At 53.0% G+C, this 139,030-nt stretch overlaps 6 protein-coding genes, 2 long non-coding RNA genes and 1 pseudogene across 14 annotated transcripts in view; 2 read left to right on the top strand and 7 right to left on the bottom strand.

Annotated features, from left to right (window-relative positions):
- SH3BP1 (SH3 domain binding protein 1) overlaps positions 1-11,398 on the bottom strand; it is a 16,056-nt gene extending 4,658 nt beyond the window's left edge. Inside the window, exons 1-14 of the mRNA XM_002687920.6 lie at positions 7,846-11,398; positions 6,728-6,770; positions 6,359-6,463; positions 5,143-5,219; positions 4,586-4,697; positions 4,413-4,489; positions 3,785-3,923; positions 3,208-3,276; positions 2,965-3,055; positions 2,438-2,583; positions 1,530-1,641; positions 844-925; positions 678-758; positions 7-123 (exon numbers count right to left, since the gene is read on the bottom strand). Coding sequence (XP_002687966.1) covers positions 7-123; positions 678-758; positions 844-925; positions 1,530-1,641; positions 2,438-2,583; positions 2,965-3,055; positions 3,208-3,276; positions 3,785-3,923; positions 4,413-4,489; positions 4,586-4,697; positions 5,143-5,219; positions 6,359-6,463; positions 6,728-6,770; positions 7,846-7,904 — 1,310 coding nt within the window. The 5' untranslated portion in view covers positions 7,905-11,398. The remainder of the gene's footprint in view (positions 1-6; positions 124-677; positions 759-843; positions 926-1,529; positions 1,642-2,437; positions 2,584-2,964; positions 3,056-3,207; positions 3,277-3,784; positions 3,924-4,412; positions 4,490-4,585; positions 4,698-5,142; positions 5,220-6,358; positions 6,464-6,727; positions 6,771-7,845) is intronic.
- Positions 11,399-14,124: 2,726 nt separating this feature from the next.
- On the bottom strand, positions 14,125-33,664 carry GGA1 (golgi associated, gamma adaptin ear containing, ARF binding protein 1). Of its 2 annotated transcripts, none has more exons than NM_001035408.2 (17): positions 33,107-33,664; positions 29,166-29,250; positions 27,816-27,891; positions 26,819-26,917; positions 25,695-25,818; positions 25,183-25,283; positions 24,257-24,337; positions 23,037-23,177; positions 22,877-22,958; positions 21,590-21,697; positions 20,793-20,945; positions 17,939-17,997; positions 17,318-17,484; positions 16,696-16,889; positions 15,519-15,688; positions 15,201-15,311; positions 14,125-15,105 (listed from the first exon to the last, which is right to left on the bottom strand). In NM_001035408.2, the coding sequence occupies exons 1-17, from the start codon at positions 33,147-33,149 to the stop codon at positions 14,995-14,997; spliced, it is 1,905 nt and encodes a 634-aa protein (NP_001030485.2). In that variant the 5' UTR covers positions 33,150-33,664; the 3' UTR covers positions 14,125-14,994. The 2 variants fall into 2 exon arrangements, with proteins under 2 accessions (NP_001030485.2, NP_001421715.1); NM_001434786.1 differs by having other exon boundaries at positions 20,793-20,894.
- An 8,049-nt stretch (positions 33,665-41,713) lies between these two features.
- On the bottom strand, positions 41,714-49,391 carry LOC112446628 (uncharacterized). The gene is made up of 3 exons (XR_003034629.2): positions 45,476-49,391; positions 44,290-44,360; positions 41,714-42,452 (listed from the first exon to the last, which is right to left on the bottom strand). It is a non-coding gene; the product is annotated as an uncharacterized lncRNA (long non-coding RNA).
- A 4,285-nt stretch (positions 49,392-53,676) lies between these two features.
- On the top strand, positions 53,677-59,973 carry LGALS2 (galectin 2). Of its 2 annotated transcripts, NM_001075494.2 has the most exons (5): positions 53,677-53,736; positions 56,847-56,961; positions 57,925-58,007; positions 59,313-59,472; positions 59,641-59,973. In NM_001075494.2, exons 3-5 carry the CDS (start codon positions 57,946-57,948, stop codon positions 59,782-59,784), a joined length of 366 nt encoding a protein of 121 aa, NP_001068962.1. In that variant the 5' UTR covers positions 53,677-53,736; positions 56,847-56,961; positions 57,925-57,945; the 3' UTR covers positions 59,785-59,973. The 2 variants fall into 2 exon arrangements, with proteins under 2 accessions (NP_001068962.1, NP_001244020.1); NM_001257091.1 differs by lacking the exon at positions 56,847-56,961.
- Positions 59,974-60,373: 400 nt separating this feature from the next.
- CDC42EP1 (CDC42 effector protein 1) lies at positions 60,374-68,208 on the bottom strand. The gene is made up of 3 exons (NM_001075495.1): positions 68,134-68,208; positions 62,963-63,727; positions 60,374-61,635 (listed from the first exon to the last, which is right to left on the bottom strand). Exons 2-3 carry the CDS (start codon positions 63,423-63,425, stop codon positions 61,013-61,015), a joined length of 1,086 nt encoding a protein of 361 aa, NP_001068963.1. The 5' UTR covers positions 63,426-63,727; positions 68,134-68,208; the 3' UTR covers positions 60,374-61,012.
- Positions 68,209-98,925: 30,717 nt separating this feature from the next.
- TUBA8 (tubulin alpha 8) lies at positions 98,926-117,472 on the bottom strand. Its single transcript, NM_001077095.1, is given in 5 exon segments — positions 98,926-99,236; positions 103,270-103,950; positions 105,401-105,549; positions 107,020-107,242; positions 117,325-117,472. Coding segments are annotated over 5 exon segments (1,350 nt in total). The 5' UTR covers positions 117,328-117,472; the 3' UTR covers positions 98,926-98,942.
- A 34-nt stretch (positions 117,473-117,506) lies between these two features.
- On the top strand, positions 117,507-119,332 carry LOC112446773 (uncharacterized). Its single transcript, XR_003034871.2, has 2 exons — positions 117,507-117,928; positions 118,370-119,332. It is a non-coding gene; the product is annotated as an uncharacterized lncRNA (long non-coding RNA).
- A 5,278-nt stretch (positions 119,333-124,610) lies between these two features.
- Positions 124,611-138,764, bottom strand: PEX26 (peroxisomal biogenesis factor 26). Of its 5 annotated transcripts, none has more exons than XM_059886577.1 (5): positions 138,297-138,764; positions 137,184-137,324; positions 136,145-136,440; positions 134,456-134,602; positions 124,611-126,413 (listed from the first exon to the last, which is right to left on the bottom strand). In XM_059886577.1, exons 1-5 carry the CDS (start codon positions 138,509-138,511, stop codon positions 126,319-126,321), a joined length of 894 nt encoding a protein of 297 aa, XP_059742560.1. In that variant the 5' UTR covers positions 138,512-138,764; the 3' UTR covers positions 124,611-126,318. The 5 variants fall into 5 exon arrangements, with proteins under 5 accessions (XP_059742560.1, XP_005207392.1, XP_005207393.1 ...); XM_005207335.5 differs by lacking the exon at positions 124,611-126,413 and adding an exon at positions 126,420-127,479; XM_005207336.5 differs by lacking the exon at positions 124,611-126,413 and adding an exon at positions 128,195-130,835.
- On the bottom strand, positions 126,713-126,811 carry LOC112446844 (uncharacterized; annotated as a pseudogene).
- Positions 138,765-139,030: the final 266 nt, after the last annotated feature.

Genomic DNA, 139,030 nt, shown 5'->3' with positions numbered 1-139,030 from the left:
CCTCACCCGTCTTTCTCAGGGGGCCACAGCAGGTTGGGACCCAGGACAATGGCAATGTTGCTGGGTGTCATCTTGTTCACCTCCTGCTCCTCGGCCAGCTGCGCTAGGAACTTCATCAGATACCTGGGGGGTGGGAAGGAGGTTTGGACCAGCGGCCGGATATCTTAGGCCATGAATACCCATGGATGCCCCCAAGACCTGAGACCTTCCCAGCCCAGGGTTTCCAAAGAGCACCAAAAACACCACATGGGACATTTAAACATTTTTTTCACTAGTTACATTAGCTGACCTACTGAACGCCACCTCCATGGCGGGCACTAAGTTGCGAACCCCCCAGCTGCCCTACAGGACTGGGACTGTTATGTTCCATGTCTTCCACGTGAGGGCGCCAAGGCACAGAGAGTTAAATTGCTAGCTGGGGACCACAGAGTGGCAGAGGAGCGATCTAAAGCCACTGGGTGGAATGGCTTCAGGGTTCAAGCTATATATTCAATTTAACGTCTAGTATTAGAAACACATGGCTAATACATCAAAGAGGTATTTTCAGAAATACTGCCTAGTACAAGGTGGGAGGACTCCAGCCCAGGGCCCTGAAGGGCCAGCTGGGCTTTGGCTGGGGAGGCCAGGGCAGAGGGGGTGGTGGGGGTGGTGGGGTGGGGGGTGGGCTGGGTGCTTACCTGAGGTTGCTGAGGTTCTCGTGGGGCAGACGGCTGCACACCTCCTGGAGGGCCTCCAGTCGGGCTCCCGGCTCCTTCAGGCTGGGGAGGAGGAAAGACCGGGTGAGCTGTCCTGGGCGGCCTATCTGCAGCCTAGTCCTCCCCAGCACAGGCCCCTCATCCTCACCTGGCTGCCCTCATCCAATCGTCATAGAGGTCAAAGGTCATCAGGGGCTCTGGCAGCTCCCGCAGGTAGGACTTAAGGGCACCTGGAATGTTGGCAGGGAATTAGACTCAGCCACCAGGGCCGCCACCTTTACCCCCAGTGCCTGGCTCTCTCCATGTTACGAACCTGTAGCTCTTGTTCATATTAACATGTCTAGGTGTCCAATACTTTGGCCACCTGATGCAGAGAACTGACTCATTTGAAAAGACCCTGATGCTGGGAAAGACTGAAGGCAGGAGAAGGGGACAACAGAGGATGAGATGGTTGGATGGCATCACCGACTCAATGGACATGAGTTTGAGTAAACTCCGGGAGTTGGCAATGGATAGGGAGGCCTGGCGTGCTGCAGTCTATGGGGTCACAGGAATCGGACATGACTGAGCGACTGAACTGAACTGAACTGAATCGTTTCTTTGGGTCACAAGCTGTTGAGAAAACGATGAAGACTAGTGATCTTGTCCCCAGAAAAACGTACATGTTTGGGGGGGCTGACAATGGACCCCATGTTCAGGACCCCTATGCCTCCTCAAGTGTCTTCTTGGCAGAGTATCAGGCCTTAAGCTAAACTACTGTGGGACCATTTCAGGCAGCTTCAGGCTAGGGCCCTGGGGGAAGGCCCTCCACCCAGGGCTCCTCGGTGCAGGTACCTGCCACAGCGTGGGGGTCAGAGCAGAACTCCTGCAGGCTGCGGGGGTCTGAGGCCATGGTCTGCTTGAGGCGCTTCAGCACTGACGCTCCGGCGGCCAAACGGAAGAGGCCCTGAGGGGCGAGAGGGGGCGAGTGGGGGTCACGGAGGGGTCAGGGTGGGGGCCATGGAGGGGTCGGGGTGGGGGAAGGACCCCCTGCCTGGGAGGCCCTGGCCCACTCATGAGCCCAGGGGAAGGGAGGCTTCGGGGCTGGTGGGCAGAGTGAATACCACCGTGTCCATGGCTCCTCTCGACTCTCAAGGTCTAGGATTCTGAGCAAAACGAGAAGCCTGGGAGGAGCTGGGAAAAGTCATGAGGAGACTGGAGTCTGGACAGGAGTGGAGGAGAGACAAGAGGCCCCGCAGGACTGTCCCGAAGCCTAGGTCTGTCTTTGAAGTGTGATCCACCTCCTAAAGGCCTGTCCTCAGGAAAGCAGCCGATGTGCTAGCAGGACCGAGGTGCACAGGATGGATGAGGGCAGCATGGGCCGTGCCTCACGTGGCTTCCACAGCTTCTCCACCAACCTTCTCACCTGCCACTGGGCACACCTACCCACTGGCCTCTGTCTACCTCTTGCAAAATGGAGCCGATTTTGCAAGAGGTGAGGCTTGCAAAAATGGAGGGCTCCCTGCAAGGTTTCCTGGGGTAATGCAACGGAGCAAGGAGTACAAAGGGTTGATAGCACAGGGCCTGGTCCACGTGAGCATCACTAAGGGGGAGGTGGCATCAGTTCAACCGCAGGAGGCCACGCCTTCTCTTGGCACCTGGGCACTAATGGTGGGATTACACCCCAGCACAGGCATGGGTGGGAGGGGTGGGACCGGATGAGAGGCCCGTGTTCCTGCCCCACCTGCCCCAGCGAGCCCCACCTCTTCCTTCATGCCCTCAGAGAGCAGCATCATGACGCACGCCTCGATGGGCAGGGCGATGTCCCGGCCCAGCTCTCGCAGGTGGATTCCCAGAGGCACCCCATACACCCTGGAGAAGGGGGTGGCCGTCATCGAGGGGGAGGGGTCTGCAGGGATGAGACAGATCAGCGGCCCGGGGTCCTCCCACCTCTGAGCAGCCAGGTCAGGGGGCTTCCACCTCCCTCCTGACCACCCACAGGACACATCCTGAAACCATCCCACACATGTCTCCAATCCGCCCACCTCCACTGCCTCCACCCCAGCCCGGGCCTCCGTCACTTCCCTTCTGCCTCCTAACAGGTCTCTATCCTGCCCCTTAATTCTATCCTGCCTGCAGCTGCCAGAGCACTCTCTCCATCACAAATCTCATTGAGCCCTCCCCTGGACAGAACTCGTCCCGGGCTCCCCAGTGCCTTTCGGGATGGAGTGCAAGCTTCTTAACAGGCCCTGAGCAGGGTGGGGGACAGGGGTGGGGGTCAGGTCCCCACCTGTTTGGCTGTGGTTCTCCCTTAGCTCAGCCAGGGCTGTGTCCAGCGAGCTCAGAGACTTGCGATGGTAATCGGCCTGAATCTCCATGAGCTGTGGGGACAAGGGAGCACCCCCCGGGGGGCGGAAAGTGAGGGCAGTTGAGTCTCCCCCAGGGCCACACGCAGACCCTTCCCTCCCACCACCTTGCAGGGGACCTCAGTGGCCCCCGAGCTCCGGGTGGCGGAGCCCGCTCTTGGACTCACGTGGATGAAGTAGTTGGCATAGGTGTCCTCCTTAGTGGCAAAGTGGTACAGGTCGGCCAAGTACTCGTCCTTGGGGACAAACACAGCAGGGCTTGCACCAGGGAGGCTGCGGCCTGCTGGGAGGCTTGGAGCGGGGAGAGGTCTGCCCAAGTGGTATGGGAGGGCCGGAGTCCACTCTGCTCTCACTCTGCCAGGGTTTGCTTCTGGGCCAGCCCACGGGAACCCCTCCAAGCTCTTGAGGGGCTCTTCTGTTCCTCTCCTCTGTGTCCACATATCCTCAACCCAGTGCTCTGTATCACTCACCACTCTTTCATTCACTCACCCTTCATTCATTCACTCAGCCGACACACCAAGATTCTCCCCTCCCGCCCTCCTCCCGGTCCCCTCCTGCCCAGGTGTTACGGGTATGATACAGACAGAAGCAGCTACCAGGTAACGGCTGAGTACACAGACCCCGGAGCCTGGCAGCCCGGATTCAAATCCTGGCTCGGCTGCTTCCTAGCCACGTGGCCTGTGCAGTGGGGACGGCGCCCACCCCCGCCACCCCTGCCCCCAGGAAGCCGCCAGTGCCCCTCACCTTGCACTGCTCCACCTTCCTCTTCAGCTCCTCCTCCTCCTCCTTCAGCGTCTCCACCTTGTTGGCTGTGGCGGTGTGGCTGCCCGGGCCGCCGCCCAGGCCCTGACCGCTGCCGGAGTTCTTAGCTGCCTGACTGAGCCTGAGGATCGTCCCAAGGTGGGGTGGTCACTGTCCCCATGGCGTGTCCAGAGCCAACTGCCCCTCCATCGGCCTGACCCCATAGGATTCTGGGGGTTGATAGACATAAATCCCAGGGCAGCACAGGTCTGGGGTCTCGGCTTGGCGGGGGCAGTGCTTTGGGGCGCCCCCCTGGTGGCGGGCTCGGTGATCCTAGCCATCCACCTCCAGAGTGGAGGGTGGGGGCCCTCCAGGGTTCTTGGAGGGTTGTTGATGGCTCTCCCAGGTTTTGGGGTTACCTCCAGCTGGCACAAGCATGTGCACAGAGGCCCCGTCGTATGCACCATTACCATAGGTCTTCCTAAGCCCCAGGTGTGTGCACAAGCACACACACTATACCCCTAAGAACCCTGCAGCATCCTCCTAGTGGGGCAGGGGTCTCGAAGCTCTGTGGCCACATCCATGGGCTGACCTAGGTGTGAACCACCCCCCTAGAGGCTGTGGCTCCCACCTGCTCTTGAGCGTGTTCCAGTCAGACACCAGCTTCTGCAGGCTTTTCTTGTGCTTGAGGATGGCTGGCAGCTCCTCCTGGGGGTAGGCGTGGGTAGGAGGTGGGGGTGGGGGTCAGCGGGCTGCAGAGGTGGGGGCTGGGGGAGCTGGGGGCAGAAGGTGGGGGGGGGTCACCTCGCTCAGCCGGTTGAGCGGTTGCAGTACATCCCTCTCCAGAGTCATCTCAAACTCGGCCAGGATGCGGGCCAGCTGGTTCTGAATGGCACAGCTCATCTCCAGGGCCTTCCTGTGGACACAGCACCCAGTGGGCCCGGGCTCCCACAGCCCCTCACCCCCTCTCTGGAGAGACTGAGGGCCTCCTCCCTCCCTATCACCTCCTGTCTCTTCTTTTTTCCAAAGTTCTTTTGACTATGTGCATGACAGGATCTTAGTTCTCAGACCAGGGATCGAACCCGCATCTCCTGCATGGGCAGTATGGAGTCTTAACTACTGGACTATCAGGGAAGTCCCGACCTCCTGTCTGTTCTGTCTCTCCTTCATCTTCACCGAGCCCAATGCCCTCCCAGGCCTGGCTGCCCTCACTGACCTCTGGACACTGTTCCCAGCCCAGGCCTTCTTCCCAGCCTGGTCATCCTTCCACAGTGGGTGCCCTCTCTGATCGGGACCCTCTCCCAGCCCAGGTCCCTCCTCGGCATCTCCAGGTGAGGGCTGAGGGCCCTGTCCATGCTCACCCCATGCTGGAATCGGGGTCCAACTCCTTAAAACTCTCGGCCATCGTGGTGGACAGAGCCATGAGGGGAAGCTTCTTCTGCAGGGAGGGGCAGGGGTGGCCATGAGCATGGGTGTGCACATCTGCCTGCTGGGCTTCCCTCAACCCTTCCCCACCCCACTGGTCTGAGCACATGGCCAGTCTCTTGGTGGTAGAACCCCAACAAGGCCTTGGGCTTGGACACGAGTGGCAGGAACCCATGAGGGCCACGGTCAAAGGTGAGAGTAGAAGCGAGATAAGACAAGGCACAGTGGAGGTGACATCTCGGCGTGACCATGCATAGAGCCCCGACCCATCCGAGGCTCCCTTGCCCTCTCCCAGAAGCCACTTGAATGGGCAGAAAGGAAAGACCATCACTGAATGGAACACTAAAAACAGGGTGCATGGAGCTTGCCTGAGGTCCGTGCACAGTTAGAGGGAGAGTGGGGAGCCAGGAAGACAGCCTTGGAGTAGACCCTTACCCCTGCCGCAGGGCCTCTGTAGCTGACCTAGCTTCTGAGGAATTCAAAACCCCCTGTGGCTCCCTATTGCTCTGGCCGTCCTGAACGGTTGTCTGATTATAAAACATGCCTCCCACGTCCCTAGCTAGTGCTGTGGAGAGCACCAGTTTAGGTCAGGGAGACCAGAATTCAAATTTCGGTTTTGCCACATACTAGCTGTGTGACCTTGAACGAGTCACTACCTCTCCATCTCCATTTCCTGCTGCAGACAGTGCTAATAAAGGCAGCCTCCTCCCACGGCTGTTGTCAGCATTCACTGAGGCAAGGCATAGACATATCTTAGCAACAGACTAGCCGTAATCAGTCCATAAATACTGGCTGCAGATTAATACTAGTGAGTAACACAAAATCCAGTTCAAATGCCGCTTCCTTCAGGAAGCCCTCACAGGCTGCCGAGTTGAAAGCACCTGCTCTGGGTGCTGACTGGACAGAGATGTTCAGGTGGTCAGGGGCCTGGCTTTGGTGCAGAGGATTGGTGCTGAGGGGGCGGGGTCAAGAAGGGGAGGGGAAGAAATAGGACCTCATGAATGAGGGTCCGGAAGGGCCTTGGGACGGAGCAACCTCCACCCTCTTGGTGCCAGAGACTCAGACTAGCAGGGAGACCCCAGCCCCGACCTCACTGTCCCACTGGACCGAGATGTCCTGCCCAGGCCCCTCCTCCCTGGGATCCCCACTTACCACCCGTTTGTCCATGTCCGCCCCGCTCTGGCCCTGCAGACAGGCCTGCAGCCGTTTGTGGACATTGTGGGCTGCTCGCTTAGCTGGCTCCAGCCGCTGCTCCACCTGGGAGGGGGTCCAGGGGTTATAACCTATAACCTATCTATAGATCTATAATCTGTAGATCATGGGGGGTTGTCATCCCCCATGCCCCACTGCCCTCTTCTCCCCCAGAGCAGAAACTATCTTTCTCTCGCTACTCCTGGGGACCCCATGGCCAACAGCGTGGGAATGACTCAACTCAGGGCCCCCACTGGCATCCCCGCCCGGGCCTCCACGGACAGCCTGTACGGACCTGCCCTGCCACCCGCTGCCGGCCCAGGCACGTACCTGCTGCAGGTCCTCACCCAGGAACTCTGCAGTCTCCGGGGTGCTGTGGGGGGGAGAGAGCTTCTGCTGAGCAGGACCAAGTTAGGAAACCCCCTGCCTCCTCCTGCTGCCCCTCCCCAATCAGGGCACCTGAACCCCAGTTCCTCCCAATGCCCCTCCCAGTCAGGCCGCCCTGGGTGGCCCGCCTGCTCAATCCCAGTCGGAACACATTCCGTGGGGGCGGGAATGGGATACTGGGCCTTTTCCTCCTCCACCCAGGGCTGTGTCCTGAGACAGGGCGGACGAAACTGAAGTGGTGACTTCAGGAGTCTCTGTCTTCTGCTGACCCAGGGAAAGGACGGTTGGGCTGGCCCCAAGAACGGGAAGTGTGCAAGCTCAGACTCCCAAGCTGCTGGTCACACAGGATTCTGGACTGTGGTGGCCGGCAGGGGCCCAGGACATGGGTGGACACTGAGGCTCAGAGAAAGGTGGTCTAGCTGCCCACGCTTGCATAGGTGGGGGTCTGTGGACACCTAGACCCCTTCCCTGGGCCCAGCGCAGGGGTAAGAGGAGAGAAGGCAGGCTCCGGGAGCTCCCTATATTTCCGGCCTCCACCCCACCAGCCCAGAGGTTTGTGGACTTGGGGATGTTTCCACCTGAGGCTACGAAAAGCAGAAGCAAGACAGAGAAGCAGGAGGCCTTGGGGCTGGCGGTGGCAGGAAGAGGTGAGGGGCACGACAAGGGCAAGCCCCTCCTTCCATCGCTGCCTGGACCCCGTGTCTTCTGCTCCCCCGAGGTCTGGGTCCCTAAGCGACCATCACCTCCCCCAGGCAACCAGGGATGGTTAACACCCCCATTGTACAGAGGGGACAAGTGAGGTGGGGGAGGACCATCCACTCGGGGGCTCCTAGAGACAGAGAAGGCCCAATATCCTTGATCCTCCACCCACCCTCCAATGAGAGCTGGGGGTTCCCCTGCCCCAAAGGCCAGGGCCTGCTCCTCCTGCTTTGGAGGTGGGGGTGGCTTTCCGGGGAAGGAGGAGAGGTGGCCAGTCTTAAGGTGGCTGTCCAGCTGTCCTTGGCCTCCCCAGGGTCCTGCCAGGGTGAGGATGGGGCTAGGAGGAAGGAGTTGACACTCACCGTCCCAGGCTGCCCGTGTGGGCCAGCTGCCGCATGCGATGCAGCTGCCTCTTCATCATCTTGGGGGCAGGCTGGAGGCCGCGGGGTCACGGTGGGGGTCGAGGGCCGGGCAGCCCCCGGCCCAGCCTGCCTCGGCCCGCGGCGCCTCTCTCGCCCCGGATGGGTGGGCGGCGCTCCTCGCTTCCTGGGCCAGCCGCGCTCTCGCTGCGGCTCGCTCTCTCCTCCCCCGCTGGCGACTCCGCCCCCGGCCCCCAGGTCACTCCTCTCTCCCAAGTTTGTTTTCTCGCTCTTTTCGCGTCTTCCGGGCCCCTGCAGCCCCCGCCTCGCCCTGCGCCGGTGCCGGCGAGTGTGGGTCCGCCGGCCGTCCGGCGATTCACAGGTTGTGTGCGCGGCCCCTCCTCCCCGCTCCGCCCCGCCCAGCCCCGGTGGCGGGAAGCAGGTAAGCCCGTTCCAGCCACAGCGCCTGCCCGGCTTGGCTTCCTGGGTTCCTGCCCCACCCACTGGCCTGCGGGCCAAGGTATAAATAACCTCAGCACCCTCTTAAAGGAGACACAGGCTTCCATACTTAGGAGTCAGAGGCCAAGAACAGGTCCATCCGGGCTTCCCAGAAGGATGCTGTCCTGCCCCTCATTTCCCAAAGGACCCCCTGGCCACCTGGAGCCAAAGGTCAGCCTCCTCGGCCCTGCTGGAAGATGATTGGCTGGCTGCTTTGGCGTCCTGGGCCACCTGGCTGCCAGTGTGCCTTGGGACAAGTCCCTGGAACTCTGGCCTCACTGCCTCTAAAGGCCTGTGGGTCAGCTGTCCCGACCCTGCCCACCTGGAAGAGTGGACGAGATACCCCTGCCTGCTCCTGTAGCACTCGTTTCTGCTCGCATCACCCCTTTCATGGGGGTACTCACCTTCCTTCAGCCATGGCAGACCTTCCCAGAGCAGCTCCCTACCACCCTGCTCTCTTCCGGCCTCACATGGAGTTTTCTCCATCTATGAAGTCCCTTCACTGGGAGGACTTCCTCAGTCCCTGCCCTAACTTCTTGTGAGGCAGTGATGTGGCTGATGCTCTGACCTCCCCAAACTCAGTAGTAGTTATTTCTTTGAGCCTCCACCCAAAACAGACTTGGACATATAGTAGATGCTCCATGCGTGCGTGCTCAGTCACTTTTCAGTCGTGTCCAACTGTTTGCGACCCAATGGACTGTAGCCCACCAGGCTCCTCTGTCCATGAGATTCTCCAGGCAAGAATACTGGGGTGGGTTGCCGTGTCCTTCTCCAGCGAGATGCTCCATAACTGCTAGTAAACTCAAGATGAGAGTCTTTGGGAAACAGTAGGCTCTCCTTCGGAGAAGGCAATGGCACCCCACTCCAGTACTCTTGCCTGGAAAATCCCATGAACAGAGGAGCCTGGTAGGCTACAGTCCATGGGGTCGCTAAGAGTCGGACATGACTGAGCGACTTCACTTTCACTTTTCACTTTCATGCATTGGAGGAGGAAATGGCAACCCACTCCAATGTTCTTGCCTGGAGAATCCCAGGGACGGGGGAGCCTGATGGGCTGCTGTCTATGGGGTCGCAGAGGGTCAGACACGACTGAAGCGACTTAGCAGCAGTAGCAGCAGGCTCTCCTTACTCTGAACCTCTGCACCCCTTGGGCATCAGGAGCTCCGAGGGTGGGGGGCGGGGGGCCTGAGATAGAGTCCTGGTTCACTCACTGCTCTTTGCCTCGTTAGAGCTCCAGTTCACTTCGAGGGTTACTCGAGCACCCACTGCTGTGTATGAGTCGGCAGACTGGGGACTTCTAGAGTAGAGCCTCCGATTTGGATATCTTAACACATTCCCAGTGCCCAGCATGGGCCCTGGCACACAGTGGGCGTGCGCTGGACACTGGCTGCCCCTCCACTCTTCGAAGGGAGAGCAGGCAGGCCCTAGCGGGGTGTGGAGGGGCTGCAAAGGGAAGCTGAATGTGGAATCCTGGCCAGAAGTTGGGAGGTTGTTGGATCAAAGGCTCAGGCCAGGATGACGGGATCAATCCCAGGCTAGGTTTCCTTGCCCACTTCCCTTCTCCCAGCTGGAAGGCCCCCCAGGAGGGGATTCTTGAGGAAGGCGGGGCTTGATGAATGCCTTGATGGAAAGAGACATCAGGGTCCAATGTAGACTTGGCTTCTTAAGATGTGGGGCTGCTTTTTGCAATGTCTGGGTTCTAGTTCTAGCCTCTCCACCTTCGCCACTGGACTTCATGGTGACTCAGTTTCCCCTGTCTCTGCAGTTGTCGCAACCAGCTGTGTGCAGAATTAGGAAACAGAAGACTCCTGAGGCAGCACCGTGACACCAGGTGCCACTGTCCTGGCATCTGGGAAATTTCCAGGCTACGTGGGGTCCCCACCCTGTTCCAGCCTTGCCTTTGGCCCAGACCATACTGGCCTGGACTTGATCACTTCCCCAGCTGTTCTGAAGGGCCTTGAGGGCAAGTCCTGGCTTGTACCTCTGTCCTTCCTAGTTTTGCCTGAGCCTGAGCCCCCAGCTCCAGCTTAAGGAGGGTTCAGTCCATGTGGACTGTAGCAGCAGCTGCTGTGGAGACAACTGAGCCACATAATCAGGCCACCTGAACTCTGGGCCGCCCCTCTGGGCTTCAGACTTCCCTCCAACCAAACCCAAGAGCCTTTGCAGGAAGGGCACCTGGGTCCTCTGTGTCCAGCCTGGGTGGCACTGCCATACCTTTTAGCTGGGTAAGGGGTATATTTTAGGATATAATTAAGCCTGAGCACACTCAGATCATCAACACTCATATAAAGGTTTGAAGCCCTTGTAGTTGGAGCATAAGCTGTTCCTTTGAAGGATGTTGTCATCAGAGACTTTCAGACACAGAGATCTCAATCAGTGAATGTTGAGATCATTGTTTTAGAACTGCATATGTGGGACCAAAGAGGTCACCAGCCAATGACTTGCTGAGTGTCCTCCCGATGGGGGCCTGCGTCTTGTCTGGGTCACGCTGAATTCAGGGGCTGAACAATGTGCCACAGTCACAGGAGCTCAACAAACAGTTAACGTGAATGGCAAGTGAAGACATTGCATCAATGGACATTTATTTCCAGCCCGAAGAGACAGCAGGAACAGAGCTTACTGGTGTAGACAGAGCTGGCTAGCTGGGCTCAGCCTCTCACTAGCAGGGTGACCTGAGCTGAGGCAGTTCACTTGCTCACTTGAGGATAACAATAGCATCTACCTGATAGGGTGTTGTGTTAAATAAATTGATATGTAAAATGCTTAAGACAGTGCCTGACCCTGTTTATTATTCAGCCTGCAAAGTCAGGAACGGAAAGATCCTTTAACCCCCATTCCTGCCTCAGCTGCCCCTTGCCCTCTGTGTCCTGCTGCATGGGGACAATGGCACTTATTGTCAGATACTCTAGCACCTTCTCCAGTGAGGTTGGGATCGTGGGGTTTTATAGGTGAGTAGACCCAGGCTCCTGGCCCACGTCTCTGGCCGGCTAAATGGTAGAAGCCAAGTTAGGAAGCAAATCTGACAGGCTCCAAAACAGCCACGTGCTCTCCTGCTGCGCCAGATGGCACTGCCTGGACTCCAGAAATGCTGGGCCCTGCCCGCCCCCGCCTCCTGCCTTAATCCCCGTGGCTGCTTCAGGAGGCCCAGCAGCTTCAGTGCAGATTGTCTGCAAAAACCTGCAACGGCCTGGGAAGCGCCCACTGCTGAAGCTCCAGCAGGATGTGGGCAGGGAGGCCAGCGGCTGGCGTCGAGGTGGTGGTAGCAGGGGTCAGTGGTGGGGCCGCAGAACCGAGCAAAAACATCCCCTTTTAGACACTTGACAAAGTGTTTGTGGCCGGATTGGTGCTGCCCTTCATGTGGAGGCTTCTGCCCGAAGCAGCTAGGCGGGTGGCAGTCATTTCTGTGGCTCCAAAAACGCCCTCAAGCCAAAAGGACTTACCAGGAAATCCTGGGTGGAGCTGGGGCAGGGACACACCACAGTCCTGACAGCCCTGGAGAGCGTGTGCCCTCAACCCTGGACCTGGGGGACAGCACCTGCCGGGGGGTGAGGAGGGTGGTAATGTGCAGTCAGGGTGGTCACTTCCCAGGACTGCTGGTCACACTTGGGCCCTAACATGTGCCCTCAGGCACTGGATAAGCTCCCCGAGCCTCAAGTTTCTTATTTTCACGGTGCTGGAGGGAGGGACTGCTTGCTCCAGGCCTCAGGCAGCACCAGGTTAGGCCGGCTCCCCTCTTATCTACCTTGCTGGCCTGGAACCCTGCCAGGAGGCCTGTGGAGGATGGGGGCAGGGGCATCAGGAACAGCAGAAACACGCTCTCTGGGCGAGTGGCGGCCTCTGTCTCTCTTGGCTGCTATGAAGGGATGAGCAGTGTCCTGTGCTTGCTCTTAGGAAAGCAGCTGCCTCCAGCGGCACAAACAGAAGTGGAAGTGTGGCTTCGAGGCCTGGGAAGTCCCACTGCTCCTGGGGTGGAGGTGGGGGTCATCCTTGAGGAGACAGAGAACACTTTCTTGTGTCCCTCTCTCCCAGCCTGAAGGCTCCAGAGGCTCTGGATCTGTCTAGATTGACACCCTGTATTTGAGGATGATGCAACAGGTGGTGGAGGCAAAGGGTCCTCTCCTCTGATTAGAGCACCCCTGCTGGCCCCTCAGACAGATGCAAGCTCGTGGAGCACCTCCCATCCACCTCCAGCTTCTGGTGGCCATGCTCCTGGCTCAGGGGTCTGAGGACAGGGCTGTTCAGGAGGCACTTGGCGGGATGGACAGACGGACAGCTGGATGGGTAGACTGGATCAGGGAAGGGTGGTCTAAAAGACTGAACAGATCTTGTCCCTGTGGTCACTGCAAGTCGACAGCCGGGGGGCCCTTTGGCCCAAGGATTCTTCAGAGGGGACTTACAGCTCACTGGGTCCCTCCCACCTTTTCAAACAAGGAACCTAAAGGCCAGAGAGGGAAGCACCTTCTTCAAAGTCACACAGCCAGCCAGAGCTCCCAGGCTCCCAGCTGGCAGTCACGCTGGCGCCCAGGCCCACAACAACCCTTCCACGGCCTGGGGAACACATGCTCCTAGAGGGAGTTTCTGGGACCCTAGGGGCATGCTACAGGGAGCAGGGTTTTGTCTCATGTAAAAGAATAACATTCTTCTTATAAGAACATTCCAAGGAGAGATTATCTTTCCGAGGCATCATTTAAGTGTTTAGGCAGACTCCTGCCCAGAGTGTAGGGAGGCGAACGGGAAGGAAGCCAGGAGCCTGAGATCAGGGTGTCTGCAGGCCCAGAGGTGGGATGGTGGTCACATCGAGCAGATCTGACAGGAGGCTCCTGATTGTGAGGAGCTGGAGATGCGGACTCAGAGGCCTTGCTCCCTCTCCTGTGCCGACAGCACGCCCTCCCCGTGGAGAAACCCTTGCCCTGCGCGATTAGTGTTGGCTGGCGCAGAGAAGAGCCCTCATTCGCTGGATGGAAAAGAGCACACAGGCTGGACTGGCCTCCAGCCCTTCCCAGCAGTATCCACAGGACGGTGTTCAGCGCCCAAATTCAGACTTGGAAAACACTGGGTTACACAAAAGTGAAAACTCGAGTCTTCAAAGCAGAACTCCTACCATCTTCTAGGAAAGAGAAGTGGCGAGCAGGCTGCCCCAGATGTCTGCGAGCAGAGCGCGGAGGGCTCCCTACCACGGGGTGCCTTGCAATGGCTCTGCTGCACGTTGGTTGGCTCCCTCAGCTGCCAGTCTCTAAGCCACGCCCCAGGCCGGGACCCCAGCCTCCCAGTGAAGAGAAACACCCCGAAAACACAGGGGGAGTGTGCTATCCCGGGCAATGGCAGGAGGCCCCTGCAGGAAAGAGGCTGCGGTTGGTGGCGCCTGCGCCCTGGGAGCAGCCTCTGGCGAGAAGGAGAAGCTGAGGCAGGGGCCTCGGGTGGTGCTGCACTGCAGCTGTGCTTTCAGGGCTGAACGCACCAAGAGGAAGTCGTGAGTGGCCAGGGGCCTCCCCTTCAGTGTCTGCAGCAGCTGGGGCTCCTAGCAGGCCCAGGCAGCCACTCGCTTCCAGCTGGGATGGCTCTGGGCCCCCCACAGCCCCCCGGGTTCTCTCTGGTGACTCAGCAGTGGCCACAGGCCCCCGAGCAGGGCCTCTTCCGGTGCCGGGATCCGGAGCGGAGAGGAGGGGAACCGTGGCCTTATTTCCCAGGAGAGGCAGAGGAGTCTGCGGGGCAGCCCCCGGGGACCTTGCACGCCTGGATCCTTCCTGACTCCCTCTCTCTCAGAAGGGCCAGAAGAGCAGCTGGTCCAGGAAAATGGACGTTTTATTTCCATAAATACTCCTGCTCTCACTCACGCACCGACCCCACTTCTGCCCATGGATAGGTGGGTGAACAAAGCCCAGTGAATGAAAGAGACACGCAAGAACTCCAGTGTAGGACCTCCCTTGGCCAGGAGCCCGGGAGCCCCCAGCTGTGGGCACCGCCTGGGGCATTACCTTTGGGCCAGCCGTCACATGACCCCCATAGTCCCCCCACCCAGAGGCCTGACAGCAAAGGGGCCAGGCGGGTAGAGTGAGATCCCCAGGAGTGGGGGACAGGTGGGGGGCTCCCCGCACTGGGCCCCCTGAGATGGTGACCACAGGGCCACACAGAGAGAAAAGCTAAGAGAATCAAACCACAAACCCGAGAGTGCAAAGGGCTGGGGGTGCAGGCGTCACCCCCACAGTCACCCGGTTCCTATGGAGGAGGCCTGAGCTGGTCCCGGCTCCAGCCCGGCCCCAAGTTATGGCTGGGCCTTCCCATAAGGCATAAGAGACAGGCAGGGAGGACCCCTCCCCAGGCTGGGGTCCGGGCTAGGCCTGAGGCCCTGGCCCTTGCCCGACAGCCATGCTTCTCCCCCACGACCCCAAGTCCTTCTGGGGCCGTGTAGGCCCTCCCTGCTCCAGGCTCCCACCTGTGATGACAGTCCCCACCAGTGCAAACCCAGGCCCAGCCTCCTGCTGGGTTTGGCTCCGTAGGGGAGGGGGCAAGGATGGTGGGGGCTGCAGGGGTGAGGGGAGAAGCACCAGACCCAGGGGAATATAGCCATGGGAACACACCCAGGCGGCCACGGCCTCCACCTAGGCTCGGCAGCAGCCAGTCCAGTGGCCCCTCCTCTCCCCAGCCTTCTCGGTTCTAGAGGCTCCCCCAGGTCTCTGGTGGGGGGAACTGGTCCACGTCCCCCATCTCGTTGTAGGTCTGGTCGCCCATGGTGAAGAGGAGCTTGTAGCGGAGGCGAACCTTCTCCTGAAGCAGAGATGGCGAAGGCAGAGGGTCAGAGCGGGAGAAGAGGCTGCCCCCACCCCATGGCCACACCCTGTCACAGCCGGGCCCCTCATCACCTTCTGGGGGTTGGCAAGGAGCAGGACCTGCGTGATGGCTGAGGGGTGAACGATAGGGTTAAACGCTGGCAGCTCCGTGCCTGAGGGTGGCTGAAGCTTCACCTTCATGACCTGTGGAGGGTCGGAGGGCAGATTGGGGACAGCCAGCCCTGGCTTCTTGTCCCCAGTCCCTCAGGAACAAAGCCAACCTCCTGTGAGCTCCACCCTGAGGGCCCCAGGGCCCTGCCCTTGGGTTCCCTTCTACCCCCTGCTCTGGAGAGCTAACTCCACATCCAACCCCAAATCACCCTGCTTTGAGGAGAGGCACATCCATGTCACCTTGGGGACAGCTGACTGGAAAACGATGTTGCGGATGGGCTGGGGGGCGGTGCTCAGCATGGAAACCACCACCACCAGCACGTCGGAGCGCCCAGGCAGCGGGTCTCGTGCAAAGTGGAAGAGGACCCGGAAGCCATGCTGGTCATACACGGTCACTGGCAAGATGCTGCCTGGCAGGGGAGACGGGGAGAGATTGATGGGGGCAGGGGGCGGAGGCGGGGTGCCAAGCCTGAGCCCAAGCACATCCGATCAGCCCCTCACACCCAGCTGACCTCAGGTGCTCACTGCTCTGCTGGAAATGAATGAAAAGACCCAGACCCAGCGTGCTGCCTTGACCCTGGGCAGCAGTGCAGTCAGGGGTATAGTCTGGGGCCAAGATGGGCAGGTGGACTTCTAGCACGATGGTGGAGGCAGGACGCCCACCCTGGAACTGAGTCCTAGTCGGGCTCACGCAGTGCCGCGTGGCTGCTCCTGGCATGCTGGAGTAGAAGGGCTATGCAGGAGCTGAGGGCACGTTCTCGCTGTGTAACCCAGGCACAGTCACTCTGTGTCTCTGAGTTCAGGGTCCTCCAGGCTGCTAAGACACTGGCACCACTAACCAGCTCCCAAGGACTGCCCTTGTCATCGTGAGCTTACAAGATGGACAGCGCTGAGAAGCCTGGCCGGTCTTCCTGTCTGGTCATAGTCTGGTGCTGTAAGTGGCCCCTCTTTTGCTCGTGGGCAGAAGCACAGGCTTGGACCTGGGTCTTTATCCCTATGGTCTTGGGGAAACCCCCCCCAGACCTCGCTGTGTCCTGGCCCTGCCCTTCCTGGGGAGCGATGCAGGGACCACCCATGAGAAGTCCCCTGGAGTTTATTTATTCTTTTGGCCATACTGCATGGCTGGTGGGATCTTAGATCAAACCTGGGCCCTTGGCAGTCAAAGTCCAGTAACCACTGGACTGCCAAGGAATTCCCCATCCTGGAGTTTGGAATGCAGTTCTGTGACACTCCAGGACTGATGAGGAAACTGAGTCCTAGGAAGGCAAAGCGTCTTACCCAGAGCCCCCCACCGAGTTGGGCAGGGCTGGGAGGGGAGCCCATCTTCCCACCTGCTGCCCCCGATCTATCTTCCAACAGCACAAGGTGGGGGGAGGAGTGGGGCGCAGGCAGGAAGCCACGCCACTGCCCTACTCACTGGGTTTGATGGACTCCAGAGGCACAGTGATGTTGGCCAGCGAGACCTCGGTGGGCGTGGGCTGCTGCGGAGGCCCGGGGGGCTCAGGGGACACGGTGTGGAGCAGGCCGGTGGCACTGGAGCTGGGCAAGCTGCAGCTGCTTTTATTCTGCAGGTCCCGGAGTGTGAGCCGGGGGGCTGGCTGCTGCTTCTCCCTTATTGGGGGGATGGTGCATTGAGAGGTGAATCTTCAGGGCCCAGAAGATGAGGGGCACAGGAACGGCTGGGGTCCTCGTGGTCCCTGACGGCTGGCTCAGATACCCTGTCTCTCTGGCCTTGGTCTCCTTGCCTTGGAGAAGGCAACTCAAGCTCCCCCACCCACCTGGGTTCAGAGCCCTCCTTCCTGGCAGCCCTCTGGGTCTTTCTCAGGGGCCGGCAGGCCTGGGGGAGGGTGTGTGAATGGGGCATGGACCCCGCTCTCATATGTTCCACGCCTGCCCTGGTCACTTCTGTGTCCCCGAGCCCCGGGCAGCACTTGGCGTGCGGTGGTGCTCTGGCCATGCCGTTCACTGACCAAACCGGCACTGGGCCTCTTTTTGCTGGGCCCGGGGTAGGGGAGGGTCTGGGTAGGGCGGACCCTCACCACCGCACTTGCTGGGACTCTGGGGGCAGTGACTGCTGCAGGAGGGTCTTCCCCAGGAGGTCGAGGTCATCCAGGCCACTGCTCGCGGGCGGGGGTGTCTGCGCTGGGGGCCGAATGTCCACACTGGGGGCCGGAGTCGGGGCTGGGGCTTCCGTGCTATCGGACGACTGTTGGGTGTACAAAGGATGCAGGGCGGTGAGGCTGCGCTGAAAAGGTGTCGGGTCACCTGGCGCTGCCCTGAGGCCCCCTTCCCTCCTGGCAGGTGACATCTGGGGAAGCAGCAGCAGAGGAACAGACAACATCCCCACAGGCCTGAGCCCCTGACTCCAGGGCCACTGGTGGCCAAGTCTGATCTGGGGTTCTACTCAAGAAAACATCCCATTTCAAGGACCTCAGAGTCACAAGAAAGGAACGGGAAGCCTCTAGCTCAACCCAAGGGAACCCAAGGCTGAGACCTCAGGGAAAAGCGATGAAAGTTGAGGAGGGGCCCACCCACCTCCCTCCATCCGGAGATGGCTGCCCCCTACCCCCACCGCCCCTGCCCTGGGCCCTCCTGCCCACCTCTCCCGTCCCTGCCCCCTCAGGATGCCTGTCCCAGCTGCCCTGCCCAACCCCTCCTACCTGGAAGCTGTTCCACCCAGCACCATCCAAGCCAGAGAGGGGTGTGGGGTCGCTGAGGCCTACAAAGAAGTGAGAGAGAGGTAAAGGAGCTGGATTTGTGAGCAGAGGCAAGAGGGCTGGGGGGACTCTGTGTCAGGTCAGGGTTTCCTGGCTTCCACCTTCCCCCTGCGCCCTCTCTTCCAAGAGGTTCAGCTCAAAGGGGACAACCCCCTCCCTGTCTCAGCAGAGAGAAGCAGAAACTGAAGATCCCAAGGGCCCATTCTCTGGCCCAAACACACTTCCTCTCTTGCTGCTCAGAGGCCGACTCAACCGCTAAGGTCAGGGTTGAGGTTGCCTTTGTTTGACAGTGGGCAGGTGGGAGCTGGCGTGGGGGGTGGGAGACACTATGTGAGGTCCGTTTTCTCACAGATCCAGGTGGCAGGAGTCAGCATCCTGTGCCCGTCCAATGACTGACTTGATGGATAGATACCCTCTGAGCATCAGAAGGGCGCTGGGCCCAAGCCTGACCGACTCTGAGCAACCCTGGGCTGGGCCGCAGGGGCCCTGGGCACAGCATGCAGATGATGGCCAGGGCAGACATAAAAGGCCTTGTCTGCCCTGGCATGTGCCAAAAGGTTGGCTGATGGGGGCAAAGAAGGCAGTGGTCCCTCTGGAAAGGCCTGCTCATTGCCTGCTGGTCAGTAGAGGGGAGTAGGTCACCAGGCAGTCTGACCTCTGTCTTGTTTGTAGCAAAGCGTGAATAAGACAGTGAGGCTTGGTGTGCTGCAGTCCAAGGGCAGTCACAGAGTTGGACATGACTCAAGTGATGGAACAACGGGCTGATGCGCTACCTGATGGGCAGAAGTAAGGGAGGCCGCAACTGCTGGGCCTCCTCGTCTGGACACGCCTGAGACCAAGGCCAACAGTGGAGACTATCAGCTCCCACACCCTTGAGGCAGGCACTGCAGACATGGGCCTCAATCCTCAGGCGACCTTAAAAGGTGGGTGTAGGCTTCTCACGCCTCCCTTAGGGATGAGGAAGCAGGTGCTCAGAGGGGTTAAGCAACCTGCCCACGGTCACACCACTGGAAAGCCCAGAGTGTGGATGTGACCAGAGCAAGGCCTGAAGACTGGCGTTCAGACAGAGCTCTGCCACTCAGCTGTGACCCCGGGCTGGTGACAACCTTCCTGCGCCTCAGGAGACAACAGCAGCATCTGCCTCTGAGGACTGCTGTCGCTAACGAATCGGACAATTCAGATGCAAAGGAGCTGGGACACCCTCCCTGGCAGACGGGAAGCCTGTGCTGCCTGCCCCACCCCTACCCCGCACCCTTCCTGCCACAGAAAACCGTTCAGGACGAGCCCCCTTTGTGGTCCCAGGCTTCCTCCACTGCCCCGAGCAGGGGGGAGCTGGGCGGCTGCTGCCCTGCCACGTCGGGTTCTGGTTCCCACATTTTCTTCACTTTGAGCAGCAAGCAGAGGAAGCTGGAGGCTCAGGGCTCTGCCGTGACAGCGGGGACAGGAAGTGCCGAGCACACACACAGCCTCTCACCCGGAGGTGGCTTCCCCAAAGCCGCTGGCTAGGGGTGGGGTGGGGGCTGGGCTCACACACCCACCACCAGGTCAGGTAGCTGCCGCCCAGTGCTGCTCAGTTCTCTCAGAGTCTCCCCCAGCTCCGAAGGCAAAGGGGGCGGGTGGTGGGATTCTGATGCAGGCCTCAGGACGCCCTGTGGTCAGAGCCTCCCAGGGAAGGGGTGCTGGCTGACCGGCCCGCAGAGGAGACTTCGACCTGGTCTGCTGTCCCCCTCCGCACTCTAAGTCCTCGCTTCCCTGTCCTGGCTGATGGCCGAGCCAGAGCAGCAGAGAGGCTCCCGGGGAGGCTTCAGAATCGGAGGGTCTCACCCAAAGCCCGTGGCCCTTTGGACAAGAGGCTCAGCTTTGGGAGCCTGGCTCTGGCATCTGTAAACCAGGGGTGCTGGCCTCACTGTGTCCTGGGCTGAGGGGAGCGGGGCTAAGACAGCAGCGTGGTGTGTCAGGGGTGCCCCCGCTGGGACCCCGGCCCTCCATCGCTTCTTGGAGTCCGTCAGGTGTGGGTTTTACCTCAGAACCAATTCAGGAGAACTCAGTCTGACTCGGCTTCCAAGTCACTTTCCTAACATATCCTCTGAGACCCCTGTGACAGGGTAAGGTCTCCTGTGACAGAGCCCGACCACCTACCTCTATTTTGTCACAACATCAGGGCCACTGTGAGGAGATGGCTACTAGGCTCTCGTGCTTCAATGCTCTCAGATGGGGCGGCTGCCCCTGAAAGTTGGGAACTTGAAAACTGTGTGCCCGGCTGGGTGCCCCTGCTCTGCCCCAGGGTTGAGCCCGTTTCCCCGCCAGGCTCAGGAGCCCCAACCCCTCCTGTAGTGACTGCAGGCCTGGTCTGGGACCAGTGGGGGTCACAGAGCTCAGCTTTCCTGGGGCTTCTAGTGCTCAGAGCCTAGAGCTCCCCTCCTCTTCCTCTCAGGGGTGAAGAGATTGCTGATTTTTGCCTGGGTAGCTCCCAATTCTAGGCTCTAACCTGCTGTAGGGAAGTCCCTTTGTTTTCCCTTAGGCTGCCAGAGCCTAGGTGTGGCTGGCTTATCAGAGGTGGGGCCAGCCTCACCCCAGACAGTAGGACCTGGCGGGATCTCCTTCCTTTCTCTGAGCCTCAGCCTCCTCAGCTGTGAAATGGGCCTGATGCCCCTCCCCCATTCTCCAGAGGACTCAGGAGGAGGAGGAACAGGCTGACCTGACCATACTCTGAAAGCTGCCTTATGTGCCGGGGTATCACCCCCGACCTGCAGCTGAGCCTGCCCTACTCCGGGCCCGGCCCCAGCCCCTTCCTCACCCAGAGACATGAGCTCATCATCAAGCAGGGACACTGAGGTGCTGGGCTGCTCCGGGCTGGCCTGGTCGCCAGGGCGGGTGGGCACAGCTGGGTAGGTGGCGCCTGTCGGAGGGAGATCCAGGCCTGAGAGGTCCAGAAGGGCCGAGGTGCTCCCTGGGGTGGGGAAGGAGAGTCAGGCCAGCCCTGGGTGGAGGACATGCAGAGTCCCTGGGGTCGGGGAGCAGCAAGCTCCCCTCCTGGCCACATTACCCTTGCCTGGGATCTGCTTGCCAGGCCCCTTCTTTGGCACGTGGTGTCCCTTCTGCACAGAACGTACTTCCTGCTTCCCTCATAGTTGGCGGATTGCCTCTCGTCCTTTAAAGCCCTTCTTAGACTCCACTGTTTCTGGGCAGTGCCCCCCAGCCTCTCCCAGCAGGGCCCGTTCTAGCCTCCCCTGGCTGTCGCTTTACCCGGAGTGGAGCTGAGCTGCAATGCTTATGTGTCAAGCCCTCCCTGTGCACTTCTGATAATCAAACTAAGCCTTGGGATGTCATCCAGGCCCATACAAGAGGCGTCAGATTTGTCAAATGAAAGGGAGGCCCTCTTTCCCCAGCCTGTCCTTGCCAGACCCTCAGCCCCCTCCCCTCTGCCCCGCATCCAGACTTCCTCCCCTGCAGCTGCAGGCTTGGCACAGACTCCTCCCCCAGCTCTCCCAGTGGGGGCCTCCCTCATCTTAAGGGGCCACTGAGCTCTGGGACCAGCGCCCCACCCTGGATTCTGGCCGGTGGGCCCTCCCAGCTCTCCCGCCACCTCCTCACCGGGGATAGAGGCAGCGGTGGCTTCGCCGTTGACCTCCTCGCCCCGCACCAGCTGCTTGTACAGGTTGATGACCTGGGTAAGGTTGTCGTTGGCTTGCAGGATCTCCGCTGGAACAGGCAGAAGGGGAGGGGCTGGGCTGAAGGACTGTGGGGGCCTCTGGGGGAGGTGGGGAGGATGCCCCACATGCATCCCAAGCCTCGTGGGAGGGGCGTGGGGCTTGGGGACAGCCCATCCTGACTCCTCTGCCTCAGGCACCCCGTGACTCTCATCCAGCCTCCGGGCTGCCCCCTGCCAGCCCCTCAACACAGACGCAGGCCCTGGTCTCCAGGCCCCCACACTGGCCCTGCTGTCTGGAAACCCCTGGATCTCCACACGGCTTCACCCTTTCCTGCTTTCCAGTCTTTACCCACGTCACCTCAGGGAGGCCCTCCCTCACCCCCGGCCCCACACCCCAGTTCCTTCCCTGCTCTTCTCCATGCCCCTTACCACCGCCCAACAAACTGCCGGGCTCACACCCTCAGGCTCCTGTGTCATGGGATAAGAGCTCCTGGGGGATTTGGCTGTTTACTTGGGTCACTGCCATAGCCCCGGGCCTAGAACCGCGTCTGCCGCAAGCCGGGTCCTCCGGGGCAGGGCTGAGGGGGGCTGAGGGCCGAGCCTCCTGGCTGCACCAGGGACTTGGCATGCGGGGGGCGCTCAGGGGAGGCTATGAATGGGGCTGAGATGGTAGCAGACCACTGCCGGGAGGCACGGCTCGTGTGGGGGCACAGAACAAGGATGAGACCCTTACATGTGGCCACGGGGCCCAGCCATGGAGGCGCTCAGGGAAGGCCATGAATGGGGCTGAGATGGTAGCAGACCACTGCCGGGAGGCACGGCTCGTGTGGGGGCACAGAACAAGGATGAGACCCTTACGTGTGGCCGCGGGGCCCAGCTGTGGAGGTGCTCAGGCCTGAGGGACTTGCTCTTGGTTTCAAGCTCACCCTTACCAGGAGGCAGCGTCTGGAGGGAGAGCCTCCAGTCCTCCCTGGCTCTGCCACCACTCTGATGATCTGGACAGGCCACTTCCCTCCCTGAACCCCAGCTGTGAAAAAGGAACAATTCCCCCTCCTGTGCAGCTTACAGGCAGTAAACGAGATGTCTGCCAAGGGGGGGCTTGGCCCATAGTTTCTCAGGGTCAGCCCCTCAGCTTCGCTTCCTTCTTCCTCAAAGTGGAGAAACCCAAGATCACTGCTGGAGAAGGGAGGGGGGCCCCCTAGTGGTAGCTCCTTCTAACTGCAGCTCACCTAAGGCCTCGTCGTTGTCCTCCGTGTCACTGGCCAGTCGGAAAAGGGTGGGCCGCATGCGCTCACAGCGCTGGTACAATTCCTGGGGGCAGCAGGGCGAGCAGGTCAGGCCGGCGGGGGCACTGGGGCGGGGGGGGGGGCCGGGTGGGGGGCGGCGCACCTTCATGAGGTCCTCGCTGCTCCGGGCCGCCGCGCCACCCTGGCTGTGGTTCATCACCATCTCGGTCAGCAGCTTCACGTTGTTGTTCACCTCCTCGATGGCGCTCGCCCGCTTCGAGATCTTCTCCATTCGCTTCTGGTCCTGGGGAGGCATTGGCAAACAGCCCCGGAGAGCCCGGGTCAGGCCCGGACCTGAGCCAGGATGCTGCCCCCCACCACCCTGGAGGCGCCCGATGGGTGTGGGATCAGCCCCTGCAAAGAGCCCCTTGGGCCCTGGACAGGGCACTCTGGTCCAAGAAGCCCTTGGCCCACCCTGTGTTCACTTTTCCTCTCCTCTCGCCAAGGCTCTAGACGCACAAGCTCATCAGAATCTCCAGGGGTGGCCCAGGGATCTTTGAGTCCAACACATTTGCCAGGTGATGCTGGAGGCCTGGGGTCTAGATCCACACCTGTGGTTCTACAAGACCCTCCCGCTCCGTCTGTCCCTTGAAAGGAGGTGCCTGTACTTGAGAGGGAAAGGGAACCTGAGTGGTCACCAACAGAGAAACTAGTGCCAGGACCCCGTGAGGTGTCTGTCGGTGTGTGGCAAGTGGGGGGAGCTCATGGCCTTGAAAGGCTGCTGCAGAAGGGACCCTGCTATCCTGCACCCACTCTGCTCACCCCACACGCTTCTTCCTTGTGGAATGAAAGGTGGGCTTGTGCTGTGCTGTCTGATACGGTCGCCCTCCTTGAAAGGGGCTGCCCTGACTTTCTCTGGGTTGTCAGAGCACATAGCTTACCCTAAGATAGCCCAGAATGTCTGCCTCTGTGTGTCTGGACTGCATTCTTTTGATGACTTACTCTTATCAATAAAAAAGATTTCAGCATGCACCCCCAACACAGGTACACGTCCTTATGAAATACACGTATATTCTTCCTTCTCTGTTTACATACTCTATCTTAAGTACAGTAAGAGCTAATTTCCTTCTAACTTTTATAGAAGAGGTAGTCAGTCTCACAGAAGCCAGCGCAGGTCAGCTCGGCTGCTGGGAAATGCTTTCTTCTGCACTTACTGACCCTGGCTCTGCCCACAGGGTCCCCTGACTCAGTCAGCCCTTTCTGTGCTGTCACGGCCCTTTAGCTGGGTCACTGCAGAGTTCCACACATATACACAGCTCCCCTCGGTGGCCCAGCTCAACATCCCCTCCCGCCACCTCCTTGAGCCCTGGGCTCGGCTATTACCTCCTGCACCATCTCCTTGATGAGTTTGTTGGCTGCTCGGAGGTCCTCGGGGTGGGAGCTCTTCAGCAGGCGGGCCAGCATCTGCGGAGAGAGAGGGACCCGCTGTGACGGCACTCTCTGGGCCTGGGGTCCTGTGCTGGCTCCTTTTCCTGGAGGTGGGACGTGAGTAAGTCACTAAGCTCTCGATGGGGTGGCAAGGACCTACTGACAGTGGGGACTTCCCTGGCCGTCCAGGGGTTAAGACTCCACTCTCCTGCTGCATGGGGTGTGGGTTCGATCCCTGGTCAGGGAGCTAAGATGCCACATGCTGTAGAGGCCGATGAAATAAAATAAATGAATCCTATGTTGTTTTTTTTAAAGAATCTACTAACATCTTAATCTTACGTGGTGGCCGTGGGACAAGTGCCACACTGCATGTAAGTGCTTTCCACAGTGCCCAGCAGAAATAAGTTCTCCACAAATGCTGTGAAAAATTACATTAATGTTGCTAGAGAATTCTTCTGGAAGGAAGTACAGGAAACTCAACAGCAGTTACCCTCTGGGACTAGACTGGGTAGAGAGGAGCTTTTTTTTATCTTACCTCTGGGCTGTTTTAAGTTCTTGCCCATGAGCACATGCTTCTTTAACAAAAAGCTAGCAAAATTACTGCTGAGAGTCACAGACATAAAGACAGGCAACCTGCTGATCAGCCTGTGAAATGCCCTCAGACCAACCCCTGGCCGCCAGGCTCAGGCCTGTGTGTACTAAGCGCAGGGCACCGCGCGGGCAGCATCACCACGCGTAAGGGCTTAACACCTGGCGCCTGCACCCGCCACACAGCCGTGCTTAGTGCAAGCCTCTGATCCAAGGACAGTGCCACCATGGGCTGGGATCCGCTGACCCTCAAGGGGCCTGGGGTCCTCCTCTGGCCCTCCCTGAAGCCTCACCTTGGATTTCTCCTCATCTTCAAAGATCACATTCTTCGGCCGTGGTGGAGGAACGGGAAAGGTGGCGTCATCTGGCAGCTTGGGGTCGGCCTTCACAATCCCTGCAGTGGGGAGACTGTCTGTCTCGGGGCTAGGGCGGGGCGGGGTATGGGGGGCAGGCAAGGGTAGGAGGGAGCGTGGAGGCAGGCTTTCTCCAGCACGCTGGTGCTGCCTTTCCGGGTCAAGGCCTGCTCCTGAACTACCACGCCAAGCAGCAGCCGGCACAGGGCGTACTTAGGAGCCTCTATTTTGAGACCATTCCATGGGGGGCCACTCTCTGAGGGGAAGGCTGACTCAAACCCATCTTCTCTGCAGCCCATCTGGCCTCAGTCAGAGCCATAATGAGGCCCCACTGACTCTGTGGTCTTGAGCAGTTAAAAGGCACACCCATGATCTTGCTGACAGGGCCCTGAAGCTGCTGGAGCCCCAGGGCAGAGCAGAGACGGTGGTCACCCCCACCTCTGGGGCCTCACCCTGCTTCTTCAGCATCTGGTAGGCCTCTGCAATCTTCACCTCCTCGGGGAGGCCAACCGTCCAGCTGTAGAGAAGCTCCAGGATCTTGTTCTTCACCTTCTCTGATGTCCGAGAACCCAGGTACTTCAGGGACCGGGGGGAGAGGAAGCTTTGCATTGGCTGGCCTCACTCACTGCAGCCCCAACCCCAGCCCAAACCTGGCTGCCTTCCCAGGACTCCCTCCAAAACCTCAGCCTACAGGACCCTCATGTCCCACCTGACCAGCCCGGCAGAGCTCCAGGCCCTGCCGCTCCCAAGCTGAGATGGCCCTGGGCGTCCCAGTCCCCTACCTGTTCAGTAAGGTGACAGCAGAGAGACAGCACTGGGGACGCAGAGCTGAAAGGCCCAGAGCCCAGCATCTACTCACGGTTGGCTCATGGAACCCCTAACATTGTGACCTCAGGGAGGAGGAGCTACCAGGCTTCTGGCTGACCAGGGAAGGAGCAGGTGTGGGACCGTTTGGCCCCAGGCCCCATTCAGTTTCCCAGCAGTACACTCGGCTGAGGGAACTAGCTTTCACACTGATCAACTCCTGAGAACAGCTACTGGGTCATTCAGCTGCTCGGGCCAAGGGACGGGCCTGGGTGAGGACGGGCGAAAGGGGTGGGCTCTCACACACCCAAGAAGAGGCACCAAACCTGTTCGTGCCCTACGGGAGGACTCTGGGGCCTCAGATCTGAGGCTTCAGGAGGCCACTTTTGTAAGTGGGGACAGGGACACCCTCCACTAGACACCTAGTGGGGGCACCAGGGCACCCCACCCTGGTGCCCAGACCTGCCACGGCTAGGTCTGCAGGGAGAGAGCTCAGACCTGAGCAGCCCACACTGGGGAAGCTGTTCTTTCATTGCAGTCATTTCTCCCTATGTGCCGAGCTGCTCCAGAGTCAGCCAGCCACCGGGCAGCCTGGAACATTCTTCCTAGAAGCCCAGCTGTCCTGGATTCAGCTGTGTGAAGGAGACCTTGAGAAAGGGTCTGTGTGTGCTGGGTCAGGAGGAGGGCAGTCACCCTCCTCTCTCGATCTGGGATCCTCGCTGTTCAACCCCCCATGACAGCACAGGTCTGAGCATATGATAGAGGCACCCACCTTGGGAGACACGACCTTGATAAGCTCGTTGAGGAAGCGGAACTTGCCCACCTCGTCGTGGAACCTTTTGCCGCAGCTCTTCATGCATGTTTCCAGCACCTGGGGGGGAAGGTGTGAGGTACGGGGGCCCCTGGGTGGGTCAGAGGAGGCAGCCTCTCTCCCACACCTCAGCCAGGGCCCAAAAGTCCAGAGACCAGCAGTGAGAAGGGAGAAAATGACTTGAGAAAAAAAAGGATTCTGAGGTTCAGAGACCCCTGAGATTGATCACCACCCCTGGAACACAGGGCCGGGCCACTCTGAGAGCCTGGTGACACCCAACTCACATCACTAACTTAGTCCCTCCATGGCCTGGCCACATCTGAGTACCACTTGTAAATTACTTTCTCACTATTTTCCTTTGACGGTTTTTTGGAAATGTAAATAGGCACCATCAACCTCAGCCTCATCCTAAGCCATACATATGTGAGAACTAACACGTGAGGAGAGGAAAAAAAAACACCGAAACCCTAACATGTTAAAACAAACACCGGACTATTAAATGGGTGCCTGGGGTCCTGTGTCTGGAGGCCATCAACAGGCTGGCCTTGTCGGGCTCCGCAATGATCCGGGAGCTCTATAAACACGGAGACTCCTGGATGCATGTACTACAGGTGTTCTGTCAGCAGGGCTGGAGTGGGGCCCGGATTCAGCCTCCAGAAGATCTGAGGGACAGCCGGAGCTGGGAATCCCCGGACCAGGTGACCGAGGGCTTCCTCCCTGCAAGAGGCCTAACTGTGCAGGGTCTGGGGTGGGAGGCCAGCCCATTGGTTCACTGGTTGCCATAGGGCGCTCAAAGGCTGGCACACACCCTTATTTAGGCCATCTTGGCTCAATTCCCTTGGGCTCTAAAGAGGAGCCTGATGGGACCCCAAAAACCTCAGTCTCCCCCCCCACCCCACCCCTGGTGCCATCCACATGGTCAGGAGACAGATGGCACTGTGTTTCTCCTTCTCCTCACCGTCAGGGCCTGGACTGCCTCCCACTCCTGCGGGGACTGGATCTTGTGGGCCAACAGCCGGGTGGCAAGTGGAGGCCTGCGGGAAAGGAAGAGCAAAGAGCCAGACTAGTCACAGAGCCCCAGGCACCCTGAGAGTGCTGCCACTCTTCCCCCTGGCCCTGGAGTCTGCAGAGGCTCCTGCAGGGCATGCGAAAAGGCCCAGCTCCCTCTTCGGACTGACTAGGGCCAGAGACTCTGGCACAACAGAGCAGGGCCAGGCAGGGCGCGCAGGGCGGCAACCTTTGAAAGGGACGAGCTCAGCTCCTTGGCTGGCTTTACTGAGAACTATGACCTGCATATCCTTGGGTGGCTGTACAGACAAGTACTGAGGCAGGGGCCCAGCCAGGGAGCAGAACACAACAATGTGCCCAGAACATTCTGCCGGGAGAATGTGACATCACCTACCCGATCCTAACACAGACATGCCCACGGTCTACAGGGGCCCAGCCAGGGAGCAGGACACGACAATGTGCCCAGAACATTCTGCTGGGAGAATGTGACATCACCTACCAGATCCTAACTGTCACCAGTGACAGCAACAGCTAACACGTACTGAGTGGTTAATGTGCAAGGCGACTCACCTCCATTTTCCTGCCTAAGCCCCTAAGAGCCCCCTGAAGCAGGCAGCACTATCACCCCCACTTTACAGTCGCAGAGATGGAGGCTCAGAGGCATCCAGTACTCACCCAGGCAACCCCCTAACTGAAGGGATGGGACTCGGGCCCGAGCAGCTGGTGTGGGGACCACGCACGTCAGGGTCCACATGGCATCCTGAGTGGAGCGCCTGCACTTGTGGGGGTGCAGCGGAGGTGAAGCACGCTGGGCTGTGCTCCCAACTTCAGCACTGCCTGGGAACCCGCTAACAACGTCCCCCCTCAAGGTCCCTGCTGAGTGGTCTAGTCCAAGCCTGGACGCACCACCAACGGACAGTTCTGACAAGCACACCGTGTGGGTTTCATGCGGGCAGTTCAGGCTCTGCCTTGAGCAAAGGGTACCCCAACTGGGGAGCATGCAGTTCTCCGGCAGTTTCTCCCCAAACAAGCCTGGGCACGAGTCAGGCAGCCTGGAGCCTCGTCAGGTCTGTGAGATCTTAGGGCAACTGCTGAGTTCCCTGAGCCTCAGTTTCTTCACCTGTAAAATGGGTCCAGTAAAATGGGTCCAGGCACAGAGTGCCTGATGCCATCATTAATCTGGGAGCTCATTAAGAATGCAAACCGAGTCTCAAGCCACCCTCATGTCTGCCCAAGGCTGGGTCTGGAGGGTGCATGGCAGGTGCTGAGCACGTGAGCAAAGGACAGGGAAGTCACCTACCCCTCAAAGTCCTCGTTGAGCTGCTCACAGAAGCCGTTGATGCTGGCCCAGTTCAGCTCCTTGTTCAGGGGGTTTGTGGCTCTGTCTGGAGAACAGAGGGCTAGTGTGACCTGGTGAAAGGATACCCCTGCCTCTTTCAGCTCCTGCCCTGGGGTACGACTGAGCACACGGAAAGGCCTCTCCTTGACTCCCTGCCCCAACAGCCCCAAGACCCCAGCACTGACGTCCATCAGGTCAGAGCACAGAGGGCCTGCTGGCCGCTGGCTTCCCCTCACAGCCTCTCCCCAAAGGGCCCCATGTCGAGAGAGTGCTCAGGGGCTGCTCCCTTACTGTCACTTCTGCTGTAAGCCTCTCCGCCTGTCTAACCACACCTCCTCTGATTCTGCTCCTAAAATGTCCCCATAATTCTCACGGAATTCACTCTCAGAGGAGATCTAGAGGTATGGGAAAAACAGCCGTAGTTCCAAATGCAAGGAGCTTCGCAGCTGGGAAGTGGGCCAAGGGCAGCTAGGTTCTCAGTACAAGGCGACAGAGGGAGGCAAAAGGGTCATGGGAACTGGGAACCAGGGGAGGGGACTCAGGGGAGGCTGCCCGGAGGGGCAGCACAAGAGGGAGTACCAGGCTGGGGAGGACATGACTTGGAACAGCTCAAGGGCTGCATGTGAGAAGAGCCGTGGATAATAGCCCAGGGCAAGGCATGAGGGGCGTGATAAGGAGCACAGCTCAGGTATGCCTCCTCCCAATCTAAGGTCACACCTGCCCGGGGGGCAGCACTGGCAAGGCAGTGTGCGCCTGTGTCCCCCCAGACCTGACCCTCATCGCGAGCCCAAGTCTGCTACTGCATCGCATCGCAGCCGTTTATGTACACGTCGGTCTCCCCCCAGTAAATGAGTGAATGAACATGGGCTTGGCGGCAGGCTGGCAGGGAGAGGTTCTGGGGGAATTCAAATCCAGAGTGGGTAGTGGCTAGGAGAGGGCAAACAGGAAGGGGTGGTAAACAAGGCCAGACAGAACCGCCTGACCCCCCCCCAGTGTCGGTCAAACAACAATTAAAGATAAACAAGATCCTATTGTAGAACACAGGAAACCACATTCAACATCCTGGGATAAACCATAATGAAAAGGAATATAAAAAAGAATGTATATATGTGTAGAACTGAGTCACTGTGCCATACAGCAGAAATGAACACAACGCTGTGTATCAACTATACTGCAATAAAATGAAAAAAAAAACAACCAAAAAAACCACACAAAAAAACTATTAAGTAAGTCACATAACTTTCCCGAACCTCCATTTCCCCATTTGTAAAGTTGCGGCGAAATAAGGAATGATTTGGGATGACAACATACTCCACCCAGGGGGAGCGGCGGGGGCAGCCAGAGCTGGATCTCTGTCACCTCCCAGCCTGTCCAGGTCAGTTCTGCCCCAGCCTGAGGACTGAGTGGGGGCTGTGGAGGGAACAGCCCAGGAGGTGGGACACAGGAGCTGTGGCCAGGGACAGGCTGGGGACTCGGAGTGTGGCGCCTGCCTATTTGGGGTCCTGTGCTGTGGCGGGAGGCCTGGTGCCCTAGGGTCTCAGAGCCTGGCAACCAATCATTCAATTCATATTTATTCAATAAATATTTTGAGTGTGGGACTGTGGCAGTGAACACAACCCCCATCCTCCTGGAACTCAACAGCTCAGCATAGGAAACACTGACTGCTCAGACAAGCCACCAAACAGGGTGCTGTACACTGCTGCAGAGTGCTGTTAGGAAAAACAGATCATTAAAAAAAAAAAAATGGAAAAGAAACTCAGAGCAGAGAGACGGTATAGACAGCGTGTGTGTATTAGTGGGGGTTGCTGCTCTCTGGGATGGCCCTCAGAGGTCCAGCTGAGCAGAGACCTCAATGAAGCATTTTCCCTGTGCACACGTCTGTTCTTGGAGCCCTGCAGAGCCCTCCACTCCCTGGGAGAAACGAAGCCCCTGCTGACCACTCAGGAATGCCAGAAATAGCTGCCTCCCCGCTCCCATCAACTCTGCCTCCCAGTCCTGCAACAGGGACGGAGCCTGGGTAACATCAGTCTGCAGTTAGAAAGATAGCATGGGGCTGGATATTGCCTACTTAGTGACACCCAGCTGGAGGAACCTAAAACAGGAAGTCTCTTAAAGTGTCAAGAGACACGTGAGTCTGAGTGAGTTCCAGAGTCTGCTCCTAAGTCAGAAGCCAGGGAGGACGAAGCAGTGGCATCATGGGACATCTCTGCATCTGGTTCAGAGCAAGGGCCTCTGGGTCCAAGGAGATCTGATCAACCTCTCTGGGCCTGGCCCTCAACTCCCAGCCCTCCTAGCTCTACCTGGGGGGAGCACTTCCCCCAGCAGGCCTCAGGGCAGAACACCCAGGGAAGGAGATGTTTCACAACAGGGTGTGACTCCACTCTGTCACTCTACAGTGTTGACAATGTCATATTTTACCCAACAAAGACTACTCTCACCCCCAATCACTGCAAGAAACGAGCTTACAATTTCGCCATGGCACCAACAGGAAGAAAAAGAGAAAACACCCTCAGCTCCAGTCTCTCAGAGTCCAGCCTACTGCTCAGATCAAACCCCTTGGCCTCTCAGTAATCGTCCACTGTTGCTAAACCTGATACCATTCTGTATCACCCACGGCTCAAGGCCTGTGTCTGGTCAGATCTGTCTGTCAGGGCCCTGCTCATCCCCCACCCCCAAGTGATTGTGGAGACCTAGACCCTTGTGGCATTCCAGAACCGTCTCGATGGCCGCTGAGTGCTTCCTTTCCATGCCTGCCCCCTCCACTGGCCAGACTGACTGTGAAACATCACTGGAGACGGTGTGGTTCTGAGACCAACCTCCAGATTCAACGCTGCACAAGACTGGCTTAAAAGGGGATGTCCATAATTCCAAATCACCCTGTGCGGCTCCCTGGTGTGCCTGGGACCGAAGGGCTGAGCTGAGGGTTGACCCAGAGGCTTCCCTGCAGCCCTGGTGCAGAGGTGAGTGGAAAGCAAGAGAGCTGTCAGTAGTCCAGGGAGAAGCAAGCCGTGCTCTGAGGAGCACAGTCCAGAGTGGGTTACGAGAGGCGAGGACCTTCTGCAGTGTGAGATAGGGAGGTCAGGTGGACCATGTGGGGGGCCAGCACTCAGAAGCCGAAGGAGTGGGGAGCTGGGTCTGAGGAGACACAGGGAGGGATGCACGGGCCTTTGGAGCAAACTCGGTGAGAGGCAGGAAAGGAGTTTGTGGTGGCGGTGCAGAAATCTGAGGGACTGGACGAAGGGTAGTGATACAGAGCTTGAAATTTCTTCTGGAGTTTGAGACGGGGACCCTCCCAAGCCTGTGGAGTTCAGGGGTTTCTATGTGGCCAGAACTTGGGGTTCCATGGGTTAGTGGGTCCTACCTTCCTGGGTGGGGAAACAACCAAATCTGAGTTGCAAGCTCAAGGAACAGATAGGAGGGAGTTCCATCACGCACCGCCAGAAAGTGGAGGATTCGGGGCTTTAAGGGGAACAGGGGTCCCTCCCTCCTGGGTGTATGGTGAAGCCCTCGGGGACGCTCGCCTGCTCCCTCCCGGGGTCCAGGGAATGACTTGGGTGTCCGCTCCGCGGATTAGTCTGGGCCCGAGGAGGTTATAGGCTGCGGTCTCCATCCCGGGAGTTCTGGGCGCCGAGCTGGGGGCAGCTCACTCGGCCCCGGGGGTCGAGGCCCAGGAATCGGAAGGATGGGTGGCACTTGATCCCACTGCGGGTCCATGCAGCTGGTGGGGGTCTCCCTTCTTCACCCCAGGATCTAAGGTATGGGTTTTGGGACACCGCCCCTCACCGGGCCGGGGGCGGAGCGTGAGGAGGGGGCGCCCTGTACCCCGCCCCCGTCGGGAAGGGGACCGCCTAATGCCCCCGGTTCCGGTTCCGGTCCGGCCCGCGCCCCTCCCGGACACTCACTGATTCGCGCCTCCAGAGTCTCCGGCTCCATCGCGGGCTCCATCGGCCACAGGCCCCCAGCCTCGGCACCGCCCCCCGCCCCCCGCCGCTCTCGCGGGACCTCCTTGGCACCGCCCTCCGCCGATTAAAGGGGCAACGTCCGTCCCGACGAGCCGGAGCGGCGCGCCAGAGCATTCGGCACCATAGACATGAAGACGGGCTTGCCTAGAGCGTCATCTGTTCTTCCAACCCCTCCAAGCGGCGTTAATGTCGCGAGAGCGACTCGCCTCCTGCCTTGTTCAGAGCGCTCGGAAACAAGAGAAAGCCGAGGGACTCGGGACTGTGGGCTGCACCATGGAAACCCTGCGGGACGCTCTAAATCGCCGTGCGTCACGGAGATGCCTATGACCGCTTCCGGAAGAACGTTCTGGGGCCATGTTTCTGAGGGGCTCTGAAGTCACTTCCGGATCCCTGAGCGGATATTCCGTTTAGCTGCAGAAGTGGGGAGGGGGCCCTTAAAAGGGCAACGGCACCTTGGCTGCTGTGAAAATGACGTTTGAGTGCTTATAGTGTTCCAAGCACTGTTTTTAAGTATTGTTTAATGATTTGCTATTTTTCACAACGTGAACCAGATAGTTTGTCTGAGATCACACAAGTGGCAGAGCCTGAACCCTGTACTATCTCCTGCATCCATTCTGCAATCAGTTCATGCACTGTTTATTCGTCTTGTTCTGGGACAGGCGCCGAAACAGAAAGAGAAGGCCAGATATTACACGTGATGGGGGAAGCCCAGGGATAATGGCAACATAGGAGGGACCCCTACCCTAAACTGGGGCGGGGATAGGGGATTGCGGGATGTGTGTGGGGGGGGGGGGGGCTGTTTTGTCAGGAGGTTTCACAGAGAAGGTGATATTTAGCTGGAAGACAGAATTCTCCCAGTAAACCTGGTGTGGAAAGGTACTCCAGGTGAGGGGAACCAAACATTTCAGGATTCACAGGATAGAAAGAGGATGATGAGGTCAAATAATTCAAAATAGTTTAATGCGGCTCCAGAGGTTGTTGGCCTGGAAATAGGCCGGGGCAAGATCACGCAGTTCCTGCGTTTAGCTTTTTTTCTTGTTAACTATGCTGGGGGTGTCGTTAAAGACTTTAAACGAGTGGTGATGACAAAGTCAGGCTTTTGTTTTAGAAAGATCCAGGCGCAACAGTGAGCGAAAGACAGTGACGGGTGCTGGGCTGAAATCAAGGAGGGCGGAATGAACAGACTTCTAGGCTCGGTGACTTTTCTGCCGTTTCTCCATCACAGACCCTCTTCATCTGTTTTTTCCCACCCGCGGCCGGAGGGAGCCGGGTCTCCAGGGTCACCTGGGTCCGTCGCCCCCTAGCGGCCCGTCGGGGAACTGATCCATGGTATCCACTCAAGCCTTCCGGTCTTCCGGAGGGTTAAAGCCGAGACCGAAACGGAATCTAGCGATTCCGGTTCTGCTTGGCCGTCGCCCTGACAAGCGACCTCGATTCACCTTGCAGAACCACGGTGACCTCATCAGGGAGTTGCGAGGCATGTGCTGGGTCAGTTTTTCCCCTAAACTCAACCATTCAGCAGACTGGGATGTTTTTTAAGATTCTCCCCCACAGGCCATTAAAATTGTACAGGAAAATGATACGTATGTTTATTGCATTCCTCAATAAAAGCTGTAACATAAAATGTGCTTAGAGCTCTTTTCCTTTGTTTCTTTTATTACTGAAATGGATTATTACAGAAATAAAATGTAACCGCACTTACCACATTGATTTAAGGGTATATACACTCAAGAAGCTGAAGTTGAACGGTTCTATGAAGACCTACAAGACCTTTTAGAACTAACACCCATGAAACGAGTCGCCAGTCCAGGTTCGATGCACGGTACTGGATGCTTGGGGCTGGTGCACTGGGACGACCCAGAGGGAGAGGAGGGGAGGGAGGAGGGTGGAGGGTTCAGGATGGGGAACGCGGGTATACCTGTGGCGGATTCATTTCGATATTTGGCAAAACTAATACAATATTGTAAAGTTTAAAAATAAAATAAAATTAAAAAAAAAAAACAAAAACAGAACTAACACCCAAAAAAGATGTCCTTTTCATTATAGGGGACTAGAATGCAAAAGTAGGAAGTCAAGAAACACCTGGAGTAACAGGCAAATTTGGCCTTGGAATATGGAATGAAGCAGGGCAAAGACTAATAGAGTTTTGCCAAGAAAATGCATTGGTCATAACAAACACCCTCTTCCAACAACACAAGAGAAGACTCTACACATGGACATCACCAGATGGTCAACACCGAAATCAGATTGATTATATTCTTTGCAGCCAAGGATGGAGAAGCTCTATACAGTCAGCAAAAACAAGACCAGGAGCTGACTGTGGCTCAGATCATGAACTCCTTATTGCCAAATTCAGACTTAAAGAAAGTAGGGAAAACCACTAGACCATTCAGGTATGATCTTAATCAAATCCCTTATGATTATACAGTGGAAGTGAGAAATAGATTTAAGGGCCTAGATCTGATAGAGTGCCTGATGAACTATTGAATGAGGTTTGTGACATTGTACAGGAGACAGGGATCAAGACCATCCCCATGGACAAGAAATGCAAAAAAGCAAAATGGCTGTCTGGGGAGGCCTTACAAATCGCTATGAAAAGAAGAGAGGCGAAAAGCAAAGGAGAAAAGGAAAGATATAAGCATCTGAATGCAGAGTTCCAAAGAATAGCAAGAAGAGATAAAGCCTTCCTCAGCGATCAATGCAAAGAAATAGAGGAAAACAACAGAATGGGAAAGACTACAGATCTCTTCAAGAAAATTAGAGATACCAAGGGAACATTTCATGCAAAGATGGGCTCGATAAAAGACAGAAATGGTATGGACCTAACAGAAGCAGAAGATATTAAGAAGAGGTGGCAAGAATACACAGAAGAACTGTACAAAAAAGATCTTCATGACCCAGATAATCACGATGGTGTGATTACTCACCTAGAGCCAGACATCCTGGAATGTGAAGTCAAGTGGGCCTTAGAAAGCATCACTATGAACAAAGCTAGTGGGGGTGATGGAATGCCAGTTGAGCTATTCCAAATCCTGAAAGATGATGCTGTGAAAGTGCTGCACTCAATATGCCAGCAAATTTGGAAAACTCAGCAGTGGCCACAGGACTGGAAAAGGTCAGTTTTCATTCCAATCCCAAAGAAAGGCAATGCCAAAGAATGCTCAAACTACCACACAATTGCACTCATCTCACACACTAGTAAAGTAATGCTCAAAATTCTCCAAGCCAGGTTTCAGCAATATGTGAACCGTGAACTTCCTGATGATCAAGCTGGTTTTAGAAAAGGCAGAGGAACCAGAGATCAAATTGCCAACATCCGCTGGATCATGGAAAAAGCAACAGAGTTCCAGAAAAACATCTATTTCTGCTTTATTGACTATGCCAAAGCCTTTGACTGTATGGATCACAACAAACTGTGGAAAATTCTGAAAGAGATAGGAATACCAGATCACCTGACCTGCCTCTTGAGAAATCTGTATGCAGGTCAGGAAGCAACAGTTAGAACTGGACATGGAACAACAGACTGGTTCCAAATAGGAAAAGGAGTACGTCAAGGCTGTATATTGTCACCCTGCTTATTTAACTTATATGCAGAGTACATCATGAGAAATGCTGGACTGGAAGAAGCACAGCTGGAATCAAGATTGCTGGGAGAAATCTCAATAACCTCAGATATGCAGATGACACCACCCTTATGGCAGAAAGTGAAGAGGAACTAAAAAGCCTCTTGATGAAAGTGAAAGTGGAGAGTGAAAAAGTTGGCTTAAAGCTCAACATTCAGAAAACTAAGATTATGGCATCTGGTCCCATCAGTTCATGGGAAATAGATGGGGAAACAGTGGAAGACTTTATTTTTTTGGGCTCCAAAATCACCGCAGATGGTGACTGCAGCCATGAAATTAAAAGACGCTTACTCCTTGGAAGGAAAGTTATAACCAACCTAGATAGCATATTGAAAAGCAGAGACATTACTTTGCCAACAAAAGTTCATCTAGTCAAGGCTATGGTTTTTCCTGTTGTCATGTATGGATGTGAGAGTTGGACTGTGAAGAGGGCTGAGCGCTGAAGAATTGATGCTTTTGAACTGTGGTGTTGGAGAAGACTCTTGAGAGTCCCTTGGACTGCAAGGAGATCCAACCAGTCCATTCTGAAGGAGATCAGCCCTGGGATTTCTTTGGAGGGAATGATGCTGAAGCTGAAACTCCAGTACTTTGGCCACCTCATGCGAAGAGTTGACTCATTGGAAAAGACCCTGATGCTGGGAGGGATTGGGGGCAGGAGGAGAAGGGGATGACAGAGGATGAGATGGCTGGATGGCATCACTGACTCAATGGACGTGAGTCTGAGTGAACTCTGGGAGTTGGTGATGGACAGGGAGGCCTGGCGTGCTGCAATTCATGGGGTCGCAAAGAGTCGGACATGACTGAGCAACTGAACTGAACTGAGCACACTGTCAAGACTCACTTTTTAAAGATGGCATAGATCTGACCAAGGTTCAGATTCTGACTTGATTGCTTTCTAAACCTAGGACAAGTCACATAGACTCCCTAGATCTCAGGCTTCTCATCTGAAACTTGGTTGTGAGAATTCAATGGATGGGTGTCTGCAAAGTGAGTCCCCAGTACATGCTCTCCATCCACTTGCTCTGCTGAACTTTTCTCCTTAGCACTTATTTCCACCGTCTATTTCCTTTTTCTCGTTGTGTTTTCTGTCTTTCTTCCCCACTGGAATGTCAGCTCTGTGAGGATGAGGAATCTCAGCTATGTGGTTCACCCATGTATCCTCAAGGCTTGAAAGAGTAGCTGACACATACGTGTTCAATCAACACCCATTGAATAAGTGAATGAGTTGAAACTATTATTCATAAGCTTTATGGATGGAAGGGTGCAGGAATGTGCTCTACATTGCCCAGGGAGGGTGTGTTGTGTTGTGTGTGTGTGTGTGTGTGTGTGTGTGAGGGGAGCCAGATCCTACTTTTAATGAAGGCTCTAGGCTTGCCTCACTAAGTCCTGGAGAGCGAGAATTGGCGAGGGAGACAGGAAGTGACTGTGAAGGAAAAGCCTGGGCCCAGACTCGGGGGTGGGGCGGGGATCAGCATAGGTGTGGAAGGAAGGATCTGAGGATGGTGAAAGGAAGGAGGACCAACACAGGAGACAGGAAATGCAGGAATGGGGCCTTTGGCAGCTGTTCTCATCTTCGCCGTTTGCAAATGTGTTCCTCTAAGTGACTTGGGGAATCCCTAAGAGTGGATGGGCAAGTAGACATGAGTTGTCCATGAAGCAGCTATAACCAACTAACCCAACTGTGGTTTTCCCTGAGGTGACTGCCTGTGTCAAAATCCCCCGAGGAGCTAATGTAGCATTCAGGCTCCTGGGCAGTTTAAGTAGGACTCTGGGTGTGTGGCCCAGGAATCTGCACTCCAAAGTTAGTCTTATCGTATGCTCAGTTCACCCCCTGTTCCCTGAACCCCCTTTGCCTGCTCTGGTTCCTCAAGGACCTTAGATCTAAGATGTGCCCGTCTAGGGTAACACAGACCCATCCCGATGGTCTGACTTTGCAGTGTGGACAATCAGCTGCAACTTAGTGAGACTCTGGTCCCCTACAGCCCCCCGCCCCAGTTCTTGGTGACATCAGCCTCTCCCAGCTCAGAGCTCAGATATACCAGGTAGGGTCACACTTGCTATGTGACTGAGTTGTGTGCCAACAAGTTTGGAGAATAAGGGACTGGGGACTGAAAGTTCTGAGCAACCCCATCCCCGCTCCCATCCCTCTAAACCCATACCCTTTACTAGCGGGTAGGAAGAACTGGTTTTTACAGGAGGGTGTGGAATGGGTTTTTACAGGAGGGTGTGGAATGGGTGAATTTAACTCAAATGACCATTATATTTACTACTGTGGGCAAGAATCCCTTAGAAGAAATGGAGTAGCCATCATAGTCAACAAAAGAGTCTGAAATGCAGTACTTGGATGCAATCTCAAAATGGGAAAGTCTAGAGATCTCTTCAAGAAACTTAGAGATAACTTGGGAAAATTTCATGCAAAGATGGGCATAATAAAGGACAGAAATGATATAGACCTAACAGAAGCAGAAGATATTAAGAACAAGTGGCAAAGATACACAGAAGAACTATACAAAAAAGATCTTCACAACCCAGATAATCACAATGGTGTGATCATCAGCCTAGAGCCAGACATCCTGGAGTGTGAAGTCAAGTGGGCCTTAGAAAGCATCACTATGAACAAAGCTAGTGGAGGTGATGGAATTCCAGTTGAGCTATTTCAAATCCTAAAAGATGATGCTATGAAAGTGCTGCACTCAATATGCCAGAAAATTTGGAAAACTCAACAGTGGCCACGGGACTGAAAAAAAGTCAGTTTTCACTCCAATCCCAAAGAAAGGCAATGCCAAAAAAATGTTCAAATTACTGCACAATTGCACTCATCTCACATGCTAGTAAAGTAATGCTCAAAATTCTCCAAGCCAGGCTTCAACAGTATGTGAACCATGAACTTCCAGATGTCTAAGCTGGATTTAGAAAAGGCAGAGGAACCAGAGATCAAATTGCCAACATCTGCTGGATCATGGAAAAAGCAAGAGAGTTCCAGAAAAACATCTACTTCTGCTTTATTGACTATGCCAAAGCCTTTGACTGTGTGGACCACAACAAACTGTGGAAAATTTTGAAAGAGATGGGAATACCAGACTACCTGACCTGCTTCTTGAGAAATCTGTATGCAGGTCAGGAAGCAACAGTTAGAACTGGACATAGAACAAAAGACTGTTTCCAAATAGGAAAAGGAGTACGTCAAGCCTGTATGTATATTATCACCCTGCTTATTTAACTTATATGCAGAGTACATCATGAGAAACTCTGGGCTGGATGAAGCACAAACTGAAATCAAGATTTCCAGAAGAAATCTCAATAACCTCAGATATGCAGATGACACCACCCTTATGGCAGAAAGAGAAGAACTAAGGAACCTCTTGACGAAAGTGAAAGAGCAGAGCAAAAAGTTGGCTTAAAGCTCAACATTCAGAAAAGTAAGATCATGTCATCTGGTCCCATCACTTCATGGCAAATAGATGGGGAAACAATGGAAACAGTGGCAGACTTTACTTTTTGGGGCTCCAAAACCACTGCAGATGTTGATTGCAGCCATGAAATCAAAAGAGGCTTACTCCTTGGAAGAAAAGTTATGACCAACCTAGACAGCATATTAAAAAGCAGAAACATTACTTTGCCAACAAAGTTCTGTCTAGTCAAAGCTATGGTTTTTCCAGTAGTCATGTATGGATGAGAGTTGGACTTATAAAGAAAGCTGAGGACCGAAGAATTGATGCTTTTGAACTGTGGTGTTGGAGAAGACTCTTGAGAATCCCTTGGACTGCAAGGAGATCCAATCAGTCCATCCTAAAGGAAATCAGTACTGAATATTCATTGGAAGGACTGATGCTGAAGCTGAAACTCCAATACTTTGGTCACCTGATGGGAAGAACTGACTGATTTGAAAAGCCCCTGATGCTGGGAAAGATTGAAGGCGGGAGGAGAAGGGGACAACAGAGGATGAGATGGCTGGATGGCATCACCGACTCAATGGACATGAATTTGAGTAAACTCCGGGAGTTGGCGATGGACAGGGAGGCCTGGTGTGCTGCAGTCTATGGGGTCGCAACTGAACTGTGGCCACAGAGGCCGATATTATGACCCTCCCTCCACTGGCTGGAAGGAAACTAGGGACCATGGATTTCACCAATAGGGAGGCAATATGCAAATATTGCCCTACGTTAATTGGTTGATGGACAGATACGTACCATTCATTCTTGAGTTCTGAGGTGCGGCTTGGAGCGCAGCTTTGAGGTAGAGGTTACACATGGAAGCAGTTATTGAGCTCCCACCTTGTTGTGCCAAGTCCTGAGTCAGGGAATAGAGAGGCGAATAACAGGGGCAGGCACCGCCCTTGTGGCACTTACATTCTAGTAAACTGATGTGTGTTAATCGCTCAGTCCTGTCTGACTCTGACCGCATGGACGGTAACCCATCAGGCTCCTCTGTCCATGGAATTCTCCAGGCAAGAATACTGGAGTGGGTTGCCATTTCCTCCTCCAGAGGATCTTCCCGATCCCGGGATGGAACCTGCGTCTCTTATGTAGGAGAACCCGCATTGGCAGGTGGGTTCTTTACAGCTATTGCCACCTGGGAAGACTACATAGTATGTATGTGCACTCAGTAAATGTTGAAGAAAGTTCCGAGTGGTGACCATAATTGTCATATTGGGAGAGTCCCTCAATTCTGTTCCCTAGATTTAGAATTTTGGTCCTACACCTCTCTCTTCCCTTTTCCCCAAAGCTTATAGCTTCAGACTTTCTGTCTTCCCTTCTCTCTCCCTTGGAGCTTTGCCCACTGGCATTTTGACTCCCTGCCTCAGGGGACAAGGACTCCAAGTACAGCAGGAAAGACTTGGATAAACTCCAAGAAAGGACTTCTTGTCTTTCTGTCAGAGTTGCAGCTGCTGGGGGGAGGGAACTGGATACACTTCCTACTGATATAGAAAATTCCAGAGCTGGAAGAAAGCTTCGAGATAACATCAAGTCCAGAGCTTTTCAACCTTTTTTATTTGGGGAGAGGGGACAGAAATACAATGTGAGAAATGTGCTTTACACCAGGACCAGGTGAACTCAAGTTTTGCGGAGGCTGCAGTTTGTAAAATTGGGGGACTTCTTAAAAATATATGTGTAAAATTTTGTAGGCAAAATCAGGTATTTATTTAGTGTTAGAAAATGAATTCCTATAAATTACAAACTTCAAAATCCAACAAATACCATAATCATAAAGTCAGGACAACAAGAAATTTTTACTTAACTACCTGACATGTCACTTTAATACCTTTATTTGTAATTTTTTAGGTAATTTTAGGCTGCATGATTTTCATACAGCAGTGACTTTCTTCTATTCTTTTCTATAAGGAGAAAGAAAAGTCAGCCTTCTAGCAGGTTTGATCAAAAGTCTTTTTTATTTTGTTATTTTAGAAAAATTTTTCTCAGCTTCACAATCTGTTATTGGTGATGTCATGTAAACCTGAAATGTTTAATTTTTTTTTTTGAAATGTTTAATTTTGTCAGATCTGAGAAAGACAAATTTTCTATATTGTTTCGCCAGGAATGGCAGATTTCGTCAGAAAAAAGCATGTTGCACGTGAGATAGAACTCCATGTGTCATGACATATGAAACGTTCAAAGTCATACACAGCTGTTCTTGCTACTTCAGTACTGTTAGGAGTTGGTGTCCTGCAACAGAGGTGTCCTGATCAGTTCTACTGCATGTGATCCCCAACATCCACCAAAAACAGAAAATAGCATATGGAGTATTTATAGTTAAGTATGCTATGTTATTAATTGTATCCCCAATGGCATGGACATCTGCTGTAACTAGATCAGTGGGGATTAAATCTTCCACGTGTAATTTTACACGTCTGAGGATTGGGAGAATCTTCCATAGACGAGCTGCTGGCTCTGTACAATGCAGATCTTGGTTCTCCTCCACTGCCCACATCTTCCCATGTCTGGTGCCTAGGACCTATGTCATGGTGACATAGTGATTGACCTGTGTCCCTCCACCTTTAGGTCAGGGCACCAAGTAAATCGGCATGGTGAGTGAGTGTGGGTAATTGGAGTGTTTCTGGGAACCATTCCCTACACTAGGATACTAGCAATCATCTAAATATTCTAGAAGTTGACTGTGAACCTTATAACCGTAACCCAGTAAGCTCAAACTAAATGTATGCCCAGCTCAGTTTCCCATTAGTTGCATCTCATACTAGTCAGACACAGCCTTCGGAAAGACAAAAATGTCTTACTGATGTGAACAATCTCCCAGAAACATTAAGGGAATAAAACCAAGCTACAGGACGGTGAGCATAGCACACTTGTACCTGTGCGATGCGTAGGGTATCTCTGGAAGGAAGCAGGAGAAGGTTATTCGCCTCTGAGCTGCTGTGGAGACTGGAGTGGATGAGGAGCTTGCTTTTCCAAGTAAAACCCTTTTGAGCTTTATGAAGTGTTTTTTAAATCACATACGTGTCAATTTTTCTTTTCTTTCTTTTCTGAGATAAATGTTTATAGCAGTTGACAAGCTATTTTTCTTCCTAATTTAGACTGTTCTCCTCGTGGCCAGCAGGAGGAGGCAAATGCTTTCTCTCTCTTGGGGAGAGTTTTCCTCTTCTACAATCTTCAGAAAATACCGTGTCCAAAACCATCACAATATTGCAAAGTTAATTATCCTCCAAAATTTAATTATCCTCCAAAATTTAATCATCCTCCAATTAAAATTAAAAAATAAAATAAAAAAGGAAACACTGTGGCTGTGCCCTGTGGCTGGAACCCAGACTCCAAGTGGAGTCTTAAAAGGAAAATAAGTGAAAATAAGTTGTCATTATGGACTCTAAGACCTTATGGAATCTTTGATTTTAAAATAGCTTTACTGGGACAGAATTAACATGCTGATCAGGAGCTGGGAGCTGGTGGGAATTCTCAGCTGGGGATTGTAATACAGGTGTTGATTCCGTGCCCCATGCATCTCCCTTATCAGCTGTGACCAGGCCATTAAGGCATCTGAGACCCCACTGTCCACAGGAAGATTGGGGTGTCCTGGACCCGAGAGGACCAACCAGGCTCAGGGCTGGGGTCTCCTTTCCCCCAGAAGGGTACTTGAGGACCATCCAAGTAACAGAAACAGCTTACTGTATTGTTTCATTTCTAGAGAGATGTTCTCTATGGGAAAATGTTCCTTTTGCCACTTATAAGAGGTAGGACATCATGGTCTCTTATGTCATCATGGTCTCTTATATCATCATTATAGGACATCATGGTCTCTTAGGTAAATACACCCAGTACCAACATGTGCGTAGGTGGGTGTGCCCCTGAGTCTCCCCAGTCCAAAGGGCTGGGGTAACATCCTGGGAGGGGCAGAGGGAAGAGGAAGTGAAGAGGCAATGCATCTCTGGATTGAAGCCCCTGAAAATACCCCCTTCTGAGCTCTGTGATGAGTGGTTCCAGCTGTTGCTCCATCATACAACCACCCATCCATCCATCCATCCCTTCCCTACCCGGCCAACCACCTACTCACCTTGTCATCCTTCCGTTCACTGAGCCATCCATCCATCCATCTTTCTTTCCACCTTTTGAATTAAGGCCAACCTGAAAAGGTCCAGCCAAGAGCTGAGGAAGAGTTCTAGGTGGAGGGAAGAGCAAGGACATAGGGTTGAGGCTGGAATGAGCTTGGTGAATCTACAGGTCAGCCTGGCCAGGGAGCAGCTGGGATGAGATGAGGCTGCAAGGTGGATGGGACCAGATCAGGTGGACTTGGTCAGCCAACGGGGGATTTTGGATTTGTTTCAAGTGTGAGAAGTCACTGGAGGGTTTTGAGCAGGACAGTGGGGTGTTGTTATTTCCATTTCACCAAGACTGCAGTGAGTGGTGAAAGGATTGTGGGGGCAGGAGCAGAGAACGGGGGTAGCTAAGAGACAGCGACACATCCCGTCCTCCCTCAAGGACCCTCCCTAATTCCAGGTGAGGTGAGGATGACCCAAGAGCTCCAGCGGATCTAGGCGGCCCTGGAACGATGCCCACTGACAGTGCTGCCCGGTGTATCCGGCAGCTGGGGCTCAGGGTGAGGCCACAGAACCTGGCAATCAGGTTAGACAAGGAAGATCCCTGGACCAGACAAGGTAAGAGCTCTGTGGATGTCCCTCGAAGAACAGGTAGTCAGCTGGTCAGAGATGGAGAAGCATGGTGGGACAGCCAAGCAGGCCTGATAATATTTCATAACAGCAAACATTTATTTATTCAGCACTGAACAGAGGTCAGCACTGTGCTTAACACTGCACATATTCTCCCTTAAAGTTCGCATCTACCCTATAAGCTGTGACAGTTACAGTTCCCATTTTGCCAATGGACCAGCGGAAGCTCAGAGAGGTTATGTGACTCACCCAGTGTCACACAGCTATAGACAGACCTCCCTGTGCCTGAGACTAACCCACCTGGAAAAAAAAAAAAACAAACTGTGGGAATAAGAGGGATTTTTCTCTGGGCAGAGACTGGAAATCACGAATCATGGTTTCCAGATATGTTCAGTAGCAATAGGGCCCCTAACTTGCTGATGTGATAATTCGGCTCCTTGAGATGGTTCATCTGCCTGTCTCAGCATCTTCCTCACTCACCGGGCTCTGGTCTCAGGCTCCCTGGACTCTGGGAAGATGGACACTGCCTTCCTAAGGAGCCCTGTCCTCCAGGGCACAGAAGGATGTGCTCACCAGCCCGGGTCCAAGCTGTTGGATGCTGCTTCTGAGACACGACTGAGCAACTTCACTTCACTTCTGCTGTCTCCACTGCTCTGGATACTTGGCTTCATCGTCTCAGGTGAAACCTCTGCCCATTTAGGATCCTCCCTCAAAGCAAGAAAGGAAGGCATTTGCTTATTTATTTAATTCTTTAGCATCTAATATGCACGCCACATGCTATATCGGTTCATTTCTTTAATTTAAAAAGATCTTTTAAAATTCTCACAATTGGGAATTCCCCCACGCTTCCACTGCAGAAGGCATGGGTTTGATCCCTGCTCAGGGAACTAAGATCCCCCATGCTGTGTGGTTCAGCCAAAACAAACAAACAAGCAAAACAACTTATAATCAGCTTGTGAAGAAGATATTATTAGCTCCCTTTCACAGATGAAGAAATTGAGGCTTGAAGTGGCTGGACGTGGCTCCCAGCTTGTAGGCGACAGAACTAGGATGCATCATTGTCCCATTTGATGCCCCAATCTCAGTGCTTCCCATATGTCCACACTTCGTGCACCTTTCCCTATCTGGGAAAGAGTGTGCTGGGGAGGAGACGAGCAAGGAGTGGGGTGCAGAGAGATATCAGGGATGAGTTGATTTGTTTGTTCTCTGGGAGGAGAAGGACAGGAGAGGAGATGAGCAGAGATACCACAGACCTCAGGACCAAAGTCCCCCAACAGCAGGAGGCTGATGGCTGATACTTACTGGAAGCCACCAGCCAAACTCTCCCTTAGGCGCAGCAGACACAGAGGCTCAGGCCCAGACACTCTAGGGGCCCACCAAAATGTTTTACTATCATGTAAAATCAGAAGAAAAAAGTGAATTTTTAGGTAGATGAAAATATTTCAATATATAACATTGATCCATTTATTCAGTGCAGCCATGAAATTATATCTATGTGTAGCATTTATGCCTGTGCATAGATAATACAAATACTACAGATAGATATAATTCTATTCCATAGCTGCATTGAATAAATGGGTCAATGTTATATATTAAAACATGAATTAGAATTATATCTATGTGTAGTATTTATGTCTGTGTATATATAATATGGGGCTTCCTTGGTAGCTCAGTTGGTAAAGAATCTGCCTGCAATGCAGGAGACCCAGATTCAATCCCTGGGTGGGGAAGATCCCCTGGAGAAGGAAATGGCAACCCACTCCAGTATTCTTGTCTGGAAAATCCCATGGACAGAGGAGTCTGGCAGGTGGCCACAGTCTGTGGGGTCACAAAGAGTTGGACATGACTTAGCGACTAAACCACCACCATATATAATATATGGACTTCCCCGATGGCTCAGGAGGTAAAGAGTCTGGCAGACATAGGAGGCTTGGGTTTGATCCCTGAATTGGGAAGATTCCCTGAAGAGGGAAATGGCAACCATTCCAGTATTCTTGCCTGGGAAATCCCATGGACAGAGGAGTATGTCAGGCTACAGTCTGTGGGGTTGCAAAGAGTTGGACGTGTCTTAGCAACTACACCACCACCATATATAAATACATGGGCTTCCCCGATGGCTCAGCGTATGCAGGCAGACATAGGAGACTTGGGTTCGATCCCTGAGTTGGGAAGATCCCCTGAAGAAGGGAATGGCAACCCACTTCAGTATTCTTGCCTGGGAAATTCCACAGACAAGGAAACCTGGCAGGCTACAGCCAGAGGGCTGCAAGAGTTGGATGCTACTGAGCAACTAGCACCTACATCATCCATGTTTTCTAATGGAGGAAGGGGCCCGTGAGGGCAGCAGTACCTCAGGCTCACAAAAGTCACGATGGGGCCCTGGGAATTTGCAAGGAGAACTTCCTCACAAGCCTGGGGCTCAGACTCGGCCACCAGATGGGGGTGAGCGGCCTTTTTCCAGCTGACACGGGTGGGGCACCGGGCTCCTGATAAAAATAACAAATATTGTCTGTTAACTATTAACGAAGTGCCAGGCTTTATCTCCCTAATTCTTACCACATTATTGCTCTCATTTTACAGGGGAGGAGACAGAACTCAGGTTAGAACTCGGATTCTAGTGCTGTACTGGCTTCAAAATGACATTCGAGAACCCTCCCTGGCCCCAGGAATCTGGGACTTTCTGAAGCTTTCCACTGGGGTGTCATTAATTCTTTGCAGTCATTTCCTGTGCCCTAGCTTGTCTCTCTACGAGACTTGGCCTCATTTAAGGCCTGGCTTTATTTCGCCCCTTTTCCTACGGAGGCCCTCGCTCCCATGCACTTGAATCAAGTCCTCTGTGCTTGTGTTCCTTGGGGAGACCCTGTGTGGCCAGCCAAGCCTGTCCTCCTGGGGGCCTTGCTCCTCACTGCAGCCCCTCAGGGCAGCCTGGCGGCTGCTGTACAAGTCAGAGCAAGCAGGTCAGTGAGGGCCCATCACAAAGTCCTGGGAACTCGCTTCTGTAGCTGCTTTATTCACTTCACATTGTACCACGAGCAGGGAACCACAGCCATTAAGGGTCTCCCAAAAATGTGATTTTTTTTTCAAAAAATGTGATTTTTGATGACTACATAATAGTTCATTTATATTTTTGTAGCACCATAAACTTAGCCAATCCCATAGTATTGATGTTTCACTTTCTAATTCTTCCCTAATGGTGATGATGACTTTTGCTATTCAGTCAGTCAATAAATACTTGTTGTTAAGGATGTACTAAGCGCTGAGAACAATTTTCTGATCATCTGGCTTGATTTAAGGGCAACATTTGGAGTACTGAGCGGAACTTCTGAAAACCTATGAGAACTGGTCAAAGTAGTAGGCAGAGGAAAATTTATAGCCTTAAATATATTTATTAATGAGAAGTATGTATGTTCAGTCATGTAAAATTCTTTGCAACTCCATGGACTGTAGCCTACCAGGCTCCTCTGTCCTTTGAATTTTCCGGGCAAGGACACTGGAGTGGGTTGCCATTTCCTACTCCTGATCTTCCTGATACAGGGGTGGAGCCCATGTCTCTTGTGCCACCTGCATTGGCAAGTGGCTTCTTTATCACTGTGCCACCTCAGAAGCCCCAGTTAATAAGAAGAAAAGACGAAAAGTCAATGAACTAAGCATTTAACTCAGGAAGTTAGAAAAAGAGCAATAAAAGAAAAAGTAAATGTTAATTAGCATAAAAGCAGAAAATAATAAAGCAAACAAAACGAGAGCTGATTCTTTGAAAAGACCAAGGTAGTAGAAGGTCTAGGGACATGTGCAAACTGCAGATTCTTTAGTCAGGAGGCTTTCATGAATATTATTTCTCCCACCAAACTTCTGATAACAGTAGCTTGGCAAAGTTTATTAGCTATCTATTGCGGTGTAACAAATTTACCAAAATCTAGGGACCTAAAGTAAGAAACACATTTCTTACAGCTCATGGGGCCAGGAAACCAGATAGGATATAGCTGGGTGCCTTTTGGCTCAGGGTCTCTTACAAGGCTTCAGTCAAGGTATTGGCAACACGAGCCATCCCAAGGCGCAAAGGGGAGAAGACCCACTGCCAAGTTCACTCACATGGGTATTGGCGGGGCTCAGGTCTTCATCGCTGGTTGGCTGGAGACATCAATTCCCTAGCACATGGGCTTCTCCATAGGGCTGCTGATTGTATGGCTCACTTCTCCCAGAGCTGTCGGGGAAAGAGAGAGAGAGTGAGAGAGCACAATCTTTTTGTAACCTTTCTTTTTGTAAGTAGGCTTTTTGTAACCTAATCTACTAGTATTCTCTTCTAGAATTCTGTATGCTATTAGTTAGAATTGAGTCACTGGGTCCAGCCACAGTCAAGGGTAGCCAATTATACATGAGTATGAATACCAGGAGTAGGGATCACTGGGGGCCATCAAAGAAGCTGCCACCACACAAAGGTTTTAAGATCATATGCCTCCTGGAAGTCAAATATTCTTTTTGCTAAGTGACTGCCTTGGCAGTCATCTGAGCAATGGGTTAGTAGAAAAGGCAAGTTCGGCTACATATTGGTTGTGTGAGGCCTGGGAACCTTTGTTCTCATCTGAAAAATGGGGTCATAATAAAGATCACCTTCAGAATTTATTGAGTTTATTGTGATGAGGGGTGGGTATAAAATATCCTTCAGAAGTTAGGCATTATTAAGAGAACAGTGTTGAAGATTCAAGTGTCTGTGATTTTTTTTTCTCCTTCTTATTCAGTTCAGTTCAGTCACTCAGTCATGTCCGACTCTTTGCGACCCCATGAATCGCAGCACGCCAGGCCTCCCTGTCCATCACCAACTCCCGGAGTTCACCCAGACTCACGTCCATTGAGTCAGTGATGCCATCCAGCCATCTCATCCTCTGTCATCCCCTTCTCCTCCTGCCCCCAATCCCTCCCAGCATCAGAGTCTTTTCCAATGAGTCAACTCTTCGCATGAGGTGGCCAAAGTACTGGAGTTTCAGCTTTAGCATCAGTGCTTCCAAAGAAATCCCAGGGCTGATCTCCTTCAGAATGGACTGGTTGGATCTCCTTGCAGTCCAAGGGACTCTCAAGAGTCTTCTCCAACACCACAGTTCAAAAGCATCAATTCTTCAGCGCTCAGCCTTCTTCACAGTCCGACTCTCGCATCCATACATGACCACAGGAAAAACCATAGCCTTGACTAGACGGACCTTTGTTGGCAAAGTAATGTCTCTGCTTTTGAATATGCTATCTAGGTTGGTCATAACTTTTCTTCCAAGGAGTAAGCATCTGTTAATTTCATGGCTGCAGTCACCATCTGCAGTGATTTTGGAGCCCAAAAAAATAAAGTCTGACACTGTTTCCACTGTTTCCCCTCCTTCTTATTAGTATTTTAAAAATCTTTCATTGATGTAAAACATACCCACAGAAAAAATTCTCCAGGCCAGAATACTGGAGTGGGTAGCCTTTCCCTTCTCCAGGGGATCTTCCCAACCCAGGGATTGAACCCAGGTCTCCCACATTGCAGGCAGGTTTTTTACCAGCTGAGCACCAAGGGGAAGCCCAAGAATATTGGAGTGGGTAGCTGATTATCCCTTCTCCAGTGGATCTTCCTGACCCAGAAATCGAACCTGGGTCTCCTGTATTGCAGGAGGATTCTTTACCAACTGAGCTATCAGGGAAGCCCACAGAAAAGTGCACAATTCATAAATGTGGTCATGATCACCTGTGTTTAAGCGTTCTTCTAAACCAAGTGAGCTTTTAAGTTCTTTTTACTTTGTGCACTTTCCAAAACCTTCCACAGTGAGCTAGAATTACTACTATCGTCATAAGAATGTCACCTCCGCAAGGTGTAGCTTCTGTTGATTAGAGAGTTTCCGTGTATAAAGCACTTGCCAAATCCTTATCTTGTTTGAGTTTTATAATGGCCACGGGAAAAAGATCAAGAAAGGATCAAGGCTCAATTTCCTTGTGGGTAAAATGAGGAAATCACTCTCCTCTCGGGGTGGGGTTGGGGGAGGGAAGGGAACTGAAGGCGGTGTTTTCTGTGAGTGCTGGGCAGTGAGCCACCTGTCCGCTCCTGGCACGGAAAAGCCTTCAGGAGGCTGGTCCCCCAGCACCCTACCCAGAGTGGCCACTGTCAGCTCTAATGGAAAACCCTTCAGCTAGCCAAACCAAGGCTCTAGAAAAATTCTACTTCTGGGAATCCGCCTTAAATAAGTTCTCATGATGCTGCCAAACTTTATGTGCAAATAATTGAATGCAGCAGCATTTTTAATAACAGACACTTAGAATTAATGTAAGTGTTCAGCAGAAGGAAATTAGTTGAATAAATTTAGTCATTGAAAGGCAGACTATTTCACTGCCATACACCACCCTTATGGCAGAAAGTGAAGAGGAACTAAAAAGCCTCTTGATGAAAGTGAAAGAGGAGAGTGAAAAAGTTGGCTTAAAGCTCAACATTCAGAAAACGAAGATCATGGCATCTGGTCCCATCAGTTCATGGGAAATAGATGGAGAAACAGTGGAAACAGTGTCAGACTTTATTTTTTTGGGCTCCAAAATCACTGCAGATAGTGACTGCAGCCATGAAATTAACAGATGCTTACTCCTTGGAAGAAAAGTTATGACCAACCTAGATAGCATATTCAAAACCAGAGACATTATTTGCCAACAAAGGTCCGTCTAGTCAAGGCTATGGTTTTTCCTGTGGTCATGTATGGATGCGAGAGTCGGACTGTGAAGAAGGCTGAGTGCTGAAGAATTGATGCTTTTGAACTGTGGTGTTGGAGAAGACTCTTGAGAGTCCCTTGGACTGCAAGGAGATCCAACCAGTCCATTCTGAAGGAGATCAGCCCTGGGATTTCTTTGGAAGCACTGATGCTAAAGCTGAAACTCCAGTACTTTGGCCACCTCATGCGAAGAGTTGACTCATTGGAAAAGACTCTGATGCTGGGAGGGATTGGGGGCAGGAGGAGAAGGGGATGACAGAGGATGAGATGGCTGGATGGCATCACTGACTCGATGGATGTGAGTTTGAGTGAACTCTGGGAGTTGGTGATGGACAGGGAGGCCTGGCGTGCTGCGATTCATGGGGTCGCAAAGAGTCAGACACGACTGAGCGACTGAACTGAACTAAACTGAAGGTATCATTCTGAAATATAGATTCATGGGCTTTGGAGTTTACAGGCTGAAGCAGAATCAGCACTTGAGTAAGACAGAGGGGCGTCTGTGATATAAATTCATTGAAAACCACATGGAAGGAAATGTGTCAATAAAGTAAGCAGATTCTGTCCTGGAGCTGGGATTATGGGTGATTCTTTTCTTTTTTTTTTTAACAGACATTTTAGGTGGTATATTTGCAATATAACTTTTTAATTCATTCATTAATTTTTTTGCGGGGTGGGGGGAACTGTTGTGCTGGGTCTTCATTGCTGCACAGGCTTTTCTCTACTTGTGGCGAGCAGGGGCTACTTCCAAGTTGCAGTGCGTGGGTTTCTCATCGTCGTGGCTTCTCTCGTTGTGGAGCACTGGCTCTAGGGAGCAGGGGCTTCCGTAGTTGTGGCACATGGGCTCCAGAGCACAGGCTCAATAGTTGTGGTGCACGGGCTTAGCTGCTCTGGGACATACGGGATCGTCCCATATCAGGGATCGAAACTGTGTCTCCTGCGTTGGCAGGTAGATTCTTTACCACTGAGCCACCAGGGAAGCCCTGTTTTTGTTTCTTTCTAAATTAATTAATTACTTATTTAATTTTTTGACTGTGCTAGATCTTCTCTGCTGCACCGGCTTTTCTCCAGTTGCAGCGAGCAGGGGCTATTCTCCAGTTGCTGTGCTCTGGCTTTTCATTGTAGTGGCTTCTCTTGCTGTGGAACACAGGCTCTAGGTGCATGGGCTTCAGTATTTGTGGCATGAGGGCTCAGTAGTTGCGGTTCCTGGGTTTTAGAGCACAGGCTTAACAGTTGTGGCCCACGGGCTTAGTTGCTCAGTAGCCTATGGGATCTTCCTGGACCAGGGACCAAACCTGCATCTCCTGCTTTGGCAGCAGGATTCTTTACCGCTGATCCACCAAGGAAGCCCCCTGCTTTTCTTTTTATTTAATAGCTCCCATTGCATATGGTAAGCATGTCAATTATATAAGTAGTAGAAGTAAAGAGCAAAGCACTGAAATTCCATTACCCACCACACAACCCCAGCCCCTCTACTCCCTTCTTTACTTAGTTTGTTGTAGATATTTCTAGATGTTTTCTTTAAATCCACCATGGATTGCTTTTATTTATTTATTTATTTATTTTGGATTGCTTTTAAAACTTAGATGTACAAAAAAAATTTTTAACCCCCCCAAAACCTTACTTGTACAATCAGAAAAAGCATGGGGTGAGGAGAGAAAGCAAAAGATTCTCAAAGTGAATCTGGACATCATAGAAGCATAGAGGTTTTTACAAGGTGAGTCTCTCTGTTTGAGGACGAGAAAGTGGGGCTCAGGGTTGGTGGGTGGCCTGCCACGCTCACATGGTTTGTGCCAGCTCCTGGCGCCCAGTGCAGCGTTGCTTCCAGGGTCACATCCCCTAGGGCTCAGGAAGGAGGCGGGAGGCTGAGCTGGAGAGATGTCAGGAAGATGCTCTGGGCTGGGCAGGCTGGGCTGGGGCGATGAGCCTTCTGCCTGTTTGTTCTGGGTACCGGGAGGTGTGGGTGGAGAGACACCCTGGCAGGATGGACCAAAGTCCCCATTTATGGCCTGGGGGGAGTTAATGTGTAATATTCCAGGATATAAGCTGGACTGCAAGGTGAGACCCTGAGCCCAGACCTCCAGGAGCAACCCAGAGCTGCTGTCCGGAGCTGCTACCATGTCGGTGAGAACGCCGGCTCCGAACCTTTACCTGAGTTGGGGTGGGGTGGATGCTGGAGAAAAAGCATCGCTGCCCCTCCAGCTTCAGTTTCCTTATCTGTGTAGGGAGGAAGTTGGACAGATCACTCCACTGGCCTTTAGCATCAAGGCTCTCTGTTCCCCCCACCACCATTCTGAGTCTGTCTCTTTCCCCCTCCAGCCTGGTTTTCTCATCGGTAATTTATTTGTTTATTTTTTGCCTATCTCTTTCGGCTTACAGGATCTTATTTCCCCAACGAGGGATCAAACATGGGCTAACTTCAGTGGAAGCACTGGAGTCCTAACCTCTGGACAGCCAGGGAATTTCCTCTCAATAACATTAATCGCGGCAACAATGATAACCACTAACACCTCCTGAGCTTTAAAAGATGACGAAATTGAGACTGGAAGGTTAACTTGCCCCAGAGCAAAATCTATAAATTGCAGGGGGTCAAGTGGATCTTCTTCAAGGTCTCTCCCCGATTCTCTGATTCCAAACTCTGCTCTGCCGTAGTCCGCTGTGTGGCCTTGGAGAAATCACTGCTCCTCTCTGAGCCTGTCTCCTGTATTTGGAGAACTGGGTTACAGATGGCATCTTCTGAGGCTGGTGTGTTGCTTTCCTGCGGCTGGCGTAACAAATTTAGTCTCTCACAGTTTTGGAGGCTTGAGGTCTGAAATCCAGGTGTTGGTGGGAACTTTCTCTCTCCGAAGGCTCTAGGGGAGGGTTCTTTCTTGCCTTTTCCAGCTTCTATTTGTTGCCGGCAATCTATGGTATTCCTGGGCTTGCAGCTGTCTCCCTCCAACCCCTGCCTCTGTCTTCACAGAGCTTCTCTGCGTGTCTGGGTTTCTGGGTCCAAATTTCCTCTTCTTCTAAGGATGTCAGTCATATGGAGTTTGAGGTCCACCCTAAACCACTACGACCTCATCTCAACTTGGTCCTATTTCCAAATAGGCCTCATTCACAGGCTCCAGGGGGACATAGTTTTCTGGGAGAGTCAGCACAGGTGGGATGTGGGCGTGGATGTGACTAGAGGGTCCAACGTGCATGGCATGGTGCCCTCCCCACCCTCTGCCTCTCAGGGAGGACCTTTGTGCCCGACTTCTCCTTCCCCCGATCTCCTCACCCTCCCCTTTCTTTCCTCCTTCTTAAGAGACTTCCTAGTCCAAATCTCTTACACTAAAGAGAGGGTAGCGGGACGTCCCTGGCGGACCAGGCGTGAAGACTCTGCTCTGCCAATGCAGGGGGCACATGTTCAAACCCTGGTCGGGGGACTAAGATCCTACATGCCATGAGGTGAGGCCAAAATATTAAAACAAAAAAAGGATGGGGGAACCAAGGTCCATAAAGGGGCACCGTTGGCCCCTAGTCACTTGGTTAGTCACCTGACCACTGACACCTGCCTCCACCCAGCTTTGCATCCCCGTCTCTCTCTGTGCTCCAGACCTTACGGAGGGGGGACAGGTTACTAGGCCTGCCCCCTCCCACGGGGATCCCTGTTTGCCCAGATGGACCCCCAAGCCCAGCCTTCCTCTCGCCCCTACCCTGCAGCAGCTCTAGGGGCCCAGATTTTTCTGTCTGAGCCAGGCAGCCTCCAGGAGCTATGGGGGCGGCAAGGGTGCTTCTCCCCACCTCAGTCTCACCCTGACCATCCAGGGAGGAGACTGGAGACTCCTCACGATGCCTGGTGGGGACTGTGCATGCTGCAGGGCCCACACCGTGAAGAGCTGCTCATTGGCAGGTCACCCATGGTCCTCTGGGAGGGACAGGATAACCTCTCCTAGGGGACTGCTCTCTGTCCTTCTAAGAGAGGCTGAAGGAGGATTTTAATCCATTTTGGCTGGTGATCCACGTGTTACATTAAGCACCCATCTGAGGGGTTAGGCCTCTGAGCGCCACTTTCTCAGAGGCAGTGAAATGCCCCCTATCCTGGGGACATCTGGGCTTCCCTGGTGGCTCAGATGGTAAAGAGTCCACCTGATCGGACCTGGGTGCGATCCCTGGGTTGGGAAGATCCCCTGGAGGAGGTAATGGCAACCCACTCCAGTATCCTTGCCTGGAGAATCCCATGGACAGAGGAGCCTGGTGGGCTACAGTCCATGGGGTCGCAAAGAGTCAGACAGGAGTGAGTGACTAACATACAGGGGACATCTGGAGGCATTTTTGGTTGTCACTACTTGGGGGGAGGGTGCTACTGGCATCCGGTGGTTAGAGACCCGGCCTGAGGCTCTACTTCCTACACACACATGACAACCCCACAGCAGAGAATGATTCAGTTGGAAAGTCCAGGGCGCTGAGCCTGGAAAACCCTGCTCTGAAGCATCGTAGGGTCCAACGTGCCATGATGCTCCACCTTCCTGGGCTTGGCATGGCCTCTTTCATGCCTTCCTTTTATTTACTTTATTTTTGGCCATGGCCTGTGGCAGGCAGAATCTTAGTTCCCCGACCAGGAATGGACACTGTGCCCCTGCATGGACGCACAGAGTCTTAACTACTGGACCACCAAGGATGTCCCCAGGCCTCCTTTTAAATGTACTGACTCCAGGAGAGGGCTTCTCTGGTGGCTCAGTCAGTAAAGAATCCACCTGTAATGCAGGAGATGCAAGAGACCCGGGTTTGATCACTGGGTCAGGAAGATCCCCTGGAGAAGGAAATGGCAACCCACTCCATTATTCTTGCCTGGAGAATCCCATGGACAGAGGAGCCTGGCAGACTACAGTCCATGGGGTCACCAGAGTCAGACACGACTGAGCGACTGAACCACCACCACCAAGAAAACTGGGCAACCCTACACACGTGTAGGAACCCGAGGACTGCCTTCCCCCTTGGTGGACAGGAGGCAGCTGCCAGCAGGGGAGTCCTAATCTACCCCCTACGGACACTGCCCTTGACTTTCAGCAAAGCACTCCAGTCCCGGAAGTTGTTTCAAGGCTTCCCAAGTGAGTTCCCTCCAGAAAAAAAAAAAAGACATCAGTGAACAGAAATCCTATAATATAAATGTGTTCTCCTATTAAGTGTTCTAAGTCTTTTGTGGCTGCTGAATCCTGTCTGGCCCAGCCTCACACCCTCCAATCATGGATAACTGGACATTTTCTCAGGCTTGGATCATGAGGTTTGAAAACCCAGCTTCGAGAACCTCCCTTCTAACTATACAAATTCAGGCGCTGCCCAGGTCCTGTGGGAAAATAGGAGCAGAAGGATGCCACAGTAGCAGTAAGTAAGCCTAATGACCACAGCCCCTCGATTTGCTTTTAGTCTGTGCCAAGTCCTATTTGAGGGGCTTCACAAATGGAAGGTCTCATCCTCCAAACCAGGGTGAAGAAGGTGCTGTTAACCTCAGGGCATCCGACAGCATCTGTCACAAGGGTGCTTGGGAACTGGGTTTGAATGAATAAATCAGATCAGCCCATTTTACAGATGAGGAGTGTGCGGTTTACAGAGGGACTTTGATGGACATGTTCAGACATGTGACTGATGGAGTTTTATAGGTTCTCTGTTTGGGATGGGCCTAGACTTGCCTGTCATACAGTTATTTAAAAAAAATAAAAAAAGATTTGTCTACAATGTGTCTTAATGGCGGTACATGGGATCTTTCTTAGTTTCAGCACGTGGGATCTTTTAGCTGGGGCTTTCGAACTCTTAGTTGCAGCATGTGGGATCTAGTTCCCTGACCAGGGATAGAACCTGGGCCCCCTGCATTGGGAATGTGGAGTCTTAGCCACTGGACCACTAGGGAAGTCCTAATACAGTCATTTTCTATCCGTAAAATGACTCCCAAGTTCGTGCAGGAAATAAACGTACCCTTGTTCGTGGGATTTTGCCGAGGGCATTGTGCCTCATCACTTGAACGCATTTAGGAACAGTGAGGTTGGCAGGGGTCACTCTACCCATTTTATAGATGGGCAAACTGAGGTTCCCTCAGCTGGGCCCTATGTCTCCAGATCCAGCTATTCTTCAGACTGGGGTGGATGAGAGTGAAGCAAAATGGGCAAGAGGGGGCTCCAGGAATCTTTGATCTGAACTCTCTGGCTTTTTCCCTTCCTGGCTCCAAGGCCTCACATGGGGAGAAGAAGAGGGGGGCCTGGGGCCTGGTTGGGATCGGAGGATGCTGGCGAGTGGGCTTTACCAGCAGAAGAGTGTGATTGATTTGTGTGGGATGTTTCTCTGTTGGCGCAGGGGAAATTTGAGATTGTGAACATGGACATGAAGATGGGGTCAAGCCTGAAGATCAAGGGCAAGATCACTGACGGCGCTAATGGGTAAGCCCAGGGGAGGGCAGGTGGGGCAGGACAGGGAGGGGGCCGGCCACAGAGCTGGCATTGTCTGGGAAGGTGGGGGCAGGCAAGGCAGCCTTGTGAGATGTTGGGACAGTGAGAGTGACCTCTGGCCAGGGCCGTTTGTACATTCTGCTCCTCTCGCACCCCTCCCTCACCCTTGCTGGCTCCATTTGGGCTGCTTTCACATCTGAGGCCAGGTTCGGGGACCTGCAGAATTCACATTGGACGCCATGGCTCAATTCCTTGGCCCCAACAACACGGAAGGGGCAAGTGAGAAATCCCTGAGTCTTTGGCCAGGCCTCTGCGAGTCAGATGCCTCTACTGAAAGCCCCAACCCCCGGGGACACTACCCTCTTGATACTGCTGAAGGACCAAGGACTGGCCTTTCACATGCATTAAACCAGGGATAGCTCAGTTGGTAAAGAATCCACCTGCGATGCAGGAGACCAGGGTTCAATCTCTGGGTCGGGAAGATCTCCTGAAGAAAGAAATGGCAACCCACTCCAGAATTCTTGACCAGGGAGCCTAGCCGCCTAGCCGTGCAGTCCATGATGTCACAAAAGTCAGACTCAGCGACTACAACCAGCACCAAACCAGGGGCACCCACCAGGGGGCGCCTAGTGGTCTCGTTTGCATCCTCTCCATTGGAATCCGAGACCTTTCTCACTTCAGGGGCTACAGGTCAGCGTTAGGCTGTCCCGGGTGCAGGACAAGGGTCAGCATTTCTTGAGACTGATCTCAATCAGTTTTTGATTGGGGAGGGGCAGGCAGAAGCATCGGGTAGGAGCCAAGAGAAAAATCACCTCTTTCTCCTACTTGGGTCCCTCAAGGTTGCAGAAATGTGGGATACCTCTGGCCTGAGTCCTCCCAGTAGAGACACCCTGTGACTCAGAATGTCCCACTCTCAGGAACCGTGAAGGTCTAACCAAGACCCCTTTCTAAAAGATCACACAACTCCTGAGGGCATACCTCCAATGACAGGGAGCTCACCACCTTAGGCATACAACAAATAGTTAAGAACAGCAGTTTTCCCCAAGGATAGACACCTTCATTTCCTGAAATGTCACTATTAGTTAACTTGTCAGGAGCCTTAGCCTGTGCTCTAAATGGAATGTGATACTCCAGTGCCAAGTCCAATCAGATTGTCACCTCCCTTGTTTTAAGGCACAAACCTCAATTAACACAACCTTTGGTGATTCTACCAATTTTATGGTCAAGACGCTGCCACCCAAGCTGTTATACCCAGGGCTGGCCCCTTATTCTCACTTCTTACTCCTTCTCTGGCAGCTTTGTGATTAATTTGGGCCAGGGGACAGATAAACTGAACCTGCATTTCAACCCACGCTTTGCTGAATCCACCATCGTCTGCAACTCACGAGATGGCAACAGCTGGGGGGCGGAGCAACGGGACAATCACATGTGCTTCAGCCCAGGGTCAGAAGTCAAGGTGAGGTCAAAGGGGAAAGGGGCCTGAAAACAGATCTCAAGGGGGGAGAACAGATGGTGGGGGCACCCTGGCCTAGACACGTGCTGGGACTGTTTGAGTCACCAGGCATGGCCCCGGCCCATTTCCAGGGCGCCTCCTGCCTCCCTGATGCCTTCCCTCCCACTGCAGCTCATCGTGACCTTCGAGAACAATGAATTCAAGGTGAAGCTGCCAGATGGCCACCAGTTGACCTTTCCCAACAGGCTGGGCCACAGCCACCTGAGCTACCTGGGTGTGCAGAACTTCCTCGTCTCCTCCTTCAAGCTAGAGTGAGGCAGCACCTCACCAGAGAGCAAGACCCGTCCCTGCAAGCAGATTCCTGACCCAGAGCTGTCCTTTCATGTGGGATCAGTGACCCTTGCGATGCACCTACTGTTCCTAATCCTCCGCCCTCATCCCCTGAGGCTCAGAACCAACAAAAGAATCCACCTTTATAGTCTTTCCAACTGTGGTGTTTTCCACTATCTTGATGCTCCTAGCGTCCTCCTGATACAGACAAGGAAACTGAGGCTGCCCAGTGGGGGATGAGCTCCAAACACCCCTGAGCCACTAGTCCTGCCTGCGAGTCCCCTTTTGTCACCAGGACAAGTGCCAAGTTGCTCTGTGGGATTACAGTTCCAGGCACCTGGGCCAGGGGCTGTTCCCGGAACTGCAGATAAGGGCTCCCACCTGGGCTTCTTATCTCAGGGCTATTCATTCCAGTCTGGTTACTCATTACCCCCTGCCTCGGTCCCTCCCCTCACTGGGGGCCCTGGTTGGGTGGTGGGGGGAGTCCTTGGCTTTCCAAACCCAGTGCTGAATGTACTCGAGCAGGTGGCACGGACACGGTCATCCCAGGTCCTCAAGCATCTCACTGGACACGTTTTATCAAAAAAAACCTTTTTAATCAGGACCCAGAGGCAGGTCTGGGGTGCACGGGAAGGTGGGACCCTCCCCCCTCCCAGTGAGGTCACACCTGACGTTTCTGAGGCTTCTGGGACATGGGGCTGGCGGTGGGAATGTTGGGGAGGCAGCCGTGGGGGCTCTCAGAAAGGCAGGAGGGACCCTGCTGGGGGCAACTCCAGGATGAGCTGGGGCCGAGGGTCTCTTCAGGAGAGGAGACAAAGGCTCTATGTGGTAGGCTCCCCACCCCCACCCAGCAAGGGCATTTTTCCCAACACAAAGGCTGCACTGTGAGGCTGGGCCCTCCAGCGGGTTGGGGGCCTGGGGTGGAGGGTGGGCCCAGGGAATGGCTACTGGGTCTGGAGGTCCAGAGTGGCAGTGGAGGGAGGCGGGGTGGCTGAGCAGGGTCCAGGGGAACACCTGGGTTCCAGAACAAGCCTGGTCTTCCCTGGCCTCCCTCCCATGTCTGTCCAGCAGAGGTGTGGACAGGTCTGGGGACAACTTGGGTTCTCCCGTCTGTCGTTGGCAAGACCCAGCCGCCAGGGGCTGGGGCTGCATCTGGGCTCCTTGCAGGTGGTGCCCGGAGGCTGACCAGGGTTCTCAGCCTGTGCCCAGCCAATCACACCTTCACCTCGTCATCCTCCTCAGCATCAGCAAACTCGAAGGTGTTGGCCTGCACTGTGCTGGGCACGGGGGTCCTGCTGCCTGCCTGGGATGCCCCCCACTCTTCATCCAGGCTCCCCCAGGAGGCCCGAGCCTGGGACAGCGCCCCCAACCCCTCGGCCCGAGCATCCACCTCAGTGTAGTGGTGGCGGCTTTGGCTGCCACCCGAGACAGCACCCCGGTGCTTGCCGGGGCCCTCATCAGCAGGCGCACGGGGGCCCTCTCCCACCACGCTGGCCCTCGCCTCGGCCACTGGGCCCAACCTGGTGGTTACCCCATTGGGGCAGCGTCCACGAAGTGAGGGGCTTGAGGCAGGGGCCGGGGGGTTTGCAACAGAGGCTGGGGGACTTGCAGCAGGAGCCGGGGCTGGGGTCTCAGCTGCAGAGCCTTCTGAGAGGCTCATGGCCCCCAGGAGCTCAGTGAGGAGAGAGGGCCCAAGGTCGAGGTCCAGGCGGAAGGACAGGAGGGAGTCAGAGCGGCGGAGCTCAGGCTCAGCGGGGAAGGAGCTATCACGGTCTCGGTCACGAGGCTTTTCTGGGCGAGGCAGGCGGGAGATGGTGCAGAACCCGGAGTCCAGGCCTAGAAGAGAAATAGGGACCAGGGTCAGAGCTGGGGGCCCTAACCAGGAATTGGGGAAGGCAGAGCCAGGACCAACACCTGCTTGCGATGTGGCCTTTAACAAACCACCCCCCAATCTGACTGCAGTTTCCTCCATCTTTCCAATACAGTGAACCCCACAGTCTCTTGAGTAATCTTCCTGTCAACCCTGGAAATTGACATAATCCTCATTCCCATTTTGCAGATGAAGAAAGTGAGGCTCAGTTTGGGACGAGGGGAAAGGCTCGCCCAGGGCCACAAAGTCTGATGGGCTGGAGCTGAGCCCGGAGCTCAAACCTCCTGACTCTCAAGCCCAACACTGAACTTGAATGACCCCTGGTCCCCTTCTGTGAACCCAAGCACATGTACTGGTTTGTGGGCACAGGATAGAACCAGCAGCCGGTGTGACAACATAGAAATCAAGACCCAAAGGACAGGCAAATGCCTTCTAAATGCCCTCTGTCTCAGACCCTGGTTCCAGGACTACCAGGCCTGGGACATAGCAGTGGGACCGCAGACCAGTCCTCAGTGGGATTCTGAGCATCACCCCTGGACAGGGAGCACCACAGGAAGCCTCTGGTGGCGGGCAAAGCTGCAGGGCAGGGAACGGTCACCAGGTGGCAGCAGGGGCCCCAGTTCTCAAGTGAGCTGTCCAGGAGGAGCCCAGGTGACACCCACCCCACCCCATGCTGGCAGGAAGGGCTTCTGAGGGGTTTTCCAAATCTGTCAAATTACAGGAACCTCTGTTCAAATAACAACAGAGCAACAGCTCCCGTGTCCTGAGCACCTACTGTGTGTGAGATTATAGGCCACAATCAAATATGTGTTATCATTTCACTGAATCTTAGCAGTGACCCTAAGTGCCCATTATATAGGCCAGGACTTGACTTCACAGAGGTCAATGTGCTCACTGAGAATCAGGCAGAACCAGGATTTGAATCCAGGGCCCTGGCTCTCCACCTCTCCACTGTATTGTTCTGACACAAGGGAGTTGCTTCCATTGAAGCAGGCAAGGGATAGGGGAAGGAGGGTGGTGGGCTGGCTTAGCCGAGGGCCCAGAGAAGGGGAGGCAGCTTAGGGGCAGGCAGAACTCAACCCCCACCTCATCACCTCTCAACCTCAGTGTTTTGGGGAGTGAACTGGTTCCCGCCCTGTGACCCACCCTTGCCATTCACGATCTCAGGTTTGGGTCTGACTTCCATGGAGACCAAACTACTGTGGGGAAGAGCTCACTTGGGAGGGTTGGCTGAACCTTCAAACCCGCTGCACCTCAGCCCCTGAAAAATGGGCAGACAGCGCAGGGCCTCACCGTAAGCAGAGTGGCCGTCCGTGGAGCTGGCAGGGCTGCGGTCAAAACTGAGCTTGCCCACCACGAGGCTGTCGTAGGCCGCCTGGTTGAGCTGAGGCAGGGAGATGGCGTTCTTGATGATGGGGGAGATGGCCGGTGGAGCAGGCGAGGGTGCGGGCGGAGAAGCCATCCTCCGGGGCGGGGCCCCCACCCTCCGCACCAGCTGCAGCTTCTTGGCCAGGAAGCCCCGGGGCGAGCGGTGGGTGCTCCCTGAGCCGCCACCATGGTTGCTGAGGAAGGAGGTGTCACCGAAGACATCCCCGCCGCGGCCCACGTGCATGGTGTGGCGGAAATCCCCAAGCGGGGGGCTGATCATGTCCGCGGTCAGCCGCTTCTTCCCCTGCGAGCTGGACACCCAGCCCACGGGTGAGAGCTTGCCCAGGTTCATGGCCGGGGCTCCTCCGGCCCCCTGGGGGCCCGGCATCGGCTCTGGCTGTTCACAGCTGCTGGTCCATGCTCACCGGGGCCTGGGGAGAGTGCTAGGCTAGGTGAAGGGTCCACTTCTCAGCTCCCTCCTTCTTGGTGGGAGGGGGTGGACAGAGGCTGCCCCTCTGTGCTAAGGTGCTGCCCCTACATGCTGAGGCTGTGGGGGGTCCATGGCTTGTCTGCCCCGAGGCCTGGCTCCCAGTCCCGTGGAAAGAGCTGCAGATGTTCTGGCCAAGGACATAGATGGCACCAAACGTGCCTCAGACGTAGACAGTCCTTCTTCTGCCCAGGAGTGGAGACCTAAGAGAAAGAAGGTAGTGGAGGGCCTGGGGGCATCTTGGTCCAAATAATAACAGCTAAAGAGAATAAATGAGGATCATGGAGAAAATGCTGAACAGACCCGCAGAGGAGGCCACGTGGCATGATTCCTCATCCAGGAAATTTAAGAGCAGGTGAAACAGTCCCATGACAGAAGAGCCTGGCGGGCTACAGTCCATGGGGTCGGGCAGGGCTTAGCAACCAACAACAACAAAACAAAACAACAGTGATAGAAATCGGAATTGTGATTGCCTTTGAACAGATATAGACTGGGAGGGGGCACAAAAAATTCACGGAGCTGTGCTCTTCTTCAACTGTATACTGGTTAAAACCTATGAATGGTCATTATATGGTCCCCATTGATGAAGCACCTACTGAGTGCCAATGGCTTATGTTCATCACTCATTTAACCTCGAGGGAGGCACTATAGGCTTCAGAGGAGACACGGAAGCCCAAAGAAATGAAGGGATTTGCCTGAGGCTACACAGTAGGCAATGGTGAAGCAGAGCCTCCAACCCCAGAGCCCTTGAGCCCCAAGCTACACTGCCTCCTGCTGGCGGGTGGAGTTAAGTCACCTTCCTTCTTGGGTTAAACTGTCTTCCCCTCACAGAGGCTAGGAGGTGACGGCCAAAGGCTTTATGAACTGCTGTGTAACCAGCAGAACCCTTCACTTTCTGATGCTTCCTGGAAAAAGGATCCTGTGGTCAAAAGTGGTTTTTCCAGCTGCTTATTACATGTCTGAGCACACTCAAGGCTCTGAGAAGGCCCGCAGGAAGAACATTATATTTTTTTCGAACTGATGTCAAGGCCTTGTTACCAGGGAACAAGTTTTGGAAAAAGCTCAGCTGGTGCCAAAAGCTGTTCTTTGCCTACTCCCTTCTGTCCTGATCTCTTCCTCACCCTCCTCCCCCATCCCAATCTTCTCTAAGCTTCCCTTGGTTTGACATCACCCCTTCTAGTACCCTAAGAGTATACACTGGAGGACACCTATGAACCTATGCTCCCATATTTGGTTTTCCTGTGGCCCGGAGAGGCCAAGCTTCTTCAAGGTCACGTCAAGAGAACCAGTAGAGATGTCATTTCAGAGCCTCTGACTCACGTGGCTTTTAGTGGCTCATGGAGCCCTGTCTTGTCTCTCCAGATCGCAACACACTCTAAGGGTGGGGCCTGGATTTTCCTGCCTCCCTCCCTCCAGCGCTCAGCTTGGGCTCTGCACACGGCCAAGTGCCCAATCAGTACCAGGAATTCTCTGTGATACCTTCATGCCAAAGGCTCACCCTTGCCACCGTCCGAGTGAGGGCAGGTAGAGGATTTAGTGGCCTCACAGTGTGACCTTGGGCAAGTCATTTACCTGCCCAGACCTGGGACCTGAGCTGATAAAAGTTGATAATGATTCTTAACACCTAGATCTGAGCGTCAACTTAAAAAAAAAAAATTGCTGCCACCTCCAAGCATAAAAATCTCAATACTGCCCTTCAAATGTTATTTGAAATTCAAAATAGGTTAAATAACAAGATAAAAACAAAGGAGGCAAGAAGACAAAGCTTGCTTTGTTTTCTGACTGCATTCTCTTTCCTTCCCACCATGGGATCCTCCCCCAACCCTGACTCCTCCCCCACAGCGGGGGGCGGGGGGGTATCTGAATCATTCCTTTCCCTGGCACCCCCGGCACCAAGATGTCCTCGTGGAATGTTTGCCGAAGTAATGAAGTGCTCTGCAGTTGGCCAACCACTGCATGATGTCATCTGATTCTCCAACAGCCCCGAAGCTGGAGGGTTAGCCCATTTTACAGGAAGAGCCAAGGCTTGGAGAGAAGGAACTTGGCCAGGGTCATGTGGCAGGTACCTCGCATGGGCCATTTCCTTGCTCTGCTGAGGACTGAATCTGGGGACAGAGGGGAGGGAACTGGTGGGGGGGGGGCGGAGTGTCATTCTGAAATGTCACGAGGAGAGGTCACTATGTCCATCATGTGGCCACACCTACTTCTCCCCAGCCCCTCCTTTCTCAGCAAAAGGGGTCCTGGTCCCCACCCCACCACTGTGGCCACTTGGACTTGAGACACCAGCTTCTGCCCGAGTCTTATGATAAGCCCATGTCTCAAATGCCTCTGGGCACCTCCAGAAGCTCTCTACCCTGCCCACTGTTGTAGGGACACCCGCGGCACTGTGCAGCCGAGGACAGGACACTGCTACTGGGGACCTGTTTTCCCATGTGCAAAACAAGGCTGGTCCTCTCCCAGGAGAGTTTTAAGAGTGGAAAGCGCTGTAATTAAACCCTTGGATCCTGAAGCAGGGCTGGGTTCAAAGCCAACATTCTTACACTAATCATGTCTCTCATTCTGGAGAGACAGAAGGAGAGGCTCCAACCTTGATGTAGCCTATTTGGCCCTTGAAGCTGATCATCAGGTATCGCTGGTGATTAGGTGTGCCCCACCTGGCCCTGGAGTAAGCAGGGCTCTGGCTGTCCAGGTATGTGGCCTCTCTTTGCTCCCCAACCCAGGAATACTACCTGCTAATGCTCACAAACACCCATTTTACAGACGGAAAAAACGAGACATGAAAAGGAAACTGACTTGTCCCAGGTTGGAGAGCAAAACGAGGCGTAGCCAGGAATCTCCTCAGGATTCTACTGTTGTTAGTTGCTCAGCCTTGTCTGATTCTTTGTGGCCCCATGGACTGTAGCCCACCAGACTCCTTGGTCCATGGGATTTTCCAGGGAAGAAAAATGGAGTGAGTTGTCATTTCCTCCTCCAGGGGCTCTTCCCGACCTAGGGATCAAACCTGCATCTCCTGGGTCTCCTGCATTGCAGGTGCATTCTTTACCTGTTGAGCCATTGGGGAAGTCAGGAGTCTACCAACCTCAACAGTAAATGCCAGGAGAGTGGGTGAAGGCTCCAGGAGTGCTGAGCAGATGCCCAGCCGCTGAGCACAGAAGGGCAGGCCAGGGAGGCAGGAGACGCAGCCCTGCAGATTCAGTTTACCCTACAGATAGTCAGGCCTGGGTACTTGGTAGGAGCTTACTCAATAGCAGTGGTGACCACAAGGACAAGGTTTGGGGCCGGAAGTAGGGACCTCGCGGTTAGGAGAGGCCAACAGGGGCCGCTGTGGAAGTGCATGTGGTTGGAGGAGGCCAAGGGCCGTCTGATGGCTGTGGGGGAGGGGGCAGAGGCAGGGGTGAGACGCGGGTGGGGGTGGCGGAACCCTAGGGCTCACCTGGGAGTCACCCGCAGGCCCCTAGGGGGCACCACCTCTCATCCTGGAAGCCACTCCCTGTTCACAGCACCCCGCCCGCAGTGTCCAGCTGGGTAGTAACACCATCCTTACCGCTGGACGGAGGGACCCTGTCTCCGTTAGGGCTGTTCTAGCCTCCCCGAATAAGGGGTTAACTTTCTGGGGGCTGCCTTTTCATGCTCCTCAAAGTCCAGCCATTTCAAGAGGCAGAAACGGAGCCGAGAAAAAGGATAGCACGTTGTCCACAGTGGCAGCGGAGACCCTGTTCTCAGGCCGTCAAGGGGGACAGTAGGAAGGAGCACCATGGACCCCAAGTTAGAGCCGAATCAGCCTTTGACGCCGAGGCTGATTGGCCTAAAGGCAGGGTCTCCCCAAGTCCTCGGCTCTAGACCCTGCGCCGCGTTTTGCGCAGCTGTGGCCTCCGCGGGCCAGCCCTTTGGCCACTCTGAGCCTCAGTTTCCCGATCCAGAAAAGGGGCTTCAAACTTCGTGAGTCTCGGTTGGCTTGGCGAGAACAGAACAGTCTCGAGGGCAGTGGGGATGGGAAGTCCCGGAAAGATTTTGGCCAGAAAACATTCCCTTTGGGAGGAACGAGGTTAGAATGTTGGAGGGTCGTCGCTCCGCGGGGAAGAGGGCAGCTGGCTGCCTTGGCCCGAGGGGAACCGGACGGGATGACCTCACCCGCCGCTCGGGCCTGGAATGCGGCGGTTGGGGAGGGGGCAGGGTGCCTGGACCATCTCCCCGGCGGTCCCCCCCACTTCCCGCTCTCCCCGCCAGCCTCGCCAAGGGGCCCGACATTCCGACACATGCCCCACTCCCCGTTCCTTCCCTTCTTTTCCCAGGGCAGGAAGGAGCGTAGACGGCCTTCTGCTCGCCCCCTCCTCCCGCAACCCGCTTTACTTTCCAATTCTCTGCCGCTCTCTACTCGCCGGGACCAGCGCGAAACAACCCGAAAACTTGGAGCGTCCCCGTGCCGCTCCCGCGGCCGGCGCTCCCGGCCTGTCCCTTGGCACTCGGGGCGATCTTTGGCAGGCTGGCCCCCTCCCCCGCCCCGGTCCCAAGAACCTAGGGGGTGCCAAGACCTTTCGGCGCCGCGATCCCCCTGCCCGCGTCCACGCCCACCCTGGGCTGGACGACCAGCGGGCCAGCTCGCGGTTACCTTCTCTCCGCGCGCCCCGGGAGCCGGGGGTGAAGGGCGGACGCGGCGGCGGCGGCAGCGTGTCCCCGCGCGCAGCCCTGGCGAGTGGCTGGGCCGGTCTGCGCCGCCCTGGCCGCGGGCTCCGCCGGCTGGCTCCGGGGGCGGGGGCGGGGTGTGGGCGCGCTCCCTCCTCCCGCCTCTCTGCTCCAGGCCGCGGGCGGGGCGGGGCCCCCAGTCCCGGGCACCGATCGGGCCGCCCCGAGCGGCGACTGCGAAAGCTGGAGGGGGCGCCAGGTCAGGCTCTTTTAGGCCAGGGGGAACCAGGAACGTGCGGGTTGCCCGGGCGAGGTGACTCGGGTCCCCAGCTCCCAAACCCTCTCCCACCGTCTCCTCGCAGGGCCTTGGGGTGACTGACGTGACAACTTCGCTTGCTGGGCTCTCCAGCCGCTCCCTGTGGGAGTCTGGGGAACCTGGAAGCCAGATCTGCGAGGCCCTGTACTCCCGACTCCTGCTTAAACCTTAAGTTCTATAAGCTGGGATACCCACTCCCTTTCTCCTAACCCCCCTTTCCTTTTTACTCCAGTACAGCTCCCCCACCCCGCGGTTACCAGAACACAGACATGAGCCACACTGGGGCCAGGCCACTGGTAGAGTGGTGTGGTGTTGTGGTCAAGGCTGTGGACGCTGGAACCCAACAGCCTGGTTTCCTATCCTGTGCTGGTCTCTGCTTATCCTTTCAGTGCCTTGGTTTTCCCATCTGTAAAATGGGATAATAACAGCAGGCATAAGATGTTATGTGGCTAAGTGTTCTCTGCTGTGTCAGCACCTAGCAGACTTGCTGAACAATTAATTACATGAGGTCACATCTCCGATGGGTGGGTTCCCGAAGCTTCATTGAGCACTCCTCAACTCCACCCATGAGGGTCAGGGAATCAGCCAGGCACAGGACTCTGTGCTGTCCTCAAGGAGGGGAGATGGATCTCTCTCTGATCCCCAGCTTATGCTGTTTCAACGTTCCCTAAGAGTTGGACACAACTTAGAGACTAAACAGCAGGAACAATATTCCTCTTGGACTGTGAGCCTCCTAAGGACAAGCGGGAAGATCTGGGGGCTGTTCTTGCACACAGCCCCATAACATAGTCCACAAGAGAGGGGCGGGGCTCCGCAAGGTGTCCTGGAAGAGGTGATACCTGAGTTAAGCTGTAAAGGACACACAGGCAGAGGGAAGGGCAGTGGGAATGTGCACACACCTGGCAAGAGACAGAACAAGCAAAGGCTTAGAACTAAGGATCCGCTTGCAGGAGGCAGGTGTGGCTGGAGGAGGAGGGGCCGTATTTACACACACATGGAAAGAGGAGGTTTTTTGGCTGCACCTCCTTCATGTGTGTGCTCAGTCGCTTCAGTTGTGTCTGACTCTTTGCGACCCCATGACTGTAGTCCACCAGGCTCCTCTGTCCATGGGATTCTCCAGGCAAGAATACCGGAGTGGGTTGCCACTTCCTCCAGGGATCTTTCCAACCCCGGGATGGAGTCTCTTATGCCTCCTGTCTTGGTGAAAGTGAAGTGAAAGTGAAAGTCACTCAGTCCTGTCTGACTCTTTGCAACCCCATGGACTATACAGTCCATGGAATTCTCCAGGCCATAATACTGGGGATCGAACCCAGATCTCCCACATTGCAGTCAAATTCTTTACCAGCTGAGCCACAGGGGAAGCCCCCTACCTTGGTAGGTAGATTCTTTACCACTAGTGCCACTTGGGCTCCCAGAATGCACATGCTAGCCACCAAGGGAGGAGGTTATTTCCCCAGCAGGACAGATGGGGAAACTGAGGTTTAGAGAATTCCAGCACTTGCTGAGGTAACAGCAGGACTGAGAGTTGGACATGACTTAGCAACTAAACAACATCAGAACAATAACCAGGCCCTATCGCCCCTCACCTGCTCATCACTGAATCCATATGAGATCCCTGTAGGGACAATACTGCCATCATGTCCATTTTGCAGAGAAGCAAAATGACTTTCCCAAAGCCTCCAGCTGTGGCAAGTTGTCCTTATGTCCTGGTTTGCCCAGGAGAGTCCTACATGATGCCCAATATCCCAGCATAATTATTAATAAGACTTCCTTTCACTCTCAAAGATGACCTGGTTGGACAATAAATTATACATCACTCTAGTCAGAAGATTGTCCAGAGCATCTGGCAAAGGAAGCAGTTTGGTGTGATGTCAGAGGCCCTCAATGAATTAAAAAAACTAAGATCATGGCATCAGGTCCCATCACTTCATGGCAAATAGAAGGGACAAAGTGGAAGCAGTGACAGATTTTGTTTTCTTGGACTCCGAAATCACTGCTTATGGTGAATGCAGCCTTGAAATTAAAAGACACTTGCTCCTTGGAAGAAAAGCTATGACAAACCTAGACAGCGTATTAAAAAGCAGAGACATCATTTCACCGACAAAGGTCTGTATAGTAAAGGTTTGGCTTTTCCAGACGTTATGTATGGATATGAGAGTTGGACCATAAAGAAGGTTGAACGCCGAAAAATGGACACTTTTGAATTGTGGTGCTGGAGAAGACTCTTGAGAGTCCCTTGGACTGCAAGGAGATCAAACCAGTCAATCCTAAAGGAAATTGACCCTGAATATTCATTGGAAGTACTGATGCTGAAGCTGAACCTCCAATACTTTGACCACCTGATGTGAAGAGCCGACTCATTAGAAAAGCCCCTGATGCTGGGGAAGACTGAAGGCAAAAGGAGAAGAGGGCGGCAGAGGATGAGATGGTTAGATAGCGTCACCAACTCAATGCACATGAATCTGAGCAAACTGGGAGATAGTGAAAGACAGGGAAGCCTGGCATGCTGCCGTCCATGGGGTCACAAAGAGTTGGACACAACTTAGCGAACTTCCTACTTTGTGCCAGTCACTTTGTCTCTGCTAGCTCATTGTAAGGCACTCTGTGAGTCAGAAATTCTGCACCTCATTTTACAGATAGGCAAACTGAGGCCAGAGGCACTTCCCCTCTTTCTAAGCCTCCCTCCAGATAGAAGTACTTCTCTATGTAGGCTGCATTCCTGTTCCTGGCTCCACTCCTGATTGAAGGATCCAACTCAGTTTTTTTTTCTGGAAATGGGAGAAAGGGAGGAGTCTGGGCATCCTCGTGAAAGATGCAGGGATGGACAGTCCCCATTTCCCATGGTTTTCTCCTCTCCCAATTTCCTGTGGTCCTCTTCTTTACCTTGTCAAGGGACTGTGCCCAGGAGTGCAGGGGTTAACCCTGGCAGAGCTATAATCACCGTGCAGAATGCAGAACAAATGCCTCCCAGCTGGGGACTGGGAGCTGCTAGGTGGGACTGGCTGCCTGGAGTTTAGAAGGCCCCCCTCCTCCCCTGTCCTGAGGAACCAGGCCCCTTGGACTGTAATCACAGAGCTCAGCTGCTCCCTCAGTTCACCCTGCAGGCTGGGTGGGCTGAGGCACGGGGCTTATGGGAAGGAGGCGGTCTCTGGGCAGGGAGTCCTCTCTGGCGCTCAAGTGGAGGAGGCAGGGCACAGCTAACGGGGTCGCCTCCCCTTTGGGGACCCAGGAATGCCAGTGGCTGCCCACCAGGCTCCAGTGAGGTTTGGCGGGGGAGCCTTGAGCTGAGGGAGTCGGCCACATATTTCAGCCTGCATCCCAGCCGCTCCCTAGAGGGTGCATCCTTTCCATCCCGAAGTCTGGCTTGGCTTTTGGTCAGCTTATGCACATGCTCATTGACCGATTCGATTGGTCTTCTCAGTCTTCTGTCTTTTTTTTTTTTTTGGAGATGCCATGCAGTATGTGGGATCTTAGTTCTGCAGCCAGATAGGGTTCTAACCCGTGCCCCCCGCAGTGGAAGCTCAGAGTCCTAACCACTGGACTGCCAGGGAATTCCCAGTGAGGACTGCCTTTTGAGTGTCCACTCATCTATCCACCACCCACACTCCTATCCATCCATCTACTTATCCTTCTACCCATCTGTTTAACCACCAATTTACCCATCCATCTGTTAACCTACCACTCACACCCATCCAGTCACCTAACTACTTACTAATCTTCAGTTGACCCACTGCCTACACCCTTACTCATTATCTATCTACCCCCACCGATCCATCCATCTACCCGCCCGCCCCTCTTCCCACCCCTATCCATTTACCCACCCATATATCTTCCCCCACCTTTCCATCCAGTATCCTTGTTCTACTGCCAACAACCCCCGCTGTCTACCCCTTGCTTGTCCCTCCATGGTCTCATGCACTCGTTTGCCTGTCCATCCTATGATAACCTTATATCAACTCACACCTGGCCTCTGCTGACCAGCATGAGTTTCTGAGCATGTCCTTATTTTTCTCACAGGCACACACCTCCCTCACCTTCATCAATGGGTCACCCTTAGGCAAAACATCCTTGAAAACTGCTTTGCAATATCATCTCCCCATGGCCAGCATAAGAAGCAGGTCCTTGTCACCCCAACTTGTCTGCACCGTCACGAGGGCAGGTACACCCCTCCTTGGACCTCTCCAGGAACACTCTCTATGGGCTGGACTCCTGGCAGGGGCTCAGACAGACCTGGGCATTGCAGGGAAGTGGGCGGCATTGCAGGGAAGTGGGCGGCATTGCGTTCTCCAAGTGATCTATGCTGTGGGTTAGTTCCCCAGCCTGGGGAGACTGGCAGTGGGGCCAAGGGTGCCATCCCCATGTTTCTCAATTCTAGCATCCAACATGCATTTCCAAATCAGACCAACCCAAGTTCAAATCCTGGCTTTGCCTCTCACTAGCACAGGGGTCCCCAACCTCTGGGATCTAATGCCTGATAATCTGAGGTGGAGCTGATATAATAATAATAGAAATAAAGTGCACAATAAATATAATGCACTTAAATCATTCTGAAACCACTCCCCACCCCAATTCCAGGGGAAAATTGTCTTCCATGAAACTGGTCCCTGTTGCCAAAAGGTTGGGGACCTCTGCCCTAGCAGAGTGACCTTGGATGAGCCACTTCCTTACCTGGGCTTCATTTGTGATGAGCTGTCAAGTTCACGACCTGACTTGTAGCTGATGGTCAAGGAAGGGTAGCTATAGTTATTACTATTGTTAGAATTTTCTTTCCCCAGGAGACAGTTTCACTTAACACACATTAAGTAAGTGCCTGCTGTGGGCCAGGCCACATGCACTCCTTGTTATCAGCGATCTGTCTGGTCTGGTGGGAAAGATCAAGGCCAGGAATTGGTGGGGGCTGAAGGGCCAAAACAGCAGTAGAAGGGGCCAGGCAGGCAGAGGACTGATTGAGGAGGTCCAGGGAAACTTCCTGGAGGAGGTGGCATTTGATCTGGACCTTGTGTTTTGGGATAAGAGTGCCCACAGGTGAGCTTGGGAGAGAGTTGGTCTCACGAAGGGAGCAGATGAGCTGGGGATGGTCTGCTGTGGAGGATGGGAGAGAGGCCTTGAATACTGCGCTTGGCCCTCTGCGTGTGGGCTGGGCTGGGCTTCTGCCCTTTCCCCAGCAGTGGCTGCCCTCGGGTGTCACAGACCCTGGGGTGTCTTGGGATCCTTCCTGGGCTTTCTCATTAGCAGAGGTCTGCAGCAAGCTGGCCCCATGTTTTGTTTTTTTTTCCTGGCTGACCTTGAGGATAGGAATGTGCTCTGAGGGAAGTCAGGGGACGGAGACCCTCCTGGAAGGAAGCTTAAGCCCTTCCGTTCTAGTTCCTTCCTCCTACTCAGACCCCCAAGAGTCAACACTTGGTGGGAAGTTTCGGGGCCTCAGTGGGCTTCTGAGGACACTGAAGCCCAGAGACTTGCCAGGGCTGCACAGCGAGTCAGCAATGGGACTGGAGTCCCCGGCCACCACAGACCCCATGGCTGCCTTCAGCGTGAGGGAGCATCTGCTGAGTTCCTACTGTGTGCCCGCGCCCAGCCTAATAGGACAAAGCAGACAGGGTCACAGAGAGCAAGGCTCAGACAGAGCACACACTTGGCAGGGCTCCAGGAAGGCTGCCTGGAGGAGGTGGGACGCGGCTCTACGCAGATGTGTGAAGCTGTGCAAACCAGAAGGTGTGAGAGGCGGGGTGGGTACACCGAGTGTGTGTGTCTGGCATGGGTGTGTGTGCTATGAGGGTGTCAACTGGAGTGATGACTGAGTTGCTGGGGTGCCAGGAACCGGCCTGGGGGCTGGGTGATGACAGATGAGTCCCTGGCTGTCCCTGCTGGGTTGCTTCTTGAGGTGATGCCTGGGTGGCAATGGCTTCTTGGGAGCAGTAGGGTCAGGATGGGAGTTAATCCCAAGGGTATTTTAGAGGGCGGGACTGTGAGGCCTACAGGGAGAGCATGGCTCCCAGAGGCAGGCAGCTGTCAGGGCCGGAAACGCCTCTGGAATTCCAGGCTCTGGAAAAAGCACTGGCCGCATGGAAGACTTTTCTCAGCCGGAGCTTTCCAGGCCAACTCAGCTCTGGTTCCTTATTCACTGCTCCACAGGGAAATGGGGGAGGGGAAGCCCCTTCCCCCCACAGGCTCCCTTTCTCCTGGAGAACAGGACAAGAAGTTGGAGGAGGGGGGCAGCTAAGGAAGGATGTGGGGTCAGTTCCTCCAGCCCCACCCCTGAGGAAGACAGTCAGATGGATGGATGGAAGGGGGCGTGGGCATCTGAGGTGCCTGGAGCTGCAGGGGGTGGCGAGGGATAGCAGAGGGGCCCAGGCCGGGTGCCCCTGTCATCTCAGGGGTGATGGGGTGGCTTCTTCAAAGCTGGACCAGGTGGCTGGAGACCTGGTTGGAAGGGCAGTGTTGGGGTGGGGGTGGGGTCCTCCAGGAGACCTTTGTTCTCAACATGAGGAGGGGTGGGTATGGAGAAAGGAGAGGCGGGTGGGGAGACAGGAAAAGTATTTGAGGAGCAGAAACAATGGCCTATTCTCTGCTGCCCCGCCTGGCCTGAGAGATAGGCCGGTGGGCTGGAGGCCAGCCCTGCCTTGTCCTGACCATCTCCAGCATGGCCTCCTCCAGCCCAGCCCCGCCCTTGGGGCTCCTTCCTCACCCCCACAACTACGGACTCATTCCTGGATCCATGGGTCCATCTATTTTATTCTAACAGAAGCCGGCCCACTTTGGTGGATGCGGGGCTTGTACAAACATGATCTCCTTTGTGTGATGGATGCAGAAATGGAGGAGGAAAGCCCTTCCCACTGGCCTGTGGCCCCTGCCTGTTGTCTGTAGAGCTGGAGTCGAACCCGGTACCCTGGGCACTGAATCTTGGGTTCATCCCATGATCCCCTTCCCACAGTGCTTCTTAGCTCCTGGTTTCCTCCTCTCTTTCCTGCACGGATGATAAGAGAAGGATGATCTGAAGGGAGAGGAGGGCTTCCCGAAGGTGGCTCAGTGGTAAAGAATCTGCTTGCCAATGCAGGAGACACGAGTTCGATCTGGGAAGATCCCACATGCCACGGAGCAACTAAGCCCGTGTGCCACAGCTATTGCGCTTGTGCTCTAGAGCCCGGGAACCCTAACTACTGAGCTCACGTGCTGCAACAACTGAAGCCCGCAGGCCCTAGAGCCTGGGCTCCAAAAACGAAGCCACCACAGTGAGAAGCCGGTGCACCACAGCTAGAGAGTAGGCCCTGCTGGCTGCAACAAGGGCAAAGCCTGCACAGCAACAAAGAACCAGCACAGCCAAAAATAAATAGAATTATTAAAAAAAAAAAACAACACAGAATTGAAGGGAGTGGTAATGAAGCCCCCCGCTTAGTGCCAGATGCGAGCTTGAACTCGGCTTGGTGCTTTACTGGCATTGGCCTTAATCCTCACAACACCATTATACAGATAAGGAAACTGACGCCAACGATGTAACGTTACCTCTTCAACCTCTCATGGCTCGGAAGCAGCCCCACTGGATATGAGCCTCGGTCTGCGGCGTCCATAGTTCCCTGCTGCCCATCAAGGGGGGCTGTCCTCCCAGTGTGAGGACCTGGGGAGGAACCCTGCATGTCGCACGCACATCCTCCTGGCGCTGGGTTGTTCGGAAGCCTCCCTGACTGATGGATGTTGCCTCCACTTATATCGCTTTGGTGACCGGGAGGTCCCTCCTAAAGTGAAGCAGAAATCAGCTCCCCATAAGCTCTGCACACTGCTCGTCCCTCACCTCCTGGGGCTGCACCCAGATGCCCCCAAAGTTCCCCTTTCCAAATGTCTGCCGGGAATCAGGAGACCCGGCTCCAACCAGTCCCAGCTGTGGATCTTCGGTACGTTCTTTGGCCTCGCTGTGCCTCAGTGTTCTCACCTGTAACATGGGAATAATAACCCCTGAGATCAAAGAAGATGGCTGGGAAAGAAGCTCTACAAACAGGTTGGGGGTGTGTCATAATGATTGCAGATGTTTAGGCTGTTCGTATTGTTCTGGGATGTTTCATGAACTGAACTGTCATGTCATGGCAAGCACTCTTTAAATAACTCCTCAGCACCTGGCAATAGGGCACAGCCATTGCCTCTGGACTGAGGACTTTGCACCCCAGCTTGCAGAGGGGGGATGCAATGGCTTGTATAGTTTTATGTGCAGAGTGCGTGAGTGTGTGCTCAGTCGCTTCACTCATGTCTGACTCTTTGCAACCCCATTGACTCTAGCCCGCCAGGCTCCTCTGTCTGTGGGATTCTCCAGGCAAGAATACTGGAGTGGGTTACCATTTCCTCCTCCAGGGGATCTTCCCAATCCAGGGGTCTCTTACATCTCCTGCATTGGCAGGCGGGTTCTTTACCACTAGTGCCACCTGGGAAGCCCTATATGCAAAGTTCAGTTCAGTTCAGTCGCTCAATCGTGTCTGACTCTTTGTGACCCCATGGACTGCAGCACACCAGGCTTCCCTGTCCATCACCAACTCCTAGAGCTTGCTCAAACTCATGTCCATCGTGTCAGTGATGCCATCCAACCATCTCATCCTCTGTTGTCCCCTTCTCTTCCTGCCTTCAATCCTTCCCAGCAGCAGGGTCTTGTGCAGAGTAATTTATTAATTCATAAAGACTCTGACACCACCCTCATGGGTAAGTAAAGGATCTCACAGGTGAGGAAATTGGCCCAGAGAGGTGAAGTGACCTACTTGAGGTCCCACAGCACCTTTCTGCAGGGTAATTGATCAATTGATTCTCAACAGGCCATTTCCCCTGCCAGGCCTGCAGGGGTTAACAGGGCTGGAGCGCAGCAGGAGGGAGGGTCTCCCGGACAGTGAGGGGTGGGAGTGGGCCGCCCCCTCCAGGACCCTGACTCCACCTCGGTGGGCAGCTTGAGCCCCTGCCAGCCTCTTGTTGACTCAGCCGGCCTCTCTCCTGCCAAGGCCTGCTGACCAGAGCTCCCACGGGGAGGGTCAGGCTGCATTCTTCTTGGGCTACAGCCTGGGTAGGGGGGTGGCTGGCACCTCCTGGTGGAGGCTGTGCGCTGGTCTGTGGGTGCTGGGCCAGATGCTGGGGTGAGGCCGGAGTATGGACCAGCCCGAGAACCAGCTCCTTGAGCGTGTGTGCGGTTTAGCGTCACCGTGCCTGAGCGGGGTGACCTCAGCAAGCCACTGCCACCATCCCGTGTGCATCCCTGCCCCAGTTTCCCTGTCCACCGAATGGACGCAACGACGATAAGCCTGGCCAGCCTACCACACGGCTACTGGGAGGGTCAAAGAAACAAACGAGTCTGGCCGGAGTGAACACCCTTTGCGGCCCAAGGACCTGGGCATGTTGGCTGGCCAGCTGGCCGGGCATTCTTGAGGTGGAGTGCATGAACAGGAAGCGATGCAGGGCAGCTCTCAGCTGGGGCCTGTCTGCCTGACATCCCTGTCTCCTCCCCAGCCCTGACATAATGACAGTCACAGGAGTGACCCCTCCTCCCAAGCGCACAGCCCTTCAGAGTGTACCAAGTTCTTCCATCCCTTCCCTCAGGTCCCCACCCTCCCGCCTCAGGGCCTTTGCACTGCTGTGCCTTCTGCCCGGAACACTCTTCCCAGATGAGTGAAAGGCTGCCTCCCTCTCAGCTGCAATGTCACCTCTGCAGGAGTCAATCAAACACTCATTTAAATTAACTTCTCCCTGACCCACTTGGGCTTCCCAGGTGGAGCTAGTGATAAAGAATTCGCCTGCCAAAGCAGGAGACATGGGTTCCATCCCTGGGTCGGGAAGATCCCCTGGGGAAGGAAGTGGCAACCCACTCCAGTATTCTTGCGTGGAAAATCCCATGGACAGAGGAGCCTGGCGGGCTACTGTCCACAGAGTCACAAAGAGTCAGCCACGACGGAGGTGACTTAGCCCACACCAGCCCCTCGCCCCACCAGCACCCGCCTTCCCCTCTGTGTCTTTCACGGCCACCATGACCTTGTTCACATGGGGGTCATCTTCCCCTAGAACATTTGGCTGCATGAGGGCAGGGGCAGTGAGCAGCCTTGTTCACCACAGTGTCAGGAGACAGACCACAGCCTTCCGTGGTGGCTGTTATTGTCCATTCTTACAGGGGAGACCCCTGAGCCTCAGAGATGTCAAATGGTGTGTCTCAGGTCACACAGCCTGGAAGAAGTGGAGCTGGTCAGGGCGCTCTTTCCAGAACTGGCCCCACAACTGCACTGCCTGTCTCCTCCGAGTCGGTCACTCCCATGAGGTCGACCCCAGCCTCCCTCCTTATGCACGGTGGGTGCTGCGCACTTATTTGTTCGGTGAGATGTGGGGAAAGATTCTAAAGAGTCTGTAAAATTGAAGCTTTTGATTCTCTTTACGGAGACTAAGCCACTGGGTTGTTTTTGTCGTTTAGTTGCCAAGTCGTGTCTGATTCTTCCACCCCCTGGGCTGTAGCCCACCGGGCTCCTCTGTCCGTGGAATTACCCAGGCAAGAGTACTGGAGTGGGTTGCCATTTCCTCCTCCAGGGTATCTTCCCAACCCAGGGATCGAACTCGCTTGGCAGGCGGGTTCTTTACCACTGAGCCCCCTGGGAAGCCCAGGCCACTGGATGCAGCATATACCTCCGGCTGCTCCTCCAGCGGGCCCCTGGCCTAACACCTAACACCTTTGGGCCAGTGTCCGGGGCATGCCGGGGCCTCCTTACCCGGAGTGGCTGGCTGGCCGGCCGGCCTGGCCTCGTAGCCCCCCCAGAATTGCAGCGGCAGCTTGGCCGGCCGGCCTGGCCTCGTAGCCCTCCCAGAATTGCAGCGGCAGCTGTGGGGTGGCCGGAAGCCCCACCCCCGGCGCCTCCGGGCCCCAAGCCCAGGCCGCAGGCGGATCTGTGGCTGGCACTGCTCCTTCGGGCTGGGGTGGGAACACCGCAGGGATTTTAAAAATAAAGGGCCTTGAGACAGTGGTCTGGCCCAGCCGGCCATGGGGCGGGGTGGGGGCCAGACAGGGACAATGGGATGCCGATTCTCGGGGGCTGTCCGCCCACAGAGAGCAACCGGGCCAGGGGCGCCCGCCGTTCCCTGCCCCCCTCAACGTGCTGCCCTCCCGAGGACACTTCCTCCACGCCTATCCTAAACATCGACCCAGATGTTTACTGAGCGCCCACTATGTGCCAGGCCTCAGGGGCCGTGGGCTGAGAAGCCCCAGCCTCTCCTTCTCCCAGCCGTGCCGCTCTCCCTGGCGCTACTCTCTCCCCCGTCTCTGACCTCAAGCCAGATGATTTATTGAGTGCCTACTATGTGCCAGGCCTCTCCTGGCCTCCTTCCTTTCAGCCTCTCTGGGCTCTTCTCCTCTGCACTCACACTCTCCCAGACGTCTCCCCGATCTCAGGCCATTTCTCTCTGCCTCTCTCTCCTCTGGCCAGGCTAACAGGAAGCAGCCGGAGAGGTCAAGGGGCACTGGGCCTCCAGAGTCCAGTGTCTGCATACACAGGGGCCTGTCGACAGGGAGGCGGGGTGGGGGAGGTGGACTTCCTGTTTATGAGAATCCGAAGGACCCCCAGGGAGGTGCCTTGGACAGGCGGCCCGGGCAGCCCCTCTGGTCTAGATCTCCAGTCTCTCCCTGCAGGGGCCCCCAAACAGCCAGCTCAGACCCAGGCACTGCCCTCCCCCGCTTGCTGGGGAGGGCCAGAAGGAAGGAGGACTGAGTCTTTGGAATAGCCAGGAATGTGGGAGTCGAGTGTCCAGTGTCCACAGGAAGCATCCCTGGCTCCAGGACCCAGCCCCGCTCCTCCCTGCCTGAATGCCCCACCCCATTCTCCTCCCCATCTCCAAGGCCCTCCCCTGCTTTGACGGTGGGAAGGCCTGAAAGAGCTGGGGAAGAAGGAGGCTAGGTCTTATCCTGCCCCAGTGGGGCCACAAGCCTTCGGCTCTGGTTGGACCTGGCTCTGGCGGCCTCAGTCCCCATCTCTGGGTGGGGGTGATGGGCCAGTAACTCCATCAGCTTCATCTTGCATGCACCATGTTTTCCCCTGAGTCCTCCATGTGGGGAGGATGGGGCAGGGCCCCCAGGGGGCTTGGGACCAGCCAGAGAAAAATGGGACCAAGATGTCACTTCACACCTTCAGAGGTATCACCCTCTGTTCAAAGCCCCCGGTCTGAGGAGCTGAAAGTGAGGGCAGACAGAGGTGGGGCCCGGCCAAAGCATTCTGGGTGGGGAAGCAAATAGCTCCTGCCCTCCTCACCTCCAGGCAGTCCCAGCCAATCCACCCTGTGGTTGCCCAATAGGAGGTACTGATCGAGGGCCTGAGGGTCATGGCCAGGGAAGAGGCTGGGCAGAGGGAGACCTGACTTTGTCCTCTTCTCTCACCAAACCCAGAAGGAGGTCAATGACACCTGTCCTCTATCTCGCCTCCCCCACATCCCACTCTCTCGCTCAGAGAAACTGGAGACAGACCTAAAGGACACAACATCCTTAGTGCTGGAGGCAGCCATCCCCTAGTGGGCAGTGGGGGCCCCAGGAGCCAGCTGACCCAGAGAAGGCAGTCAGGGAGGGCTTCCTGGAGGAGGCTACCCTCTCTACACGGAAGCCTGTGCCTGGCCATGGAAACAGCTTGACCAAAGGCATGACATTTCCAGAGAAATGCTAACCACATGATGGACCTGGAAAAAGGTGCAGATGAGTGAGCCAGGGGGAGATTATGGGTGGGGTGGGGGATGAGAGCACCCTCTTTTGCCCCAGGTCAGGAGGTGGAAGGGAGTAAGGCAAAGGAACCACTGAGATAGATTCAGTGTTGTTATGTGGTGAGGGCAAAGGGCTGGGGCCTGGGGCAGGGACCCTGGCCTCAGCTCTGCAAAGCTGCCCAAAAAAGACTGAAGACTTTCCAGTTCCTGATAGGCCTGCTCTGAGCCAGAGCATCTAGGCACTTGCCCACAGTGGCGGCCTTGAGCAAGTTATTAACTTCCTTGGCCTCAGTTTTGGGCTCTATAAAATGGGGCTAAAGAGAGGACCTGCCTCAGAGGGCCGTTGGTGAATGGAATTAATTTAGCATAGCACCTAGGTGGCGCCAGTGGTAAAGAACCTGCCTGCCAATGCAGGAGACTTGAACCCTGGGTCGGGAAGATCCCCTGGAGGAGGAAATGGCACCCCACTCCAGTACTCTTGCCTGGAGAGTCCCATGGACAGAGGAGCCTGGCAGGCTACAATCCATGGGGTCGAAAAGAGTCGGACATGACTGAGCATCACATACAGCAGAGCACCTGATACTGTGGGTGCTGTGTGCTAAGTCGCTTCCGTTGTGTCCGCCTCTCAGACCGCATGGACTATAGCCCGCCAGGCTCCTCTGTCCATGGGGTTTTCCCTGCAAGAATACTGGAGTGGGTTAGCATTTCCTTCTCCAGGGGATCTTCCTGACCCAGGGATCAAACCCACATCTCTTCTGTCTATTGCATTGGCAGGTGGGTTCTTTACCACTAGCGCCACCTAGGAAGCCCAACACAGGACCTGACACTCGTTAATCTTTTGTTTTTAACTAAGAATTTATTTGGTTGCATCAGGTCTTATTTGCAGCGTGTGGGCTCAGTAGTTGCCCTGCAGCAAGTAGAATCTTAGTTCCTCAACCAGGGTTTGAACCCAAGTCCCCTGCATTGGAAGGTGGATTCTTTACCACTGAGCCACCAGGGAAGTCCCCCGTGAGTCTTTACTGCCAGCTAAATATTATTACTAATTGGGAAAAAGAGAAAATCGGTTTTCCCCCAAGGACTTGATGACAGGTGGGTGGAAGGTGTTTTACCAGAAGAGTCCACAAAAAAAGACATGGAACTCAGCCCCTGGGATTCCCAGGCTTTCGGGAGCCAAGCAACCCCCAGGGCCTCTTATTTAAAAACCCCGGCTTCCCGCCCCTAGTCCCTGACCTGCCAGGTCTGGGGTGAGACAGGCCCTGGGGTTTGTAAGGAGGCCCCAGGCCTGGATCTTCTATCAGGCATGTGGGGAACATTCCTCTCTGGTGACAAGGATTCAGTCCAAGTGCTTCCTCCTCGGGGAGACAGTTCCTTCAAAACATCCTTTAAAAAACCTGTGCTGTCTATCGAGTATGCCTCACTTGTTCTAAGCCTTTTCTGTGTTAACTCAGACAATCCTCACAGCAATCCTGTGATGTGCAGGTACTCAGAATTGCTCCCATCTTACTGATGGGGAAACTGAGGCCTACAGAAACTGGGAAACTTGTCCAAGGTTGCAGGAACTCTGTGACTTGTTACGAGTCAGATTGAGACTTGAACCTGGACTTAAGCCCTTAACCACCGGGGTGTAGTTTCCCCACCTGCCTCCAGCCCCTGGGCCGTTTGATAAGATTCCTCCAGGTGTCTTGGGTCAGAGCTGGGGGTTCATACTTTTTGCTCCTTTATCTTCTAAGATAGCAGTCCCTAACCTTTTTGGCACCAGGGACTGATTCTGTGGAAGACAGTTTTTCCGCAGATGGGGTTGAAGAATGGGGATCGTTTGGGGATGCTTCAAGCACATTCATTTATTGTACCCTTTATTTCCATGATTATTACATCAGCTCCACCTCAGATCATCAGGCATTAGATCCTGGAAGTTGGAAACCCCTGCTCTAAGGGTGTGACCTTTGAATCAAGAAATGGCCAGCCCTGCTTCAAACCACCTTGGGAAGCAGAAAACTGGGATTCAACTTCCTGTGCATGGCTTACTTCCTCTGGGGGGGTCTCTGGTAGTTCTATTTCCCTGAGCTGGTTCTGCTACCTCTAAAGGGGGTTGCAGCACCTCCCTAGGTATCGTCAACAAGTCAGGAGATCAAGGACGGGGAGGGGTTTGTGAACTGTTGGGCTGTGGGTTCTTTGGACCTAGGAGTGGCCAAGGTGGGGGTGTGGGGGGAGTGGGGACAATCTAGGAGTTGCTCAAGTCACCTACCTCCAGGGCTAGCCCTTTCCTTTCCTTTCGTCTTTTTTTTTAATCTTTTGGCTGCTCACATGGCATGTGGGATCTTAGTTCCCCGACCAGGGACCAAACCCACGCCCCCTGCACTGGCACTGCAGAGTCTTAGCCACTGGACCACCAGGGAAGTCCCCAGGGGTAGTCCTTTTCCAGCGAGTGTCACCAGGACTCCAGAGGCTGGGGGAGGCCACAGGGGAAGAGAGGTTGGTGGGGAGCCTGGCTTCTCCCTTCCCGCTTGGCACTCCAACATGCCCTGGCTGGCTGCGGCTCATGATTCACCAGCTTTAAGCCCTGGTTTCATCAGTAATCAGGAAACACACTACTAGAGAGCCTGGGGCATTTTCGGAGAGCTCAATGCCCTCCCAGAAACTGGGGAGGGGGGCAGGAGGAGGGGGCAGGGGAGAGAGAAGGAAGAGGTCTGGCATCAGAAACTTTGCATAATGTATTCTTTTCTTTGAGGAGGGTGAGAAAGCCTCAGGACCTGACATCCCTGGAAACCATTCACTCATTCTAGTTTACTGAACCCCTTACTCTTCGCCAGTTACCACTGGCCCAGAGAAATAAAGTGAAGTTATCCAGAAGCTTCCTGGTACGGAGATTACCGTAAGATCGGCTAATTCCTGCACAGCGCAGTGAGGTGCGGGTTTACCAAACTCAGAATCCACAGAGGAGAGAGCCATTAATCTGGGGGTGCGTGGTTGTGGCATGGATGGGGAGGAGGGTGGGGTGAGATATTGGCAGTTCTGAAGCCCACGCCAGGGAAATGACAGTGTGGGCTGTGATCAGATCCTTCTGCCACCTCTGAATGGTTCCTCTCCCATCTGGGCCTCTGTTTTCCCATCTGTGACTTGGACACAGCGATGGAGCCTTTCTCTTGCGGCTGTTTTAAGAGTTAAAGGGTTTCACTCATGTAAAGCACTTAGAACAGACCCTGGTGTGTGGTCAGCACACGGGTCACAGCATGCCTGGCAGACAGGGAGAGGGCTTTCTGGTGAAGGACCCTGTCTATGCAAAGGCCCAGGGGTGTGGTGCACCTGGGTGTGAGGGACATCTCTTGGGTGGAGTGAGAGGTGGGAAGGATCGTTGGAAGTACTGTCCTTCCCTGTGGACACCTTCCTTAGGGCAGCGGGGAGCTACAGACGGTTTTTGAGCAGAGGAGTGACATGGCAGATCTGAGCACTGCAGAGTGGTGATGGGCTGGAAGGCCAGACTGGGGCAGGGAGACCAGTGAGGAGGTGGCACCAGGGTCTTGGTGAGACACAGGGAAGCCTGAATGAGCACAGTAGCTGTGGGGATGGAAAAACCTGGAGATGAGGACTAGTGTCAGGGGGACTCATAGCTGAACTGATGCGATGACATTGGGTTGACCAGAAAGTTCACTTGGGTTCTTCCATGACATCTAACATCATCAATCTTCCCTGGTGGCTCAGATGGTAAGGAATCTGCCTGCAATGCGGGAGACCCACGTTCGATCTCCCTGGGTTGGGAAGATCCCCTGGAGAACAAAATGACAACCCACTCCAGTATTCTTGCCTGGGAAATCCCATGGACAGAGGAGCCTGGTGGGTTACAGTCTACGGGGTTGCAAAGAGTCAGACACGACTAAGCGAGTAACACACGCATCATCAATACAGTGAGTGAATAGACACTGTGGGCTGGGGGAATGGAGGAGTCCAGGCGTGTTGGGAGCCACTGATTCAGAATATACTAATATACTTAGGAGAGGGTACCTAAGGAGGGCCTTGAAAGGTGCATAGGAGTTGCCCAGGGGACCCATGAGGGAAGGGCTGCCCAGACAGGTGGAACCAAAAGCAGAAGGTGTGAAAGCAGTGGGTTTGGGGAGGAAAGAGTGGGGTTCAGGAGTTGGGGGGCCTTGGGTGTCATCTGTAGGCTACTGGGGTTGGGGGAGAGTCAGAAGGCAGAGCGGTGGAAAGAGATTTCATCATCTCTGTTAGCTTCTCGTGGCTGTTGAAACAAATGACCACAACCTGGGTGCCTTAAGTTACTCTGCTTTAAAACAGTAGTGACTTATTCTCTCACTGCTGTGTTGGCAAGGCTGTGATCCCTCACAAGCCTTCCAGCTTCCAGTGGCTCCAGGTGTTCCTTACTTGTGGCTACAAGAGTCCAAACTCTGCGTCTGTTTCCACATGACCTTCTCTGTGTCAGCATCTTTTCTTATGAGGACGCTTGTCGTTGGATTCAGGGCCCACCTGGATAATCCGGGATAATCTCACCTCAAGATCCTTATCTTAATTACATCTGCAAGGACTCTTTTTCCAAATAAAGTCACCCACAGGTTCCAGGTGGTCTTATCTTTTGGGGCGTGGGGGTTACCATTCAACACACCACAAGGTCCTAAACTCTAATTTCAGTGCTTCCTCCCAGATGGAGAATCTTTCCTCTTTCCCCTGCTTCGGGGCTCCCGGTCCCTGCAGTCGTGCCTCCTGGATCAGGCAGGACGCCCCACTGTTTACCCTTCCATCCCCAGGGCCCAGAAGTGTAGGGACACGTGTGCAGAAGCAGCTGCCTACCCGCCTCACTTCTTTCAGCGGCCAACGCCCTCAGAGGTGGGGACCTGGCTGGACCTGTGGGAGGTGAGCGCCACCCTGTGTTCATTTTGGAGCAGTGCAGTCCCTGCACAGCGGACAAGTGGAGCGTGCGGCCACTTACAGCGCTCTGGAGGTCCCCCAGCTCCTCACACGTGGGTTCTGCTAGCCTCAGTATGAAGTGGGGGACAAACCCCATCCTCCAGACCAGGAGACCTCGGCTCAGAGAGGCTGTGACTTGCTAAGATCTCATAATTTCCAACCCCGTTGACTCCAAAGCTGCACCGCACAAACTAGACAAATGCACCGGCCTGGGGGCGGGACCTGTCCACCCCGGCGGCTGCGAGGCTTTTCAGGGTCTTCTTTTGCCCAAATGTAAGAGGGGCGAGGATGCACTTGAGCCCCCCAGGCAGCCCCTTGCAGAGAAACCCAAAGAACCCAGAACTCAGCCTTTTGCTGAGATAGTCTGTGGACCTCGCTGCTGCTTCATGCTTTCCAAACATTGGTCTTAAAAAACAAAGCAAAACAATTAGGTGTTTATTGTTTTTCTCTAAACATTTTCACATGTGTGAACTATTTAATAGTTTAAAAAATATACTTACTGTATTAAAAACTTAATGCAGGCTTCCAGTTCCCCTCTGAAAGGCAATAAGCTGGCAGCAGTTTCTTTCACATGCTTCCAGGAATGACCCCTGCATATGCATATATATATATATGTATGTCTACATACACATGTGCACGCCCTTGCATGTATATTCACACACTCCCATTTAAAAAAAAACAGTGGCAAGCAATCAACATTCTGCATTTCTTTTGTCACTTAATGACACTTTCACATTTGATCCACAGGATTGTGTGTGTGTGTGTGAGTGAGTCATTCACTCGTGTCCAACTCTTCGCCACCCCATGGACTGTAGCCTGCCAGGCTCCGTTATGCATGGAATTCACCAGGTAAGAACACTGAAGTGGGTATCCATTCCCTTCTCCAGGAGATCTTCCAGACCCAGGGGTGGAACCAGGATCTCCCGCATTGCAGGCAGATTCTTTACCATCTGAACCACCAGATAGCTGCATCTATGTCATAAGTGTATACAGGGTGAACACAACAGGCAGCCAGTGCCAAGATAAATACATGAACACACACACACACACAACACAACCAGCTCCCCATGAGTCTCCTCAGTGCCCTCTTCCGACTCCCCGCAACTAACTGTTCTGACCTCTGAGATTTTGATGTCTTTATTCTCCGTGTAAATGGCATCATGTCTCTTTTGTCGGCGGCTCCTTTCACTCAACCTTCTGTTTGTGGGAGCCAGTCATGTTGTTGCCTGTGTTGCACATTATTTATCCTCACGACTGTGTAATGTTGCACTGTGTGACTACACCACGCTTTATTTCGTCTGTTCTCCTGTCGACGGACATTTGGATAGTCTCCAGGTTTTGCCCATCACACATCGTGTGCTCTGAATATTCTAGCGTAGTCTGTGTCTTTTTGGTGAACGTCTTGGATCTATACCTAGAGGCAGAATTTCTAGGTCAGTGGTCTACATATGTTCTGTTTCGGTTTCCCAGGTGGCTCAGTGGTAAAAGAATCCACCTGCAGATGCAGGAGACCCAAGAGACTTGAACCCGAGTTCTATCCCTGGGTCAGGAAAATCCCCTGGAGGAGGAAATGGCAACCCACTCCAGTATTCTTGCTTGGAAAAAACCCCCATGAACAGAGGAGCCTGGTGGGCTACAGTTCATGGGACAGCAAAGAGTTGGACACGACTGAGTGACTGAAGCATGCACCCACACACCTTCTGTTTTAGCAGAAGCTGCCAAAAGGTTTTCCAAAGTGATGGTAACAGTTGAAGTTCCCACCAGTTCTGATTACTCCATATCTTCTCTCACCCTTGATATTTCTGCCTTTTTCATTTTAGCCATTCTGGTGGGTGTATAGTGCTATGGCATTGTGCTTTTAATTTGCATTTCCCTGATTACTAATAAAGTAGAACACCTTTTCATGTATTTATTGGCCAATTGGGTATCCTCTTTGATCTGTTCAAGTCTTTTGCCTATTTTTCTTTTTAAAAATTTTTGTTGGAGTATAGTTGATTTAATCCCATGGACGGAGGAGCTTGGTAGGCTGCAGTCCATGAGGTCACTAGAGTCGGACACGACTGAGCGACTTCACTTTCACTTTTCACTTTCATGCATTGGAGAAGGAAATGGCAACCCACTCCAGTGTTCTTGCCTGGAGAATCTTAGGGACGGGGAAGTCTGGTGGGCTGCCGTCTCTGCGGTCGCACAGAGTCAGACACGACTGAAGCGACTTAGCAGTAGCAGTATAGCTGATTTATTTTGCTATTAGGATGTCTTTTCATGTTGGGTGTTTTTGTATTGATTTGTAGGAATTCTATGTATATTTCAAGCATAAGTTTTTTGCTGTATATTTTCATTAGAAATATCCTCTTCCACTTTTTGGGTCATCTTTTAACTCTTCAAAATGTATTTTTTGTTAAAGAAGAGTTCTTAATTCTGATATAGTCCATTAAAAAATTATTAGCTCCTCTGTTTATTGTTTAAGAAGAGCCTGCCTGTTTCAAAGTCATGAAGATGTTCTCTTAATGCTTTCTTCTAAGTCTTTATTGTTTTACTCTTTCACATTTAGGTCTGGAATTTACTTCCGTTTATGGTTGGAGAAGGCAATGGCACCCCACTCCAGTACTCTTGCCTGGAAAATCCCATGGACGGAGGGGCCTGGTGGGCTGCAGTCCATGGGGTCGCTAAGAGTCGAACTCGACTGAACGACTTCACTTTCACTTTCCACTTTCATGCTTTGGAGAAGGAAATGGCAACCCACTCCAGTATTCTTGCCTGGAGAATCCCAGGGATGGGGGAGCCTGGTGGGCTGCCGCACTCTACGGGGTCGCACAGAGTCGGACACGACTGAAGCGACTTAGCGGCAGCGGTGGATGGTGTGAGGTAGGGGTTACGTTAGGCTGAAACATGGTCTCCCAATGACACGCACCTCCTAATTCCTGGAACTGTTACCTTCTACGTCAAAGTGTCTACAGAGTGATTAAGTTAGGGTTAGGGTTAGCTTGAGCAAGAAAGATTATCCTGGATTATCTAGCTGGGTCCCAAATACAACCACATGCATTCTTGTAGGAGGAAAGCAGAGGGAGATTTCACACACACACACATGGAAGCCCCTATGAAGACGGAGCAGACACAGATAGATTGGAAGTTGCTTGCCTTGTGACTGGATTGATGTAGCCACATACCAGGCAGTGCCGGCAGCTCCAGAGGTGGAAAAAGGCAAAAAACAGATTCCCTCTGACGGCCCCCAAGGTGTTGGCTCTGCTAACACCTTGATTTTGGCCCAGTGATACTGATTCTGAATGTCGGACCTCCAGGACTGAAGGTATAAAGTTCTGTGGGTTTAAGCCACAAGTTTCAGGTAATTTCTACAGCAGCCACAGGAAGCCATTAGAGGGGTCCAGATGCATTTCCCCACAGTATTCTATCCAGCTGACCCAGCGCCATTTCCTGAAAAGATCGTCCCTCAGCCTGTTTGTCTGCTCTCGTACCAAGGCCACACTGTTCAACTTCCTGTTCCTACAATAGTTCTTGATGTCTGGTACAGTAAGTTCTGTGGTTTTGTTCTTTATTCTTTCTTTTTGTATCAGTGGCTTTTCCTTTGCATCGCCATACACATTTTAGAATCCATTTGTTAACTTCAGGGGAAAAACTTCTGGGATTTTTGAATTGGGCTTGTGTTAAATCTGGCAGTTAATTTGAGAAGAATTGAAATGTTTATAATATTGAGGCTTCTAGTCCATGAAAATGAGATAGCTCTCGGTTTATTTAGATTGTATTTAATTTCAAATAATGATGATAATAAAAAATAAAAAATTGAGATATAATTCACATACCAAAAAATTCATTCTTTTAAAATAGGGTGGGACTTCCCTGGTGGTCCAGTGGTTACAAATCTGCCTTCTGTTGCAAGGGACATGGGTTCAATCGCTGGTCAGGGAATTAAGATCCCACATGCAATGAAGAGCCCACATGTTGCAACAAAGACCTAGTGTGGCCAAAAAAAAAAGTTGTACAAGGCATTCCCTGTTGGTCCTGTGGTTGGGATCCTGCACTGTACCTGCTGAGGGCTTGGATTCAAGTCCCTGGTTGGAGAACTAGAATCCCATGAGCCATGTAGCGTGGCAAGTGAAAACGTGTACAACTCAGTGGGTGTTTTTTAAAGTATATTTACAAAATTGTGCAATCATCACCACTGTCTAATTCCAGAATATTTTTTATCACTCCCCAAAGAAACTCCATCCCCACTGGCAGCCATTCTCTACATGCTCCTTCCTTCAACTCGGCAACTGCTAATTTCTTTTTGTCTCTATGCTGCTGCTAAGTCGCTTCAGTCGTGTCCGACTCTGTGCAACCCCAGAGACGGCAGCCCACCAGGCTCCCCCGTCCTTGGGACTCTCCAGGCAAGAACACTGGAGTGGGTTGCCATTTCCTTCTCCAATGCATGAAAGTGAAAAGTGAAAGTGAAGTCGCTCAGTCATGTCCTACTCTAGCGACGCCATGGACTGCAGCCTACCAGGCTCCCCCGTCCATGGGATTTTCCAGGCAAGAGCACTGGAGTGGGGTGTCATCGCCTTCTCCTGGATGTGCCTATTCTGGACTTTAAATATATAGAACTGGAATCATGAAACATATGACCTTTTGTGTATAGCTTCTTTCACTTCACATCATGTTTTCCAGGTTCATCCATGTTGAATCATGTATCAGCACTTTCTCTCTTTCATGGCTGAATAAAATTCCATTATTCAGGCAATACCAAAGACAATGCCAAAGAATATTCAATCTACTGCACAATTGCATTCATTTCACATGCTAGCAAAGTAATACTCAAAATTCTCCAAGCCAGGCTTCAACAGTATGTGAACCATAAACTTCCAGATGTTCAAGCTGGATTTAGAAAAGGCAGGGGAACCAGAGACCATGTTGCCAACATCCGTTGAATCGTTAAAAAAGCAAAGAGTTCCAGAAAAACATCTACTCCTTTACTGACTATGCCAAAGCCTTTGACTGTGTGGATCACAACAAACTGTGGAAAATTCTTAAAGAGATGGGATCCAGACCACCTGATCTGCCTCCTGAGAAATCTGTATGCAGGTCAAGAAGCAACAGTTAGAACCGGACATGGAACAACAGACCGGTTCCAAATCGGGAAAGGAGTAAGTCAAGGCTGTATATTGTCACCCTGCTTATTTAACTTATATGCAGAGTACATCATGCGAAGTGCCGGACTAGATGAAGCACAAGCTGGAATCAAGATTGCTGGGAGAAATATCAATAACCTAAGATATGCAGATGACATCACCTTTATGGCAGAAAGAGAAGAAGACCTAAAGAGCCTCTTGATGAAAGCGAAAGAGGAGAGAGAAAAAGTTGGCTTAAAACTCAACATTCAAAAAACTAAGATCATGGCATCCGGTCCCATCACTTCATGGCAAATAAATGGGGAAACAATGGAAACAGTGAGAGACTTTATTTTGGGGGCTCCAAAATCACTGCAGATGGTGACTGTAGCCATGAAATTAAAAGATGCTTGCTCTTTGGAAGAAAAGCTACAACAGACCTAGACAGCATATTAAAAAGCAGAGACATTACTTTGCTGACAAAGGTCCATCTAGTCAAACCTATGATTTTTCCAGTGGTCATGTATGGATGTGAGAGTTGGACTATAAAGAAAGCTGAGCACCAAAGAATTGATGCTTTTGAACTTTGTTGTTGGAGAAGACTCCTGAGAGTCCCCTGGACTGCAAGGAGATCAAACCAGTCAATTCTAAAGGAAATCAGTCCTGAATATTAATTGGAAGGACTGATGCTGAAGCTGAAACTCCAGTACTTTGGCCACCTGATGCGAAGAACTGACTCATTGGAAAAGACTCTGATGGTCAGAAAGATTGAAGGCAGGAGAAGAAGGGGATGACAGAGGATGAGATGGGTGGATGGCATCACCGACTCGATGGACATGAGTTTGGGTAAACTCCGGGAGTTGGTGATGGACAGAGAGGCCTGGCATGCTGCAGTCCATGGGGTCACAAAGAGTCAGACATGACTGAGCGACTGAATTGAATATTCCATTGTCTAGATATACAGTTTATTTATCCATCCATCAGTTGATGGATACTTGGGTTATTTCCACTTTGGGGCTATTATCAATATGAGTAATGCTGCTGTGAATATCATATATACATTTTTGTGTAGGCATATATTTTCAATTCTCTTGGGTATTGTGTATCTAGGAGTGAAATTGCTGGGTCGTAGGGCACCTCTGTATTTAACTTTTTGCGGAGCTGCTAAACTGTTTTCCAAAACAGCTGCACCGTTTCATAGTCCCGCCAGGATTGTGACAGGGCTCTAGTCGCCCACATCCTGGCCAATACTTGCCCCCGTTTGCCATTTTGATTAGAGTCATCCTGCTGGGTGTGAAATGGGGCCTCACGGTGGTCTCTGTTTTGTTTTCCTAATGACTCACACACAGTGATACTTTGTCATTTTCCGTGTAGCAGTCTTGCACACCTTTTGTTTGATTTCTTCCTAGGAAGTTGACATTTTTGATGCTTTTATAGATGGCTTTGTTTTCTAAAAGTAGAGTTTTATTATTTTCCAGCAGTTTTAGGTTCACAGCAAAATTGAGAGGAAAGTACTGAGAATTCTCACCTATTCCTTGCCTTCACATGTATAGCTTCCCCCACTATCAACATCTCATTGCTTTAATCAGTGAAACTATGATACATCATCACCCCAAATCTGTATTTTACATAAGGGTTCACTCTTGACGTTGTATGTTCTATGGGTTTTGACAAATGCATAATGACATCCATGCATTATTACAGTGCCATGTGGAACAATCTCACTGCCTTAGAAATCCTCTGTGCTCCACCCACCATGCTTCCTTCCCCTGAACCACTAATCATTTTGCTATCTCCGTAGTCCTGCCTTTTCTAGAATGTCATATAGTTGGAATCACACAGTATGTAGCCTTTCCAGATTGGTTTCTTTCACTTAGTAATACGCTTTTAACTTTCCTCCATGTCTTTTCATGGCTTGAGAGCTCGTTTCTTGTTGGCACTGAATAAGGTACCCTCGTCTGGATGCATGGCAGTGTATCTAAGTGTTCGCCTACTGAAGGACTTCTTGGTTGCTTCCAAATTTTGGCAGCTATGAATAAAGCTGCCATAAACATCCAGGTGCGAGTGTTTGTGGGCACTTAAATTTTCAACACTTTTGGGTAAATATTAAGAAGTAAAGGATTGCTGAATCACATGGTATAAGAGTATGTTTAATTTATAAGAAACTGTTTTATAAAAAACCATCTCCCAAAGTGACCGTGCCCTTTGGCATCCTCACCAACCATGAACGAGAATTCTTGTTACTCCGCATCCTCTCCAGCGTTTGATGTTTTCAGCGTTTTGGATTTTGGCCATTTTAATAGATGGATAGTAGCATTTCATTGTTGTTTCAATTCGTAATTCCCTACTGACACATGGTGTTGAGCATCTTTATATATACTTGTTTGCCATCTGTGCATCTTTCCTGGAGGTGTCTGTTCAGATGGTTTGCTTCGTCTTTTTTTTTTAGTTAGGTTGTTCATCTTATTTTTTGTGTTTTAAGAGTTTTGTATATTTTGGGTAACAGTCCTTTATCAAATATGTCTTTTAGCATATTTTCTCCCAGTCCATGGCTTGTCTTCTCATTCTCTTAACAGTGCTTTTTTACAAGTTTTCAATTTTAATGAAGTCCAGCTTATCAATGATTTCATCATTCATGTCTTTGATGTATCAAAAAATTCATCACCTAACTCAAGGTCATCTAAATTTTCTCTTACATTATCTTTTAGGACTTCAATAGTTTCAGTTTTTAAATGTTTTATAATTGTGGCCAGTGGAGAGAAATATAGTTGATTTTGACCCTATTTCTAGTTTTGCTAAATTCACACAAATTGTTGAGATGTGTGTTACAGTCTCCTACCATGATTACAGACGTGTCTCTTCCTCCTATTAGTTCCATTAAGTTTTGCTTGTATTTTTTTTAACCACATACTCTTTTTTAAAAAAAAATTAACTATTTGGCTGTACTGGGTCTTTGTTGCAGCATGCGGGATCTTTAGTTGTGGCATACAAACTTTTAGTTGCAATACGTGGGATCTGGTTCCCTGACCAGGGATCAAAGCCCTGGTGCCCTGAATTGGGAGCACAGAGTCTTAGCCCTTGGACCACCAGGCAAATCCCAGCTCCTTTGTTCAGCGTTGCCTCTTAGCTACTTGCCCGCCAGCAGCAAGGGCTTCATAGATTTTTTGCAAGGGCACATAAATGCTTTAAGTTTAAATTTAACAATACGTAATCACCTCTAAAAGTATAAAAAAGCAAAACCAACTAAAACAATAGCAAGATATCCCAGTAGACTCCCCCTTGTACATAGCATTGGCTCCCACTGTGTCTCGCCTTTGATCTGTCTTAGAAACGATGGCTTGTACTGAGATTTCATTCAGAAAACTGGCTTCCACTTCACCTCCGATAGGCTGAGTAAAATGAAACTGCCTGCATCAAGTGTGGGGCAGCACGTGGGCCTCTCACATGCCACCAGTGGGAGTGGAAAACGGTCAAGCACGTGGCAGGGCTGCTTGGCAGATCTACTGAGGCTGTACATATGCCAACCCCATGACCAAGCAAGCCGACTCTTGGCTACAAATCCAACAGACATGCATAAACATGCTTATTAGAAGGGCGCATGAATATTCATAGCAGCAGTATCTGTAATAGCTCCCAAACAGGAACTACCCAGATGCCCATTACACAGTATATTTACAAAAGAGAACGCTATTTAATGACGAGACTGGATAATCTACAAATACACGACACTCTACAAATATACGTACCTACTACAAATATGGTGTTGCACCTATCACCTACTACAACTATATGTACCTGCTATAGTTGGGTAGGTACTCCAATTGTGGTGGAGTACTCCAACTGTGGTGTTGGAGAAGACTCTTGAGAGTCCCTTGGACTGCAAGGAGATCAAGCCAGTCCATCCTAAAGGAAATCAGTCCTGAATATTCATTGGAAGTACTGATGCTGAAGCTGAACCTCCAATACTTTGACCACCTGATGTGAAGAGCCGACTTATTAGAAAAGACCCTGATGCTGGGGAAGACTGAGGCAAAAGGAGAAAAGGGCGGCAGAGGATGAGATGGTTAGATAGCGTCACCAACTCAACGCACATGAATTTGAGCAAACTGGGAGATAGTGAAAGACAGGGAAGCCTGGCATGCTGCCGTCCATGGGGTCACAAAGAGTTGGACACGACTTAGGAAACTTCCTTCTCTGTGCCACTTTGTCTCTGCTAGCTCATTGTAAGGCACTCTGTGAGTCAGAAATTCTGTGCCCCATTTTACAGATAGGTAAACTGAGGCCAGAGGCGCTCTTCCCTCTTTCTAAGCCTCCCTCCAGATAGAAGTACTTCTCTATGTAGGCTGCATTCCTGTTCCTGGCTCCAGTCCGGATATAAGGATCCAAATCAGTTTTTCAGATTCTCCAGGCAAGAATACTGGAGTGGGTTACCATTTCCTCCTCCAGGGGATCTTCCCAATCCAGGGGTCTCTTACATCTCCTGCATTGGCAGGCGGGTTCTTTACCACTAGTCCCACCTGGGAAGCCCTATACGCAAAGTTCAGTTCAGTTCAGTCGCTCAATCGTGTCTGACTCTTTGTGACTCCATGGACTGCAGCACGCCAGGCTTCCCTGTCCATCACCAACTCCTAGAGCTTGCTCAAACTCATGTCCATCGTGTCAGTGATGCCATCCAACCATCTCATCCTCTGTTGTCCCCTTCTCTTCCTGCCTTCAATCCTTCCCAGCAGCAGGGTCTTGTGCAGAGTAATTTATTAATTCATAAAGACTCTGACACCACCCTCATGGGTAAGTAAAGGATCTCACAGGTGAGGAAATTGGCCCAGAGAGGTGAAGTGACCTACTTGAGGTCCCACAGCACCTTTCTGCAGGGTAATTGATCAATTGATTCTCAACAGGCCATTTCCCCTGCCAGGCCTGCAGGGGTTAACAGGGCCGGAGCACAGCAGGAGGGAGGGTCTCTCGGAGAATGAGGGGTGGGAGTGGGCCGCCCGCCCCCTCCAGGACCCTGACTCCACCTCGGTGGGCAGCTTGAGCCCCTGCCAGCCTCTTGTTGACTCAGCCGGCCTCTCTCCTGCCAAGGCCTGCTGACCAGAGCTCCCACGGGGAGGGTCAGGCTGCATTCTTCTTGGGCTAGAGCCTGAGTGGCGGGGGGGTGGCTGGCACCTCCTGGTGGAGGCTGTGTGCTGGTCTGTGGGTGCTGGGCCAGATGCTGGGGTGAGGCCGGAGTATGGACCAGCCCGAGAACCAGCTCCTTGAGCGTGTGTGCGGTTTAGCGTCACCGTGCCTGAGCGGGGTGACCTCAACAAGCCACTGCCACCATCCCGTGTGCATCCCTGCCCCAGTTTCCCTGTCCACCGAATGGATGCAACGACGATAAGCCTGGCCAGCCTACCACACGGCTACTGGAGGGTCAAAGAAACAAACGAGTCTGGCTGGAGTGAACACCCTTTGCGGCTCAAGGACCTGGGCATGTTGGCTGGCCAGCTGGCCGGGCATTCTTGAGGTGGAGTGCACGAACAGGAAGCGATGCAGGGCAGCTCTCAGTTGAGGCCTGTCTGCCTGACATCCCTGTCTCCTCCCCAGCCCTGACATAATGACAGTCACAGGAGTGACCCCTCCTCCCAAGCACACAGTCCTTCAGAGTGTACCAAGTCCGTCCATCCCCTTCCCGCAGGTCCCCACCCTCCCGCCTCAGGGCCTTTGCACTGCTGTGCCTTCTGCCCGGAACACTCTTCCCAGATGAGTGAAAGGCTGCCTGCCTCTCAGCTGCAATGTCACCTCTGCAGGAGTCAATCAAACACTCATTTAAATTAACTTCTCCCTGACCCACTTGGGCTTCCCAGGTGGCACTCAGTTCAGTTCAGTTCAGTTCAGTCGCTCAGTCGTGTCCGACTCTTTGTGACCCCATGGACTGCAGCTCTCCAGGCCTCCCAGTCCATCACCAACTCCTGGAGTTTACCCAAACTCAAGTCCACTGAGTTGGTGATGCCATCCAACCATCTCATCCTCTGTCGCCCCCTTCTCCTCCTGTCCTCAATCTTTCCCAGCATCAGGGTCTTTTCAAATGACCAGGTGGCACTAGTGGTAAAGAACACGCCTGCCAATGCAGGAGACATGGGTTCCAGCCCTGGGTCGGGAAGATCCCTTGGGGAAGGAAATGGCAACCCACTCCAGTATTCTTGCCTGGAAAATCCCATGGGTAGAGGAGACTGGCGGGCTACAGTCCACAGGGTCGCAGAGTTAAACATGACTAAAGCGACTTAGCACGTACCGACCCCTCACCCCACCAGCACCCTCCCTTCCCCTCTGTCTTTCACAACCGCCCCCTAAATGCTGGCCTTGGGGATCTCTTCCTGTCTCCCTGATTAGGTCACAGTCACACACATGAGGTTCATCTGAAACTCATGGGTAGGTCCCTCCCCTCCATCAGTAGAAAACGCCCCTTCCTGAGATGGGCCATTGCTCCTGACCTGGGTCTCTGCAGCCCCCCAGGAACTGACGCGGGATGACCTCAGGCAAGGGGGTCTGGACGCAAGCAGACCTGGCCTCCTCAGCCCACGGCCTCCGTCACAGAGGAGCACCGCCACGGTGGTCTCTCTGAAACAGTCCTCGATGAGTGGGGAGCCTGATCTTCCTTTCCTTGGGACATTGCATTCTATTTTTCTTGGGGCTTCCAAGGGATACAGAATAGAGACAAGCAAGAAAAGTGTGCAGTCGCTGAGCTGTACGTTTCATGCATCAGGACCTGCTGTGGGCCCGACCCTGGGGGTCTCACCACGAGTTTAATCAGGGCGGCTTATGATTTTCCCCCCAATCCTACTGGAGCTGCCAACTTTAGGGAAAGATGCATTAACTTGTCCTCTCTTTTGTAATAAGTGGACTTTGCTTCTCCCCACCCTTCATCTCATGAGGCGGCTATTGGAACAGGACACGAATCCCAAGGGTGGAGACGGGGTGGAGCACCCAGAGAAGACAGTGGTCGCGCCTCCGGCTCCGCTGTCCCACTTCCAGCACATACACTCTCTGCACCTCAGTGTCTTCATGCATAAAACAAGAGGAGGAGCCCTTGAGACTGCTGGGGGTGAGAGATAAGGGATGTGTGCACAGGAGACATTCTGCATAAAGCCTTCCAAATGCTGCTCAGTTAGAGGAAACTGACCTCCTCACCTCCTCTCTAGGAGTGGCCCAAATGGCCCCTGACCTGGCGTCACATCCTCCCCTCGATCCTCTGGGTGCCCTGGCCTCTCTCCTGCTTTTCATACATCCTACCGGTGTCCTCTGACCCCAGAACCTCAGTGTGGCTACGGGCTGCACCTGTGTCTCCACGAGGTCATTTCTGACTCCCCACCCAAACTGCACAGTTCAGTCATAGCACCGAACTGCCTGCGGTGACCCCGCTGCTGTTCTGTGTGTTACAGGGGCAGAAAAGCACTCCTGCTTCTCCTCAAGCCCTGACCACAGAGCCACTCTTTTTCCAGAGCCCTCCCAAAGCCCAGGTCTCAACTGCCTGCATCCCAGCCAGGAGGCTGTGTCTGCGGTGGGGCCAGCAGCATCTAGAATCTTAAATCCTGCCTCGGCCTCCCACCCTGACCCAGAGACAGTGACTCTGGTCTCCTCTGGGGACACAAAGCTGCCATCCCCTCATGAGGGTCTGGCAGAGCTCAGCGTCTGTGTGGGCTCGTCACCCACGGGCCCTGGTGTCAGGATCCAGGCTGGGTTAACGTGCTTGGAGGGGTAGCAGGAATAAAGAGACACAGGCAGGAGGAACATCTGTATTTAAAATTCCTCCCCTTCATTCTCTTCTTCAAATGAATCAGTCCCCACTTCCTCATAATCCTTCTCCAGGGCAGCCAGGTCCTCCCGGGCCTCGGAAAACTCGCCTTCTTCCATCCCCTCGCCGACGTACCAGTGCACGAAGGCGCGCTTGGCGTACATGAGGTCGAACTTGTGGTCCAGGCGGGCCCAGGCCTCGGCGATGGCCGTGGTGTTGCTCAGCATGCACACGGCCCGCTGCACCTTGGCCAGGTCTCCTCCGGGGACCACCGTGGGGGGCTGGTAGTTGATGCCCACCTGGGAACAGAGGACCGAAACGCGGTGGTCAGCGGATAACTCAAGCTGGGGCACCCTGGTCATGTAGTGGGGAGGGTACGGGGCAGCAGGCCTGGATGTGATGAGACAGGATCACATCCCCTCTCTGCCCCCACATCACATCACATGTGAAGGTGGGGGGCAGGCAGGTAGAAGTGCATGTGGAAGAGAAAGCAGAAGTAAGGGGACTGGGTGGGGAAATTCAAGGGGAGGGGAAGAGCTGACAGAAATGCTCCTAGTGAGAAGGTAACAGGCAGGAAGGCCAGGGGTCTCCAAAGAGAGGAAATAGCCTGCAAGTGTCAGACATTTTCGGAGAAGGCAATGGCACCCCACTCCAGTACTCTTGCCTGGAAAATCCCATGGACAGAGGAGCCTGGTGGGCTGCAGTCCATGGGGTCGAGAAGAGTCGGATACGACTGAGCGACTTCACTTTCACTTTTCATTTTCATGGATTGGAGAAGGAAATGGCAACCCACTCCAGTGTTCTTGCCTGGAGAATCCCAGGGACGGGGGAGCCTGGTGGGCTGCCATCTATGGGGTCGCATAGAGTCGGACACGACTGAAGCGACTTAGCAGCAGCAGCAGCAGCAGTCAGACATTTTTATCTCTCAAGCGGCAGGAGGAAACAAACTAGCGATATTTTTTCCCTCTCTATACAAATTTAAAAGGAGGTTTCTCTTAAAATACTGTGTTGCCATAATGACACCTGGTTTCGCCTGAAGTTAACTATTCTGAAACCTAGAGATAACCAATGCCTTTTTCTCATGGAAATGTTTGTCTTAAGCTATGCTAATGTGCTATACATTTACCCCAGACTCTGTCTTCAAGTCGGTTCTGCCTCTTGGCTCAGAACCTACTTGACAAACCAGTATGTTATACTCAGATATTGTTCCCCTAATCTATGTAAATGAAACTATTTGTATGGTGGTCTGCCCTTCTTCAAGATTCAAGTTAATCATTTTATGGCCCAGGATAAACCATTTGGTGCCAAGATTATCCCAAAATGCATCTTATGGGTGAGGGGCCTGGTGGCATTCTGAATTTTAAGACATTCGTTTCTTTCATTAACAGACTGCTAGTGACTATATAACATCCAGCTGAAGACTAGCAGGGGGGTACTCTTTCTGTTCCCTTCTGATGCCTATGTCAGAAGCTTTCTCTATCTCCTTTATACTTTAGTAAAACTTTATTACACAAAAGCTCTGAGTGATCAAGCCTCGTCTCTGGCCCCGGATTGAATTCTTCTCCTCCGGGGGCCAAGAATCCCAGCGTCTTTGCGCGATTCAACAACGACCTTCCACTAGGAGACATAAGCAGACAAGTGAGGGTCCGGAATGGGGTCAGGCAGGGGATGTGCACAGTGCCCGGAGATGGAAGTTATTGTGAATTCACTCCTTCCAGGGGAATTTCAGGTTTTCTCTTAGTTATGCTGTGAATAGATTTAGGGCAATTTCTCTGCCAAGGGTGAATTTTGCGTGAGTGAGTGCATGCTCAGTCCTGTCCAACTCTTTGTGATACCACGGACTGTAGCCTGGCAGGCTCCTCTGTCCATGGGATTCTCCAGGCAAGAATATTAGAGTGGGTAGCCATTTCCTCCTCCAGGGGATCTCCCTAACCCAGATATCGAATCTGGGTTTCCTGCATTGGTAGGCGGATTCTTTATCACTGAGCCCCTTGGGAAGCCCCACCAAGGGTGAAGGGTGGTGTTTAAAAGATCACAGAGACATCCTCAAGCAATAAATAAGGAGGTGCAAAAGCTTCTGGGGATGGTGTCTGCATCTACCAGGCCCTCTGCCTCTGGGGTGTGAGGCTTCTTGAAGGAAAAGCATGGAAATCTAAGATCTCCCTGGTGGTCCTGGGGTGAAGAATCCACCTGCCAATGCAGAGGACACGGGAAGACTCCACATGCCTCGGGGCAACCGACCCGGTGCACCACGACTGCTGAGGCTGCGCTACAGACCCCATGCTCTGCAGCAGGAGAAGGCAAAGGCACTGCAATGAGAAGCCCAAGCACCACAACTGGAGAGCAGCCCTGGGCCCTCCAAGCTGGTCTGGCCCAGCTGAAGGGGGGCTACCATCCTGGAAATCTCCCTTCTCCCACACACACTCCAAACCAAGAACTCTGGGGACCTGGGAGGGGCCTCAGGTGACCACTGTGACGACACCCACGGGACACTGAGAACCGGGAGCTGCTCCCCAAATGCCTCTCCTGCCTAGGCCACTGGATCTGCACTGCCAATCTCTTAAACTCACAGCTTTAAAATACAAGTCCTCTTGAGAGGCAGAGGTGGGAGTGGCACCAGGCTACAGAGCCAAGGCGGGTGACCCAGAACGGTCTACCGTTCCTCTTAGACGAAAGCGGCATGGTGGGGGTGGAAGTGACGCTGAGACGGGGGCAGAGGATCAAAGTGAGGGGGGAAGGCAGTGCCACATCGCGTGCCCGCTGGACCAGCCAGCTGTGCTCTCTCTTCAACAGCAGCAGCCCTGGACCCCTGTCAGTGGGGACAGACACCCTGGGGAGTGTGCTACCGCGTGAACTCCAACACCGTCCACCCCCATGGCGTGTGCTTTTCTGAGAAGCAGCCAAAGGTTCCAGCACTGCCTTATCCTTCTGGTCATAACCCCGAACTTCAGCTAGAAGTGGAGGGCCGAGGGGACTTTCCTGGTCCAGTGGTTACGACTTCGCCTTCCAATGCAGGGGGTGCCAGTTCGACTCTTGGTTGGGGAGCTAAGATCACACATGGCTCGTGGTCAAAAAACCAGAAATGTAAAACGGAAGCAGTATTGTGACAAATTCAATAAAGATGTTAAAAAATAAATAAAAGGATGAGAGTATGGGGGCATCGCTTTTTTGTTAATTTCTCGACCACCCTTTTTTTGCCTATTTATTTTACTACCAGCTTGTTTTGATGTTTCTGTTTGAAAGAGAAAATAACAACTCGGGGTAAGATCGTGAATGTTTTCACAAGAGTGACCAGAACTGCCACGTTATGACAGGTGCAGTGCAGAGGAGAGGGTTCCGGCCGAGGGTGGGAGCAGAGCCATGCGGAGGCCACTCACCCATCAGCGGCTCAGCCAAGAGCCTGGCACATGGTGCCTCGTTTGCGAAAGTCCCACCAGGGAAAACTGAGATGATGAGCTCATCTCTGTCTCCAGCAACTGGCACAGCCTCCCCTGGTGTTCGGTAAACCCCTGAATTATTAAAGGCCTGCCGGAGGGGACTAGCTAACACGAACAGTGGCAGTTGCTCTGATGGTGAACTCTGATGAGAGACCCTGGGCGGAGGCAGTTGCCTGTCCAGCCAGGGCAACTCAGAGAGGCAGCTCCCAAGAGCATCCTTGGTCCTGAGAGCTGAGGTCTTTTATCCCCCCAGTGACCCACAGAACGCAGACCTACAACCGGCTCCCAGCTCACTCCTGCTTTGTGGAAACGTCAGGGCTTCATAATGTAAGCGAATCACAGCCATATAATAACCATAAAATTTCTTATCCTTACTCTAAATTGATGAAAACATACAAGGTGAACAATTTTTCAAAACAAACTGGGGAGAAGGACACATGCTTTGTTAGAGGAGGGAACTGCACCTCTTCTCTGGCAACTTGAATAATCCGGTCACTGCATTCTCTGATCTGGGGTCAGATCAGGGCCACCCCCACCCGCTCGGCCCGGTTAGCCCACTTGCACACACTGGCCTCAGTTCTCTCCTGCCAGACCTCTGAGATGCTTGCAGACCATCCTGTGGGAGCGGTGGGCCCTCCCCCTTTGCAATACTGCCCCTCCCCTCTTCCAGTAACCGCCCCCCTCCCAGGCTCTCCAGACCTAAAACAAGTGCCTGAACGAATGAATGAATGAATGAAATTAGCATTACACTGGCCTACGCCCCTCTCCCCGTGTTGTCCCAAAGCTCCCTGGAACGCGTGTCAGCCCAGGACCCCAGTCTCCACCCGTTCCTCCCCATCCTTGGTTTCCCTCTGCTTCTCTAGCTGTCTGTCTCCATCGTGTCCCCTGCTCTCACCTTGAAGCCCGTGGGACACCAGTCCACAAACTGGATAGTCCTCTTGGTCTTGATGGCGGCAATGGCGACGTTCACGTCCTTGGGCACCACGTCCCCCCGGTAGAGCATGCAGCAGGCCATGTACTTGCCGTGGCGAGGGTCGCACTTCACCATCTGGCTGTTGGGCTCAAAGCAGGAGCTGGTGATCTCGGCCACGGACAGCTGCTCGTGGTAGGCCTTCTCGGCTGAGATGATGGGCGCGTAGGTGACCAGTGGGAAGTGGATGCGGGGATAGGGCACCAGGTTGGTCTGGAACTCGGTCAGGTCCACGTTGAGGGCGCCGTCAAAGCGCAGGGAGGCCGTGATGGAGGACACGATCTGGCTGATGAGCCGGTTGAGGTTGGTGTACGTGGGCCGCTCGATGTCCAGGTTGCGCCGGCAGATGTCGTAGATGGCTTCGTTGTCCACCATGAAGGCGCAGTCCGAGTGCTCCAGGGTCGTGTGCGTGGTCAGGATGGAGTTGTAAGGCTCCACCACGGCCGTGGAGACCTGGGGGGCCGGGTAGATGGCAAACTCCAGCTTGGACTTCTTGCCGTAGTCCAGGGAAAGCCGCTCCATGAGCAGAGATGTGAAGCCCGAGCCGGTGCCGCCCCCGAAGCTGTGGAAGATGAGGAAGCCCTGCAGGCCCGAGCAGGCATCTGTCTGGGAGAGGAGGACATGGACAAAGCTCTGAGGACACCCTTGCGTGGGCACCGGCAGACGGCCTTCGCTGTCCGCCTGCTCCATCCCACAACATTTTCAAGTGGGTGAAATCAAACTGTCCTTGAGGAAGTCAGAAAACACAGGAGCTGCAGCGCTCTTGGGAGGAACGGCTGAAATACGGGGCAGCAAACACGCTCTCGCCTCCAGGTCCACGAAGCTTCCAGCCCCGTGGCCTGTTTGCACCAGGAATGAGGCTCCGAAACCATGGTGGTTAAGGACTTTGCCCGTGTGGACCCCAGCTCCTTGGCCCTTTCCCTGGCCCTGTCCTTTGATTCTGTGGAAACTGCAGGCTTATACAGCCCAGCCCAACCATGCAAGGTGGCTCAGGGTACCAATTTCAGAGGGATAAATGGGTCAGAGACCCTGAGATTTAACATCACCTTTGCCATTTCCCAGCTGTAAATACTCGAGCAAGTTACTGAACCCTCCAGACTCACGTTTCTTCTTAAAGTGCGGACAATAAACACATTCCTCTCATAAATAAGGTTACTGTAATCGTTCAGTGAGAAGTCCTACTGTGATCAGCAAGGACAGTGAGCTCTCACTAGATCTAAGAGAGTTCGCAAGTCATGGAACTTCCCCGCTGGACGTGATCTATGACTGTGTTCAGTTGGATGTTCTGAACTTTGGGGATCGCAAATGACTTTGCGACTGATGACCCCCATGAACTCTGCTCTAAACAGGAAAGGTGAACACGCAAAAACTCGGCACCCTTAGCTCCCAAGTCAAGAGCCCCTGATCAAGCTTGCCTCTCCACTGTACAGATTAGGAACGAGGCTCAAGTAGACAAGTGACTCCCTGAGCTTCCCAGTCAAACCAACCCAGCTCAGATCTTGACTCAGCCACTTTCTAGCTGGGGGACCCAGACCAAGTCACTGAATCACTCAGGCTCTCTATTTCCCCAACTGTAAAGCCCAGGCACAAGATTGCCTTTGTATGGTTGTTTAGGGGATTAAACAAAGGAACGTATGTGACATTTGTAATAGCATCTGTAAAGTGCTGAAATAGATCAACAGTCTTCCTCTTCTCCTCCAAGTTAAATGCCTTGTTAAGTGAAATAAATTCACCTTTTCAACCTGCTCAAAATAAAACAAAAAAATGCTTTGAAACCTGTTGCTGCCATCCAGCAAAGAGTTCCACCTTCCTCACCCCTGGGATTTCTCCCCACCACCACCGCAGAGCATCCATACGTGCTACCAGGCACCAGCCTGGAGGGCAGCCCACATGGCCCAGGAGGAGGAAGGGGTGCCAACCCAGCACATGCCTCTTACAGAACACAAGCAGAAATTCCCAAGTCTCAGGTGTTTATCCTGCAGCCGGGGGCCACGTCCTCCCGCCGGCCTGTCGACCTTGGCGGGCTCTCCAGCTCCCCGCCCTTGCACACACGTACCAGCTTGCGGATGCGGTCCAGCACCAGGTCGATGCTCTCCTTGCCCACCGTGTAGTGGCCCCGGGCATAGTTGTTAGCTGCATCCTCTTTTCCTGTGATCAGCTGCTCCGGATGGAAGAGGTGGCGGTACGTTCCGGCCCGAACCTCATCTACGGAGAGAGGGCGACCATCAGACTTACTCCTGGTTCCCAGAGGAGACACCCCCCTCCCACGAGAACACACGACACCCCTATCTACTAAACTCCACTGAGGTGGAACAGACAACCCCAGAATACATTTGCGAGGCTAAGGGAATTCCAGGGTAACACAGGCTCCAATAGAGCAGTAGCCTGGGACTCAAGCAGCAGTGAGAAACCAGCTGCTCTGCTGGCAGGACCTTAGGGAGCCTTGGGTTTGTTTACAAAGCTGGGCAGATACCAAGTCTGACTGCCCGGACCCCCAAGGCTTCCCTCCAGTTTTTCCTTCATGCTGCAAAATTTACCCCAGAATATAACCACCTTCACTTGCCTCCAGATGCTTCAGGGACACAGGGAAAGATTCAGAATGACCTGCTCCCAGGCTTCCCTGGGATTGTCCCAGCCCTAACTTCCATCTCCAGAGGCAACAATACACATCAGGCATTAGAGATATTTCAGAACAACTTGGAAGCAAAGCTGTGTTCCAGGTTCCAGAAGAGCCAGAGCCCGAAAGTGGTTCCAGTGGCATGGGGGCTCTGCTCACCTCTTAGGCCCACCAAAGTGGACACCCAGCGGACCAGGGTGCCTTAGGCCCCACCGCCATCCCCTCTCCTCTACAGCACCCCTCTGCTCCTCCAGGGAAAGCACCCATCTGTGCAGCGGCCCAGGAAGGTCATCTGTCCTTTCTATATTGGTACAAGTGTCCAAAAGGTGGAGGGCCTGGTGTCTGTGGCCCCAGAAACAGTGCTCAGGCCCTAAAGGCAGTGCCCAGACACCCCTGGGGACTCATCCGTCTTTGCTGGTGAGCAGGCTTTGAAGCTGAGGAAATGCTGATGAAGAGTGTGGACTGAACCAGGGGCGCTGTGGGCTTGGCGGCAGGGAGAACAAGAATTCTGCCTTGACACAAGTCAGTACTCCTGTTTCCCTAAGATCCAGACGAGGTTCACTCTAACCTCCATCAACCTCGGGCTGTAAGAGAAAGTGCCTGCTGCTATTTCGTCTCGTGTGTGAGAGGCTGCAAAGTTACACCAGGCCCACCAGGACAGACTACAATCAGTGCAGAATTGGAAACATACACTTTGGGAAACTGACTATGTGAGGGCTTCTTATAATTTCTGAAACTACTGGTATTTTTGATTCTTAGTATTTAGTGAACAATCTTGGCAATTTTGGTCTGCCTAAGCAGTTTTGGGGGGAGAGCACCAGGCTGGAGCTTTAATGGAGGAACAGACCTCTGATCCCCACTTGAGACCCCGAGACTGGGGAGGGCTCCAGGAACCAAGAGTCACATAGGGTGAGGGTGGGGGTCTGGAGGGTCACCCTTCCATGGGGAGGTCAGCCTCCCAAGCCTCCCCAGACACCACGGTGGACCACAGCACCATGGTGGACCACGGCCTCTGCAGCCTGGTGCTGCTCCTGGGCAGGACCCTGGCCCACACTCACCCACCACTGTGGGCTCCAGGTCGACCATGACGGCCCGGGGCACGTGCTTCCCATTGCCGGTCTCGCTGAAGAACGTGGTGAAGGAGTCATCGTCATGGATCTTGCTGGCCTGCGCACCAAAGGTGCCATCGGCCTGGATGCCATGCTCCAGGCAGAAGAGCTCCCAGCAGGCATTTCCGATCTGGACCCCAGCCTGGCCCACGTGGACGGATATGCATTCCCGCTGCAGGCAGAGAGCAGGCCAGTCAGAGCCCCAGCCGGCCTCTGCCCAGGCCCCCAGGCCCAGCCTCTGAGGGCGTGTCCCCCCCTAGCACTTGGCAGGCAGGACACCCTGCCCCTGCCCAGCAGGTGGGCTCTGGGCCCCATGGCATGTGGATCAAGACTCGGTTCCAAGGAAGAACCCCAGCTCCATGGTTTGCTGTGAGGGTGGCTTTCCACGGTTAATCCTTTGTGTCAAGAAAAGGAAAGAGAGGGCCAGCCGCACAGATGAAACAGATGAAATTCCCAACCACAGGTGGACTCCTGCACCGGTGAAGCCGGTCCAAGAAGAACCAGTGAGAACAGCAGAATCCATCCTCGAATCCACCGCTGTGCCTGGTGCACTGATCATGTTCCTCCCTCAGCCAGAGTCTCCCAGACGCTGTCTCTCACACACACACACGCACACACGCACACGCACACACACACGCACACACACATGCACACACTTCACATCTCCCCATCACCGAGCAGAGAAACACTCACGGGAAGACTGTGTATTGGAGTCTGTATCATGGGTGTCATTACTGTTTCATATACAAATGTAGGAATAAGAAAGGGTCAGTACAGGAGCTTCCCTGTGGGTCCCAGCAGTTAAGACTCTGCCCTCCCAATGCAGAGGGCCTGGATTCAATCCCTTGTCAGGGAATTAGATCCCACATGTTGCAACTCACAGCTGGTACAGCCAAATAAATAAATAAATATTTAAAATAAACATTTATTTTTTAAAAAACAGGATCAGCACATCAGCAGAGAAGGGCTGGGAGGGGACAGGCAAGCTAAGTCTCGTCTGTGGCCACCATAACCTATTCCCTCACCCATCAGGCCAAGAGCCAAATAAAGCTGACCTTCAGAGGGTCCTTCTCCGTGTTGTGGTGTGAAGCCACAATTACATGATTGGTTCTGGTACTAACAGCTTAGGATGGGGAGGGGTGCGTGTGTCTCAATGTGTGAAATGATAAATGTGTGGGTGTATGTTTGTAAGAGTGTGATTGTGTGTTCGAGAGTGGCAGTGTGTATGTGTGTGCAGACGTGAGTGTGTGTGAGTATGTTATGGTTCTGCTGGGACGGTGTGCCCATCACCCCCCATGCCCCTCCAGGGAAGCTCTGGCCTCACAAGGAGCCTCTGTGCCTGGGACAGAGCTGGGCCGGGAACCATGTGCCTGGTGTGTGGCCTTCTATTCTTATCCATGACCCGAGCTGGCATTTTCCAGCTCCAGGGAAACCAAGCGTGGTGTACAGCCTCCAGAGACCAGGGCTGGGCAAGGGGTGTGGGACTCCTGGGACCCTGGGGCTCTCCCGGTGTGGGTGTGGGGTGGTCAGAGGCATCAGGACCCAGTGCCCTAACGCTGCTGTGCAATGTGCACGCTGGTCTCTGTGCTGTTTGGCCTCCGGGTGTCACAGAGGCCTGGCCAGGAATTCAACCGGCCATGTTTCCGTGAGCCTGTTGGACAGGAAAGGGCTTTGCTCACGAATCTTGCCTCTCAAGTTACGAGCTGTGCTGTGTGGGCTGGGCTGAGGTACATAACCTCCCTGCGTGTGAAAAGCACAAGTCACCATGATCACTTCTGCTATGGTCAGCCTTGTCTTCAGCATCATCATCATGCATTTTCATCCCTGTAGCCTTACTCTCCCCTGGAAGATGCACCCATGGGAAGCCGGAGACCTCAGGCTGCCCCTCCTCCTACAAGGAAAGGGCTTCGTCCTAGGGCTCGATTCAGGCCTGAGGAAGCAGGATCCTTCCCCAAGAACCCCCGAATCCAGCAGCTACCAACTGGACCACACTTTCACAGGAAGCCATGGCCTCCTTGGGGGTGGGGCATGTGAGCGAGGGGACCTGGAGAGGCCTGAAAGGAGCTAGTCCCACATGCTGTCCTGTGGCTCCACCCCCAACCATCTCCAGGCACCCCCCTCCCCTTCCTGGGTGCTCTGGGACTTTCTGGAAGGACGCTGGGGTATTTCAGGAAGATCAAAGGTGAGAGGAGAAGACAGAAGGATCTGAAGTCCTGAAGACCACCAACGTGGGGATGCAGATGTTCACACATCGCTTTAACCTCATGCGAGTCAATACGCCACTCTCTATAGCGGAAATCAGCCTCACACATGGGCACACAACATTCAGGAGGAGGGAGCTGGTTTCCTTGTCAAACTAATTCACAAGAGTAACTGGAGGCATGAGATAGACTCAAAAATAACTGATGGGCCCATAGATGCCTCCAGGGCGGCCTCTCAGCGCCAGTCTCCACCAGCAGAAAGCAGGACTCCCTGGGATGGGGGGGTCCAGGTCTGGGGCAAGGAACACACAAGACGATCCCCTGTGAGGACCTTCTGTAACACCATGGGGAGCCCAAGAGCACAGACCCAGAAAGGGCTCAGAAACCACAAGAGGCTCCCTAGGCCAAAGGTGAAACAACCCGAGGGTCAGAAAGAGGAACAGCAGTAGTCAACGGAAACGGGATGGACACGCAAAAATCCACAAGCCCTTCATGTTGTTAAGAAAAAAAGCCCACAGGAGAGAAACGCATCTACCTATCCAAACAGCCCTGTTGATGAGGGAGAGCATTTCTTTTAACAGAAGACAGTGAGCTAGTCAGGGTGGAAGGAATAATACACTAAGAAATATTGCATATAATAGTTTCTAATTATATAGTTGATTTGGACAAGGACTGAAGGGGAACTAGATGTTCACAGAGTGCCAAAGAATCACTGTTACTTACAGGTCACAAGGGGAAGTTAACTTCAATGGTTACCGGCCTCTGACCCTGGGATGGATTGTAACCTCTGACCCTGGGATGGATCGTAACCCCACGGCAGCAAGAAAACCGATAATGCAGTAGGACACGCACACCTCCCAGGAAAGCTTCTTGTCAGCCTTAACAATACTGTATATTAACACATACATATGGAACATAGAAAAATGGTACAGAGGAACCTGTTTGCAGGGCAGGAATAGAGACCCAGATGTAGAGAATGGACGTGTAGACACAAAGGGGGATGGGAGGATGGGACAAATTGAGAGAGCAGCGTTGACACGTACACCCTGCCGCGTGTAAAACAGGCAGCAACGGAAAGCTGTCGTACAACCCAGGGCACTCAGCTAAGGGCCCTGTGATGACCTAGAGGCTGGAACGGGGGACGGGCTGGGACGGAGGCTCAGGAAGGAGGGGACATATGTGCACATGTAGCTGATTCACTTTGCTGTACAGCAGAAATTAACACAACACGGTAAAGCAATTACACTCCAATAAAAAAATAAAATTTGTTAAAACTTAAATACTCAGCCTTAATGTATTAAACCCTTTATAAGTAGCTCCCACTTTATAGAAAACACAGGGGCCCAGGGATAAGAGACACTACGAGCATGAATCCACAAGCTGGTAAGTTCTGCAGGGCAACTGACCCGATCTTCTCAACTCATGAAAATCAAAGGTGAGGGAGGAACGGACCCACATCAAGGGGAACTTAAGAAACATAACATACACACAGCGTGTGTGAATGTTAACTCAATTCTGGTTTGAACAAATCAAAATATTTGAGGGGCTAAATAGAGAAATGGCTTGATTTTGTTAAGCATGATAATGAAAGTGTAGTTAAGTATCGAAAAGCTCTTATTTTTAGAGTCACTTCTGAAGCATTTAGGGTAAAATGTCATGACATCTACATTTGACTTGACTTCAACAAGCACAGCAGATAAACATGGCAGAAAAATAGCAATGATTAAATCTGGACGACGGGTATGCAGGCGACACGCTGCCATGCTTCTCTGAAGGGTTGACAGCTCTCATGCTGACAACCCAACATTAAAGACAGGAGACAGCGAGGTCCAGGTGAGGCCCGATCGACAAGGGTGCGTTGACATAGCAACCCATCGACAAGGGCCAGGCCTGTCCTGTCCCTTTCCACTTCGCCATTCATTCAGCTGGCAATTACCAAGAGCCCAGTTTGTCGGGCAAACAAGGGCTGTAAAGTTACACACGGGAGACTTCCTTGGCGGCCCAGTGGTTAGGACTCAGGTGCTGTCACTGCTGGGGACAAGGGTCCAATTACCGGTTGGGCAACTAAGATCCCGCAAACCACACAGCACAGCCAAAATAAATAAATAAATAAAATAAAGTTACACAAGGAAATCACCAGTGAAATGAAGTTAGGCAAGGCCCCCAGTGCTAACATCTGTGCCCCGTTTGCACCTGCCCTGAGGGGACAAGGATCCCACCCGCTTCTCCAGCGACTCTTTCTTGTCACCACCTCCCATTCCTGCCTGGAGGTTCTACACAGAAAAGCCAGGAGCATGTCCAGTGCTGACAGCCTTGGGGGCGGCTCTCATGCCCAAGACAGGTAACCGGGGAGTTTTGTGAGCTCAGAGCCTTCAGAAGCTCGAGCCAGGCCAGCCTCACAGGTCATCTAATACCATTCCCACCCCTTGTTTTACAGATGAAGAGGCTGAGGCTCAGACAGGTAAAGGACAGACTGGGGATTTCGCAGCTCTGTAAGGAAAGAGCCTGGGCTGAAATCCAGACCTTCTGACCTCTGCAGAGTCCTCTCCTGGACACCACCCTGGACCCTTGCCTCGTTCTCACTCTTGAGCCCCAGGGCCCAGGGGCCACACCCCACACCATCATCAGCCCCCCACGCCCTCATCAGCCCCCCACGCCTACATTGGCCCCCCATGCCCACAGCGGTCCACCATGCCCACGGCAGCCCCCACGCTCACTGCAGCCCAAGCCTGACAGCTGGAGCCCAGGAAAGCTTGTACAACAACACTCCAGACCAGAAAAAGCTCCGCTGCAGAGAGAACAGAAGAGAACGGCTCGGTGTGGGCGCCTCAGAAAATAGGCCACCCTTCCTGGAAGAACCTAGCCTGTGCTCAGGGCCTGGTGTTGGGGGGTTGGGGAGAGGCTGGTGTGTGCTGAGGAGGGTGCTGGTGTGTGCTGGGGGGGATGGGGGCTGGTGTGTGTTGAGGCGTGGGGGCAGGCCTAGTGTGTACTGAAGGAGAGGGGGGTGGAGAGAGGTGGGGCAGGGCTGGTGTGCACTGAGAGGGAGAGGGGTGTGCTGACCCAGCAGACGGTATTTACATCAAGTGTTTGCTCCAAACTCATGGTTGGTTCAGATTCCCTCTCTGGCCGGCAGAGCTCAAGCTTTCTTTCTCACACTGTTCCTCCCCCAGTTCTATCCTGACTCTGGGCTCGTAGAGCTGACTCCAGCTCTCTGCTCTTGGGACCCTGTGAGAGGAATGGGGTCCCCTCTCGGCCCAGCAACCCAGGGGGTGAAGGTGAGGGAGATGGAGGGTCTTAACACAGGAGCTCCCTTCCCCAAGCAAATTATGACACCCCTACCCAGACCTAGTGTTGGGTGACGACAGAAGTGCCCTGCTCTATCCACTCCTGCAGCAGATCTACAGCCAAGTGCACAAGAGGGCATCGAGAGGGGCTGGGCCAACTCCTGCTCACCCTTCAGCATGCTCACTCATCGCCCTCTCCTGTTGGAGGTCTGGAAGCCCCCACACCAGCATGGGCCACCTCCCCTTCAGCACTGTATCGCATGCTCCTAGCTAACTGTTCGCTGTTCGACTTTCCTGGTGGACAGCAAGGAGCCCCTGTTTTCTTGCCAGATTCCCAGCATCGAGTACAGGGCTTGAATGCAGCAGGTGCTCAATAAATTCAGGGGTGATTGGAATGAAAACCCTGCTTAACAAGGAGCGGGTGGCCAGGGCCTGCAAGGCAGTGGATGCTAAAGGAAGAAAAAACAGTTTCTGGCTTGGTTTCCTGGGGGGAGGACTATTTGCAGGCTGCGTGGAAAATTCAGACAGGCTGGTAGGATCTGGGGCATTTCAGCTGGATTTGGAGCAGGAGAATTTAGGGCAGCTCCCACAGACTGCTTAGGCTGTCCGAAGTCTAGGCTGGTGGAGGCCGTGTGCCCATGACCATCCTCCATGGAGAGGGTGCCCAGCTCTGCAGAACAGTAGGAAAAATGTGCTCCAGACTTGACAGTGCTGGTCTAACTCCACGGCCAGAAATCTCTCCTGGTGTCAACCTTATATGATTTCTATTTTAATATTAATTGTTTCCTTTTCATTTGTTCTCAGAGAACTCAGACACGTTAATTGCAGTCCTCTGCAGAAGGAGGCTCTGGAGCTTTAAAAATGGTTTTGAAGTATCACAAGCCAGCAAAACGGGCATATTATCTTGGAAGGGAACTGACAGGCCAGCAGTGAGGGCCAGTGAAAACCCGGGACCAGGCCACATACCCCGACCACCTGTGTGTCAACCCACACGGTTGCCCTCAGGAAGCTTACTCCTAGGCCCACGTACTTCCAGCTGTCAGGCTGGGATGATGAATCATGCCAGGATCCAGGTCAGAGACAACGGGTGAAAAGCAGAGCCAGGGTTCCCGAGGGATGATTAAAGCAAGAACAACATGATTCCTGGGAGGCTGCGTTATCTCTTCTCAAAATCCTTCAATTAGATCATATTTGGACTCAGAGAACAGATAGCAAGCTGGCGACAGCAGGAACAGAGTCGACCTCAGTTAACATCAGGTGAGGACTCAGATGGCCGGCGTCGCAGCCGGGCAGCAACAAGGTACCACAGGCGGCCTGGGGAGCGGCCGGGCCGGTCACAGACTCCCAGACTCTTTAGACACTATGAGGCCAAAGGCCCTTGAGCTTCAGCCGACACTCAGGTCAGGCACAGGAGAGAGCAAGCAAGCTTTAATCAGCCACACGTGGTGCCCACTGTCCTCCCGGTCTCTTCCACACGCAGCTCATCACAGAGAAATTCTAACAGGAAGACGCCAACGGGGGACGTTGGCCTCAAAGACCACGGAGAGCACTGTGGGTCCCTGGTGGCCAAAGGCAAAAGCAGTGTCCACCCCATCCCAGAGCGCCACATCCTCCCACCCACCCCATCACTAGCCCTGTACGTGCCAGCTCTTTCCTTCTCAAAACCTATTTTAACTTCCCCTCTTCCTTTCAAGGTCACTGAGACATCCCTCAGAGAGGACAGAGCGTCACCCCTGGGCTCTGCATGGGCCCAACCGAAGCCTGGATGCTTCCTATGGACACACTGCCGACGTGCCTAGGGACCTCAGGGGACCCGTACTTAGTGATGGGAAGGGAGAACGGTGCAGTGGCCGCAGCCCCCGCAGGTGCCGAGCTGGAAGACACGCCTGGACTCTGCAGCGCTCAGCCACAACACCTCCACAGGGGAGCCCGCAGAGGCCTGCGGACGCAGAAGCAGTGTCCATCTCACCCCGAACACTCTGCCCTCTAGCCTCTCAGCTCTGCAGGAAGACAGGCTCTTTGTTGCCATCTGATGTCAGTTCCCCCCCAGAATGCACAGGCATGCTGCTAACCCAGGAGGAGAGCAGTGAGCAGGCTGTGCCCTCATCCCCTGTGAGCCACAGACACTTTCTCTGAGGCCTGGAGTCACTGACAACGAGACAGGTGTCACAGCCTTGGCTCCCAGGAGAACTGCTTGCCAGACGGACCCTGGGAGCAGACTGGGATGCTCAGTTACAGGGTTAGTTATAAAATCCTCACTTAGAACCTAAGAAATGCCGAGCCCATCCTCAACATGGGCAGCCTTCCCAGCCCTCCAGAGGGGAGTCCAGACACTGCGGAAGGAAAGTCCTTCTGCACGGGTGGGACTTTGGGGCCAGGTGTGCCCCAAAGTCATCCTAGGGTTTTAGGAACAAGTCAAGGGGTTTTTAAAAAGAGATCCTGACCCTGGGTCATTTGTAGTGATGTGGATGAACCTAGAGTCTGTCATAGAGTGAAGTCAGTCAGAAAAACAAATATCATATATTAATGCATACATATGGAATCTAGAAAAATGGTACAGATGAACCTATTTGCGGGGCAAGGATAGAGATGCAGACATAGAGGACAGACATGTGGGCATGGGGGTGGAGGGAGGATGGGACAAACTGAGAGTGGAGTACTGACATACGTACACCGCCATACGCAAAACAGACAGCTAGCGGGAAGCTGTGTGCAGCACAGGGAGCTCAGCTCGGCGATGATCTAGAGGGTGGGATGGAAGACGATGGGGGCGGGGAGGCTCAAGAAGGGGGAGATGCATGTATGCATATAGCTGATTCATGTTGTTGTACAGCAGAAACTAACACAACATTGACAAGCAATTACACTCCAAAAAAAGGAAAAAAAGAGGTTCTGTAATTGTGAAACAGTCAACCAAAAAAATGTCTTCCCATCAAGACAGTGCTGCCCATGTATATAAATGCTCCAAATAGAACCTGTTACATAAAATTCAGTGTTTCAAAACAAAGAGTCTCTTTCCAAAACATTCAGCCATAGATTTTCAGTTAAATATCTTTCAGATTCTGTAGCACATTTAAAACAAGGTTTTTACTTTACATTTTTTTATTTACTAGATATTTTCAGAAACCTGCCTATTGAGTGCACGTTGATGTCTGTTTAGAGAGCTGGATTTGGGTCCTGGGATCCCCTCACTGCAGCTTTTAGGTGAGAATTGGAACACATAAGAGGCAGCACTCCAAAAATTACACAGCACTAGCTATGTGCTGGATATTATAAATATTAAATATCAGATCTTGAGTGAGCTGCCTGGGATGTGGTTCAGAATAACGGGGGAGGCGGGGGTGGCGGTGGAGTGAATGAAGTAAGACTCATCATTAAGTACATAATTGTTGAAACCGGTTGAGGCATACACAGGGGTTCATTATAATGCTCTCATTTTGTATATGCTTGGATTTCTCTGCAATGAAAAGGTTAAAGTAGTAAAGCTAGGTGGAGCTTTGAAAATTTGAACCATAACCCCTCTTCATTTTGGAGATGAGAAAAACTACTTCAGAGAGATTAAGTGACTTGAAGTCACATAGCTAGCTGCAAAGCCAGGAGCCCCAAACTCCAGAAACCCCTGGCTCTGGGCTCCCTCTATGACCCCTGGCCTCAGGCAGGGGTGGACTCCTCTGGCCACTGTCCCAGTATTCCCTGGGAGCCTGCTCTGGGGAGCAGGCCTGGAGCTCGGATGGGCAGAGCTGGGGCCAGAGCCAGGGGCCCTGGGCACTTTCCAGAATGAGGAGGAGGGAGGTTCTCACCTGTCCTGCTGGCCACTGACACTGGAGGAGGAGTGCCAGGACAGCCTGACCTTGGCCTGCCAGTCAGGCTGACGCCGCCCCCTCCCCCAGTCAATCTTGCCACCCTCCCTGAGCCCCAGACAGCGGGGCCTCCAGTCCACGAGATTTCTGGGTTCTTTGTGTTTTGAGGCATCAGGGTGAAGTGGACTGGCAGCAAATTTTACCCACCCCAGGACTCAGGGGGCGAGGGGAGGGCCTCGGGCTGGTGGGACCGCTCCAGCAAGTGAGATCCCAGTCCCAGAGGAGAGGGAGACAGACAGATGGTGTGGGCACCGCAGCCAGGGTAGGAAAGGAAAGAAGTGGTCTGAAACCCTGTGTGCCAAAGTCCTCTGGCTTTGACCCGCTTGAAAAACTGGGGAGCTGGAAGCAAGTGCCAGGGCCTGGGAAGCTGAGCTGTAGGTGGAAGTGTCCCAGACCCAAGCCAGATGGCCCCGGGGTGGGAAAGAAGGAAGCCCCCAGCGTGGGGCTCTGTCACACTTGGTTGGTGGGACCTGACCCAGTGCCTGGCCCAGCCCCCACCCCCAAGTCGGGAATCCAGGACTGCCTGCCCAACCCCACCCCGCCGGCCCGTCTCCCCCACCGGGCCCCTGAGTTGCCTCACGGTGATGTCTCCGAACCTAATCTCCCCTGGTCCCCTTCTCCTCACCTGCGTGCACAAATCTCCCTTTAGGCGCAACTCGCCCCAGACTCTACTTTCTCTCTAGGAAAAGGCCACTGGCACCAGGTGGGTGTTCCCCCCCCCCCCCGCCCCCGCGCGAGGGTATGAACCCCTCGACCTTGAACTGACACCCCTAGAAGACTTCGAGCTCCGCGGACCCAAAGCGCTAGCTGTCAGCCGCGGAGGAGAGCGGCTCTGGGGTGGGCGCCCCCACTCTCTTCCCTCCCCATCCGCGGCCCAGCGTCCCCCGCGCCCCGGCCCCGCAGGCTCACCATCGTGGCCGCTCCAGTAGCCCGTTCGCTCCCGCCTGGGCCTGCCCACCCCAACTGCTCCAGATACAGCCGCCTCCGCTGTTGTGACACCGGGAGGGAGGGTGCCGGGGACAGGCATACTGGGCCAGCAGCTGCCCCGCAGCATCACAGAGCTGGGAGGGAGGGACCGGACAGGTCACAATCGCTCCGCCCCACCGGCCCGCCGGCGGCTCCGACTCCGCCCGCGGAGCAGCGCGCAGGGGTGGGGTGGGGGGGCCGGTTCCTGCACTGCGCTCGGCTCGATCATACTTTGTGACCCCAGCTGCCCAGGAAGGAAATGCAAAGTGCTGTTTGAGTTAAGTGTTCACGCTCCCAAACTTTAATCCTCTTCCTGCGGCAGGAAAGGCAGCTGGTTGGGGTTGGGTGCGCGCAGACACCCCCAACCCAGGAGGGGGCGGCAGGTTGGGAGCAGGGCTCTCGGTGGGAGGGACGGGCTCCAAGCTCAGCTCTGGAGCTGCTCATCACCTCGGCTCTGAAGCCCTTGCACCTGCCCCTAGGCTGGCCTGGCTGTTGGGGAATTCACTGAGATAACGGTGAGACTCTCTCCGACCCACCGCCGCAGGAGGTAACTCTCAGTGCGTCTCTGTTCCCGCTTCTACTCCTCTGTCCCTGGACATCACCCCTCCACCATTATTTTCAAGTCTCTTTCTCCATCCGTTTATCATCTCTCGCTCTTCCTACTTTAAAGTCCAGAATGTGCAGAACAACCTCAGGATTTCAGCAGCCTCTTTTTTCTGCCTCTTTGCTAAGACCTTCTCTTGGGGGCAGCAAGTGATGTGGAAGGGCCAAGGGCCTTGCCCCACTCCCCTGGGTTGGGGGTGGTGGGGTGGGGACAATGGGTCTGGCCCTCTCTTCACACTTAAGATTTGGCCATGGGATTGATTACAGTTCCCTCACTTCCCCTCCTCCCCTCCCCAGTTTAGCTGTAAGCATTGCAAACTTCCCCACCAGTCCAAACTGAGCTGAGACAGTAAGGCACTCCAGTCTCTTCTCCCACTCTCTTCAGGCCCCGCCCACCAAACCCTGAGAGACTCCAGGCAAATACACAGCTTTTCTGCAAGGTGCCACCACACACAGCTGCTCTGGCAGGATTCGATGACTCGCCAAGTGTCCCAGCACACAGATCCACCTTCCCTTCCTGGCTGTCTATCTCCGGCTGGTGGAGAATGAGAACATGATTTTGTAGCAATTTGTTCTGCTGAGCGTCCATTCCTGTGTTGTCTGATCTGTACTGTGAGTTTCTAGAGGACAGAGGACGGGACACGCGTCTTATTGAATATTTATTTATTTGGCTGAACTGGGTCTTAGTTGTGACATGTGGACCCAGTTCCCTGACTGGGGATCGAGCTTGGGCCCTGAGCATTGGGAGCTCGGAGTGTTAGCCACTGGATCACCAGGGAAGTCCTCTGGGGCACATGTCTTAATCATCTTTGTACTTTAGAGCATCTCAGACACAATGCTTTACACACTGATACATACAGTGCTTAATAAATTATGAATTGAATTGTCTATAAAGATCCTAAAAATTGAGAAACATAATTAAACTAACTGCCAAGCACATGGTAAATGCTCAATAAAGGATGATGACTATCATTAACTATGTATTTATTTCTCTTTGAAACTCCCATAGCATACAGTGATCACTTTATCACTTCCATGACATTTACCATGCTTCACTTTGGAATCTTTTTTTCTTTTTAATATTATTTGGATCTTCATTGCAGCATGTGGGATCTAGTTCCTTGACTAGGGATCAAACCTGGGCCCCCTTGCATTGGTAGCATAGTGTTTTAGCCACTGGACCACCAGGGAGTCCCTACTTTGGAATCTTGGTATGTGTATATGTGCATGTGTTTATTTCTACAAAACTGGATGGAACACCTTGAAGTCTGGGGTGTTGGTGCTCTCTCTCAAAAGTAGCTAGTCAAGTGCATCAAAGATGCACAATAAACATTGCTGAGTAAATTGATTTTTTGAGTTCTCTTTGAAATTACCAAATAAATTCTTCATGTCATTAAGAACAGGTTCTTAATATCTTGGGGGTAAAAATGATAATGACAATACTGGTGATTATGATGGCATTCAGCAGCCTTTGTCATGATGATTCCTTGACCCTTATCATCTTTCACCTTTATGAGGTTAAGGGTTGGCAGGAGCCATGTCTATGCCATAAATGCTGAACATGGCATCTTTTGGTTCCAGGGAGATAAAAAGAAGGGTAGCTGGCATACACTGAATTGTGTCCCCTCTCCCACACAAATGATTTGTTGAAGCCTTAACCCTCAATGTGACTCTATTTGGAGATGGGTCCTTGGGGCCTTTAGGGAGGTAATTAAGGTTAAATGAAGTCATAAGAGTGGTGCCCTGATCCAGTAGGATTCATGTTCTTATAAGAGGAAGAGACACCAGAAGTGTATGCACAGAGGGAGGCCGACCAAGAAGGTGGCCATTGGCAAGCCAGGAGCAGAGGCCTCACCAGAAATGGACTATGAGTTTGGACTTCCAGTCTCCAGAGCTGTGCGATAATTCATTTCTGTTGTTTAAGCCCCTCTTGTGTGGCATCTTAGAAGACTAACATAGTAGTCTGAGTCTTAACAGTAAAAAACAGTGACTTCTTTTTGGTTTTTAAGTCCTCTGTTTCACAATTATTTGGTCTGGGGCAACCTGGATCCCACCTCCATTCTATGTCGTTCTCCCGGAGTAGAAGTTTGGAATGAAAGCAGGAGATGTGTTTTCAGTCCCTGTGATGGTTAATTTTATGTGTCAACTTGACTGGGCCATGGGACACCCAGACATTCAGACATTATTCTGGGTGTGTTTGTGAAGGCGTTTCTGAATGAGATGAACATCTGAATCGGTAAGCTGAGTAAAGCAGATTGTCCTCCCCATTGGATGAGGTGGTGCCAGGAGGGAGCTCCGCCCATGACAAAGGTCATGAGGAAGGAGGCTCGGCATACGCAAAGGCAGGATCGAGCCTCAGGAGTCCCCCTGGAAATTCTCGAGCATCTACCCCCAAAACCAGAGTCTGCCTATTTTCTGCTTTGTGCTCTCACCTACACCTCTGACTTTACGGGGGGCTGTCCCCCACCACCTCTCTCTGAAAAAAGAGTTAATTTACAGCTCCAGTTAAAGTTCCTGGGCGTGACAAGAGTGTTTCAACCTACAAACTCCTTTGGAAGTCCTCTAGCCTGCCTGAATAGGTTCTTCCGGCCACATGTGATTGTTCAGAGCCTCCCAACTGTGAGAGGCATGAGATGTTCTAAACTAATTACAGATTCCTTTGAGCAGTTAAAAGATTGATTAGAAATTGTACTGGTGAAGGGTTTTTCACTTTTTGGGCCAATGTTTGCTGCTAAGTTTCCATATCCCTTACCTACTGTGTCCCTGGCAGTGTATTGATTAATATAATTGGTATATAGGAGTGTAAATAGTAGCTTTAATGTTTGTAACCTTGGACCCTTGAGTTAATTCTTTTCTTGTTATAGCCCACCACACCTTTGCTCTATAGGAATGCAACCTTATCTAATGCTTTTGGAGGGTGGCGCCTGACTTTAGAATAATCACCTTTAGAGAAAAATAAGTTTTCTGAAGAAAGGATCTTAAAATGTTAACAGGCCTCCTGGCCAGAAGATGATGTAAATCACCTAAACTTTTGCATATGATAAGTTTGAAAGCCTGGCTTCGATTAGGATCAAGGACTGCTGTCCTTGGATGACTCTACCCCTTCCCCCATTATCCCCTATGCACAACTTAAGGTATAAAAACTACTTTGGAAAATAAAGTGCGGGCTTTGTTCACTGAAACTTGGTCTCCCCATGTCATTCTTTCTCTCACCTTCTGGCTGAATTCCCATCTGGGGTGGGAAGGCTCGTCAAGCCTATTAATTTTGCCTGGGCTTCTAAGATCTGACCGGGGAGGCCTTAGTGTCTCCTCTCCTTCGGGAGAACGGGAGGACGCCTGCGGCCTACGTAGGTGACGCAAATTCCTTATTTTGGAACTTTATTAGCTTTCCACATAAACCAAGTTATTCAGCCTCTTTTCTCCACTGAATTTCCTCACTGAGCTATCCTTATTTAACCACTCTTTATATCCTTAATTAACGTTTAATTAAGCAATTGTTTCCTGATCCTCGCCGACGCCGTCCCCACTTTGAATTCCCTGGATCCACCAGGGCTGGACCCCGGCAAGTGGGCCTCATCCAGTAAGCTGAAGATTTGAATTAAATGAAAGGGCTGAGTAAGAGGGACCAGCTGCCTGCCTGGCCGCTGAGCTGAGACCCTGGTCTTCTCCTGCCTTGATCTGGAGCTTACACCAGCAGCTCTCCTGGATCCAACTTGAAGACTATGTCTTAGGCTCCATGATCATGCAAGCCAGCTCCCTATTTTCTCTCTCTCTGTGTCTGTGTGTCTCCTATGGGTTCTGTTTCTCTGGAGAACCCTAATACAGTCCCCCTTTTTGCAGGTGGAAAAACTGAAGTCAGATACAGGCTGTTCACAGAGAAGAGCAATGTTGCTCTTGACAGTTCGGAACTTCCCTGCTTCCCATAGAGATTTTTAAAAATCAGCCTCAAAAGCAGGTGATTTGGACCCAACTAGGATACAGCGTTTCATTCTTGTAAAAAGAGTGAAGTAGGGACTTCCCTGGTGGTCCAGGGATTAAGAATCTGCCTTGAGATGCAGAGCACGTCGGTTTGACCCATGGTTGGGGAACTAAGATCCCACATGCCACGGGGCTTAGAACTAAACCCAGTACGCCACGACTAGAGAGACGTCTGCGTGCCACAGTGAAAGATTCCGCGTGTGGCAACTAGGACCGGGTGCAGCCAAGAATAGTGAATAGGAAAAAAGAAAAGATGGAGTTTACTTTGCCGAGGGGAGACTGGAGCCTGGAGGAAGACCTGGTACCTTCCAGGCACCCACACTGCTAGGGGAAGCTCGAGATTCCCGGAGGAAACTGTATTTGATAATAGAATTATCTAGATTTAGGCACTTGCCAAATGGATTTAACTCTGGTGATGGGTGATTGCCTGCCTTAAGACCGCTTGCATTTGAATGCTGGGCTCCCTGCTTGTGTCCCAGCCCTGCAGGTGCTGAAAGGGAGGGGGCGCTGATGGCCACAGAATCGCAGGTGCACTGGTTCGCCTCTGAGGGCTGACCACTGCACAAAGGTGGAGGCACACAGCCCAGGCGGCCCTGCTCCCAGGCGAGTCCCCTCCTAAACCCACCATGGAGGAGGGTCTGGGTGGCCTTGTTTCAAGCAGGGGACAGCAGCGTTTTCCTGACGGTTCTGATTCCTCCTCTGCTCCCTGCCTGCCAGCTGGCTGACGTCAGAAGTGGGAGCTTTCAACGCATCCACTCCCATGGTGTTGCCTTTGATCCTGGCTAAGCTCAGCTTCCTGGGTGGGAGCCGGGGGTGGGGGCAGCCCTTTAGGCCCTCACCTGCCAGTCACAGAAAAATGAGATGGAGGGGACAGGAGGCAGTGGGCACTTAGAGCTGGGGGTCAAAGACTGACAGGTGACATGCAGAGAACACTTGAGCTCAGGGAACAAAGAAAAACTCGCCTCCTTCACAAATGGGGGCAAGCTGGTCAGAGGCCAGTGGAAGCCCTGCCCTCACCCACACCTAAGGCTCTGTTACTGATCCTGTGACCACCTTCTGCAGCTGCCAGCCCTATTAAAGGCACCAAACGAGCAGCACCACAGGAAAGATAAGGCCGTCAGGTCAGTATCTCCCCTCAGGCCTTGGTGTTCTGCATACAGTTGACTCTTCACTTTCAGAAGGACTGCTGGGTTCTCTTGTTTTCCAGAAATTTCACAGAATGCTACGGGTATCACAGAGATCCAGGCTTTCTCCACCATACCCTGGCCATGTGTTAAAAGAGTTGGAAAATAGCTTTCATCATCGACGTCATAAATCCACTTAGAAAACTATCCCAGGAAAAATAACCGTGTCGTTTCATGGCCTTTGCACATACAGCCTGCTCAGAGCTGTTGTTTATACTAGCAAAAAGTTGGAAAGAACTAGAAGGCCCAGCACACCAGCAGGAAGGATTATGTGGCTGCTAAAAGGAGAGCTTGGAACCTCGACCGTCACCTCGTTTGGAATAAGGGTCTTTGTAGGTGTCACTAAGATCTCAAGAGGAGAGCACCTGGATTAGGGTGCTTCCTAAATCCAGCAACATTAAGCGAGACAGAAAAGGACAAGACATAGAAACACACAATGCGGTAAGGCAGGGGTGGGAGACATTCGGCCACAAGCCCAGGGACACCTGGAAGATCCTCCCCGGGGCCTCTGGAGAGAGATGCCCTGACTGCGGACTTCCAGCCTCCAGAGCTATGAGAGAGTAAGCTTCTATGGTCTGAAGCCCCCCGGCTTCTGGTCATTTGCTTCAGCAACCCCAGGAGACAAATGTGTATAGTAGAGAAGCAGTAATGCTGAAAACTGAATAGATAATATTAAGAACATAGAAAGCACTAGATACATGTTTATGCAAACAATATGCACGTGTATGGAAGAGAAGGTGAGATGATGTTGCTTTTATGCATTTTTTTTAAAGTAAGGTTATTTGAATGAACATATTTCATGTCTTACAAATATAATGACTAATGTGGCCTGTTCACAACCCTGAAAATACAAGTCTGGCCACCCCGTGTGGCAGGACAGCCACCCCAGGACCATGCTGTTCTTCACTCTGGTCAAGTGGACATTGGAGTCTTGACCCCAACAGCACCACCTCACAGATCCACCATTAAAATCGGAGTGTCCACCCACACCTGCTTCCCTGAGACAGAGTAACTCCCTCTCAGGCCACAGTCCCCTGCCTCTATCTTTACCAAATACTCTCTCACAAACCCCATCACCTCCCCACTCTCCAGCCTCACCTTCCACAAGCCCGAAGAAAAAGGTGAGGCAAATAGCATGTCATTTCTTGACCTAGTCCTGATTAAACAGCCCCAAGAAAGTTAACTCGCATTTGCCTATGTAACAAGACACAGATCCCTCAGGGACCATTAATCTTATTTAATCCAACTAAATGTGCTATATGCAAAGTCCGTGTCTATTTAACCTATTTCATGCACCTATTTCAAATATTTTAAGTGGATTTTATCAAAAAGACTTAACCATCCTATTTTATAATAATAAATATTTTGTAGTATTTTAAATACTCCATTCCCGGTATCATTTAACACCTTCCAGTCTTTTTAGTAGATGTTTGCTCACGTGACACAAAAGTATCATAAAGAAAATAAGGCAGAAAAATTTTATCCCCATCTTTAAGGTACGAAAATAGAGACCTATTCCCCTTATATGTGGAACCTAAGAAGAAATGACACAAACTTACTTACAAAACAGGAAGAGACTTAGAAAACAAACTTATGGTTGCTGAGGGGGAAGGGACAGTTTGGAACTTTGGGGAGGTCATGTACACACTGTTGTATTTAAAATGGATAACCAATAAAGACTTACTGTATAGCACATGGAACTCTGCTCAATGTTACATGCCCGCCTGGATGGGAGGGGGGTTTGGGCAAGAATAGATACATGTATGCAGAAGGCAATGGTACCCCACTCCAGTACTCTTGCCTGGAAAATCCCATGGGTGGAGGAACCTGGTGGGCTGCAGTCCATGGGGTCGTTAAGAGTCAGACACGACTGAGCGACTTCCCTTTCACTTTTCACTTTCATGCATTGGAGAAGGAAATGGCAACCCACTCCAGTGTTCTTGCCTGGAGAGTCCCAGGGATGAGGGAGCCTGGTGGGCTGCTGTCTATGGGGTTGCACAGAGTTGGACACGACTGAAGCAACTTAGCAGATACATGTATATGTATGGCTGAATCCCTTCACTGTTCACCTAAAACTTCCACAACATTGTTAATCAGCTATACCCCAATACAAAATGTTTTTGGCACTACAAAAATAAAAAAAAGAAAGAAAGAAAATAGAGATCTAAAGATTAGACGACTTTTGCAAAGTTACAGAGCAATTCAGCAGCAGAGCCAGCATCTCTCTATAGGGAGAGATTTGCTTAGCTTTTCTGCCATCAATCAACGTTGATGCTACTGTTAATGTGACTTTTCTCTAAAAGGATTTCGGCAAAAATCCTTTGGTTTTTCAACCAAGTCTCCAAATATTACCTGATGCTTGTCAGTCCCCATCTCAGATGGTAGAAAAGGTGACAAGGGTATGTGAAAAGTTTCTGAGGTGCTTGAAAAAGAGGAGCTTGTCAACAGTGTGAAATGAGAGCTGGGGGTCAGTGTTAAAATTAGAAGTGGGTCATAAAACCCAGCCCTGCCAGGTCATCTGGGGAGGGACAGCGGCTCTGGTGGCCCCCACCCCTCTTCTACCTCAGCCTTTCTGCCAGCCTACCCACCCGCCCACTGGCTGCAAGGCCCTTCTGCCCGCCTGCAGTTCAGCCAGCTAACACGCGCCTGAACAAACCCCATCTGCAACCACTTTTTCACAGGTTCTCAAGTACTGGGGTTACCAAGAGGGCTGGATGTTTGAAAGATAAAACAGGAAAAAAAAAAAAACCACCATTACAGTAGTTATCTCAGAGGCATGGGATCACAAGTCCCAAATTTGCTTTTATACAATTTTTTAAATTTCTAAAATATATCAGTCAGTCCAGTTCAGTTCAGTTGCTCAGTCGTGTCCACCTCTTTGCGACCCCATGAATTGCAGCATGCCAGGCCTCCCTGTCCATCACCAACTCCCGGAGTTCACCCAAACAAATGTGCATCGAGTCGGTGATGCCATCCAGCCATCTCATCCTCTGTCGTCCCCTTCTCCTGCCCACAATCCCTCCCAGCATCAGTCTTTTCCAATGAGTCAACTCTTCGCATGAGGTGGCCAAAGTATTGGAGTTCAGCCTCAGCATCAGTCCTTCCAATGAACACCTAGGACTGGTCTCCTTTAGGATGGACTGGTTGGATCTCCTTGCAGTCCAAGGGACTCTCAAGAGTCTTCTCCAACACCACAGTTCAAAAGCATCATTCTTCGGCGCTCAGCTTTCTTCACAGTCCAACTCTCACATCCATACATGACCATTGCTTAAAAAAAAAATTTTTTTTTAATCTGTTTTTATCAAGTGGCCTGGAGGCTGGCCAAAAATATCTGGATCCCACTTTAACCCTGGAAGAATGGCACACATGGGGGTTTCAGTAGGGCCCTGTGTCCACTGCTTTTTTCTTTTTTGAGTATAGTTGGTTTACCACGTTGTTAGTTTCAAGTACACAACAAAGTGAATCAGTTATACATACAGCCAGTTTTTAAGGTTTTTTCCCACATAGGCCATTACAGAGTACTGAGTAGACTTCCCTGTGCTGTACAGTAGGCCCGTACTATTTTTAAAAATACCGAATGCTTCACGAATTCATGTCATCCTTGCACAGAGGTCATGCTAATCTCTGTATTCCAATTTTAGCATACGTGCTCCTGAAGCGAGTACCATGTCCGTTGCTCTTAATTCAACTCCTTGTCATCCAAGAACCAAGATCTCCAGAGGTAGAGAAACAACCTCCTCATTAACAATTGCTATGTCAAGTTCCAAAGCACCGGGCTGGCAGGTGGTGAGGGAAGCCTAGGGAGGGGAGCTTGCCTGAGAGAGCACACGAGAGAATGACAACCCACAGCCCCTCCCAGGTGCAGACGCAGCAGCCCACCAGTCCGGGGCCGCTCCAGCCAGGGAGCAGAGGGGAGAGGCGGACAGACGCCCTCTCCACAGTTCACATCAGGCCTCTCTGCCATTTCCTGTGGCTGGCTTAGTGGTTGGCAGAGACAGTGCCACCCCAGACTTAGAAGTGGAGCGTCTGGGAGTGTGAAAGGCTGGCTCTCAGCTTTTCACCAGGTACCAGGCAGGCTGGACAGAGGGCTGCATTTGCCAGGAAGTGGCAGCAGAGGTGTGATGCCCATCTGTTCCTCTCAGACTCGGGCTCAGAAGAGGGTGGAGCGGCTCCATGGCATTACAGGGAAAGGTGTGGGGCTTATACTGCGAGGCCGTCACAGAAGGGAGCACGGGGCAGCTGAACAGAGTGAGGCAGCTCTGCAAGAGCGGATGCGGACAAACACCCAAGACTGGGTTTAAAAGCATGGCACACGTGTGCAGCATGCCATCATCTGTGGAGAAAGAGGAGCTTAGCATCAGAGGTTACGTGGAAGGATCCAGGTGGCAATGGTGGTGGGCAGGGGGCCAGGGGTGCGGAGCAGGAGGGAAAGACACCCTCTGTGCCTTCTCAGTTTTAGACACATAAAACATCGTTTTTAAAAGAGCATGAACACGTGAGCAAACACATCCATGGTGTCACCTGCCACGTGTCACAAAGCCACGAGATACGCCCTCAGCCCCTCTCTAGAGGCAGCACTGTGTCCCCCTCCACTGCCCACCCCACCCGTGACGGCCCGTGCAGCCCAGCTGCTCCTGACCTCACCATCTCCCCAGCTGCCCCTCAGCCCCGAGAACCGTCATCTCAGAACCAGTGGAAGCGACCCACTCGCTGGGGCCGAGGCGGCACGTGTGAGGATGGCAAGCTCCAGTGGCTGGTTTTTGGGTACACGAGGGGCACCGTGAGCAGTGAGCGACGTGGATTGTGGAGGGGACTCCTGTCTTATGCAAGCTGAAGCCTGGGGGTCACTTCACCCTGGGATCTCCATTTCCTTAACACACAAAGCAGGGGTTGCAATGGGGGAGTCTGTCTAGATCACACGCCGGCAGCCCACCTCATGGCCACTTCTCCGGATCTGTTGTGTACTGGGTGCTTTGAGCACAGGCCCACAGAAACACGAAGCGAGCTCTCCGTGCACGCTGAAACATTCTAGGAGCCCCACAAAAAAGTGGAACAAACAGGTAATAACAGATTTTATTTAGTCCAATATATGCAGATTATCATTTCAATATGCCATCAATATAAAAATTACCAAGTCTCTACTCTTTTTAGCTCTGTGTTTGCAATCAGTGTGTATATTTACACAGCATCTTGATTTACAATACGCGATCAATATAAAAATTACCGAGTTTCCACTCTTTTTAGCTCTGTGTTTGTAATCAGTGTATATTTTATATTTACACATCTTGATTTGGCCCAGCCACACCTCAAGGGTTGAAAGGCGGCTGAAGCTAGTGGGGACCTCCCTGGTCAGCACCGGTGCTGGAGTGACCAGGTGGCCTGCCCTTCGCTTCAGATGTCATCAGGCTTCGCGCTGAGGCCGGCCGGAGCAGCAGCTGCATCCCCAGACAAGGCCCAGCCACTCGAGCAGTGGGTCCAGCTCCTTGCCAGATGAGGGGAGCTGGGGCTGGATGCCAGACAAGACTGCAGAGCAACTGGCGAACAGGAAGCCAAGATGCCCAAGGCCTGGAGTAGGGTCACACGGGCTTCGGGGCGACAGAAGTCAGGGTTTCCACAACACAACCCCCCTCCCCCACACTGAAGCAGAGGCTGCTGTCAGTTACATCCACTCATTCTCCGACATGCCTCTGAACACCGTCTAACCCCCGGCCCTCAGCCGGGCAGTGAGGACACAGCCACCCCTCATGGGGCTCCTACCCGAAGCAGGAACCTGCTAACACTGCCCTGGAGGCTCATTTACTCACCCAACTCACCCAAAAATTCCTGTGAGAGGACAATCACCTTAGAGATGAGGTTAAATCACTTCCCAACAGCATCACACCAACAGGTGGGAGGGCAGCCTCCCACCACTTCAACATTGCAGTCACACACCCCAGCTTCAAAGAGGCCCCAGAATCCCACAGTTGCAAGGCATGGGGCCACCACTGCAGAAAGCATATGAAACAGGGGCCAGGAGAAGATTCCCAGGGGCAACCCACCATACGAGAGGGGAGCTGGGCCTCCAAAGGATTAGCAGGCGCAGAAGGTAAGAGGTGTGAGGGGTGCAGGGCTCAGAAAACTGTGACTGCCAGCAGCTGGATCAGGCCCCATGTGAGGTGGGGGTGTCGGCCAAAACCAGTGCCCAAGGTCCCTACACTCCATAAGAACTGGGGTTTTACCCTCAGGCCAGGGGAAGCCACTCAAGAGTTCTATCCGTGGCACGAACAGGACCAGGTTTTAAACATCACTGTAAAGGAGAAATCCCCGAGCCTGATCAGCTCCCTTTCTCTCAGCATGTTTTACGACACCCTAGGACTTAACCTCCCAGGGCCTGAAGCTTACTCACTCCATCATTTTATGAAAGCGATGCCGCTGACCTGGAGCTCCTGAGGGTCTTAATGCAAAGCTGGTAAGTCCCTGGTTTTCCTGGCCTGCTAGGCGCCTCCATCCCCCAGCCCCACAGCAACGGCCTCCATGTCCCCGCAGAGACAGGGAGGATTCTTGGCGGCCACTGAGAGAAAGCACTGAAACATTTCAGCTGCACAACCGCAGGGCCCTACTGCCTCCCACCCCCAGACAAGGAGCAACATCGTTCACTGCCTCCCAAGCCTCCCCCCTGCCCAACCCCCTCCACACATCCTTCCAGCTCCCCTGATTATCTGCTCCATTTTCAGTGCATCAGCTTTTGAGGCTGGCCTACTTTCCAAGGATGCAGAAGCAGAAACACTTGTGTGTTATACGAACAGCAGAACATAACTGGAACAGGACACAGAAAGGGGGGAGCCAGCAACAGGGTGTGCCAAGGATGCAGCAGAAGCCAGTGAAAGAACCAGCAAGGCAGAGCGCAAACCATCACCTTGAGGGGGGTGGGGGGCAGCAGGAAGGAAGGGGCAACAGGAGGGAGAAGGCAGAGAGACCTCCTCACACAGCCCCGCTTGGCCACTGACAGCTGGAACAGAGCTTAGTCCAGGAGGCAGCTGCCCAGATCCCCTTACCCAGTTAGAAGAGGACTTGAGGCTCAGGAAGCCATGCTCAGTGTGAGCAGAGGGCAGCCCACGGCACATCTCCGGGCTTGGGGAGGAATGGGGAGTGATAAGCCAGACCAGACTATGGAGCCTGTCCCGGGGACAACCTTCAGAGGTAAGTGTTCCATGCAAGTGCAAGGCCAAGGTCCTCCAGCCAGGACCTTGCTCTGAATTTCCAGCTGCATGAACCTGTGGCCTGAAAGACCAACCCCTGCTTCTGCAGGAAGACGGATCGTGTCAAGGAATGTCAAGGAGGAAGCACTCCCTTCCCACAACCCCTCCTCTGCAGGGCTGTGCCTCTTGTCTCCATAAAACCTGCCAGGCCCGCCAGCACGGGGCGCAAAGGGGAGGATGCTGAGGCAGCCTGACACAGTGCCCCAGCCAGGTCAGCTTCCCCTGGAATTAGGCTGGCTGCGCTGGCAGGGCCCATCGGCTGCAGGAAGCAGGCTGCCAAGGATGAGTGACTCTGCTCCTCCGGCAGGCTTGGGGCACAGGGGGTTGAGGCGAGCAGGGACGACCACTCAGTGCTGGATGGGAAGCTGGCAGAGAGGAGGAGACACGGCCTCGCGGATCCGCTGGAAGATCTGAGCCAGCTTGTAGAGGAAGGGCAGGGAGCGGGGAGATGCTGCAGGGAGAGGCCAGTCAGTGCCCGCCCTACCCCTCCCGCCCCCCACTCGGCCACTCCTCCCCCAAAACTCTCCCACCTGGGGAGTGACCATGCCAGTGCCCCTCCTCCCCTCCCAACGGGAGAGAATTTCCCTTTCTCCAGAATATAATCTTTGGGGTGTACTTTCTTTATGTGGATGAGAGAAAACTTCAGTTTGCTGAGAAAAAGATCCAAATTTATTATGTTTTAATCTAACTTTTTAATACTAAAAAGTTGGTAATGATGGCTGCCTCTGTGTAGATGAATTTGGGAAGAGACTTTTCACTACATTCCTCTTTGTGCCTTTTAAGTTTGAAGCCAAGCCATAATACTACCTCTTTTTATCATAAGTTAATTATATTAACAATAAAAGTAAAATTAGCCTCTTTTGAATGAGAGCTGAGCTGGCTGCTTTGGTTTGTTTTTCCTTATTTGAATTACTGATTTTTTAGTAGACTTTCTTCCTTCTTAAAAAAAATACGTTACTTTTAAGAAAGTGATTTCAGTCCACCCTCTTCATGTCCTCCTGGCCGGGTTCTAACTGCAGCCCAGCCCTGGGCTCTCACCAACCTGCACGGACTGTCCTGGGCGCTCCTGGAACAGCCCCTTGCCATCCCCACTCAGAAGTTCTGAGACGCCAGACCCCAGGGTTCTGAGACTGAAGGACTCCTAAGAACCACAAAAATCTTTCTAATTTTTAAAGTCTCTGGAATAAAGTAAAAGGTCAGAGGGTGGACAGGACTGAATACAAACTCCTAAGCTTTCCGAAGGGCTAACCAGTGACTCTCCTCAAGCAAACAGGGCTGTTCAGAGGGATCTCCTGCTCAGTACCAGCCATGGGGTCAAATGGACAAGCTGAACTGTGCAGAAGCAGCTCCCAGACAAGAAAGAGGCAAGTGGGGACACAGAAGGGTTTAGGGTTAAATGAAGAGCAGCAGACAGAATGTCTGTGTGACCCTGGAGCAGTCACTTCTCTCTGGTTCTTAGGTTTCCCAACCAAAAAAGAAAATGAAAGTGAAGGGATTGAAATTAAGGGTTTCCAGTTTTCCTTTCAGTTTTGAAAGTTATACAACCCTAAGTCTAAATTCATGAGAAGAGGTTAGGTTGTAATTCACACAAAGTCACACACAGAAAAGTTCACGAGTGAGCTCCTAACCTCTGGCCCAGTGCTCACAAGGTGAATTCACCCTCGGGAAAGAGCACAGCAGAAAACAGCAAGAAATCATCAAAGTGTTCGGAGGTACCACCTCATACTGGTCAGAATGGCCACCATCAAAAGTGAAAGTGAAATCGCTCAGTTGTGTCCAACTCTTTGCGACCCCATGGACTGCAGCCTGCCAGGCTCCTCTGTACATGGGATTTTCCAGGCAATAATACTAGAGCGGGCTGCCATTTCCTTCTCCAGGGGATCTTTCCAACCCAGGGATTGAACCAGGGTCTCCAGTATTGTAGGCAGACGCTTTTACCGTCTGAGCCACCAGGGAAGTCCCCTGCCCCCGTCCCCCCACCACCAAAAAAAAAAAAATGCTGGAGAGGGTGTGGAGAAAAGGGAACCCTCCCACACTGTGGGTGGGAATGTAAATTGGTGAAGCCATTATAGAGAACAGTATCAAGGTTCCTTAAAAACTAAATACAGCTACCGTGTGACCCAGCAATCCCACTATTGGGCATATATCCAGAAATAAACATAATTCAAAATACACGTGCACCTCACTGTTCACAGCAGCACTATTTACAACAGCTAGGACATGGAAGCAACCTAAACATCCTTTAAGGGAGGAATAGACAAAGATGCAGTACACACACACAGTGGAATATTACTCAGTCATAAAAAGGGACAAACGAAATGTGTAGAGACATGGATGAACTGAGAGGGTGTCATAGAGTGAAGTTAAGTCAGAAAAACAAGTATCGTATATTAACACATATGTTGTGCAATCTAGAAAAATGGTATAGATGACCTTATCTGCAAAGCAGAAATAGAGACACAGACGCAGGAAACAAATGTATGGATACCAAGGTGGAAGGTGGGAGGAAACTGGGAGAATGAGACTGACATACATATACATATGATTGATATACATATCAATACTATGTACAAGATCGAAGCTGATGGGAACATAGTGCACAGCACAGGGAGCTCTACTCAGCGCTCTGCAGTGACGTGAATGGGAAGGGAGTCCAAAAGGGAAGGGTATATATACACATACAGCTGATTCATTGTGCTGTACATTGGAAGCTAACACAACACTGTAAAGCAACTATGCTATGATAAAAACTACACAAGTAAATAAAGAGGAATCACTGAAATGTTCAAAAACAGGGCACTGTAAAATCAATTATGGAAGTTACTGAAAACTGGAATATTATTTAGTTGTGTAAAGTTTTAAAGCCTTTTTTTTTTTTTTTTTTTTTGGTGAGGAGAGGGCCACAATTCATGGCTTACAGAATAATCTTATTTCCTTGACCAGGAATCGAACCCAGGCCTTCAGCAGTGAAAGCATGGGGTCCTAACAACTAGATCGCCTGGGAATTCCCTAAAGCCATGTTTTAAAGAATACTTATAGGGGGATGAGGAACTGGAAGAAGGCTGTCAAAAAGTCCTTTTAGTTATAAGATAAATAAGTATCAGGAATGTAATGTACAACATGATGACTATAATTAACACTGCTGTATGTTACATACCAAAGTTAAGAAAGTCCTAAGAGTTTCTCATCACAAGGAAAAAAATTTTTTTTCTATTTTTAAAATTTTTTATCCATACGAGAGGATAAATGTTCACTGTACATACTGTGGGAATCATTTCATGATGTATGTAAGTCAAATCATTATGCTCTACACCTTAAACTTATACAGTGCTGAATGTCAATTACATATCAACAAAACTAGAAGAAAAAAAAAGAATACTTAACGACAAGCAAAACTGCATCCACATCCAGAAAAAGACTAATGATTACAGTGGCTGACTGAAGGCTGATTTGTTTTCTCCGTCATACTTTCCTGTTTTCCATATTCTCTAATATATATTTTTCCTATTGTATTTCTGAAACAAAACATGTTTTAATCTAATGTTATTTTTTTACACATTACGATGAAGGTTTTTCTTTTTCAATTCTGAGGGGACTTCTTGGTGGTCCAGTGGTTGAGAATCTGCCTGCTCGTGTTTGATCTCTTCTCTGGGAAGATCCCACATGCTACAGAGCAGCTAAGCCCATACACTGCACCTACTGGAGCCCAAATGCTCTACAGCCTGGGTGGCAACCACTAAGCCTAAGCCCCACAACTACTGAACAGCCCCTACTTGCCACAACTAGAGAAAGCCTGCGTGCAGCAACAAAGACCCAGCACAGCCAAAAAGAAAATAAATAAGCCCTGAGGCTCTACTCAGAGTTCACCCCTGGCCGTCCAGAGTTGACAAGGCAGAATGGACTCTCTCCAGGACTGGTCTCTCCTTCAAGGTGGGCTGGCTCCAGTTCAGGTCCACCAGCTCCTCCTTGCAGATTAGACCACGGAAAACCCCCAGGAGGGCTCCCAGGCCCAGCCCTGGTCAACCGCCCTGTCCTGGGAGGGTGGGTGGGGAGGCAGGTGTCCTCACTCACCTGGATCAAACCTCAACACCAGGAGGCAGAGGAGCAAGGCGGCCAGCAGGCTCTTACTGAAGGGCAGAGAAAAGAAGTGGCTGACTGCAGAGTCCCAGAGCTGGTGCAGCAACGTCAGGAGAGACAGGAACTTGTGGGAGGAGGAGCCTGGCGGGGTGACAGAGTAGAACTTCAGTAAAGAAGCAGCTTCCCGACTCCAAGCTTTGAGTCTAAGTCGAGCCAAGACTGGTTTCCTCATGCAGTCCACAAAATGGTTCAAAGGGAGCTCCCAGGCATCCAGAGATGCCTTCAGCACTGATTATATCAGAACACCAGCTCCATCCAAGAGGACTGTGACGACACCAGACGCCAGCTCCACAGGAGAGGACTCTGGCATCACCAGCATCAGCTCCAGAGGAGAGGACTCTGATGCCACCAGATACCAGCTCCAGAGGAGCGGGCTCCGACATCACCAGACGCCAGCTCCACAGGAGAGGGCTCCGACATCCAGAGGAGCGGGCTCTGACGTCACCAGACACCACCTCCACAGAAGAGGACTCTGGCGTCACCAGACATCAGCTCCAGAGGAGAAGACTCTGAGGCCACCAGATACCAGCTCCAGAGGAGCGGGCTCTGACGTCACCAGACGCCAGCTCCACAGGAGAGGGCTCCGACGTCACCAGACGCCAGCTCCATCCGAGAGGACTGTGACATCACCAGACACAACCTCCGTAGGAGAGGATTCTGACATCACCGACACCAGCTCCAGAGGGGAGGGCTGTGACGTCACCAGACACCACCTCTGTAGAAGAGGACTCTGACATCACCACACCAGCTCTGTAGGACAGGACTTCAACAGAAATGTCAACTTAGCTGGGGAACCTGGTACATCTGGTGTTTCTTTAACAGCTTCACAGTATTCTTCATATTCTGGCCTAAGACATATGCACAGTTACATAGCAATAATTCTTGATGATCAGTAAAGGCAGAAAACAAAGGGCACCTCACAGGCACAGTGAAGAATCCCGTCTTGGACTGAGCACAAACATGAACATCACCTTCAAGCCCTGAAGACACCCTGGACTCGCCATCCGAGCGCCTCCTCCCCAGGCACGGGACAGGCAGAGGGTTTGTGGAGTTACATGGAGTCCCTGAAGCCAACAACCTGCTGCAAAGAAGGGACCCTGCCTCAGCAGGTCCCTGCTCTTAGGCACACAAAGAAAACACCTCAGAGACAGGAGTAGTCTCCTGAGGGCTGAAGGTCCTCCGTGTATGCCTATTCTATGTGTCACGAACAGAGAAAACAAAGATCAGGGGGTTAAAAACCACCAGGAGGAAAACTTCAACTCAGCATCAGGAAGAACTTCCCTGCACAGCCTTCCACAGCTGAAAGGCGCTGCTTCAGGAGATGGTGAAGTAACATCCTGGCCAGGCCAGCACAGAGGAGACAGATCTACTGACAAGGGCCCACGGAGGAGATGACTTTCAGGAGACAAAAGTAAGGCTCTGAGACCTGCACCACCTGCCTCCCAAAGCCAACCGCAGAGGCGCTGGGCTTTCGAAGCACCTCAACAGATTTCTTATCCTGCAATCTGGAAGTTACTCATACAAAGCATTGTTCCCAAGGCCCAGGAAGGTCATGATGGACCCCACGTCCAGGAGGAAGCCCTCAGCTTCTGCACAGAGGGCTGCAGAAGGATGATGTCCCACCTTCCTGGTTTAGTGTCCGCGTCTCCTCGGAGCCAGAGTGCCCATGTGTCTGCTGCTGCCTCGCTGCACTAACGGCCTGAAGCGCATCCAGCCGCTGTTTCTCGCTGAAGGCTGCAGAGCCCACCACCAGCTCTTCAGCCTCTGACAGGAGGCCCAGAGGAAGTAGCACTCGCTGCAGGTGAAGTTCTGCTAAGGATCTATACTCTGGAAGGCCCTGGTTGTCAGGGTCTTGAAGCCAAGCACGGACTCCATCCAGCACAGCTCCAGGCTCTTGCATTTTACTGTATAAAAGAACACTGCAGCCCCAAATAATCCAATCCCAGAAAAAGAGTGGTCAATGCTTCACGGTTTGTTAATTTCTCTTAACCACTAAACTCCTCCTACCCAGCCCCTCCTTTGTGCCCTCAAGTCCTTCCCTAAGGGACACTGACATGGTAAGAATCAGGAGCTCTTAGAAGCAGCAAGCAACTCTCAGCTCTGGCACCCCCCCCCGCCCCGTTCTGTCACCCCACTTCATGTCTCCCATCCCTTCCTCTTTTCCCTATCACACTCCTAAATTCCTTCTTCCTCATCTTTTCATGCATATGTTTTGAGTCAGAGGGCGCCAGGGGGACAGGGGGTGGGGGACAGGGGGTGGGGGACAGGGAAAGAATTAGATTTAAAGGGAAATGGTATAGAAAGAAAAAGATGAGATATGAGAACTGAAGGGGTGTGATGTGCTTAGTCGCTCAGCCATGTCAGATTGTGTGTGACCCCAGGGACTGTAGCCCGCCAGGCTCCTCTGTCCATGGGGGTTCTCCAGGCAAGAACACTGGAGTGGGTTGCCATGCCCTCCTCCAGGGGATCTTCCCAACCCAGGGATCAAACCCAGGTCTCGCACATTGCAGGCAGATTCTTTACTGTCTGAGCCACCAGGGGAGCCCAAGAATACTGGAGTGGGTAGCCTATCCCTTCTCCAGAGCATCTTCCCGACCCAGGGGAAAACCCTCTTGTTCCTGCGCTGACTCAGTGGGGAAGCAGTAAGGACCTAAGGACCTACCACAGTTCCAGGACTTTGGGGGGCAGCTTCTCAGGAGCCTGGTAATATTGAAGAACCCAGGACAGGACTTCCCGCCACCGATCCATTTCTGCCAGGGCCTGGATGCCCACAACACACAGAGAGCATTTCACCTCCAAGGAGCTGTCCGCAAAAAAGCCAATTTGGGAGTTCAGAAGTGGTTCCCCTGCACTGCCATGCCCACCTTCAGCCTGGGACTGTTCTTTACCAGCTCCCAAGTCAGTAGCAATTACCTCTCACCTCCCCCCATCCCCAGTATTCAAGAGGGCCTCACAATTATGACCCGTCTCATGAGCCCCAGCAAGAGAAAACTGCCCTTTGCCCAGGAGCTAAACGTTTTTATAAATCTAAAGGCCAATCAGCTGTTGACCAGCACACGTCTCTGTATCCAGGTAAAGTCAGGGTTAACCAACAGGAAGCGTTCATTTACTCCCAAGGGGAAAAGAACAGCTGCAGCACAGATGTGGGTGCAAAGAGGACCAGCCCTAAGAGTTTGCTTAGTGAAGAAAGGGCAGAAGCAGTCTCCGCCCAAGCGCAGCATCAGAATCACACCCTCAGCCTTTACAGCACCCAGTCTTCACCGACCCCCAAACACTCAGGGAAGGCCCCCCAGTTCATCCTTCTCTGGGGCCAGCTTTGACCAGTCTACCCACGCCCTCCCTAGTATGACCTAATCCAACGAGCAATGCAGGACCAAAATTTCAATTCTTTGATCCAATCTTACAAGAGGACCAGAACACGACTCCTGCTCTGAACCCCAACCCGAGGAGTGAGGGGGGCTTCTTCGGGGAGGGGTGGAAGGAGAGGACTTCCGGCACCAGCTTACTGCAGTAATTTAACAAATCAATTCTATCTTCCCATTAGACCATTCTACCCTGATATAGGGAGAAAGAATTGATTGTGGGGTCCCACTAAACCCCGTTTACGTCTCGACCGTTTCCTCCGCGGAAACCGACACAAGGTGAGTCCCTGCTTCGCGGAGAAGCACCGCGAGGAAAACAAAGAATAAGGGTCGCACAAGCAACCAGACTGCAGGAGTGCTGGCGTCTGGAGGCCTCCCACCGTCCCCGGAGGCGAACCGAGCCCCGGACGTACGCGCCCGCCGGCTCCTCCGCCAGGCCCTGCCAGGCGCGTTCGCAGGTGCGCAGCGCCGCGCCGAAGTCCAGGTTCACCACTAGCAGGTCGGCCGCCTCCTCCAGCAGAAGCGCGGCCGCCGACGGGGCCGGGACGGCACGCACGGGCTCGCTGCTCCGCAGGGCTCCCCCGAGCGCCCTCAGCGGGGCTGCGGAGGTTGCGGGGTCACTCTTCATAAGTGCGCGCCAGGACGCAGCCCTCTAGGGGCGCGGGGTGTGCGGTGCAGTCTGGGGAGGAGGAAGGGGTGGTCTTCACAGGCTCTGGCGCGGGACAGCCTGGCGCCCTCGGATTTGTGCAGCACTGAGTCCCTGGGCACCCGGTCCCACGACAAGGACTGGGACCCCGGCTGGTGTATGGCCGCCCGTGGTCTTTTCAGTTGCAGGGCCGCGGCCGCGGGCTCGGGAACACGGGGGCCGACATCTTGCCTGCGCGCGCAGACCCGGCCGACGCTCTGCCCCCGGCGGCGCGGGGCATTCTGGGAGGTGTAGTTCCGCTCTTGGAGCGGTTGTCCTCCAAGGCAGGCGAGGGACTTCGGACTACAAGCCCCGGCAGCCCGCGCCCCGGAAGTTGTCGCGGCGAGAGGAAGCCCGCCGACGGAAGGCGCGGAAGGGGGTATGGGTGGAGGCGTGGGCCTCCGGCACCTGCGCCCCAGGTCTCCGGGATGCAGCCCCGGCAGCGGGCGGTAAAGGCAGTCC

The sequence above is a fragment of the Bos taurus genome, chromosome 5 (genome assembly GCF_002263795.3).
Source record: "Bos taurus isolate L1 Dominette 01449 registration number 42190680 breed Hereford chromosome 5, ARS-UCD2.0, whole genome shotgun sequence".
Taxonomy (NCBI): domain Eukaryota; kingdom Metazoa; phylum Chordata; class Mammalia; order Artiodactyla; family Bovidae; genus Bos; species Bos taurus.
Note: the sequence above shows the minus strand (reverse complement) of the source record. Positions and strands in the feature narration are given on the sequence as shown.

Coding starts and splice junctions, on each gene's coding strand:
- GGA1 (NM_001035408.2), bottom strand. CDS start 33,149: ATGGAGCCCGCGATGGAGCCGGAGACTCTGGAGGCGCGAATCA. Junction 29,251..33,106: donor GACTCTGGAGGCGCGAATCA/GTGAGTGTCCGG, acceptor TCTGTTCTCCAG/ACAGAGCCACAAACCCCCTG. Junction 15,312..15,518: donor TCCAGTCAGCTGTCCCCAAG/GTGACATGGATG, acceptor GACCCTCCACAG/GTCATGAAGGTGAAGCTTCA.
- LGALS2 (NM_001257091.1), top strand. Junction 58,008..59,312: donor ATCACTGACGGCGCTAATGG/GTAAGCCCAGGG, acceptor CTTCTCTGGCAG/CTTTGTGATTAATTTGGGCC. Junction 59,473..59,640: donor GCCCAGGGTCAGAAGTCAAG/GTGAGGTCAAAG, acceptor CTCCCACTGCAG/CTCATCGTGACCTTCGAGAA.
- CDC42EP1 (NM_001075495.1), bottom strand. CDS start 63,425: ATGCCGGGCCCCCAGGGGGCCGGAGGAGCCCCGGCCATGAACCTGGGC. Junction 61,636..62,962: donor GGACGGCCACTCTGCTTACG/GTGAGGCCCTGC, acceptor TTTCTCTTCTAG/GCCTGGACTCCGGGTTCTGC.
- PEX26 (XM_005207335.5), bottom strand. CDS start 138,511: ATGAAGAGTGACCCCGCAACCTCCGCAGCCCCGCTGAGGGCGCTCGGG. Junction 137,325..138,296: donor GCGGAGGAGCCGGCGGGCGC/GTACGTCCGGGG, acceptor TTTTGCGGACAG/CTCCTTGGAGGTGAAATGCT. Junction 134,603..136,144: donor GCGGACACTAAACCAGGAAG/GTGGGACATCAT, acceptor TCACCCCGCCAG/GCTCCTCCTCCCACAAGTTC.